General features: G+C 43.1%; 5 protein-coding genes and 1 pseudogene across 7 annotated transcripts; 3 read left to right on the top strand and 3 right to left on the bottom strand.

Annotated features, from left to right (window-relative positions):
- Positions 1-1,686: 1,686 nt before the first annotated feature.
- Positions 1,687-42,903, top strand: LOC124689197 (annotated as a pseudogene).
- A 959-nt stretch (positions 42,904-43,862) lies between these two features.
- Positions 43,863-60,639, bottom strand: LOC124691264 (putative disease resistance protein RGA1). 2 transcript variants are annotated; one of them, XM_047224539.1, is made up of 2 exons: positions 60,573-60,639; positions 43,863-47,460 (listed from the first exon to the last, which is right to left on the bottom strand). In XM_047224539.1, the coding sequence occupies exon 2, from the start codon at positions 47,448-47,450 to the stop codon at positions 44,037-44,039; it is 3,414 nt and encodes a 1,137-aa protein (XP_047080495.1). In that variant the 5' UTR covers positions 47,451-47,460; positions 60,573-60,639; the 3' UTR covers positions 43,863-44,036. The 2 variants fall into 2 exon arrangements, 1 of the variants encoding a protein (XP_047080495.1); XR_006998881.1 differs by lacking the exon at positions 43,863-47,460 and adding an exon at positions 52,193-52,309 and having other exon boundaries at positions 60,573-60,621.
- A 13,892-nt stretch (positions 60,640-74,531) lies between these two features.
- LOC124689196 (putative F-box protein PP2-B12) lies at positions 74,532-76,300 on the top strand. Its single transcript, XM_047222759.1, has 3 exons — positions 74,532-74,876; positions 75,068-75,186; positions 75,753-76,300. The coding sequence occupies exons 1-3, from the start codon at positions 74,532-74,534 to the stop codon at positions 76,219-76,221; spliced, it is 933 nt and encodes a 310-aa protein (XP_047078715.1). The 3' UTR covers positions 76,222-76,300.
- A 6,486-nt stretch (positions 76,301-82,786) lies between these two features.
- LOC124685938 lies at positions 82,787-85,861 on the bottom strand. Of its 2 annotated transcripts, none has more exons than XM_047219960.1 (7): positions 85,749-85,861; positions 85,579-85,632; positions 85,361-85,478; positions 84,333-84,392; positions 83,591-83,699; positions 83,301-83,514; positions 82,787-83,118 (listed from the first exon to the last, which is right to left on the bottom strand). In XM_047219960.1, the coding sequence occupies exons 1-7, from the start codon at positions 85,785-85,787 to the stop codon at positions 82,942-82,944; spliced, it is 771 nt and encodes a 256-aa protein (XP_047075916.1). In that variant the 5' UTR covers positions 85,788-85,861; the 3' UTR covers positions 82,787-82,941. The 2 variants fall into 2 exon arrangements, with proteins under 2 accessions (XP_047075916.1, XP_047075917.1); XM_047219961.1 differs by having other exon boundaries at positions 83,310-83,514.
- Positions 85,862-87,484: 1,623 nt separating this feature from the next.
- LOC124685937 lies at positions 87,485-88,211 on the bottom strand. Its single transcript, XM_047219959.1, has 2 exons — positions 87,939-88,211; positions 87,485-87,832 (listed from the first exon to the last, which is right to left on the bottom strand). Exons 1-2 carry the CDS (start codon positions 88,022-88,024, stop codon positions 87,502-87,504), a joined length of 417 nt encoding a protein of 138 aa, XP_047075915.1. The 5' UTR covers positions 88,025-88,211; the 3' UTR covers positions 87,485-87,501.
- Positions 88,212-96,311: 8,100 nt separating this feature from the next.
- Positions 96,312-102,221, top strand: LOC124689194 (U-box domain-containing protein 52-like). Its single transcript, XM_047222758.1, has 10 exons — positions 96,312-96,822; positions 96,945-97,066; positions 97,482-97,603; positions 97,717-97,901; positions 98,005-98,050; positions 99,535-99,895; positions 100,006-100,074; positions 100,156-100,707; positions 101,180-101,920; positions 102,147-102,221. The coding sequence occupies exons 1-10, from the start codon at positions 96,312-96,314 to the stop codon at positions 102,219-102,221; spliced, it is 2,784 nt and encodes a 927-aa protein (XP_047078714.1).
- The last annotated feature ends 14,166 nt before the right edge of the window (positions 102,222-116,387 follow it).

The raw sequence follows: 116,387 nt of genomic DNA, 5'->3' as shown, positions 1-116,387 counted from the left end.
CGTGCGAGACCGGCACTGCCGCCCCCCACAGGCCGGTATTACCGGTGGCCCAAAATTTTCATAGCTCACTTCGTTTTCGTTTTGGCACTTTCCATTTGTGTTTGGTCTTCGGTTTTGTGTGCCATTGCAGGTACCACAAGCTTCCGCAACATCGAAAACGACGACGACACCCCGAGGATCCAAGCGGTTCATTTGACACCTTCCACCACCATAGCAAGTTCGATCGTCGGCCACCATCATCAAGTGGTATAACTTGCCCTTTCCTTGTAGCCCTAGCCTCCTTTGCGTACCTTTCCCATCGAGAGTGGCTTTCTAGTGTTGCGAAGCATTGTGCAAGCGTCCCGACCGTGAGGGTGTGCGTGTGTTGAGAAAAGCTACGAAGCAAGCTCGTTGTGAAAAGATAAGCAAAAGAAGAGTGACATACTTACATAGATAGTACTATCATTACATAGTGAAAAAAAGGAAAGAACAATCCAAAAAGAGTGTGAGTAACACCATATACAGAAAAGTCCAAAGCTTATAAGCAAAAGAGAGAAAAGAGAAGAGAGGCGTCTTGCGCAAATCTAGTTGCTTCTCAATTTTGCAACCAAGCTACGGTCTCTCTTGTGTTAGGGTGACACCGAGCTAGTAGTCTTCGTTAGGACCAATTTTGTTCGTGCTCATTTTCCTTCGTCGCACTAACCCTATTTTGTCCCGTGCGTGTGTTCCACCTTGTGTATGCCTTTTGTGATCACCGCTTTTGACTTGTGACTTTTGGACCTTACCCACTTTTGACAATATACTTTTTGTTTGGTTTTTCCATTTGACTTTCCACAATCATACCTAACACCATATAGAGTTTTTGTTTTGTGTGTGTAACCAGTTGTTCCTCACCTTGACACACCTTTCCAATTTTTTTGTGAGTCTTTGACTTACTTCTGAGTTTTCCTCCACAACATAGTTCTTGTTTTAGTTGTAACCATGTCTAGTGGAGAGGGGAACCAACTACCGATGACACGGCACCAACATTGGATAGATACTCAAGCCATCAACAAGAGTATCCATGACCTCACGGCAAGGATCGATGAGACCATCATACGCTATGAAGAACAAGCTCAAGTGCAACGAAGGGACCTCAATGTCCAAGTGCAAGACCTCCATGACAAGCTTAATGCTCAGGGCCATGATATGAGGGCTACACTCGCTACTCAAGGTCAACAAAATATGGCGAGCATGAGAAGACAAGAAGAAAGGATTGCATGCCTTGAACAAGCTATTGCCAACATTGCTAACAATCGAAGCCAACAAGATCAAGGTCTTCGCGCTCTCATAGTTCATGGCATCGAGCTCCGTCTCCGTCTTACCATGCTTCTAATGAAGACCCGCACCACCATAATGTGGATGCTCTAGTACTTCAACAACAAGCTCGAAATGCGGAGCAAGCACGTGCTCAACTTGAACAAGAGAGACTACAACAAGCAAATCGTCAAGCTCAATTCCAAGAGGAACAACAACGTCTTCGTCATGATCAAGATCTCCTTCATGCACGTGAGCAAGAACGTCTTCTCCATGAGCAAGCGGCACATCAACAACAAGGACAACCACGTCCATCTCAAGTGGCCAATGCTCAATGGCATCCACAACATGACGCCGAACAAGAAGTGAACCAAGAACGCCAAATCATCAATGTTGATCCTCCTCACGATGATGGCGCAAGAAGAAACAATATGGATAATAGAAGACACAATCCTTTCAATCATCAAGCTCGTCAAGCACCTCATGCCCATCAAGGTGAAGGAAATCACCACAATGAAGATGAAGCACCAAGTGAAGCTAGTGCAATGCCACACCCTCGGCAACCACTTGGAAGGCGTCCTCCTCCTCCTAATCGCCGCAATGATGATGAGAATCCTCAACAACCTTGCAACCATAATGAGGATCAAGAGGATGCAAGACCAATACATCGACGCAATGACCGTAATGAGGAAGAAATCTATGGGAAGCTAAAGTTCACCATGCCCAAGTTCCAAGGAGAAGAATACCCCGATGCATACTTGTCTTGGGTACTCAAGGTTGACAAGATCTTCCGCATCCACAACTTCTCCGAAGCAAAGAAGGTGGCCATGGCATGACTTGAGTTTGAGGGATATGCAAATGTTTGGTGGGAAGAAGTAAACAAGAAGCGTGCTAAAGAAGACTTAGAGCCTATTGACACATGGGAAGAGATGCAAGAAGTCATTCACAACCGCTTTGTGCCCACCCACCACAAATGTGACCTCTTCAACAAGCTAACGCAACTCAAGCAAAGCTTCAAGTCCGTTGAGGGTATTACAAGGAGATGCACATGACCATGATGAGTGCGAATGTGGATGAGCAAGAAGATCAAACAATGACAAGATTCTTGAATGGATTGAACATTCTTGTCAAGAGGATAGTGGAATTCTTACCTTACACCAACATGGTTGATTTACTTCATCAAGCTACAAGGGCCGAGCGCCAAGTGCGAGAAGACTTAGCAAGTGCAAAGTCCAAGAACTTTTTTGCCGCAAGAAATGCAACGAATGCCTCTTCAAGCATCAAAAATACAAGTGCTATGTTTCCTCAAAAAAAAAAATACAAGTGCTATCTCCTCCAAGGATCCTCCCAAGCAAACAAGAAGTGCCATCAAGACAACAAGTTTCAAGCCGGAGCAATCAACTATGTCCTTGATACTTCCCAAACGTATCTATAATTTTTTATGCTCCATGCTTGTTTTGTTACAATTCTTATATGTTTTATGTGCACTTTTCCACACTTTTTAGCATTTTCTGGGACTAACCTGTTAACGAAGTGCCGCAGTGCCAGTTCATGTTTTCTGCTATTTTTGTGTTTCAGAAAAGTTATACATGAAAGTTTCTCGGAATTGGACGAGACAAAAGCCCAGAGTCTTATTTTTCCGGGACGAAGACGGAGCCAGAAGGACACGCGCAGGAGAGCTGCCACATGGCAGTACATAGGGCAGGCGCGGCCCCACCCTTGGCCGCGCCTGGCCCGTGTACTGGCGCCTCGTCGCCTCGTTTGCTCCGCCCTTCCGCCTATTTATTCCTCATATCGGGAAAACCCCAGGGGACCGAGCCTCCATCCACGAAAAGCTCCGACGCCGCCGTCAACCGAAACCCTAGTTCGGGAGGGTTCTTCAGTCCATCTCGGCACCCTGCCGGAGAGGGAAATCACCGCCGGAGGCCTCTACATCGCCATGTGTTCATCCGAGGTGATGCGTGAGTAGTCCTCCACGAGACCATGGGTCCATAGAAGTAGCTAGATGATTGTCCTCTCCTTGTTGTGCTTCATGTATAGATATTGTGAGCTGCCTAACATGATCAAGATCATCTATTTGTAATTGCTACATGTTGGTTTGATATGGATCTGATTTATAGATAGATTTCTTTGGGTGAGTTTATGTATTATGTTATTATGATCTTGCATGCTCTCCGTTTTTAGTAGATGCTCTGGCCAAGTAGATGCTAGCGACTCCAAGAGGGAGTATTTATACTCGATAGTGGGTTCATGCCTCTATTTAACCATGTGAAGTGACCTCGTTCTCTACGGTTGTAGATGTGATGTTGCTACTAGGGAGAAAACAGCGGTGTTCTATTCGAGGGTAGTTTCATTGTTTACTTTACACACATTTCTTAAAGCGATAGTCCGTTGCTTGCAACTTAATACTGGAGGGTGTCGCGGATGCAATCCTGAAGGTGGATTATTAGTCATAGATGCAGTTGGATTACGGTCTATGTATATTGTTATAATGCCCACATACTTTCATAGCATGTACTCTGCACCAACCATTAGCGTAGAATCTCTGTTTGTCAATTTCCCATATGTAATTTGTTTACCCAGCATATTTATTTTATTGGGGAGGCGCCTCTAGTGAACTGTGGACCTCGGTCCTTCTTCTTTTAATTGCAATCTTCTACAACATTTTTATATTCTGTTCTCTGCAAACAATTCTTCTTCCACACGGTTCGTTTAATCCTTTGTTTTCAGCAAAACCAGTGAGCTTGACAACCTCGCTGAAAATTGGGGACAAAGTACTTGGTTGTTTGTGTGCAGGTCTCCACGTTGCTGCTGACGCCGGTAGTGCGCCCTACCACGAGTTGGTTCGCAACACCTCGGGAGAGAATGTTTTTCTTTTACTGGTCGATAAACCTTCGTTTCTTACTGAGGGAAAACTTCCTGCTGTGCTCATCATACCTTCCTCTTGGGGTTCCACTCAACGTTGCGCATAAATTCTTCTTCATCAACTCCGCGCTAAGCAAAGAATTTTTCTGGCGCCGTTGCTGGGGAGAAAAGCATCTCTTCTGCGAGGGGAGTCTCTCACTCTCAACTCTTTTACTTTGTCATTGTTTTGCTTGCATATTTTATTTTTATCTTGTTTGCATTTTATATCAAAATTCCAAAAAAATTATTGTATTTGTTATTTTTATTGCATTTAGTTTACCATGATTATTGCCGAGTTTGAGTTTAGGAACCTATCTATAGGTGATGGATCTATAGTAGGGATAAATAATATTGGAGAGTTCCTTAATCATATTCGTAAGTATGAGAAAATCCCAGAAAAATCTTTAACTGAACTTGCTCCCGATTATGAAACCGCTATGGCTTGCCTAGTTAAAATGCTAAAGAGTAAATTTATTAGCATTCACCCATCCTTGCAATACATGTTTCTTAAACTGCATGAATTTGAGGATGGTGAGAAAAAAGAATTTATTCTTGAAACCTTCCTTAGAAAATTTAGGTATGAAGCTATAGAAGCAAGGAAAATATTTGATCATTATGGTATGCTAGGATCAAGCATAGATATTCTGAATTTTTTTGGTAAGATTAGTAAAGTTAAACCGGAGGAAATCAATATACCAATACCTCTTAAAACTTCAGCAGTGCGTGCATGAAGCTTATGATAGGAATTTTGATTGGATTGTTCCTGAGAATTTATTTGATGAAGAAAGTAAACCTAAAAGTGCTGAGAGAGGAACTTCAAAAACCACTATATATAGCATAGAATGCCTGGTTGAAACTACTTTCATTCCCGATCTTAATGATTTCTCTCTTGACAATACTTGATTTGCACCCTTTCTGCACCTAGCTCAAAGGCGTTAAAAAAAACGCTTATGTGAGACAACCCATGTTTTATTTCTGTTATTTTTGCACCACTTATGAGAGCATAGTTGTCATTCTTAGTTTTATGTCCATGATCCCAAGATTTTATTGATTGATTCATAATTATGGTATTTCTTGTCAAACTTTTTATTTCTAGTCATCCTTATGGGAAATTCAAAACGAAACCCGGGTCCAGATGATCTCGCTATCTGGACCACTCAATTTTATTGGGATCTGGGCGTCAGACAGTATAGTATGCAGTATTACATAACGTATGCCAATTATTGAACAGTACACTGGCCCACCTAGCGACATCATTTAAAGCCCAGTAGGCCGTTGCCCCTACTCGGTCTAAGATGCCGGCAGAAGAAATGGACCGTGGTGGACCGATTTAGCATATTCTTTCATCTGAACAAAAGACAGTTACAAGCATAGACATAGAACAACATGATCCACAAATTATATGTGCACACAAAATTCAGAACGGAGTAATACAAAGGTCGCCACCACGAAAGGATTGAAATTTGTTCATCTATCTGTAGGTGATAAACAAGACATATACGCTGATCTATTTTTCTTCCACCCACTTGACATGCAAACGAAACTAGCTATTTTTCTGGTGCGATACAAGCCGCCTCTCATTTCATATCAGTAAACAAATTCGAGCTAAAGATTGCTATTTACCTACACAGAACATCCTTGCATTTTTCCCCCACTTCGAGGATGCAAGCAGAGACACAAAAATTACCATCATCACCGTTTCTACAGAAGCATATACACACAAATTCCTTACTTTGTACGGATCATGGTTTTTGGGATCAGGTATGGATCATATGGTTTGGGATCAAGAACTATAAGTTTAGTTACACCTGCTCACCTCTTCATCCAGCCAGGCGACAGTGGATTGTCGTGGCTGGTCGACTCAGCAGAATCAGCGGGCAAAGGGACCTAGACGCCACCGCCACCCATGCCGCTTGCGATATCGCCAACACCAGTCCCGTCCACGACGTCCCCCAGCACAGACACACCCGCCGCCGCCGGTTGAGCGTTGTTGCTGACCGAGTCCTCATCTTGCAAACTCAGTACTGCTGCCTCAGTCGGGTACGGAGCATAGATTTGTTAATTAGACTCAGCCCAGGATTCACGGGAACCCAGGATTCACACACCACTCCATGGCTCCGGAATCCTTCTCTCTCCCGGTGGCCAAAGAAGAAGATATGAGAAGGGGGCGGGGGGGGTGCGCCGGCCTCTCTCCTGGTGGCCGTCACTGGAGAATCGCCCCGGCCGCCGCACGCGAAGATGAATAGGAGAAGGGGGGTCGGGGGTGTGCCGCAGCCTCTCTCCTGGTGGCCGTCACTGGAGAATCGCCCTGCCGCCGCAGGCGAAGACGAAGGTAGGAGAAGGGGGTCGGGGGTGCACGCAGCCTCTCTCCTGGTTGCTGTCGCTGCAGAATCGCCCGGGCCGCCGCACGCGAAGAAGAAAGTACGAGAAGGGGATTAACGCCGGCCTTTCTGGATCATTAGGAAAACTTCATTTATTTTGAGCGATATATGGGCTCGTAGCCATCACATGTGGTCCAGCACGGCAGCTCCGTTACACGACCGTCCGCCGACAACGGACACGGCAACCGCTCCGTCTCCGTATCGACAGGCCAACTGCATTTACGGCCTCAAGTATTGCTCGCCCTCTCGCTTTTCTGCACGCTGTATTCGCAGACGAAACAGTCCTGTCACACATCCCAACATTCAATTCAACGGTACAGATAGTAGGATCATCTGGACCCATGTTCCAAAACGCATCCTTATAATCTTTTAAAGGTGTCCAAGCATTTATGTTTTGCTTCCACTTATGGGACAAGCTGAGTACCACTTTATTATGTATCTATGCTATGCTCTTGACAATCACTTTGCTTTCCATGCACGTTATACATTTTCTTTTGTTTGATTACTATTCATGTTTTAGCATGGTTATTAAGTTTCATTGTTTGATTATATGATTCCAGCTATGTTTGCTTTTACACTTAGATTGATCAAAGTAGTGTGACAGCATGTCACCTTAAAAATTATTTGTTTGTTATCACTTACCTACTCGAGGACAAGCAAGAGTTAAGCTTGGGGATGTTGATACGTCCCAAGCGTATCTATAATTTTTGATGCTCCATGCTTGTTTTGTTACAATTCTTATATGTTTTATGTGCACTTTTCCACACTTTTAGCATTTTCTGGGACTAACCTATTAACGCAGTGCCAGTTCCTGTTTTCTGTTGTTTTTGTGTTTCAGAAAAGTTGTACATGAAGTTTCTCGGAATTAGAAGAAACAAAAGCCCAGAACCTTATTTTTCCGGGATGAAGACGGAGCCAGAAGGACACACGCAGGAGAGCTGCCACGTGGAAGTACATAGGGCAGGCGCGGCCCCACCCTTGGCCACGCCAGGCCCATGTACTGGCACCTCGTCGCCTCGTTTGCTCCGCCCTTCCGCCTATTTATTCCTCGTATCGGGGAAACCCCAGGGGACCCAAGCCTCCATCCACGAAAAGTTCCGACGCCGCCGTCAACCGAAACCCTAGTTCGGGAGGGTTCTGCAGTCCATCCCGGCACCCTGCCGGAGAGGGAAATCACCGTCAGAGGCCTCTACATCGCCATGTCTTCATCCGAGGTGATGCGTGAGTCCTCCACGGGACCATGGGTCCATAGCAGTAGCTAGATGGTTGTCCTCTCCTTGTTGTGCTTCATGTATAGATCTTGTGAGCTGCCTAACATGATCAAGATCATCTTTTTGTAATTGCTACATGTTGGTTTGATGTGGATCCGATTTATAGAGAGATTGCTTTGGTTGAGATTATGTATTATGTTATTATGATCTTGCATGCTTTCCGTTTCTAGTAGATGCTCTGGACAAGCAAATGCTAGCGACTCCAAGAGGGGGTATTTGTGCTCGACAGTGGGTTTATGCCTCTATTTAACCATGGGAAGTGACCTCGTTCTCTACGGTTCTCGATGTGTTGTTGATACTAGGGAGAAAACATCGGTGTTCTATTCAAGGGTAGTTTCATCGTTTACTTTACACACATTGCTTAAAGCGATAGTCCGTTGCTTGCAACTTAATACTGGAGGGTGTCACGGATGCAATCCTGAAGGTGGATTATTAGTCATAGATGCAGTTGGATTACGATCCATGTATATTGTTGTAATGCCCGCATACTTCCATAGCATGTACTCTGCACCAAGCATTAGCGTAGAATCTCTGTTTGTCAATTGCCCATCTGTAATTTGTTTACCCAGCATATTTATTTCATTGGGGAGGCGCCTCTAGTGAACTGTGGACACCGGTCCTTCTTCTTTTAATTGCAATCTTCTACAACATTTTTCTGTTCTGTTCTCTGCAAACAATTCTTCTTCCACACGGTTCGTTTAATCCTTTGTTTTCAGCAAAACCAGTGAGCTTGACAACCTCGCTGAAAGTTGGGGACAAAGTACTTGGTTGTTTGTGTGTAGGTCTCCACGTTGCTGCTGACGCGGGCAGTGCGCCCTGCCATGAGTTGGTTCGCAACACCTCGGGAGAGAACGTTTTTCTCCTACTAGTCGATAAACCTTGGTTTCTTAATGAGGGAAAATTTCCTGCTGTGCTCATCATACCTTCCTCTTGGGGTTCCACTCAACGTTGCGCATAAATTGTCCTTCATCAAATCCGTGCTCAGCAGTCTTCCAAAGCTTCCATCGGATCTAGTAACATCACTTTCTTCAAGTGTGGTGCTCAAGGACATAAATCCTTTGAATGCAAGAACACAAGAGTTATGATAACTCGGGATGATGGAGATGTGGAGTACTTAATTGAAGGTGAATATGAAGCCTTAGTACAAGCTGCAACCAATCTTGAAGATGATGACTTGGAAGACCAAGAGCAAATCCTATGTTTACATGATGCAAGACCATCACTTGTGTTTACCGAAGTTTTGACAACCCATGCACTCCCCAATGAAGACCAAAGATGCAATATCTTCCAAACAAGAGCCGGAATCAATGGCAAGTCAATAAAGATTATCATCGATGGAGGTAGTTTCCACAACCTTGCAAGCACCGAACTATGCTCCAAGCTCAACCTCCCGCTCCGGAAACACCCCCATCCTTACCATGTTCAATGACTAAGCGACAACGGAATGTGAAGATCCAACACACCGACACAATATCCTTCAAGATCGGCGCCTATGAAGACACCGTTGAGTGTGATGTAGTGCCTATGACGGTGTGCCACATGCTACTTGGTCGCCCTTGGCAATATGACAAAAGAGCAAACCATGATGGTTACACAAATGCCTATAGCTTCAAGGCCGACGACAAGTCCTTCATCCTACGCCCAATCAATCCTAGCCAAATAATTGCGTACAATGCATAGAATTTAGCGAGCGCTAAGGAAGCTACTATCCCTAGTGAGATGAGAGGTGAGAGTGTGATCCACCAAAAAGAGAGTAAGCGCCACAAGCCATATGTGAGTGAGATGAAGAGTTTCCTGATAGCTACCAAGAGTGAGATGAGAGAAGTGCACCACAACCCATCCACCAAATTGCACTATGTGCTCATTTGCAAGGGGCCGCCCTTGGAGACTAATAACTTAACAACACTTCCTTCGTCTTTATTGTCTCTTTTGAAGGAATTTTAAGATGTCTTCCCCAACAAGCTCCCTCATGGGATACCACCGCTTAGAGGAATCGAGCACCGTATCGACCTCATACCCGGCGCTTGATACGTCTCAAACGTATCTATAATTTCTTATGTTCCATGCTACTTTTATGATGATACTCACATGTTTTATACACATTATATGTCATTATTATGCATTTTCCAGAACTAACCTATTGACGAGATGCCGAAGTGCCAGTTCCTATTTTCTGCTGTTTTTGGTTTCAGAAATCCTAGTAAGGAAAAAGCCACGGTACGAGAAACCTTCCAGAGCCGCCGCCATCGCGAAGCCAAGATCTGGGGGACAGACTGTTCCGGCACGCTGCCGGGACGGGGAAGTGCCCCCGGAAGGCATCTCCATCGACACCACCGCCATCTCCATCGACGCTGCTGCTTCCTATGATGAGGAGGGAGTAGTTCTCCCACGAGGCTAAGGGCTGTACCGGTAGCTATGTGGTTAATCTCTCTCCCATGTACTTCAATACAATGATCTCATGAGTTGCTTTGCATGATTGAGATCCATATGATGAGCTTTGTAATCTAGATGTCGTTATGCTATTCAAGTGGATTTTACTTATGTGATCTCCGGAGACTCCTTGTCCCACGTGTGTAAAGGTGACAAGTGTGTGCACCGTGTGGGTCTCTTAGGCTATATTTCACATAATACTTATTCACTGAGTTATGATTTGAGTTGGATGTCTCTATGAAATTGTGGTGTGTTAGTACCTCCTATGAATGCTCACAGTGACAGCGTGGGGTGTTTATGAGTACTTGGGAATACATCTTTAAGGTTTGCCTACATGATGAATTAGTGTTCGTTATCTTGCCAGAGAGTAATTCAGAATAGCATAGTGAAGTGCTTATTTATATTCCTTTATGATTACAATGTTGAGAGTGTCCACTAGTGAAAGTATGATCCCTAGGCCTTGTTTCCGAATATGGAAACTCCGTTTATTTACTGTTCTACTGCATGTTTACTCGCTGCCATATTTTATTGAGATTGTTATTACCGCTCATATACATCCATATCACTTGTATTTCACTATCTCTTCGCCGAACTAGTGCACCTATACATCTGACAAGTGTATTAGGTGTGTTGGGGACACAAGAGACTTCTTGTATCGTAATTGCAGGGTTGCTTGAGAGGGATATCTTTGACCTCTTCCTCCCTGAGTTCGATAAACCTTGGGTGATTCACTTAAGGGAAACTTGCTGCTGTTCTACAAACCTCTGCTCTTGGAGGCCCAGCATTGTCTACAGGAATAGAAGCGTGAGTAGACATCAAGCTATTTTCTGGCGCCGTTGCCGGGGAGCGAAGAAAAGCTACACCATAGAGATTTCTACCTCCCACGTCAACCACGCGCCAGTTATGGACAGCAAGCTATTTTCTGGCGCCGTTGCCGGGGAGGTAAGGTAAAAGGTATTCACATCCTCCGACTACTAAGCTATTTCCTAGCACTGTTGCCGGTGTGTGAGTGCTCGAAGCTATTTCCTTTAGATCCTGCAATTGCATCTTTTTGTTTCTTGTTAAACACTAGTAAGGCATAATGGAAAACAACCGTGAGCTTTTTAAACTATTTCCTGAGTTAAGACATGGATTGTTTGATGCGAAAATTAAAAAACCTATGGAACCTTATTTGCATGCTAGTAGTAATATTAGTATGAACGCTTTGAACACCATTGTTGATAATGATATAGAAAGTTCTAAGCTTGGGGAAGTTGGTTTTGATGAGCATGATATTATTAGTCCCCCAAGCATTGAGGAGAAAATTTTCTTTGATGATACTTTGCCTCCTATTTATGATGATTATAATGATAGTGGTCTTCTGGTGCCGCCTACTATGGAGGATAGATTTAATTATGATTACAATATTCCTCCTATATTTGATGATAGCTACTTTGTTGAATTTGCTCCCACTACAATTAATAAGAATGACTATGCTTATGTTGGAAGTAGTAATAATTTTATGCATGAGACTCATGATAAGAATGTTTCATTTGATAGTTATATTGTTGAGTTTGTTCATGATGCTACTGAAAATTATTATGAGAGAGGAAAATATGGTTGTAGAAGTTTTCATGTTACTAAAACACCTCTCTATATGTTGAAAATCTTGAAGTTGCGCTTGTCTAGTCTTCCTATGCTTGTTGCATTATGCCTACATGACTTGTTTATTTACAAGATTCCTTTTCATAGGAAGTGGGTTAGGCTTAAATTTGTTTTGAATTTGCTTCTTGATGCTCTCTTTTGCTTCAACTCTTATTTCTTGGGAGTGCATCATTAAAACTCCTGAGCCCATCTTAATGGCTATAAAGAAAGCACTTCTTGGGAGATAACCCATGTTTTTATTTTACTACAGCAATTTTGTTTTATATTTGAGTCTTGGAAGTTGTTACTACTGTAGCAACCTCTCCTTATCTTTATTTTATTGCATTATTGTGCCGAGTAAAGTCTTTGATAGTAAGGTTCATACTAGATTTGGATTATCGCGCGAGAAACAGATTTCTTGCTGTCACGAATTTGGGCAGGGTTCTCTGTAGGTAACTCAGAAAAATCTGCCAATTTACGTGAGTGATCCTCAGATATGTACGCAACTTTCATTCAATTTGAGCTTTTTCATCTAAGCAAGTTAAGTGCCCCTGAAAAATTCATCTTTACGGACTGTTCTGTTTTGATAGATTCTGCCTTTTATTTCGCATTACCTGTTTTGCTATGTTTGATGGATTTCTTTGTTTCATTAACTTTCAGTAGCTTTGGATAATGTCCAGAAGTTTTAAGAATGATTATGTCACCTCTGAATATATGAATTTTTTATTATGCACTAACCCTCTAATGAGTTTGTTTTGAGTTTGGTGTGGAGGAAGTTTTCAAGGGTCAAGAGAGGAGGATGATACAATAGGATCAAGAAGAGTGAAAAGTCTAAGCTTGGGGATGCCCCCGTGGTTCATCCCTGCATATTTCAAGAAGACTCAAGCATCTAAGCTTGGGGATGCCCAAGGCATCCCCTTCTTCATCGACAACTTATCGAGTCACCTCTAGTGAAACTATATTTTTATTCCGTCACATCTTATGTACTTTACTTGGAGCGTCTCGTGTGCTTTTATTTTCGTTTTGTTATTTTCATTTTCTGAATAAATTCATGCTTGTGTGGGAGAGAGACACGCTCCGCTTGTTCATATGAACACTGGTGTTCTTAGCTTTACTTTTAATGTTCATGGCGAAGGTTGAAACTGCTTCGTTCATTCTTATATGGTTGGAAACAGAAAATGCTTCATGTGGTAATTGGTATAATGTCTTGAATAATTTGATACTTGGCAATTGTTGTGCTCAAATAGATCATGTTTAAGCTCTTGCATCATGTACTTTGCACCTATTAATGAAGAACTACATAGAGCTTGTTAAAATTTGGTTTGCATGATTGGTCTCTCTAGAGTCTAGATATTTTCTGGTTAAGGTGTTTGAACAACAAGGAGACAGCGTAGAGTTTTATAATGCTTGCAATATGTTCTTATGTAAGTTTTTCTGTACCGTTTTATACTTGAGTTTGCTTCAAACAATCTTGCTAGACTAGCCTTGTATTGAGAGGAATTCTTCTCGTGCATCCAAATCCTTGAGCCAAAAACTATGTCATTTGTGTCCACCATACCTACCTACTACATGGTATTTCTCTGCCATTCCAAAGTAAATTACTTGAGTGCTACCTTTAAAATTATATTCTTTGTCTTTGCAATATATAGCTCATGGGAAAGTAGCCTTAAAAACTATTGTGGTGAAGAATATGTAGCTATGTATCTTATTTCTTATAAGTTGCTTGTTGAGCGGTAACCATGTTTCTGGGGACGCCATCAACTATTACACTTTTGTTGAATATCATGTGAGTTGCTATGCATGTTCGTCTTGTCTCGAAGTAAGGGTGATTTATCATGATCAAATGGTTTGAGTATGCATATTGTTAGAGAAGAACATTGGGCCGCTAACTAAAGCCATGAATCATGGTGGAAGTTTCAGTTTGGACATCAATCCTCAATCTCTTATGAGAATATTACTCGTTGTTGAATGCTTATGCATTAAAGAGGAGTCCATTATCCGTTGTCTATGTTGTCCCGGTATGGATGTCTAAGTTGAGAATAATCAAAAAGCGAGAAATCCAATGCGAACCGATACGTCCAAAACGTATCTACTTTCCCGAACACTTTTGCTATTGTTTGGCCTCTAATTTGTGTATTTTGGATGCAACTAACACGGACTAACGCTGTTTTCAGCAGAACCGCTCTCGGTGTCTCGTTTTTGTGCAGAAATCCAACTTTCGGGAAAAACCTCGGAATTTATGCAGAAGGCCCTATTTTCCCAGAAACTAACGGAGCCGTAAGGGCAATTGAAGTGGAGGCCCGAGGGCCCCACACCACCCGGTGGCGCGGCCCGGGGGGCCCGCGCGGCCAGGTGGTGTGGCCCCTCGGCCGGCCTCCGACGCCCCCTTCGGACTACTTATTCGCCTCGACCTAAAAACGCCCGGAGAGAAGTCGAAGTCGCCGTAAACCCTCCGGAACGCCGCCACATCGCGAAACTCCGTCGCGGGAGCCGAAGTCTCCGTTCGGCACTCCGCCGGGACGGGGAATTGGAGGAGATCATCACCGCCATCACCGCCAACGCCTCTCCATCAACCAGCAATGTTTCCCCCATCCATGTGTGAGTAATTCCCCCGCTGTAGGCCGAAGGGGATGGTAGGGATTGGATGAGATTGGTCATGTAATAGCATAAGATTGTTAGGGCATAGTGCCTAGTGTCCGTAGATGGTACTTTTATGATATTGTTGCAACTTGTTATGCTTAATGCTTGTCACTAGGGCCCGAGTGCCATGATCTCAGATCTGAACATGTTATTATTTCATCATGATATTCGTTGTTTATGATCTTACCCGCAAGTTGTATACACATGTCGCTGTCCGGAACCAATGGCCCCGAAGTGACGAAATCGGGACAACCGGAGGGAATGGCAGTGATGTGAGGATCACATGTGTTCACGGAGTGTTAATGCTTTGCTCCGGTACTCTATTAAAAGGAGTACCTTAATATCCAAGTAGTTTCCCTTGAGGCCCGGCTGCCACCGGCTGGTAGGACAAAAGATGTTGTGCAAGTTTCTCATTGCGAGCACGTACGACTATAATTGGAACACATGCGTATTGATTGATTAGTACTTGGATACCGTTTTATTATTATCTGCAAATGCTCTGCTATGATTGTTACATGAGTTTCTCTCATCCATGCAACGCCCGTCATCCGTCCCCGTGCCTACAGTATTTTAATCCTGCTGTTTACTAAAATCACTACTGCTGTCTTTGTTACTCGCTGCTCGTTATTTCACTACCGCTATTACTATAAAACCGTTACTATCGATAAACTCTTGCGAGCAAGTCTTTTTCCATGTGCAGCTGAATTGACAACTCCGCTCGTTAAGGCTTTCAAGTATTCTTTGTCTCCCCTTGTGTCGAATCAATAAATTGGGTAATACTTCCCTCGAAGACCGTTGCGATCCCCTATACTTGTGGGTCATCAAGACTATTTTCTGGCGCCGTTGCCGGGGAGCATAGCTTTATTTGGAAGTTCACTTGGATTGATATTGTTCGCTGCAAATTCTCCATCATGGGTAAACCTCGCGATACTAAGATCGCCATATTACCATCCACTACAAGAAAAGGTACAATTCCGAGTACCTCCGCTACACTTGATTCACCATCCGTGATTGATAAACTTGTTTCACCGCCACATGCTTCGCATGCGGGTACATCTCGCTGAATCTGAACACTCTCATAATACCGATAATATTTCGCTGTGCTTGATGATAGTGGTTCATTGGGAACTTTTCTAGATGCTTCCATTGCTAGGGCTAGACAAACCGAAAATGCTGAAATTCCCGATGTTACTACACCCGTTAATTCACCCGAACTTGAATACTCTAGTGATGATCTTGATGAAGATTATGTGGAACTTGATGATGATTTTATTGAAAAATGCCATGCTACTACCGATGCAAGAAAAATTAAAAAGTTGCTTGCGTAACATACCGTTAGATATAAACCGTCTCCCGATCCTAAATTTGCCACATCTCCTATAAACATTAGGGATAAAGATTATGATTTTTCTCTTGATCTATCTCATATAGCTATTGTTGAGAAAACACCTTTTTGTGGTACTGAAAAAGAAAGTGCCGTTGAACACATGACTGAGTTATCTACTTTGAGTAGCTTGTTTTCTGATGATGTTAAGAAGCGTACTTACTTTGTTGCTAAAATATTTCCATTCTCATTGAAGGATGACGCTAAAACTTGGTATAATAATTTGCCACCTGGTTCTATTAAAAGTCCAAAAGAATTACTTGCTGTTTTCTTCCGCAAATACTTTCCTCGCTAGTGCTCAACATGCCGCTTTGCGAGAGTTTATAATTTTGATCGTGGAGATGAAGAGAAATTGCCCGAGGCTTGGGCGAGATTTTGCTCTCTTATTAGAGCTTTGCCCGACCATGATTTAGAAAAGCATGATTTACTTGATATATTTTATAGTGGACTAACCATTGAGTCTAGGGCATACCTGGATAGTTGTGCTGGTTGTGTTTTCAGAAAAGAACTCCGTACGACGCTCGAAGAATTATTGGCTAAAATAGGCCGGAATTATGATGATTGGAATACGCCCGAACCAACTCCAACGCCAATAGTGAAGAAGAGGGGTTTAATTAAATTGAATGATGAAGATATGAGGGAAGCCAAGAAGTCTCTCAAGGAGAAAGGTATTAAATCTGAAGATGTGAAGAATCTACCTCCAATAGAAGATATATGTGAGATAATTCCCCCTTCATCCATGATTGAGGTAAACTCGCTTCAACGCTTTACTAGGGAAGATATTCCGTATTCGAAACCTCCTGCACAATGCTTAGATGAGTTTGATAATTATATTGTTAAGCAAGAAAATTTTAATATGAGAGTAGAGAATCATTTAATGGAAAATTCTCAAGCTATTAGTCAATTGCATGATATTGTGGAGAGAACCTCCAATGATGTTAAGATGCTTGTCAAACATTTTCAAATGATTCAGTACTCAAATTGATCAACTCACTAAAGTGCAAAATGACTTGTTAGGGAATAATTCTAAAGAGAAACATGCTTATGAAGTAACAACTAGAGGTGGTGTCTCTACCCAGGATCCTCTATATCCCGAAGGGCATCCCAAAAGAATTGAACAAGATTCTCAACGCACCGAACCTAGAGCTCATTCTAAGAAAAAGAAGAAGAAACATAAAAATGTTGTAGAATCCTCTCGAACCTGCTAATGATCCTAATAGTATTTCTATTTCGATGCTGAAACCGAAAGTGGTAATGAACATGATAATGATAAAGATAATGATAAGATTGATACTCCCGATAAAGAAGAGGTTGAAGAAGAACTCGAAAAGCATGCTAAAAATAAAAAGTATACTAAAGAAGATTTTATTACTGAGAAACATGGTAATGAAAGAGAACCTTGGGTGCAAAAGCCAATGCCTTTTCCTCGCTAAGAAACTAAAATCAAAGGAAGAAGAACACTATAATAAATTCTGTGATTGGATGAAACCTTTATTCTTGCAAATCCCTTTGACTGATGCTATTAAATTGCCTCCTTATTCAAAGTATATGAAAGATATTGTTACTAACAAAAGGAAAATCCCCAATGAGGAAATTTCTACTATGCTTGCTAATTACTCTTTCAATGGCAAAATTCCAAAGAAGTTGGGCGACCCAGTTATACCTACTATTCCTTGTTCTATTAAGAATAATTATGTTAAAACTGCTCTATGTGACTTGGGAGCCGGTGTTAGTGTTATGCCTTTTTCTCTATACAAGAGACTTTACTTAGATAAGTTGATACCTACTGATATATCTTTGCAAATGGCTGATAAATCTACTGCTATTCCTGTTGGTATATGTGAGAATGTTCCCTGTTCAAGTTACTACTAACTCGCTTGATATTAACCGATTTTGTTGTATTGGAAATGCCCGAAGATGATAATATGTCTATTATTCTTGGGAGACCTTTTCTTAACACCGCAGGGCTGTTATTGATTGCAACAAAGGAAAGGTCACTTTCAATGTTGATGATAAGGAACACACCGTCTATTTCCCCAAGAGGATTGAAAAAGCGTGCGGAGTTAATACCATCTCTCATGTGAGAACTATCAAAGTGGGAACTATTGATTGTCCCATATATGAGCCTAAAGAAGAATATCAAACTCTTGTGATTGGATCCATATCAATACAATTTAAGGTAACATGATTGATTTGAGGTTTATTTCTTCATATGCTATGTAAAATTTATTTGGTGGCAAGACTTGATCAACCTTGTTAACAAATACCTTTTATATGCATAGAGGAGGTAAACAACATCTCTTTCTTTCTCCACTTGCTTTAGTTGCTGTAGCACTTTTACTTTGCAAAGTTTCTTAATTGATTTGAGATTTCAAAAATTTTCCCGGCCGTAATAATAAACTTAATACCCGGAAAATGTGCATTTTTCAAAGTTTTCAAAAATTCGCGAAAATTATACCGTTGGTCCTATTTTTCGACGAGGCACCTGGGAGCACCCGAGGATGACCCGTGGGGCACCAGAGGGCGCCAAACCACAGGCCGGCGCGGCCTGCAAGGTGGCCGCGCCACCATGTGGTGTGGGCTCCCCTCTGCCCCACTTTGTCATCTCTTCCTCCCAGCACCTTCTCTCTCCCGAAAAAACTCGTACCAAGTTCATCTCTCTCGCGTTTTTGCTCCAGAGCTCCGCATTTCTCGATCTCTTTGCTCAGCCCAGATTTCGTCCGAAATTTGGCACATTTGCTCTTCGGTATGTGACTCTTTCACCCATCCAAGTAGAATTTTGTTTGGTTGAGTATATCTTGAATATTTTGCTGCTGTAGGTAACATGTTTGGTGAGCTTGCATGCTTGTTCTAATTGGTAGAAATTAGTTTTGATGTATGATTAGTACTCTAGCAAGTTCCTATGGTAGTTTCCCTCAATTGTATGTCACCAAATCAAGTTTTATATTGTTTGTTGAAAATTTCAGAAAATGAAGAAGTTCAAATTTGGAGAGTTGTTCAAGAAGGGAACAACCAGCACCGGGAGGCCTTCTAGGTCCTCCACCCAAATTAGGCGGTCGTACAACGAGGACATCCTCGCGCCTAGCTTCGCGCCCGAAGAGGACAACGGGCCTCCTAATGCTTCTACTTTTCCATGCTTTGATTTTCTAAGGAATGCAGGAATATTGGAGGACTTCTTAACACTTGTCAACAGGGCAGGGTTAACCACCTATATGGGCGATGAAAGGGAGCAATACTACTTGCTCACCAAGACTTTCGTTGAGAGTTTCCAGTTCAACAACAAACAATATGAGCCAACGGTTGCGTTCAGGATCTATGGTAATACTGTGACTATGCCATTGAAGGATTTTTGTTGTGCCTTGGATATTGCCCCTGTAGGTACAACAAGTAGGATTGATGACACCCCCGGGACTTGCTGGAGCTCTACCGAGGGATTACCGATGATGATTGTCGCACCATTCAGCGGGGCAAGATAAGGAACATTCAACTCCCCGCTGTTAAATATTTTGCATATTACATTGCTACTAGCATTCTTGGTAGGGAAAACACTAGTAATATCTCTAGCTACCATCTTGCTTTCTTGAACATTGCACTTACTGGACAAACATCCTATCACCTTGGTGCTCTTATTGCTCGCCGCCCTGTCTACCAGGGGGCCTATTTTTGGAGGAACCATTGCACTCGCGTGTTTTAACATTTCTTAATCTTCCTATTGATCCTAATGATGTGCCATTGGCCCCTAGGAGACTCGATATTACTGCTATGAAGAGTCATCATTTTGTTACAACTGACTCTACTTTAGATAATATGGTATATAGAATGTTGTTTTCTGACGGGGAGGAGAAGGAAATCCCTCTTCCCCAACCTGGTTTGTTAAGTATTGACAGGCAATCATGGTCGTGCACTAAGGAGGAGGTGGATGAACATATGAAGATACAAGAGTTCCACCAGCAACATGACTCCGAGGACGTCGGGACCTCCTACGACCACACCGTCACATATCCGGGTGCTTCTTCTAGCACATACCCGGAATACGACCCATCTTCATATTACGGAGATACTACTTCATGGGATCGATGGGATTGAACTCCACTTAGGCCAAAAGCCTAAGCTTGGGGGGAGGTATACCGGCATCACTCATTCTTTGCATATTATGATTGCTGGATACTTGTATATACTTGTTTAGTCTCTTTGAGTGGTTTTCTAATGAGAGGAAGATGATATTTGGGGAAGTGCTGCCTGAAAACAGACTCTGGGCTGTTACCGTAAAAATTCGTGTGCCCAGCCAGAACAGTATTTTGAGTTGAAAATTTTTGTGCATGTTCCCCAGGTTGTTATCTAACTTTCATTAGTTGAACACTTTTCGAACTGAGCAACGTAAGATTTTTGTACAAATCTATTTCTGTACTGCTGTCAGGTTTTGGCAGATTTCGGCCATCTCGCTTTTCTGTGTTTCTTTTAGTTTGCTATTTCTTGTTTTTGCTTTGTTCCTTTCCAAAACACAAAAAGACCAAAAATATTTCTGTTGTTTCTCTTCACCATTTGTTTGCTTTGGTTTCTTGCATTTGTTTCGCTTTATTTGCTATTGCTAGTTTGCTATAAGAAAACCCAAAAAGATTTTGCTTTGTTTGCTTGTTTCCTCTTGTTCTTATTTGCAATTTGAAAACACCAAAAATATTTGCTGTTCTTCTTTGGTTTGTAAAGTTCATCATGAGTTCAATGGTTTTCGGTGGCTGGAGCGTGGTTTTGATTTCATATTATCCAAGCTACACAAGTGAAAATGCAATAATGACGATCTACGACAATCTGATTGTGGTGAGAGGCTGGTATGAACTCTATTTGTTTTCATTTTTGTACATATACTCATCCATGTGAGCATGCTTAGTTGGTTCATGTGAGGTATATGTTATTTAAGAAAGTCTAGTAGTTCATGATCTCTCATGTTTAGCTCCAATTGATTAATATGAGTAGCATGTCATGGATGTTTGCTTGCATTGTTTTATTCATAAGTAAGTATGGCATTGTGGTATCCTCCTCTGAATAATTCATTTATATTGACTTGGCACATGCTCACGCATGCATATGACTGAACAAAAAGTCAATTAAGCCTCGATGATCTATATTGCTTCGTAGTTCTTGTATCACTTTTATGCCTCTGTTAATTTATTTTGCCGCAAGCATGATTATGACGATGCTTCGCTCTCTTGATTTGTCGCTCCCTAGTCTTTTTGCTAGCCTTCATTTGTACTGAGCGGGAACGCTGCTCGTGCCTCCAAACACATGAAAACCAAGTTATTCCAGAGTGTCCACCATAAATACCTATGCATGGCATTTCAAACCATTCCAAGTAAATTCTCATGCGCTACCTTTAAAATCTTCAAAATGCTTCTTAATTTGTGTTAATGTTTCATAGCTCATGAGGAAGTATGTGGTGTTTAGCTTTCAACCTTGTCATTTACTTTTGACGGACTCTCATATGGAATAGTGGCACATCCGCTTATCCAATAATTTTGCAAAAAGAGCCGGCAATGGGATTCCCAGTCCCAAATTAATTAACAAAAATAGACACTCCTCCATGGTATGTGATTGTTGGACGGCACCCGAAGGATTCGGTTAGCCATGGCTTGTGTAAGCAAAGGTTGGGGGGAGTGTCATCATCATAATAAAACTAAAATAAAAAGGCACTCCTTCATGGTATGAGATTGTTGGCAGGCACCCGAGGATTCGGTTAGCCATGGTTTGTGCAAGAAAGGTTGGAAGGAGTGCCAAATAAATATGCAATAATTCATGGGAGCCGCTCTTGAAAGTCCGGTTGGCGAGGTAGTTAGTGTACCCATTACCATTCGTTGACAACAACAAACACCTCTCAAAATAATTTTACTCCTACTTTACAAATGAAAAGCTCTAGCGCATGTTAATCCCCTGCTTCCCTCTCGCGAAGGGTCAATCTTTTACTTTTATGTTGTGTCTCCATTATTTCTTTGAGTACTATCTTGAGAGCACAACTCGTCATTCTTAGTATAATATGCTTGTCTCAAAATATGATTGATTGTGGTATAACTTTGATGCATTTATCTTTTGACAATCACTACTTCTAGTCTTTCTATGAACTTCAAAGGTGCCCGGGCATTTATGTTTTGCCAATCAAATACAGGCAAGCGAGATACCACTTTATCATACTCTCTTATGAACATTGCAATCCTGCTTATATACATGATTCATGATGCTTATTATTAATTGTTGGTACCTCTTCATGATTGATATAGCTGTTAGATGATTTTATTTGCATGTACCTTGTTATGAACTGCTCAAGTATTAGCCATATCATGAGAATATATACATCATATGAGCAAATGTGTTCGTGAAAGTTCTTTTATCGCTCAGCTTGTTAATCGAATTGCTTGAGGACAAGCAATAAGCTGAGCTTGGGGGAGTTGATACGTCCAAAACGTATCTACTTTCCCGAACACTTTTGCTATTGTTTGGCCTCTAATTTGTGTATTTTGGATGCAACTAACACGGACTAACGCTGTTTTCAGCAGAACCGCTCCGGTGTCTCGTTTTTGTGCAGTAAATCCAACTTTCGGGAAAAACCTCGGAATTTATGCAGAAGGCCCTATTTTCCCAGGAAACTAACGGAGCCAGAAGGGCAATTGAAGTGGAGGCCCGAGGGCCCCACACCACCTGGTGGCGCGGCCCAGGGGGGGCCCGCGCGGCCAGGTGGTGTGGCCCCCTCGGCCGGCCTCCGACGCCCCCCTTCGGACTACTTATTCGCCTCGACCTAAAAACGCCTGGAGAGAAGTCGAAGTCGCCAGAAACCCTCCAGACGCCGCCACATCGCGAAACTCCGTCGCGGGAGCCGAAGTCTCCGTTCGGCACTCCGCCGGACGGGGAATTGGAGGAGATCATCACCGCCATCACCGCCAACGCCTCTCCATCAACCAGCAATGTTTCCCCCATCCATGTGTGAGTAATTCCCCCGCTGTAGGCCGAAGGGGATGGTAGGGATTGGATGAGATTGGTCATGTAATAGCATAAGATTGTTAGGGCATAGTGCCTAGTGTCCGTAGATGGTACTTTTATGATATTGTTGCAACTTGTTATGCTTAATGCTTGTCACTAGGGCCCGAGTGCCATGATCTCAGATCTGAACATGTTATTATTTCATCATGATATTCGTTGTTTATGATCTTACCCGCAAGTTGTATACACATGTCGCTGTCCGGAACCAATGGCCCCGAAGTGACGAAATCGGGACAACCGGAGGGAATGGCGGTGATGTGAGGATCACATGTGTTCACGGAGTGTTAATGCTTTGCTCCGTACTCTATTAAAAGGAGTACCTTAATATCCGATGAGTTTCCCTTGAGGCCCGGCTGCCACCGGCTGGTAGGACAAAAGATGTTGTGCAAGTTTCTCATTGCGAGCACGTACGACTATAATTGGAACACATGCCTATTGATTGATTAGTACTTGGATACCGTTTTATTATTATCCGCAAATGCCCTGCTATGATTGTTACATGAGTTTCTCTCATCCATGCAACGCCCGTCATCCGTCCCCGTGCCTACGATATTTTAATCCCGCTCGTTTACTAAAATCACTACTGCTGTCTTTGTTACTCTGCTGTCGTTATTTCACTACTCGCTATTACTATAAAACTGTTACTATCGATAAACTCTTGCGAGCAAGTCTTTTTCCAGGTGCAGCTGAATTGACAACTCCGCTGTTAAGGCTTTCAAGTATTCTTTGTCTCCCCTTGTGTCGAATCAATAAATTGGGTAATACTTCCCTCGAAGACTGTTGCGATCCCCTATACTTGTGGCTCATCACGAACTTTCTCCTTAGACCTTTGTACAGGCGGCATAGAGGTACCCCTTTGTGACACTTGGTTGAAATATATGTTATGCAATGATAATCCATGTTAATCCAAGCTAATTAGGACAAGGTGCGAGCACTATTGGTAATCTATGCATGAGGCTTGCAACTTATTAGATGTCTTATACATAACACATATGATTTATTACTACCGTTGACAAAATTGTTTCTATGTTTTCAAAATGAAAAGCTCTAGCACAAAAACAAGTAATCCATGCTTCCTCTCGCGAAGGGCCATTCTTTTACTTTATGTTGAGTCAGTTTACCTACTTCTTTCTATCTTAGCAGCAAACACTTGTGTGAACTGTGTGCATTGATTCTTACATGTTTACCTATTGCACTTGTTATACTACTTTGTGTTGACAACTATCCATGAGATATACATGTTACAAGTTGAAAGCAATTGCTGAAACTTAATCATCCTTTGTGTTGCTTCAAAACCTTCTACTAAGAATTTATTGCTTTATGAGTTAACTCTTATGCAAGACTTATTGATGCTTGTCTTGAAAGTACTATTCATGAAAATTCTTTGTTATATGGTACAGTTGTTTACTCATTGTCTTCACCATTGCTTCGAATCGCTGCATTCATCTCATATGCTTTACAATAGTATTGATCAAGATTATGATAGCATGTCACTTCAGAAATTATCTTTGTTATCGTTTACCTACTCGAGGGCGAGTAGGAACTAAGCTTGGGGATGCTTGATACCTCAAACGTATCTATAATTTCTTATGTTCCATGCTATTTTTATGATGATACTCACATATTTTATACACATTATATGTCATTATTATGCATTTTCCGGAACTAACCTATTGACGAGATGCCGAAGTGCCAGTTCCTGTTTTCTGCTGTTTTTGGTTTCAGAAATCCTAGTAAGGAAAAAGACACGGTACGAGAAACCTTCCAGAGCCGCCGCCATCGCGAAGCCAAGATCTGGGGGACAGAAGTCTCTGTTCCGGCACGCTGCCGGGACGGGGAAGTGCCCCCGGAAGGCATCTCCATCGACACCACAGCCATCTCCATCGACGCTGCTGCTTCCTATGATGAGGAGGGAGTAGTTCTCCCCCGAGGCTAAGGGCTGTACCGGTAGCTATGTGGTTAATCTCTCTCCCATGTACTTCAATACAATGATCTCATGAGTTGCTTTGCATGATTGAGATCCATATGATGAGCTTTGTAATCTAGATGTCGTTATGCTATTCAAGTGGATTTTACTTATGTGATCTCCGGAGACTCCTTGTCCCACGTGTGTAAAGGTGACAAGTGTGTGTACCGTGTGGGTCTCTTAGGCTATATTTCACAGAATACTTATTCACCGAGTTATGATTTGAGTTGGATGTCTCTATGAAATTGTGGTGTGTTAGTACCTCCTATGAATGCTCACAAGTGACAGCGTGGGGTGTTTATTAGTACTTGGGAATACATCTTTAAGGTTTGCCTACATGATGAATTAGTGTTCGTTATCTTGCCAGAGAGTAATTCAGAATAGCATAGTGAAGTGCTTATTTATATTCCTTTATGATTGCAATGTTGAGAGTGTCCACTAGTGAAAGTATGATCCCTAGGCCTTGTTTCCGAATATCGAAACTCCATTTATTTACTGGTCTACTGCATGTTTACTCGCTGCCATATTTTATTCAGATTGTTATTACCGCTCATATACATCCATATCACTTGTATTTCAATATCTCTTCGCCGAACTAGTGCACCTATACATCTGACAAGTGTATTAGGTGTGTTGGGGACACAAGAGACTTCTTGTATCGTAATTGCAGGGTTGCTTGAGAGGGATATCTTTGACCTCTTCCTCCCTGAGTTTGATAAACCTTGGGTGATTCACCTAAGGGAAACTTGCTGCTGTTCTACAAACCTCTGCTCTTGGAGGCCCAACACTGTCTACAGGAATAGAAGCGTGAGTAGACATCAGCGCTCCTCTACCAAACCGCGCCGCCTACCGCACCAACCCCGAAGACACAAAGGAGATTTAACGCCAAATTCAAGATCTCCTCGAAAAAGGGCATGTACGTGAAAGCTTAATCCCTTGTGCGGTTCCGGTCATTCTCGGTGCTAAACCGGATGAGTCACAACAAATGAGCATGGATTGTCGCCCCATCAATGCCATTACCGTTCGATACCGCCATCCCATCCCGCGTTTAGATGACATGCTTGATGACTTGAGTGGTGCCACGATTTTCTCGAAAATAGATTTGCGTAGTGGCTACCACCAAATTCGCATGGCAATTGGTGATGAATGGAAGACGGCATTCAAGACCAAACTTGGTATCTATGAATGGCTTGTCATGCCATTTGGTCTTTCAAATGCTCCATCAACTTTTATGCGCCTTATGAACCATATCTTGAGACCTCTCATTTGCAAGAGTGTGGTTGTCTACTTTGATGATATTCTAATTTATAGCAAAAATCTCGAGGACCAGGTGCAACATGTGAGAGAAGTCTTATGCATCTTATGTCGCGAGAAGCTCTTTGCAAATCTTCCCAAGTGCACCTTTGCACAAAACAGATTGGTTTTTCTTGGATTTGTTTTTTCCACCAATGGCATTGAAGTGGACTCTTCGAAGGTGGAGGCCATTCACAATTGGCCCACTCCTACCAACGTTGGTCAAGCTCGAAGTTTCCATGGACTTGCCGGCTTCTATAGACGATTTGTGAAAGATTTTAGCACCATTGCTTGCCCTTTAAATGAGCTTACTAGAAAGAATGTTCCATTTGTGTGGGGCAAGGCCCAACAATTTTTTTTTGATGAGTTGAAAAAGAAACTTACCGAGGCACCACTTCTCGTTCTTCCGAACTTTCCAAAAACTTTTGAGATTGAGTGTGATGCGAGTGGACTCGGTATTGGTGGGGTCCTTATGCAAGATGGAAAACCCGTGGCATACTATAACGAGAAGTTGGATGGTGCACGCCTCAACTATCCTATATATGACAAGGAACTTTATGCTTTGGTTCGTGTCCTTGAAATTTGGCAACACTACCTTTGGCCAAAAGAGTTTGTCATCCATTCCGATCATGAATCCTTGAAATATTTGAAAAGCCAAACTAATTTGAACAAAAGGCATGCTAAGTGGGTTGAGTTTATTGAGTCCTTCCCATATGTTATCAAATATAAAAAGGAAAGGAAAATGTGGTCGCGGATGCTCTTTCCCGCAAGAACAATCTTTTACTCACTCGCTTGGACTTTCATGTTTTGGGTCTTAAGGAAATCAAAGAACTTTACACATCCGACATATTCTTTGGACCCATCTTTGCAAAGTGTTCCATTGAAAGAGGATTTGATGATTTTTATTTGCATGATGGATACTTGTTTAAAGCTAACAAACTTTGCATACCCGAGTCTTCTCTTTGTAATTTGCTTTTGCAAGAGTCACATGACGGTGGTCTCATGGGACACTTTGGGCGTGACAAGACGCTCTCCATTCTATCTACCCATTAATATTGGCCGAGAATGAAGCAAGATGTGGAGCGCCTATGCAACCGTTGCACAACATGCTTACAAGCTAAGTCCACCTCAAACTCTTATGGTCTTTACACACATTTACCCATTCCATATGCTCCTTGGTCGGATATAAGCATGGACTTTGTACTAGGTTTGCCAAGAACAAAACATGTTCATGACTCAATCTTTGTGGTAGTGGATAGGTTCTCTAAATGGCTCATTTCATACCAGCCATAAGACCGATGATGCTTCACACATTGCTTCGTTGTTTTTCAGGGAAGTCGTTCGCCTACACGGAATACCGTCAAGCATTGTGTCGGATCGAAACGTCAAATTCATGAGTTATCTATGGAAGTCGCTCATGGCAAAGTTTGGAGTCAAGCTCTTGTTTTCTTCTTCTTCACATCCAGAACGGACGGACACACGGAAGTGGTGAATCGAAGCCTCTCTACGCTCCTACGCACGCTAGTGACGAAAAATTTGAAATCATGGGAAGAGTGCCTACCCCACGCGGAGTTCGCCTACAATCGAGCCAAGCACGCCACGACATCAAGGAGTCCGTTCATGATCGTATATGGTTTCGAACCATCCACGGCACTCGACATCCTCCCACTTCCTCTCCATGAGAGAACGAACATGGACTTCGACAAGCGCGCCACCACCATGAATAAGCTACATGACGACACAGGAGCAACCATACAAGAGCATGTACTTCGCCAAGCTACCCGCCTTAACGCCAAGAAGAAGGAAATGATTTTCAATGAAGGAGACCTAGTATGGATACACCTTCGCAAAGATCAGTTCCCTCAAGAACGTAACTCAAAGCTCAAGCCCCGAGGAGATGGTCCCTTCAAGGTCCTCAAGCGCATCAACAACAACGCCTAAGTCATCGACATACCAACATCAAAGTACTTGGTGAGCAACACATTCAATGTGTCGGATCTTTCACCCTATCATGAAGATGAGGAGAAAATAGAGTCGAGGACGACTCTTTCTCAAGGGGGGGGGGGATGATGTAGCCCTGCCCAAGGACGACACTACACCAAGACCAACAAGTCCCCCAAGTGGACCCATGACTCGAGCCCGAGTGAAAACTGTACATGATAAGGTGTACTCAATCCTCTCAACACTCGACCTCGACACTACTTTGGATGGAATGCTACCTCATGCCGATGTTCTATGTGTCATCAGATACAAGCCTCGAGAGGAGTACGTCAAGGTTGGCCCAGGACCACACAATGAAGGAGAGGGAGGACCACTTCAGCCGGGGACTACAGCCCAGGGCCGGCACTGCCGCCCTCGACAGGCCGGCACTACCGCTGGGCACACCCCGGCACTGCCGGCCGAGCCACACCGGCACTGCCGCCCGGAGCACCCCGCCACTGCTGGCCAGGACACCCCAGCATTGCAGGCCGGAGCACCCCGGCACTGTCGGCCCCAACCCACCGGCACTGCCGCCTGAAGCCCTGACGCCCTGAACAGCAAGAGGCCGGCACTGCCGCCCCAAGCACACTGGCACTGCCGGCCCCACCTCAGTTGACTTCATGTGAACCGTTGATTTTGATCCTATGGTTGTATTTATTTCGCAAATGAACAAGTTACCCTTTTTTGGATCCAGCCTATATATAGGGCTCCCCCAGCCACAAGTTAGTGTTAGACTTATTGTGAGATTACACTTGAGCTTTGGTCCTCCCTATGGGAAACCCTTCTAGATCCCCATCTATGAAGTTACCAAGACTCTTCTAAGGAATTGGTCTCTTCCATTGTAGAAATTCTAGTGTTTGTGGATCTTTTGCTTCTTGCAATTCTATCTATTTGTACTATTTTCCTCTTTGGAACTCTATCAATTTCTTGTCAATCTTTTGTGAGGGATTCTACTCCTTGTGGGTCTTTGCCTTGCAATTCTATTGGGTTGGTGTATCGGGCCAATGAAGAACAACCGCTTGTGTGTGTGTTGCGTTTGTATCTTCGATCCACCCCGCTTTCCACTCGTGTTCTTCGTGTTCTTCCACCTCCCCCACGAATCCCATCCAAATCTGTGAAGATCGGACCTCCCCTAGGGCTTAGCCCTTATCACATAAAGCAACAAAGGAGAAACGGAGATAAGTTTGCATCCTAATTATGGAGTGACATCACAAGAGGCAGTGCGACGAGGATGGGTGTTGATCCGTTGGCTAGCAACTCTGGTGAGAGGAACGACACGGTGGTATCAGCGAAGTTGTGAGATAAATCGAGGGGGATGTGACTAATGTTGTTGTGATGGTTCTCGTTTGTTGTACATTTTTTAGCGGAACCATCCAGACATGGGTGACAAGACCGAGTGGAAACCTTTTTACCAAAAGAATCATTCTGGAGCCTGTAAAACAAATACCTAGCCAAAACTTAATGGGAAAACAGAGAGGCCCATCATGGTGGAGAGTCAAAATTGTGATTACACCTCTCCCTTCTTGCTTTCCTCGATCCTTGTCCCTAGAACTGCTTGTCTATTTTACTATTGAGGAAAAGCGCCACTGGAAAAATGATTGTTCGGTTTTTCGATAGGTTTTGGTCATGCGCATTACAAACAAAAATACACATGTATCCAAATATTAATACCTAAATCTAATACTAGGTACATTGGTAGGTAGACAACAAAAGCTCGACTGCGCAGGTTATGTACCAGTATCTATAAGTGCCCCTTGAACTCATCAGAATTAGAATTTTATAGCAAGATACATCATCATCTTTGGGGATTTTGTATAATGCAATATATAGAAGACAAGAATGTGTATCTTGCCCTATACCTTGAAATGTTCACAAGTTTAGGCAATAGATGTTTGTATTCTTATTACAAATATGGTGGTATGTCTCGTAAACAATTTAAGATCAGGTTTGAATTTTTGAATTGAAGTAACCTTTTTACTAGTGTGTTTATTTTTTGATACTGTGGCAACACACGAACATTCAACTAGTTTGCATAGTAGCTGGTTGCTGAGCATGATAAAAGTGCTCATGCTTCGATTACTTCTGAAATTATGAGACCATTTTGTGCTTGCTATGGAGCGGTTAGCAATGCACTGAATTTAAGATGATTTTTTAGATGTCTATAATATAAATCTGTTTTCTGGATGCTTCTTGTGCACATGTATGAATACTGCATTTTATTCCAACTTTTGGTTATTGGTACATTGTAGGTTTGCTACCACATACAAAACGTTGTCATATCTTATCTTTGTCACTCTCCTATATCTTTGCTAATACACTTACTCTCACTCATTCTTCCTTGCGGAGCACGGACACATGGGGAGGCTTAAAACCTAGACTCTAGGTAGCTCTTTTGGTAAAATAGTTCTTGGTTTTCTTTTCTATTTGACTTTATTTTTATTCAAAGAACTAACATTACTATACACTTATGTAGCTTATAATTTGTTTTTGGCATACAGATTTTGTTCCAGGAAACCATCAGCCGGCATCTCATTTTAGTGTTAGGCACACATGCTTATGGCCATAGCTAAATTATGCTAAGTGAGAATAGGTGAACCATTTTAGGATCTAATTAATCAACTTATTGATCCCAGGATGTTATATATAGAGGAATCTGCACTTAGATTTCATGGTTTGTAATGCTACATTTGCATTATGGTTTGTCGTTGACTTGTGTTTCCATGGTGGATAGGCCCGAATGACCAAACGATTTGAAGTGAAGCTGTTAGGATGTTGTTCTTAGCATCATCCAATATAGTGTATGTTTAGGGCTAAACGATACGTTGATGGCGTGACCTCCACTGTTGTGCTTGTGCATCCCTACAATTTGCTTTGTTTCCCTAAGGATGAAAGAAGTAGCGAGGTCGCCGCTGAATTCCACGCGATGACGGTTCACTTAGAGAGTTGTACCAGCTTGCCCATCTCCAGGTGATCCGGTATTACTAGGAAAGGTAAGGACACCACACCTTCTTGCTTTTGGCCTTCCGTTCCCTTTCATTTCAAAAATTATTTTGTTAATATGGGGACACGAACAAATAAGGAGGCCTCGATTCAAAAAGAAAATGAATTGATCTTTCAATGCTTATCCTTTGGTGCTTACAATGCGTGACATCTTCATTTTCTTCTGCAGCATGCTACATGCTGCAATTTAACATAAAGGGTTTGCCTTATGGGTAGGTCTCCATAGGCCCAGACCTTCCTCTCCCCCGCACACGCAAGCCAGTTGCTGATGTGATGTGACTTTGACTGTTGTTGTCGTGCCATGACCTGCGAAACCGGTCAAGCCAGGTTCCGCATATGTGAAACATAGACTTCATGCTTTGATGATGACCTACACGGGGGAAATCCCGCGTGCACAACTGAAGTATGCTAGCTACGGTGGTAAGGGACGCTAATCCATGAAGAAATGGTGTGAGAATTGCTTGCCATTCTAGGAATTTTTTAATCGTTATTCATAGGAACGTGCACATTGTATTTAGCTATAACTTTACAGAGACATTATTGCATATGTTTGTGTATGGAAGCACCTATTAGTGCAAATGTGTTTTAATAATTGTTTCAGATAACGGTGGGATTATCTCATGTACACGGTGCATGCTCTAATATTAGCTGATAAGAAAACCACACATTTATTGGACTATTTTGTGTCTATATTCATAATCCATATTCCGACGAGTGATAAACATCCATGTCATGGATCGTAGAAATTATCCTATATATTTGTCCTATGTGTTCTTTTAATACGAAATTATCTTGTGAAGTGCTTTATCCTTGTTGTTAGTTTGTTCAAAGTGGCATCAGACAAGAAGATAGATAATTTTATTGCTGTCACAGATAAGAAATAACTTTATGATGGTTAGAAAATAAAGTTGTTGGAATATGTGGTGTGCGATACACAGATCAGTCGGCGCAAATGATAGTAGCCATAGTGGAAACTGCAAATTTAAAAATAGAGGAAATGGTGGATCTTTTGGAGTATAATGATATTTTCATGATGCATTGGTGGTATAAATTTGGTAATTTTTAGTGCCAATAATGTATACTCTTTATTATACATGTGAGTATTCACTCACATGTAATATATTGACATTGAACGTGTGTTTGAAAAAAAAGAGGCAGTGAGAACAGACGGACGCTGAACTATTAACACAAGAATCTACGTAACTAACTAACAAAATTGGCTGACATTTCAAGCTTGAGACAAAAGATGGAGGGAAGATGATTAGCATCACACGGCTGTTAATATGCGATAATGTTGCTTTCTATATATACCATCTATTGTTTCAAGTTACATTTTTTTTATTACAGACGTATACATGGAAGAAAGTGGAATATCAATGTATGTCTATCTTTTCTATATTGCTGAATTTACGCATAAATCATATGACTTATATATGTGTGGAAAAAAAATTGAGGCCATAGAAGGCTTGGTCGTTTAACTAGTACTCCCACCGTTAACTCATTTTTCAATAATGATCGCTTTATCTATACATCTCTATCTCTACTATATATCTTTATCTCTATCTCCACTATATAAAAAGGAGGAACGTGTTCTGTTTCCTCCGGTATGAGGTTTCGTCAAGCATATTTTTGGTACGATATTTTTGCCCTCCCACCTTGCCTCAAACAATTCAGCACGGCAAATAAAATTGGCACGGCATTCCAGGAAAGTCCAGCGCATTCCAGGAAAGGAAATTATTCACCACGGAAACATCATTACATGAAACTCCAGGAAAGTCCAGCGCATTACAGGAAACATCATTCCTGGATCAACTATACCGGTAGAGGAAAGGAAATTACAGCACAGATCGCAGGAAACAATCACGGACCAGAAAACCAAATCGCAGGCTACAAGAAAGAGAAATTACACCATTATGTCAGGGCTACAGGGAAGGAAACCGCCCCATTTCAGATATCTCCATCAACCAAATCGCAGCATTATAATTCAGGCTACAGGAAAGGGAAATTACACCATTATGTCAAGGCTACAGGGAAGGAAACCGCCCATCCATTTCAGGTATCTCCATCAACCAAATCGCAGCATTATAATTCATGGCTACAGAAAAGAAAAATTACACCATTATGGCAGGGCTACAGGGAAGGAAACCGCTCGGCCATTTCAGGGATCTCCATCATTGCGGATCAACAATACCGGTACCTTGAACCATTGTTATGCCAGATAACTCATGGGATCATAACCACACCTCTAGGTTCTATGCAGTTTTCAAATTGTTGAGGAAACTTGCTGTTTGAAGAATTCCCCATCAGAGAAACAGCGGATCAACATAAAAAGGTATCAAATTGTATCTATTTTACTCTCATGCAGATCACCAGCATTTTGTTTGAAGAATTTCCCCATCATGTGAGAATCTGCAGTAATCATGGTTTGAACAAATACCAATCTGTCATATCATAGAGTTTCAGATCTTCACTAATACCAACCCGATAGGATAGTTGATGTTTCAATGCTAGTGAACCGCTAGTCGAGCTGATCAAACTGAGCTAAATAGCTTCCACCATGTACCCTGCAACATGCATCATCCATAGACGTCTACTATTTATTTATTACTTCACCAATCTTCTTGTATGTTTAGTCTGGCGTGTAACACTGCAGGCTAGCTATGGACCTATGGCCATGCACCATACATTTAGCTACTTTCAAAATTGATGAATCAAGGAAATATTTAGCCAAATCTAAGGTAGTGTACATATAGGCTAGCTGCGTAGCATCGGCTCATAAATTAGTCAATTAATAATTAGCCTTTGGTAGTCAAGTACCCCTTTTGTCTCATAAAATTTGTTTCGGAAGAGTTAAAATAAGCATTCTTGTACATCGCTCCTTCCTATCCATGAAAAAAAGTCGAGCTAGATTTAATATCGAAAATAATATGACGTGCCCCTAATAGTGAAAATTAATTCGATTCAAGCAGCTATGATAGATCATATGTAGACGGCTGTAGTGAACATTGCCTTAAATGATGTGTATCTTATGAATTTCTGACAAAACACCTCATATCCCACTAAAGTTAGTCTCTTGTTGTAGTTCAGCTGCTCCATTCTAAACATGTAGGATCACAAAGGAAAAATCATGTTCCAGAAGAACAAAAAAAATTAGGCTTTTGTTCATCACTTTGCAAGTAGCATACAAATTTATCGTGTACTAACATCTAACAAGAGAGTAAGAGATCAAACCAAGCGAGTAAAAAATACAATTGAATGCAGTTCTAAATAAACAGAGTTCAACTCTGTTTCAGAATTCAGATTGGTATTTTTTTTATACATGCATTGTCCATTACATTATTTATCATGTCTGTCTATATAAACAGTCGTTGCACACTTATGTAATGTCTAAGTAAAAGATGGGAAAATATATGAAAGAAAGGATTCACCTATGTTATAAAACAGGAAGGCCCATTCTGAATACATGCATTGCTCTCTTATCCTTCACTAATCTAGGAACTATGTGTTTAAACTAGAAAAGTTCCAGACTGTAAATCCTTTTACATCATTTGTTTTGGCATTCCAAAAAAATAGTGGAGTCCATTTTCATTCTTGACGAGGCTCTCTTAATACAGAGTTGTGGATTTCAGTGGCTAATCGACTACTCTGAGCAAATTAGTGACACGACTATATCAGAAAGACAAGTCATGTCTAATTTTGTACTTATTGGTAATCTTATTTCTACCTTATGTTGCTTGTACAAATTATATCATTGCCGCTGCTCATAGGAAGAGATATTACACTATCAGTTGAGTTAAGCTACATCTGCAGTTTTGATTACAAATGTATGAACCTTATTTATCTTGCTTCGACTATTCCCCCCACATGATAAATCAGGGAAACTATTGAGATTTTGTATTTAGTAGAACCAATTTTATATAAGCCTATAACCAACAAAGTCCATTCTCATATCTAACACTGAAAAGACAGACTATGGTCCAAAGGGTAACAGAAATGACTACCTATCTTGTTCCTACCAAAAGACGAAAGTATACTTTTTATTTTGTGGCCGGCGCTTTCGAGCCCTTCAATGACCCATTAAAAAATCTAGCTAAGTGAATTAGCAATCTCGCTCAAACTTCTCATACTTGTCCTTTCAATGACCGTAATATGATCCGCATGATTATCTTTTTACTTTCTATTGTAGATGAGCACAACCGTTTTACCCATGGAAGCGATGACCCATGAGAAAATTAAAGAATACATCATGTCTTTCCCTCTAAAGACCAAACTGGTGCAGATACTAGACGCATGCTTGAAGCGCACTGATATAGAGTGCTTGTTTGATCACAACGGATGGTTATGTGGAGAAGTAAGTAACATTTCTATATTTTAAAATATGTGCATTGTATTGTAAATCTGATTTTCATTTTTCACTCTACATTTTCTTCAAACTATAGGTGATGAATGCTTATATTTACTACTTAAGGGTCCAAGAGCATCTATCTACTAGGGCATGTGGTCAGGTTTGGCTTGAAAGCACACATATGTCAAACTTGATGCGTCGAGATGCCACAAATCCTATTAGTGCGAGTGATCGTGATAGGGTTATAGGACGTGCGCTTAAATATCTTAAACATGACATGGTAACATCACAATATTTTCTGATTACATACATAATTAAATCCAAAGCTATTGCTACAACTTACTTTCTTTCTTTTCCGTTAACGCGAATAGAAATCATTGGATTCTATTTAACGTCAATGGGCCCATCCACTGCATACAAATTTTTGATTCTTTTTGTCCAAGCATGGAGCATCCATACCTACAAGTTACCATAATCACTGGACACCCTCATATTCATGTTTAATTGTTTGCGGAAAAAAGGTTATATCTTTTTTATAACCTTGCCATTTCCTTTTCTATTTCACAGCTACAGGGTCTCTAGAATCAGCTTGCACTTGCTGCTCAGACGAGTGATTTTAACCTAGGTGAGAAGTGGCAAGACATTGAAATAACTACCTGACCATCGGAGGAGTCTATTCAGAACCCACTACAGACAGATGGGTATGTACCAATATATTATCTTTTGCTATTTAAAAAGTTGTTGGACTTACATCAATGAATTGTTGAAATGGTGCAGCCATGCGGGTTGTTTGTGATCAAACTCATGGAAGAATGGACAGGCCACAAACTAGCACATGATGTAATACATGTACTTCAGAAGATTTCAAAAATTAAATATTATAGCTAATGCAATAAGAATGATGCCATTAATAATTTGCACTACTTATTTTGCAGGATGTTATCAAATTATTTAGGAAGCAATTGCCTTTACTTCTGCATGATATTGTTTTGAATGATTTAAAAGGAACCCCAGAATATGAGCATCCAGACAATGATAAAGATACATGCGATATCATTATGTGGGACAAGAATTGTCCTCCCCATACTGAAGTATCACAACGATCTGAGTTGCTCAATGACACTTCACTTCCTTCTAAGATGGCCAAGAATCCGATTAACAAAAATGAGTTATTGTCCAAACTTAGGAAATATATTTTGGATGTTAACGACGAAGATATCATGAAGTAAGTGCAATTTATATACGATTTTGCCCAGTTTGAAGTGCTATATTTATCTGTGGGTTAACGTCGTGTTTTGTTTAGTGGAGTAATATGGGTTCAGAGCTCTAAGCCCTACCCAATTAATATAAGTCTTAAACAACTGAAAGACTTGCTAAAGGATACAAATGGTATAGACACTGAATGTTTCAACATGGCTATACAGTAACCGCTAAAGACGAATCCCGATTGCTTATGGACAGTAATTTTCACATTATGGATCTCAGATTTTGCGTGAGTAATAATGTTTAGCTTCATCTTACATGTTATACCATATGTTTTCTTAAATAATTCCTACTATTTAAACTCTCATGTCAGACATTGGTGACTGACTCCATAAGAGACCCAAAGCAGCGTTTACCCTTTGACACTAAGCGCCAGATCATGGCAACAATGTGTGAGTGATGGCCAGGAATGGAGTTCCATATGTCAGCCTGCATCTCGGTAGGTCTGCTATATAGAAAATACATACAATTTGCGTCACACATACATGGTAATAATTCATAATACATGGGTATCTATTTTAGTAGTGTGCTATATCCAGACCACATGCATCACGTCGGGCTTCTCCCTCTATTGTTGCTCTTCCTAGGATCGTCTCTGATTATAATATTTTAGTGTCTCTTTTAGCTGTTGCATTCATCTATCGATCCAAATTAAAATATGTGTATACCATGATAGGAGATCCTCGATCATATACAATGCAAATTGACAGACACTAAAATGTTTATTTGCTGCAGTAAATCTTTACTGTGTGATAATACAGAAATGTTCACTACGTTTTGAGGTTATTTTCTCATGTCATGTTGGTGTCACTTTACTTCCTAGGAATACTTTGTCCATATTATTTATATATAAATATTATTAGTTCCATTTTTGTGAATTACCATGCTAGACTAACGTTTGTCTTTCCACAACAAATGGCTAGAGTACCTTGGTGGTTAATGCACATGAAGGACTAGGATAGTAGGCCTGGTTCTAACAAATGACTAGGTAAGGAATGGTTATTTTATTTCAAAGGAACATCTAAATATTGGTATTCGGTAAATATATACATCTTTCCCATTTCAAGGATTTTTGCATGATTCCTATCAAAACAAATTGTAATTTTGTTTGTTTAGTTCGATTGGTTCCATATTGTTTCCATTTATATATTGTCTTGCTGTCTAAATTATGCCTATGAGAAGATTAGCAGGTAGTAACATCATGTTGGTCTAATTTGTATTGGATAGTTGTGCTAAGATGGACTTGTGAGAAATTCTTTTTACTTTTTACTAAGTCAGTTCTTTTAGCTTTGTGTATACTATTAAGTGATCAAATACTAAATCAGAATAAGCAGAGCTATATAACCAAGGAAATGTTTTAGTTTTGCTTAAAGCATACATGATTTTCTCTACCCCGGACCATTTTAAAAGACCTAGTCATGTTTGCACACATCTTTTGTGACTGCCATTATGTCCTAATATGTAGGGCTTTATATATTTGGTCCTCACGGTGATTGAAAGTTCTGTATTTTATTGTTCAATTGGTATTTATATCACAAAATAAATTCACTTGGCGGTGTGAATTCCATCAACATGGCGCATTTAATATACCAATATGTAATTTTGTGCATTTTCTCCTTGGATGGATGTGAAATGTGGCTATTGTAGATAGATTTGTTATTCTGCTTGGTTGCTTTTCAGGATGGATTTGCTTATTGTTGCATATGCATATGCTTTGGATCATCTAGGTCTTTTTGTTAGGTTTCCACTTCGGTGGCAGTTTGATTTGTATTACCCAAGGAGACCAAGGAAAGTGCGAGAAAGAGATCCTTCTGAGCCAGGGAGATGGGGAGTGAGTAGAACTGGAGCAAAAATGAAATAAAGACTATGTGTCCTTAGCCTATATATGTTTGTCATGTACATGGAGTAACATTGTGTATTCTGGAAGAATAAATAGCTTTTCCAACTTATGTGTAGGCCAAAATTTATAGGCTTTCTTTATGAATTTGGTTGTTTAGTAACATACACCAACTTTGAACACCTTTTTTGTTATTGATTTGTTAAATGATGTGTAAGCTACCTATAATTCGGTGTTATCAACTGTCAGTAATTTCTCCTTTTCTTTTTGGTAGTTGGCTAGGCATTTATTGACATATACGTTGGCTTCTTAACGTTTGTGCAGGACGATTTCTCACACTATATTTTCTGTGGAACTGTGTCGGTACTGTTCATTGAACAAAATAAGTTTAGCCATGTCATTAATGATCTCCCATTCGAATGATCTATAAACATGCTGGGCTAGCACCATATGGTTGCGCGAGTGGTGAAGGTGTTACTTGCAATGGTGGCTCAACCAAAAGGGAATTTTTCCGCTGCACTTATGATATCAGGAGTTATATGAAGTGACGCTATTGACTGACAACAAAGCGATCAGTGTAAGTATTAGTCACCCCATGTTAGAACACAATACAGGCGGCGAGGCAAAGCTCGCTATCCATGTAGTATCAATGATGAGCAACTGTAGAATGCCTAAGATGCATGATAATGGTGGCCCAGTCTGTAGATTATGCTGCCACCTATGTAGGAAAAAAGTATCCCTCGCCGTATCCTCCAACCATGTACAGATCTCCGTAAAGAGGTCTCGATTCTCCACTCTCAGCAGCGCATAACACGAACGGAGAATAGCGGTGCATCTGCATATAACCTACAAAAGGGAACAATTCTCATCATTAAAAATTTGTCATTTCTGCATAGCCATAACGCCCATATAACAGCAAATGCTCCCACCCTAATAAGCATTCTAAACCTGTGATCAATACCATGAAGCCAATCCCAAAAGATATTGGCTACAGTAGTCGGAGGATACAGATCCGAAACTACTTGGATGCATGACCATATAGATCTGGCAAAGCAGCACTCGAAAAACAAGTGTTTAATTGTCTCATTGTGATAACAAAAAACACACTCAGTACTCCCAAGCCAATTCCGTTTGACAAGATTATCTTTGGTTAGGATTACCCCTCGACGTAAATACCACCCAAAAATTTTAATTTTTTGCGGTATTTTTATCTTCTAGATCTTCTTGTTCTTGTCAATTGGTATGTCAGGTCGGACAATTTTATTGTATAACGAACTTACGGTGAACTTCTCATTGGAATTTAAGTTCCATCGAAATTCATCTGGCCCTTCGTACAATGAATGGATTTCAAACGAAGAAGTAAGGCATTCCACGCATTAAGTCTATGTCCGTATAAGTCTCGTTTAAACGTCACTGATGGTGGTGAGCTCACCATTACTAAACCAATGGTATCACTTTTGCGACAAACAATGCTATATAACGCCAAATATTGTTCCGAGAGAGGTATATTCTCTAACCAGAAATCCTTCCAGAACCGGAAAATGTACCATATTAGAAGAAAATTTCTTCATTGCCATTAGACCGGCCGAGAAGTGTGCGTCCCCCAATTTCCAGAGGATTTGGGATAACGCTTTATCGTCAATGTACTTTCTTTTAAATAAGGTCTGCAATACTTCATCCTTAGTAAGTAGCTTGAAAAGCCATTTACTTAGTAAGGCTGAGTTTTTGACCGCAAGGTCATGAACACCAAACTCCCCCATATCCTTAGGGCGGCATATAATATTCCTCTTAACCAGTCGATATTTCTTTTTCTCGCTATCCCCTTTGCCAAAAAAAATCTCGATCAATAATAATTAAGCTTGTGTAAAACACTTTTAGGTAAGAGGAAGAAGGATATCATATACAACAACATATTGAAAAGTACTGAATTAATGAGTACGAGGCTTCCTCCTAGAGATAATACTTTACCTTTCCAACTACTTAGACGGAAGTCTCTTCTCCACTAGTTTCCATTCATCAATTAGCAATTGTTAAACTTCGATAATGAATCGGGATCCCCATAATAATCGATAGGAAGCTGGTCTTGCCTATATAGTTTACTACCTCCGTTTGAAGGAATAAGCCGCACGCGTATTCCAAGACGAACTTTGACCATAAAAATTAAGCAACAAAATCTTGATTATATTATATGTAATTAGTACCGTTGGATTAGTATTGTAAAGCACTTTTTAATGATACTAATTTCATACAAACAATGTTTATCTATTTGAAGTAATTCTTAGTCAAATAAAAAACACGTAAAATGAGAACGCTTATTCCTTGAAATGGAGTTAGTATTTTAGAACATGTAAAATATAAGCATCTTATATATGTAAAGCAGAGGGAGTACAAAAATAAATAAAAGAGGGCCAGATAGAGTGGCAAAATTTCCCCGTCTGCATGACCCTGCTACAGCATCAGCTCTAGCCCCGGATCGGAGAAGGAAGAGCCCATCCATTCGCTAGCTTCCGCTACCTGCGGTTGCTCTGCGGAGAGGGCGGGGGAGAACCGGAGGCCGGTGGCGGCGAAGCCCGTGCCCGACGTCCGAGGTGCGTGCGCGTCCCCGAGTTCTTCTTGGGTCTTGGGTTCTTGCTTTCAGATATGCCTCCGGCGCCGTCGCGGTTCCCCTTTCTGATCTTCCTTGATTTCTCCTTTATTTGTGCAGAGATGGGGAACCGTAGGCCGCTCAGGGAGATCAACAACGTCGTGGAGGCTCACCCGTACTATGTGGGATGCTAGAGAAGAGTAGGAGGGACAAGCAGAAACCGGCACCGGTGAGCCGCCGCCCTGTCACGAGGAAATTTCATGTGCCCTCGGGCAACGGAGAACATCCTGACCGTCAGCCCACCGCAGCACCTCCCGGGTTTGATCCCAAGAATGAGCCCATCGTCATCGACAATGACGACGACACTGACTTCATGGACATCAACAGTGCTGACGCAGGGAATCCACTTGCCGCGACTGAGTACAAGTACTACGGGGAAAATGAGGAAATAAGCTGTGTGTGTCCTGATTACATGTCCAGTCAAGAAGACATGATGAAAATATGAGAGCTATTCTGATAGATTGGCTCATTGAGGTTCATTACAAGTTTGAGCTGATGGCTGAGACACTCTTTCTTACTGTGAACATAATAGACAGATCCTTGAAAAAAGAAGTGGTGCCAAGAAATAACAGCTATGCTTCTTTCTTGCAAATATGAGGAAGTCTCAGTTCCAGTTGTTGAAGATCTAGTGAGAGTATCTGCCCGTGCTTATACAAAAGGGCAGGGTCTGGAGATGGAAAAGTGGATTTTAAACACTCTGGAGTTTAACATGTCCGTACCAACACCAGATGTGTTTATGAGAAGGTTTCTGAAGGCAACAGATTATTTTTTTTGCGAGGAAACCACTGATTATATTGAAACAAGAGTTACAGAAAAGAACACCAGAAAGCTAGAAATAACACACAGGTCCTTTCTGCAAAACAGCATCGCCGACGCGGAGAAGAACGTGCCGGTGGCGGGCCGCCGCTGCATCTTCGCACAAGCCTTGGATCGGAAGATGTCCCCAGGCGGCGGGGTAGTCACCGGACCTCGAACTCCGGGGAGCCTCCACTCTGCTCCGCCGGTAACGCCGTCTTGATCCAACATCAGGGGCTTCGGGATTGTCAACTGGATCCGCCGCGTCGAGATCCAGAGGGGGATAAACCCACGCATCGTCCGCCGGGACCCGCGAGCGCGGACGAGGAGGCGCTCCGCCATGGCGCTCCGAAGAACTCCACCGCTGGAGGGGACGAGCACCACCTGCAAAACGAAGACCAGCCGCGCCGCCCACTCCAAAACGCCGGCGGCCAGGGTCCCAGCAGAGCCTACCCTGTACACACACACGAGACGAGGCTCCCCCATCCTCCCGCCGGCGCAGCGGCCGGCGGAGGACAGGGGACCCGGCGAATCGACGGCGAGGGGGTGGATCTGCTCGGGGGTTCCAGAAAGTCGCCTCTACTGTAGCGGGAGAGGAGACGCGTCCAAGTCGCTTCTGAAGGCAACAGATTATGACAGGAAGCTACATCTGGTTTCCTTCTTCATGCTGGAGCTATGCCTGGTTGAATACCAGATGCTCAAGGACCGCCTTTCCCTGCTTGCTGCAGCTGCCGTTTACACCGCACAATACGTGCTATCAGTCGCTGCTGGCAATGGACGAAGATCTGCGAGATGCATAGCAGATACACAAGAGATCAGCTCATTGACTGCTCCAACATGATTGTATAGCTCCACAAGAATGCCCAGGGCAGAAATTCAATTCGGCACATGGGAGCATATGTTCCTGCCACCGAAAAAATATTTTGAAATGTCAAAAAAATTCAAACAAATTTTTCTCACTTACGTATCAACATTTTACGTGTGTACATTAAGTAGTGGACTGTATTTATCTACTGCCAAAGGACGTATCAGGACTTTCAGTAGCTCAAGTACACTCACCCGGCTGTATGCGTTCTCAAAATAGCCAACGACTCCATCCACAGTTATTCGTGAACATTCTTAAGCCATGTCCAGCAAGCACCAAAACCTTGCCTGTTTCCACCACCCCGGATACTTATGTGCCATTGTAGACTAGCTCCTGTAGTACAAAAATGAACTCATAATATGGGCATGTTCAGATACTCAAATTTGAATGATGATGATGTAAAGGGACCTGGAAGGTGTCATACCAGGGCACTCATCGCATCGTCATGATCCCCGGTGGCAATACCCACACAAGCAGCATGTAGTAAGGCCAATGCCTCACTGCTGCAGCCACCTTCCCCCTTACAGGCCCCATTGGGTGCATTCAATATATAGTACGATGAGCCACAACATCCTCTTTCTATCATAATTAGCGAGTCAGCCTGTGAAGGTAACCAACACAAAAGGTGATATGCTATCAGCGAGAATTTCTACGGAGGATTCGAAGTTCAGATCGTCTCTTTGGGATAAATAAACTACCAACCATAGATTTTCTAATACTCATTAACACTTAAAGTTATGCGTCTGTAGTCATGACTGTGATCACTACCATATCTCTGAACTCTCTAGTAATTCTACTAATTAAAAAATATTTCCATTATTCCATTCCACACATCAGACATGCTCAGTCCGAGATAAGCACAAATTGTAAAGAAAGTAGGACATGGTCATAAGAATTATGAAGTTATATACCTTAAGCCAGCAAGCACATTCGACCGTCATAATCTGTATCATGCACTTCTTCAACTTCAAAAGAGTAGTTAAAATTATCCGTGGACCCACTCTCTCAATAACACATCTTCCATTGGGCATTGTATGATTGAAACCTAGACATGAAAAGTAGTATGCCTTCCACTCATGATTGGCTTCTTTCACTATCTAGGACCAAATGCATGCTTTCAAATTTGATGGTTTTGGGATGATGAAGCAGCATCAGTTGACAGATTTTGGATAGTCTTCCCATTAAGACGAATGTACGGAACATGGCAAATGTTTAACCATTCCGACCCTCCAGGCTTGAACTTATCTTCCCAATCAAGTGCATAACCCTCTAGAATCAGTTCCTGGAGGTTCGCTGGCACAGTTCCTTGTCCCGGTAACACTTTCTGTGAGTTCACAATTTTAAGTACCCTCAAGGAGGTAAGTCTGCCTAGTGTTGAAGGGAGTCCTCCAAGAAAAAAACAGTATATAAAATCAAGACATTCTACAGATATTAGTTTCCCAAACCATTCTGCCTGCTCCACAGTAAAATGATCAGCCTCCAAGTAAGTGATCATTACATTTCGCAATGAGGGCACAAAGCAATTTCCATGTAATAAGCTGACATCTGTGCATAGAGATATTAAATGGAGTGAACCTTGCTCATCTTGTCTAGTTGACTGGTCTGATACTTCCATAAGAATATCAGGACAACCAGAAATCCCCACTTTCCTAAGGTTGGAGAAGGAGCATATTCCATCAACCAAACGTAGCCCAACACAATTTTCGATTTTTAGACACTCTAGTAACTTGAAATGATGACCAGAGAGTTGGAGTACTTGATTGCAGTCAGCTATCCTTAATGTTTTGAGACATGCCATGAGTTGTGCACATTGTGGTAGTGCTTTGGCATAGTTCCCACAAACTGAAATATCAAGTTCTGACAGGGAAGACATGAATGATAGGTAGGGCACTTCTTCTAGTACAGGGCAATTCAGAAGCTGAAATTTTTTGACGTGTGGAAGGAAGGGACCATGATCCTCTTCTACATGTGACCAGACTATCCATGCTCTCATTGAAGAAACTTTGAACTCCTCCAAATTTTGCAGACAACCAAAGGATGCTCCATCAGCATGCTTCACTGATGGCAAGCTATCAAGAGTGAGATTCTTGAGTGAATGGAATTTTCCAAATGGCGGAAGTACCTCTAAAAATCGACAGTTTACAACATGAAGGGACTGAAGATTTGTGAAGACATGGCCTTGTAACATCCAGTCTGGGAATATTCTGGCCCCATAACCTTCAATCTTGAGCTCTTGCAAATTACGGTGTGGCTGCAATCCTTCCAATACATCCCTCAATACAATTTTCCCCTTTAACTCCAAGGATTCAACATGTTTCTTCTCAATCATATTGGCGTCCTTTGCCTCATGAACATTCTTAATGATGTGGATATTGTTGATGCTAAGTTTACCTGTTAGCTCTTGCATGTTCTTCAATTCATTGATCATGAATCCAGGTTTCTTTCCAGCACTAAAGCTCTCCAGTTCTTGAAGTTGGCTTAGTTGTCCAATAAATGGAATCCTAGAGAGAGCTGTCGCATCAACATACAAGTGTTGTAAGTTGACAAGCTTATTAATGCTGTGAGGAATAGAATCATGTCTGTACCCACGGAGATACAGAACTTTGAGATTGCAAGGGAAGTTGCGCAAATTATTGATTCTTGTGAAAGAGAGATCAAAGAACCTCAATTTTCTCAGGGATGAAATGTTTGGTAGGATTTTTCCAAGCACCTTGAAATAAGATAAGTCCAACACTCGAATGCTTCTTGAATTTGCTAACATGGTGTCAAGAACATCACAAATTTCATCACTATCACATTGACCAAATAGTAAGATTGTCCGCAAATTTTTGTACTTGTTAAGTTCAGGAATGTGCAGTTGAGTACCAACTTGCACAGCCAAGTGGCGAACAGTGGGTGATGCTATCTGTGATGTTCCTTTGTGGAGAAAGTACTCATGTGAAGAAACAGCAATGGCCAGACCCCTTACTAGATCATGCATAGTGTACATCTTGTTATCAAATGTGGGCTGGAAAAATGACCTTTCAACAAGTTCCTCAAACAATTTACTTCCAACATCCTCTAATCTGGTGCCATCAAATCTGTTGTGCTCGATAAAATCATGAGAAATCCACATATTGACCAATCTTTTTTTATCAAACAAGTAATTGTGTGGAAAGATAGAACAAAAAGCAAAGCTACGTCTCTGTCTGTGTTGTAGGTTCTGATAACTCACTCCCATATACGGAAGGATTCCATGTAAAACTTCAGTAAGATCCCACCAATCGCTCTCCAGGATGCATCTCCACTGATCTACAGATAATCTAGATCTCAATAAACTTCCTATTACTTTTGCTGCTAATGGCATACCTCCTAGTTTTTGTGCTATTTCCTTACCAATTAGAAGAAGGGTGTGGCTGCTGCTCATAGCAACAACACTAGTAATTCCAAATGCATAATACTGGAAAAGTGGCCAAAAACTCTCCCATGGCAAAGGTGCTAGTGGAACTTGACACATTGTTGATACTCTGTCTGCAACACTTTTGCTTTGTGTTGTTACAAGAACTACACTTCCTGGCACTTCGCAGGCTATGGCAGTGAGCAAAATATTCCAATGGTCACACATGTCATCCCAAACACTGTCTAGCACAAGAACAAATCTTCCATCCCGTGGGATGACATTTTGAATATTGTTGATAGTTGTTTCCAAACTATCACTGTAATCAAAAGATGAATCATTCCCTTTAAAAGAGCATAACATCTCTTGCAATGTCCTCTTTATGCTGAGATGCTTTGAAACATACACCCATGCTCTCTTACAGAAGTGTTCCTTCACATTTGGATGATTGTAAATGACTTGAGCAAGGGTTGTCTTCCCAACCCCGCTCATACCAACAATCGGAAGAACATCAATACCACCAATGCGGCACCTTCCCACAAGTTTTTCTCGTCCACTGCTAGATTCTGCTTCAGTTCCAGATGAACCCAGAATAACTTTTAGTATTAACTCCGAAACTTCATCACGTCCAAATACCTTGACATCAACTGGAAGACGAGAAGTAGTCTCTCCCGCGATTCCCTCCTTCATGGCTATAGAATTACTCTGCTTCACCAGCTCAACAAATGTGCCAGACGTTGCACAAAGGTGGTCCAACTTTTGCACAACACACTCAAGCATTTTTGTGGTCTCATTGGGTACAATCAAACTTTTAATGATTCTAACAGATGATGATATGAGCTCGTTCAGCTTGCGTTTTCCAGTCAGTACTTCATGACTGTCAATTCCATCAAGCGCATCCTCCACTTCATATGAAGCATCATGAAGGTTCCTTAACCACTTGGCAAGACTAGGGCTGACAATGAGCTGGTTGTCTGCTGCCTCAGCAATAGCCTTTACCATAGTGAGGCGTGAGCTGAGTTTGTTGAGAAGCTCTTCAGTAGCATGACTCAGATCGTAATTGCTCTCGAGGAAGTTTATTATCTTGTCAGTGGTGTGTTCAATAATAGCCGATGAGAAACCACTAGCCACCTGGTCTGCAATTGCAAACATCATAACCTGGACCCTGAAATAGTGAGAGGATTTATTATTGTGTATCCCTATTGCAGTTGTAAAAAGTTCTTTCTTCGTAAAGAAAAGATGAAAATATAAGTTCATACTTCTTGACGTAAATATGACTAAAACTGAAACTAATCTTTTCAAGCACACTTTTCTATCTAACGAATCTTTTTTTGTTCAAGACTTGGAACCAAGATCGACAATTTCCTTTTATCAAAGAGAGAAAGTTAGCCCACATAATCAATGGAGAGAAAGAGAGAGTGAGAGTGTGTGTGTGAGTTTGAGTTTGAAAACTTTGTGTGTCTGTATGATGCATGGATAACATGTACATAGTTGGTATATTTCTTTAAACATATACTGGCCTATACATTGGTCTCATCACTAAAACACAAGGAAAACCATATGCTCAACACTCCCTTACAAATGAGCTGGAGGCCCTCCGATGACACATGGGTGTCCCCAATAAAGTATTTTTTTTTCTTTATCCTCCAGCCGGTCCCCGGCCTCCCCTGATCTTGCCCAAACATGCCACTTCAGATCTGGCCAGGCCAATCTGTGTGCGCCAAGGGCTGGCAGCTCCTCTGCGCTTCCTCCATTAATTGTTTGCAGGTGCATACGTCATGGAGCCGAGGTTTATTGGCTGGCCAAAGTTTCATACTGCCCTGCTAGTAGTCTTCACAACTGAGCCAACTCGGGATCCGCTCCTGGGTCGCATGCTCGGGCGACCCTTGAGGGCAAACTCATCTAGATCGAGCAAGCCCCTCCCTGTCCGCTGCCGCTGCCGAGACTGGCGGTGGTGTCGGCGGGCACATCAAGGCCTTCCTCATGCGGGGCGGGGCCATAAGCTGAGCGGCGCGCAATGGCGGTGTCAAGCGGTGGCGCGACAAGCTTCATATGCGATGATCTAGTGTTGCGGCCGCGGTGGTGTGTCAAAGATTGTTGCACTAGCCAACTGAATATTTTTTCTTTTTTTAAAAAAACTGGGTGAGTAGGGCCTTGAACTTAATACCTCTTGGTGCTGATACCATGAAAGATGGTTGCACTAGCCAATTGAACCAAAAGTCTGAACTGATAGAAAGGGACTAGGCAATGTATTTATATTCAATAGTGTGAACATGGACGGTATCATTGTACGGCTGGTAGGGAGGGAAGTGTGAAGCTATACGGGCGAACGTCTTGCCTTCCTTCGGTCGATGCTAGCGACGATGGCGACCGCGGGTGTCGTTCCCCTCCTTGAAGAGGCATCGCCGAGGTTTGTTATAACTTCTCTTTCTCTCTCCCATTTTTATTGTAGATGACTCTGGGCGAAAGCCTAGGTCGAGAGTTGGGAGCATCGCGTTTGGAGACACGACATGGAGGTTCATGGTTACCCTCCTCCGGAGCTCGCCGCTGTCCAAGGTCGTTCTTCAGGGGCATAATGCACGACATTTTCGGTGAGTCCAAGGCGATGTCTTCACATGACCAACCAAGTTCCGCCACCTTCTCCTTTAGATGGTGCATCGACAAGGAGATCGAGCCGAGGCTTGTTTAGCTTAGGAGAGGCTCTTTCATCTTGTGTTATTGTTTTGTCGGTGGTGGATGTCTTCGGACTAGCCGGTGTGGAGTTGTTACTAGCTTGTGGTAGTATTCTTGTACTTAAACATCTATCTTCTATAAAAATATGGCATGTCTTTGACGTACTCTCGAAAAAAGTCTTCATAGAGAACTGCAATTGTACTCATGGAACTCTAGTTCAGATGGGTCGAGTTCGTGCGCGTCCACAATATTATGGATATACTTCATGGGTATACCAGTGATATAGTCTAATACTAGCAAGCCTGAATGGCTCACAGATGATGGTTTGGCCATAGTTGTTGATTAGCTAAGATGGGGACTCCAGGATCAGAAGGTCTAGTCGGATCCGCACCGACATAGTTGGCTGGATCCATACCAACATACGTTAGTCAGATCATTACATGCACGAAAAGTTGTACCTAGTTAGGATAGCTCTAGTAGAGTCCAACCTAGACTACTCCTTGTAAACCCTAGGACTTTGCGCCTTTATAAGTAGGATCTTGGGAGCCCCTGAGGCAGAACCAACCATCTCATTGTAATCGCGCACCTTTTGTTCTTATACTGAATTATAGCAACACATAAGGTTTTGCCACCGTTGCGAGATCTGAAGTTGGATAACTCGTAACTCACAGCTCCGGTAGCTCCCGCCTTTCGTCCACCTCACTCTCTGCACGCTGTGAGGTACCCTCAGTGATGTACTTGTCATTCACACGACCACACAAACCTTTTTCATTCCATACAGCATTCAGGAAATGTGCAGTGAAGCCTTGCTTTTCCGTTGGCACCATCGGGCACGTCAAGACAACATCTCACTCGTGATTAGGATAGTATGACTAGAAGACCAGAAGATCTTGATGACTTGTTTGTCGTATGAGATTAAGACGATGCTTTGTAGAATATTATGCAAGTACAACTATCAAAATTGTAAATGTGAAGGCTGTGACCATGTGTTTGGTGATTTGCAGCAACATCCTTTGCAAGTCAGGCGACGACACTACGTGACTTCATTTTTGTGGTGCTTTTTGAGTAACAATGAAAACTCTATGTCTCATCTTCATTAGTTGTACCTAGGAATGACACACTCCCTGCCACTTCATTAACTAAGGCACTGTTTGGAGAGCTCTAACTTTATACATGATCAAAATACATGATCTGTTAGGAGTGTGCGTGTATTGTTTTTTTATGGAGGCATCGCTATTGGAGAAATTCTTATGCAATGCGGGTGTTCCAAATTTTCGTGGTTTGGGTAAAGTTGCCACGAATCATTAATTACCATGACGGTTCTTTTTTTTTTACTATGGACATCCATAATGTCTTGACATGATCTTGATATTATATCGGTGCATGGACTAAATGTAATTGGTATCTCTTGATATATTCCTTTTGTAGTAAAAATATAAATACGACTAAGATGCCAGTGTGTCAGCTATCAAGTTTGTGAAACATACTTGCTTCTCTTTTTTATATAAAGAGAATATATTAGTACATAGACGATACCAAATATGCCCAGCTTTTACATTAACATAATGGTGAGAGCTAGTATAGACACGAAAGAATCTCAGCCAAAAGGGAAACTAAAAAAGAGAGAAAGAAAGAAAAAGACCCCGGTGAGAGAGATCACATACTTGCAACAACATGAATAAACCACCACCACTAAGGACACCTTGGCTCCGAGAAATATTCTCCAAAGAGACACCTCTAAAAGGTTAATAATGCACAAGCGTTGTTATTGACCGGTCTCGACATTATAGTCAGATTGTTGTTTTTTTTCACTCTCTAGAGATTCAATTTTTGTACAATTTCTACAACAACAAAATGGTTAATCATGTGTAGTCAAACAAAGTCAACATGTGTAGCCACCCCCACTCCTCGAGAAAACTATATTGTTTGCCGATCGTCAAACTAACAGTCATCACGTGGATGGTTTTGATGTAGACAATGCCACATAATGAAACCATATGCACACAATGAACAGTGAATCATCATCTTCTCCTCATTCTCTCCTCATCTTCAGAGAGTAGTAGATCTTAAAACGGAAGTACGCAACTCCCGTGATAATCCATACATCAAAATCTTGGTTCGTAATAGGGGCCATCGAGAAGATACCCAAGGTTTCAACACTATGTTGTTGATTTCACCAATCACGAAGACTTCTACGGCATTGACGATGCATCTAATTTTTCGTATTAGATCGAGGTGCACTTTGTGGTGGATCAAGACGCAGTGGGTGTCATCCTTGGGGCACGGGCCATCTAGGACCTTGGGACAGCAACACTAAGCTAGCGCCACTAGGCCATAAGTAGCTGCCATAGCCAAAGTGGCCTAGCATACAATGCGATACGGTGCGATCTAGCAACAAAATATGGCCACAACCATGAGGTGGGTTGCCAATGCGATCTTGGATTGCAATTTGGAAGGAGAAGCCAGAAGCTCCACACACGTCGTCCACCAAACTAGTTGCCACCATTAGACAGTCGCGCCGTCACCTTCCAATGACGAGCCGGAGAACCGCCTCCTCGAATCCCCAACCCAAGCGCCCCATAATCCACACGCGGCGACCTCCACTAGTAGAGAGCACCCCACCACACTTTGGTAGCCAGAACCTGATAGTAGCAGGCCCGCCACCACCGCTGCTTAGGGTGACAGCAACATCTATAGAGGAAGCCGATGAGGAGGTGCTTCCGCCAGTTCTAGGTTTCACTCCTCGCGTCACTCGAGGTGACGAGAGTGGTATTATGATGTATGTTCTGCTGCCTAGTGTTAAATAGCTCTGCTCTACTTTTTTATCACACCATGCTTATTTTCAGGGAGGTGAATGTATAAGGACACTCGTGCACCAGTTTTTGTGTGTCCAAATGGTATTCCGTGTTGTGGTCGTATTGGGGCTTGTCGGACCTTGTTTGGATGCTAACTCTATACCATATAATCGTACTAAAGCTAAGAAGATACATGAAATGGCAACAATTTCATGTTGTAACCAAAACAACGATGCTCCTTTTTTGATAAAAGGGAATAAATAAATATCGAGAGATACCAATTACATTCAGCTTCTGCAATAATGCAATACACTAATGACAGTATAGATGCAAACAGACAAAAAAAAAGAATCTAACAAAATAAAATCCTGCTATAGTATTTCAGCCGTAGCAGCAAAAATATATCCACCACCAAGACAACACCTGAAACTCCAGACACTCCAAAAGCGATGCCTCCAGGATGGCAACAGTGCACAATCATCATCGTCTCCCGATCAAAGATCTTAGGTTTTCACCCTGAAGATAGTCCCGCTCTCAAAACAATGCCTTCAACAAGGTCATTTTCAGGCACAACCAATTAAGATCAGACCTTAAATTTTCACCATGAAAGGTAAGACTCTGAACTTTACATGTGATACTGCCCGCACTTACATACTGGTTCTACGAAATTCAGAGCACCAAGAAAATCCCTCAACATCTACTTTATAGAATTCTAGTAGTAGATTAGTCGATCAATCACCCATAACCAGCATTCTACGCATCCTTACTGAGCATCCGGGGATAATTCCCCCGACCCCGGCCAACAGAACACGCGATACATCATCTCGCAACCCCGCATTTGCTTTATTGAAGTAAAAAAAATTTAAGGGCAATAAAACAAAAAATTCCCAATGGAAAAAAAAGTCTGGAGACCTCTTTCATTCGGGATTCAGAGCATCTCCAGCCGCGTCCCCCAAAGCGTCCCCCAAACAGCGCCGGATCGAGCGTTTGGGGGATGTGTTATGTTCGTACCGTGTTTGGGGGACGTCGCTCCCCAGCCGCGCCTCCCAAACGCCGCCCCCAAACTTTTTTTAAGGATTTTCGAAAACACAACCATTTATTAAATATAGCATACAAATAAATATGTTTCCCGAGATTGTTTTCAAATTAAAATACAACAAATAATAAAAAAACTAAACAAATGTAATAAATGGGGCTAGATCAAGGTGCCGCGGTATTTGCTGATAATCCTTTGATCCTCCACATATGCTCGACGAGATTATTTTGAAGTTGCTCGTGAACATTGTTGTCACGGATCTCTGCGTGCATGGTAAGAAAATTATCTGCAGGCACCTCATGATCAACCTCCGAAAGAGGGCCCTGACACTCATAGGGACCACTATGTGTCCTGGCATGATCCTTGCGGACATCCTCGATGATCATGTTGTGGATGATCACACAAGCCTGCATCATCTCCCACATTGGTCATGAGACCAGCTTAGAGCAGGGTACCGGACAATTGACATCCTTCCTGCAAGCCTCCTGTCGCAAAGCAAAGTGGGAATTCTTCTGACCTGATGGAGCCAAGACTGTTTTGACAAATGTGGCCCATTTTTTGATATATACCATCGGCTACGTAATAGGCTTTGGTATATTGGTGGCCATTGATCTCATAGTTGCATGAAGGAGCATGCCCTTCCACTAGTTTGTTGAACACCGGGACTGCTGCAACACGTTGATATCATTGTGTGATCCCGCCATACCAAAAAAAGAATGCCAAATCCACATGTCATAATCTGCCATAGCTTCAAGCACCACACTGCAATGTCCATGACGCTCTTTGTACATACCTTGCCAGGCAAACGGGCAGTTCTTCCATGCCCAGTGCATGCAATCGATACTTCTAAGCATTCCAGAGAATCCTCAGGCAGCATTTTGTGTCATGATCCTTGTAGTCTCTTCTTCAGTTGGCCCTCTAAAGTAGTATTTGCCAAACTTTCCTACCACAGCGGCAAAACTTGTACATGCACTCAATAGCAGTAGACTCACTCATGCGAAGGTAGTCGTCATGTGTATCAGCAGGTGCTCCGTATGCAAGTATTCTCATGACGGCGGTGCACTTCCGTATCGACGAGAACCCGGCAATGCCTACAGTGTCGTGCTTGAGCTTGAAGTACGGGTCGAACTCACGAACGCCGTGGAGGATATTCATGAACAAACCCTTGCTCATCCTATACCAACGCCGAGAATTGTCAGCATGTGTTGCCTCATCTACGAAGTAGTCGTTATGCAGCATGCGCGGCCTCTTCAGCTTCTCCGCCTCGGCATCAACCATGCCCTGGAGGGACACGATGATCAGCAAATGCTCCCGAATGTGATCGTTGAAGGATTGCTTGTCCTCCAGCAGCTGGACAAGCATCTCGTCGTCGCTATCCATGTCTGAAGCAAAATTAATGGTTAAAATTGCGCCGCCGCAGACGAGGCAACAAACGGCAGCCAAACGCGCCTACCTGACAAGTCGTCGAACAACTTGTGTGCGCGGAGGTGGGGCGGATTTGACGCCGCGTTCTGGGACGCGCTGGCGAAGCGGCGGCGGCGAAAAGGCCGACAAGAGAGCCAGCCGCGACAACGGTGCCGACTCTCAGAAGAGATCACCATCGAAACAGCTGGCAAATCCAGTGGTGGCGGAGAGGTGGGAGGCGCGATAGGGAAGGAGCGGCGAGAAATAAAAGACGCGAACCAACAGTTATGGAAATAGTCGCCGACAGGTGGGAGCCCGCCTCGCTTTTCGCTGTGTCCGGCGTCCCCCGAGCGTCCCTATGTACCGGGGACACGCTCGGGCGCCGGACACTGTATTGCGCCGCACCGGACAAAAAGAGGCTTTAGAGCACGTGGCTGGGAACGTTTTTTGTCCGGCGTGCCCCAAATCCCTTTTGGGATATTTTTGGGGACGCGGCTGGAGCTCAGGGTATCTTTTGCTTTCCGATATATTTTGGACACGATTTTTTTCCTTTTGCGTCAGGCACTGGCATGAAAATGGCTATCTTTTTCCAACATGTCCTTATGCATCCTCACCTTTCCGAGGAAGATACCTTTTGTGTGTTAGAAGTGGCTAGCATATAAACACCGCATTAATTATTGAGGAAAGAGAGAGGCAAGCCAGACCATGCAAACGCATTCACACTGTAAATTTGGTTTCGAATGCGTACCTGTGCAGGTTAGTCAGTTAGCATCATGCAGCTAGATAGAAATATTAGCGTATTTTTTTGATTGCGTCGGGCCACGAAAGATGCCCTAAGTGTTATGTCAAACGGACACCACACGACAGAATTCGTACGTATAGGAGAGTTTCTAAAATGTAGTCTATACTTCTCAGGGCTCTTCCAGCATACAGTGGCTCACAGATAAAGTTATATATGTTTCTGAAAATCCAAACACTACTGCTTCGATCGTCCTCCTCTGCAAAAAATCTATGCGCGTCAAATACAACAACGGTGAAAATTTACTTATACCTGTTTGTAAGTGGAGACACGATCGTAATTTCAATGTAGGTCCACCGTTCGTACAACTCTGTATAGGCCCATATGGATTGTGTTATGTTGTACCTCGCTTTTGTACGTAACTACGATCACGTGCGTGTGCTGAAATAGAAAGGTCCGATAAAGATGTTGCTCACTTAACCTCTTTTTTTTTTCTTACACGACGTATACATACCGTTTCAATACAGACATGTATACATGGGTTGAATATGGGTTTCGGCAAACTCAACACAGGAAAAATAACCAACTATGACCCTTCAACTTTGTTTGGGGGTGCACCGGAGCAGCTCTCAAATCCAAAACTTTAAGCCAGTACTTCCATAATCTGTATCTAATAATAAAGAAAATAAATCTTCTTGTTCGTCCATCTATTTCAAGCTTCTTGGCTTGGCCGAGGCGGGCCGGAGGTGGCTGGGGAGAGGTTGGAGACAAGGAAGGCAGCGACGACCGGTGCCACCAGCGCCCGGAGGCGAACGTGGCCGTGGCGGAGGAGAGGGTTCGAGGACGCGCGAGAGGGCGCGCGAGATGCGCCTTGTCAGAGCAGTCCAGAAACGGGCGGCGCGGCTGTAGGAGACCACGGAAGCTTGGCCGGCGACGAGGACCTACGGGTTGCCACGACGGTCACCATTGGCAAAAGGAGCCAGGAAGGGAGAGAGGAGAAGAAGAGGTCTAGGCGATGCGCTGTGTTACCAGGAAGGTGATGGCGCGGTCGATGAGGCCAGGGGGACAGTAGCGACCGGAGACGGTGATTTTGTCGCCGGTGTTGAAGACGAAGAACTCGAATTGGTCGTTGATTGGGAGCACCCACGCTTGATTAGCGTCACAGGAGGAACAAGGACTTCGAGGCGCACACGAAGGTGCCCTCATGACGGCGAGAGGAGGTCTATAACGTTTGGGCGACGGCGAGGAGGTCACGGTGGCTCGGGGTGGTTGAGGAGAAGAACAGGGAGGGGAAGAGGGATGGCGACAGAGGAGAGGAAAATGTTTGCGGCACTAGGGTTTCCAGGAGAGGGATAAACATGGGAGGAGCAGGTGGAAGGGTTGGTGCGGTGGTGAGGACCACGGCATCACGTTCCTCGCGTGGGAACGAAAACGACATCCACCTCCATCCATTCTCGACGGAAAAGAAGGAGTGGGGGGGCGAACCGGTATGGCCAGTTGGGCTGGGCCAAGGTAGAAAGAAGGGAGAAGAGAGAGTGGGCCGCCGGGGAGAGAGAGGGGTTGGGCCGCCGAGGTAGAGGTCCAGGGAGGAGGGTTAGGGTTTTTTCTTTTTTTTTTCTTTTCAAAACTATTTTGTTAACAAATAAAAAAAACCATAACAAAATAGATATGATTTTTAATTTTCAAAAACTTTTGAAATGGATTAATTTTGTTTTGTAGCTTTGTTTTCAAGGTTTTGGTAAATGAATAGAAGAGGAGGGTTTTCTTTTACAACCATATGAGAGGGAAAGGGAAATAGTTTTTATTCAAAAATAACATGTATTTGATAAAATTTTGTGTATGATATGATGCATGATGATGCATAAAAAGAAAAAAGCAAACAAAATCTAATGGAGGTACTACCCGGAGCCATTACATCAGCGCTCCCCCCCAGCGCACTGTGGCTCATAGATGAAGTTACGTTTCTGAAATCCAAACACTTTTGTTCCGGTACTCCTCCTCTGAAAAAGTTCTAGGCGCGTCAAACACAATAATGGTGGAGATGTTCTCATACCTGTTTGTAAGTGGGGGTACGATCATAATTTTAGTGTAGGTCCACCGTCCGTACAATCCTGTATAGACCTGTATAGACCGTGTTGTATTGTACCTCGTTTTTGTTCGTATATACGATCACGTGTGTGTGCTGAAATAGAAATGTCCTATAAAGATTTTGCTCATGTGACCTTTTTTTTTTTTTCTTACATGACGTATACATATCATTTCAATACAGATATGTATACATGGGTAATATGGATTTCGGCGGACCGAACATAGGAAAAATAATCAACTATGACCCTTCAATTTTGTTTACGGGGGAGCACCAGAGCAGCCCTCAAATCCAAATCTTTAAGGTAGTACTTCCATAATCTATACCTATAAAACTTCTTGTTCATCCGTCCATTTCTACCTCTGTATTTCAATCGAAATTACGAGTACTGTCACTGTTAAGTCAAAAACCTGTTCGCACCGTGTCGTTTCCTAATCCTACCACGGACGCATCCGTGCCGACGCCTGACCTACGCCCCGCCACCCCGTCGTGCAAGCCCCCCTTCGTGCCGCTACGCACAGACTGGCCAGCCAGCAGCGGAGTGGACAAAGGGCCAGTCGCGGCGTTCAGATGGTCAAGGTGCTTCAGAGCATGTCTAACAGACTTCTTACTTTTCTGTGCTCCTAGATAGATCGTTCCGTTTAGCAGACCCTGTATTTCACCCCGTAAATTCGAAAATTTAAAACCCCAGAAAATTTGTTCATATTCATAGTTCATAGATAGTCGATCATACATACGGATCAACATATGTACATACGGAATTGCGCGATCCTAAATGGATCGCGACTTCTAGTCGGAGAGGTCGACGATGTATGCGTCCGCCTCCGCCTCCCGCGCCTGCGCCTCCTCCACGGCGGCGATGGCCGCCGCCTTCTCTTCTTCCTTCGCCCTCTTCTTGTCGGCGTCGTCCTTGAGGGACGCTGCTATCGCCTGCAAGAAGAGGGGGTCTTCCTCCTCCTCCTCTTCCTCTTCCTCCTCGCCGGCGAGCGAAGCTCCTCTGCCGCTGGTGCTCCCGATGTGGGTGTCCCATGCCGCCTTCGCCCGACAGTTCCGCTCCCACTCGGCGCGCCACTTCTCGAAGTCGGGGCCGCTCATCGGCTTGAGCGGCGGATCTTCTTTGTACCAGCGCCCGCCCGCGACGAACTCACGGAGCTTCGGCGGGACGTACAGGGGGCCGGCGTACCTGATGCCGCATGGCGGCTCCTGGCGGCGGATCGCTTGCATTGGAGACGCCACGCCTCCTCGACGGTGTCGGGCGAGCGGGATCGCTTCGATCCGCTCGCCGGCGACGCGGTACTGCTTCGGCGTGCGTACATGCCGACCGGCGGTTGAAATGCGGAGCTAGGGTGCGCGGGATTTCTCGCCGGAGCTAACTGGGGAGGCAGCAGCGCACGGCGGAGCTAGGGTTGTGAGTGAGAGGTTAACCCCTCACTCGCACCTTCGCCCGGTATAAGTAGGGTGCAGAGGTGCGGATTTCCTAGCCCCGTATTCTGCCGAAACGGACCAGCCCGAATACGGGGCCTGCTAGATGGCCCAAACCGCGCCTGCCGCGTATCCCGCCGGAATTTTATGGGGTGGGGGGGTTTTAAGGGGCCTGTTAGACATGGTGTCACCTCATCTCTTTTTTCCCCTCCCTCGGGGCCTCCTCTGTCTCGTGTACGTCGGCAGCTGTGGAATTAGGGACGGTGATTGGAGTGGGAGACGAGAAAATGAGGCAAGTGAAGGACGGCGCGGAGGATTCTTCTCTCTATCTCCTTGCTGATTTTTCTCTTTCTCTCTCTGATCTGTTTTTCAAGGAGTAGGGAAGATGGATAGGGGCGGGTGGGAAAACACGCCGGCAGATCACACTAACTTAGTGGTGTTGTAAGGCAAGAAGCGGCGGAGCTGAACGCGACGTCGTGGCGGCGGCTCAATCCAGCAGGAATTGTAGCAGATGGCGCTTGCGCCGGCGGTGGCCGGTGGATGGTCTCTTTTTTGTGAAGAGACCAATACTACCTACCCGCTCAGCTGTATGTTGTATTGTACAAATGGCTCAGCGCCTCAGCTCTGCTGCTCTCCAATCTCTCTTTCTTTTCGTCGTACAAACAATTTCAGTTTCGGTTTGCATACATGCCTCTGAGGCCATCCTACCCCAGATGCTATCGCTTTTGAAAGTGCTATCAGTTGAATGCAATACTAACGCCGGCCGGACACTGACTGAGCATATCACTCTTCTTTTGCTTGAGGGAGAGCACATCATACTCAACCTCACGTAGTGATGCACATACAGGTTAATTAGATATTGAACATGTAAGATACTACGTACTGTTTGATGGATTAATAAGTATTTACTCTTGCCGTGAATCTGATCCCAGATTTAGTATTTCAGTGTAACAAAAATCAAAACGTGAAATATTAGTGTGGATTGGCTGTGACTGTAGGTAACAACTGCCGTGAGCGGTGCGAGACTTTAATCAATGTGAACATCACTGACGTGCACCAATACCGCGGGCTGCTCAAAGGTTTCCACCCCTTGATGCCCCCATCTGCAGCCATTGGAGTGTGGTCGCATGGGAGGAATATAAATTGGCGCATAATTTTTTATTGAACTTACAATTTTTTTTGCTTCTGGCATCCGACGCACCCCTAAAAAAAGACTCACTGGGGTCACAGTTAGGCCTGGGCATTCAGTTTTAACCGAAAATTCGGTTCGGTTTTTTCGGTTTTTCAATAATTCGGGTAATGAGAAATGAGAACCGAAATTATATCGGTTTCCTAATTAGTATGTAGTTCGGTTACCCGATAATTCGGTTCGGTGTTCGGTTTTTAACCGATTTGACCAAATTGTGATGACAAATAAAAAGTCGAGTCCGTAATATCGCTCTGCGGTTAGCTTGCCACTCGCCAAGTTGCCGTGAATAGAAGATATCCCCACGTACAACAAGGACTGCTGAGCTCAATAATCATACAACCATGTAGTAGTAAACTGCTCGACGTAGCTAGCTCTGAAGCAAAATGAAATTAGACACATGCGTGTATACATGTAGTACATGAATGGGGCCTCCTTTTATTTTTCTAGGGACGTATATATGAGCCTGCCATGAGACATGTGATGTTTGTACAATGGTTGACAATGGAGCTACGTACGGGACGGTTTTGCTATCTGTCAACGCTATCTCGGTTTTTAAGGTTATTTCGGTTAACAGATGGTCAAAACCGAATTTGTTAATATAAATTCGGTTTTTCACATGTATGCACCGAAAAAAAAATCGGTTAATTCGGTTTGGTGTATTCGGCTTCGGTTCCGGTTAGTTCGGTTCGGTGTTTGGTGTTCGGTTTTTTATGCCCACCCCTAGTCACAGTGGGGCTTCCTAGAACTTGTTGTAATTACAAGCATAGAAATCGCAATAATCATCCAAAGATCCGTAGTAATTATAAACAATTTTTGGGTCAGGGCTTAGAAAAATAAAGCAATATATTTCGTAAAGAAAAGTAAAAAAATTAATGCCATCTGTATGGGACCAAGCAAGCAATTCATCGAACTCCTAAATGGCACGAACAATACCTGAACTTGTCGAATCCCTTGTCTCGCGTGCGGGGAGAAATGCACTTTTTCAGCAAATTTCAATATATGTACCAGTTTATCCAGTTCTCCTGCAGTTTATAAAGACATGATGAAACTTGATGAAACATCATAGTACAAATCTTATAGCACCAAATTAACGGTAGATACATGCATGATAGTTATATATATCGTCCACGACTCCACGGCAGAAACGCGGCGTTTCAAACGCCATGTTCCGCGCCCGCGTGAGAGAGAGAGCTTTACCTTGTGGAGACAGAGCTAGGAGTGAGGACGCCGGCGGAGGCCGTTGTCAATGAAGTACCGGAGCAGTCGAGCGACGGAACGGCCGGGCAGATCGAGAAGGTGCTTGGAGCTCGGGGGGGTCTCAGCGAGAATTTGATATGGGCTGTGAGGTGAAGGGTGAAGGGGCTCGGTGCCTTTCGAGATATCTAATGAAGAGGGGAATCCAGAAATCCGTCGGATGCGTTTCTCACCGTTATAACGGACGGACGTGATGCGTTTCTCCGGAGAGACAGCGGTCAAAACTGGACATATCGCCTGTGTGGACGATCATGTCAAAAACCTTATCTTCTCGTCTAAAGAAAAAAATCCTTATATTCTTGCCTAACAAACTCCATGAACACCAAGCGTCGCTGAGCAGCGTAGGCGCGGGAGCTGACAGAAGTAGGCAACATCCATTTTGCCTTTTCTTTTGCGACGAGCTGACACAAATATGTTGTTGAGAATAAATCTTCATAACCTTTTTTTGAGATTTATCAATTCGTAATTTAAATTTTTTAGCTAGTGCATTAATCTTATATGAGAACTTTTGGCTCATCATGGTGTACCCTCGTTAGAACGATTTTGTAACCCAACTTTTAGTAGTATAATTAATGACAAATTGTATTTCTAATATTTGAAAGTTCTAAAAAAGATCATGCAGGTCCCATTGAACATAACCTTGACTTCACAATGTTTTTTCAGTCGATTATTTGCATTATGGGGAGTAGTTTGTACCAGCATTAAACTTTGCATTTAATATTGGACTTTCGGAATAAGAAAAAATCTACAAATCAAATGTAGCAAAGTCACAACCCAAATTCTGTTGTTGGTTAGAAATTTCCCTTTTTTTGTGATCACACCCCTATGATGGTCAATATGTTGGTTCAAGTGGAGTTAGGAAAAGAGCTATAAGAGCATCTCATCTCCAGTTGCGTCCCCCAAACCGTCCCCCAAACCGCGCCGGATCGAGCGTTTGGGGGACGTGTTTTGTTCCTGCCGCGTTGGGGGGCGTCGCTTCCCAGTCGCATCCCCCAAACGCCTCCCCCAGACATTAAATATAATTTAAATAGATAGAAGAAAACTCTTTACTAATATTCAAATCGGTTCAACATAAATAAGTTACATATAAAACTTCGAAAAAAACATAATTAAATTACATATAAATTATTTTAAGCTACTTCTTCTTCTTCTTTGATGATGGCCCCGCCTCGTCGTCGTCATCACGGTGGCGCTTCCTGCTCGTCACCTCTTCCGAAGAGGCAGTGTCGGCCGACGCGTCGGAGGAACTAGTGTACTCCTCGTCGCCGCTGGTGCTCGCCGGTTGCGCCTTCGCCTTGGCCTTCGCTTTCGCGTCCGCCTCCGCTTTCGCACGGGCCGCCTCCGCCGCCTCCTCTGAACCTTCCTCCTCCGCGTCCTCCTCCACGCCCAGCCATTCCTCCTCGCTGTCAACTGGCGGCGGGGAATCGTCGCCACTGCTGGGCGTCCGGGTTCTGTCCCACCAATGGCGTCATCCAGTAGACTTGCCCTCGCTGGAGGTGTCGGATGGAAGCTTGGATGAATGGCGGCCGGGTCTTATTGAGCACAGATGAACGGCGGCGCAGAAGTCGAAGTGAGCGGCGGTTGCTCTTCCGAGGAGTCTGCGCTCCATTCCAGCGGTTGGCGCGTCGGTCGACGCGGTTGCCAATGCGATGGTTCATGTTCCCGACAACTGCACCGTCGCTACGTAGGCGGCGGTTGAGCATCCGAGCCACTGACGCGTCGGGCCCGCGCCTCCTCGCCTCTCATTTCGTTGTGCCCGGCGTGCCCGGAGCGTCCCCTGTGTAGCGAGGATGGGCTCGGGACGCCGGACACCGTATTGGGCCGCGCCGGACAAAAAGGGCATTTGGGGCGCACGGCTGGGAACGTTTTTTTGTCCGACGCGCCCCAAATACCTTTGGGGGACGGTTTAGGGGACGCGACTGGAGATGCTCTAAGTCCTCTTGCCACAAGCAACTTGGCTTAGGACATCTCCAACGGCCGGACGCAAACAACTGTTTGTGACCGCACGGTCGAAAAATATGCATGCACTCAGGCCCAACAGCCCGATGCATAGTTACCGGCCTGTCCACGGAGATGCAAACGGGGCCTACATATGTGCCTCGGATGCATCTCGTCGGCCGCTGCGCAATGCGCCACATGAACGCTCGCTTCTCCCACGGATCCGCCTGGCAGCAACCGAGGTCGATGTGTCTTCTCAAGCGCGCTAGTATTGACGATGAGGCATCACTTCGGCAGTGTACACCACGTTAATGGCGATGCCTTGCCTGTCGAGCACCCACCATCCCACGTATACCAATGAAATTAATGCAGTTGCCAAGCATGTTGTGCCCCTCGGCTTCCTCCTGCGTATATAAAGAGGGCGCAGGCTCGACTGCCTCATCACCTCCTCAACCCTAGCAACCGCACAACCTCTCTTCTGCCACCTCCTTTGCCATGATGAGCAACGCGGCGGCAGCCAGGCTACTCCGCCTCCACCTCCGTCTCCACCTCCCCCAACCGGCAACTCTGACACCGACGAGTTCAACAACGAGAATGAAGATAGCATCGACAACGTTATCGCCGCGGTGATGAACGCAAAGTTCATGGCTAACGTGGAGTAGGACGCAGAGGAGGAGTGTGCGGCCCACGCGGGTTTCTACGTGGAGTAGCAACACCGCCGGGAAGCGGCGCACGCAGAGGAGGAGTCAGACGATGACGACTACTGCAGCGGGCATGACCCAAAGGAGAAACTGGTGAATTTGAGGGCCTTAGTCGCGTCCTTCGAGACGCCAAACAAGGCCCATGATGACGCCAACTACTGGATCACCGAGCTACTGGAGGATGCGGCGGCCCACTGAGCTCTGGCGAGCGCGCAGCGGATGGAGTGGCAAGCGGCGGTGGAGAAGCGAAGGAGGGAGGGAGGCAATGACGGGGTTGGGTCGTCAACCGCCCCGAGGGACGACAAGTAGTCTAGGGGCCTAACCGTTTTCATTTTAGTATTTGTTTCTTCTTGATTTTCGATTATTGCATATGTAAATTATGTTTTTCAATTGATGAATGAAAAAAATGTTAAAAAAATAATATGCTTCGGCGGCTAGGGACACCACCAGACGTAAATAGACACTCGGTAAAAAAATAAACATTTTAGTGTTTACGGACCAACACAAATGGACGCTTTGTGCGTCCGATTTGTGTCCCTCGTGCCCTTAGAGCTTCAGAGCCTGGGTCTACCACACTCATTAGTTACGAGAATCATCTTAACCAAGTTGCTTTGATACCACTTGCACTTTTTGTCGAGCTTTGAAATTTTCTGCCCCACAATTTAATAACATAAATTTGAATATATTGCTACGATTGTGACCCAATAAAGAAACAGCGTCAACATCATTTTATGTGGTCAAGAATCTAGGAATCATCATGACCTCATCCTTTGTTGTCGCCATCTAAGTCCATTTCCACTCACGTGGTGTGGCATTTTTTCCCACAACTTGTCTACCAAAAACAATATAGATGCGAAGAAGTTGTAGGATTCAGGTGTGATATGAGCATTGAAAATAATATATTCCCCGTGCTTAATACATAATAAAGGTGCAACTTCTTGTTGCTTTACGATGTTAGAGAAATTTTTACCAGCTTTTAAAAATAGAAAATCGTATTTCGTCTAAGCTATAAAAATTTGTAAATGAATCATGCAAGTACAGATGGATAGAAACTTGACTTCAAAATAATTCTTACCAATTTTTGACATTCGGTGAAAAAAAATCACCTAATTTGTACCAATAATGAACTTTGTATTTTATAGTGAACTTTTGAAAAATACACAAATCAATTTAGGGGAAATCAGAACCCAAATTTTCTTGTTGGTTATTGGCTTCCCTCGTTATGTGGATTATAGCGCTCTATGTGGGTTTATGTGCTGATAGTGGAGTTACGAAAAGAGCAAAAACTTAGCTTGAGACAACCAACATGTATTGATATTGAGGGTTTGTGTTTAGCCCCCTCATTAAATGTGAGGTCCATCTTGACCAAGGTGCCTTGCTACACCTTGTTTTTTTCTCGAGCTTTCAAAGGTTGTGCCCACAATCTATAATAACGTTAGTTTTAACATATTTATCAAAAGTGACCCAATGAAAAATAAAACAACGGCAACATCGTGTTATATGCTCAAGAATCTAGGAATCCTCATGATCTCTATGTAGGAGGAACATATGTGTCTATAGAAGACTATAGTACTATATAGAAGTCATCAGATCCTGATGTGATATAGGCACTAAGGAGAATCGAAAAGCCAATTGTGCTTACTACATAACAAATGCGGGACCTTTTCTTCGTAACAACCAATTTTTTTACCAGACTTTATTTAATAAAAAATATTTTGCTAAGCATTGAAAAATTGGAAAAAAAATGATGCAAGTACATATGGATATAAACTTGACTTCAGAATGTAATTTTAATTCATTAATTGCTTTCCCAAATAAAATCATGCTATTTGTACCAATGTGAAATTTTACATTTAATAATTATGGAAAAAAATCGACAAACAACCAGTGGCAAATTCACAACTTAAAACTTTTGGTTGGTTAGAGAATTCCCTTACTTTTTGTTGATCACAATGCTCAATGTTGGTCTGTGTTGGTACAACTGTACAAGTGGAGTTACAAAAAGATCTAGAAGTCAAATTGTGAGACGCAACTTTTATTGAGCTTGAGAGCTTGCGTCTAGCTCCCTCATAAATTTTGAGAATCGTATGGATCAAATTGCCTTGCTACCACTTGTATTTTTCATGGCCGTTTGAAGTTGCTGCCCAACAAATCAGTAGCACATATTTGAATCTTTCTGTTGAAAGTGACCAAATGAAAAAGATAGAGGCAATATTATTTTATGTGGTCGAGAATCTATGAATCCACTGACCTTTCATCATTTCTCGTCACCATGTATGACCGCCTCCGCTCTCGTGTTGTGGCATTTTGGTGCACAACTTGTCTATAAAAGATAATAGAATCTGATGTGATTTGGACATCATTAAGCATGGAAGATAATCATTTTTTCTTGGGCTTAATACATAATGAATGTGGAACCTTTTGTTGCTTTACGCTGTTATAGCAGATTTTTAAGAGAGTATTTTAGTTAGACCACCTTCTCTGCTTTGAGAAATAAAAAAATCATGCATGGATAGATGGATAGAAACTTGAGTCCACAATATTTTTATCTATTATTAAAATATCAAGGAATTTGTACCAATATTGAAATTCGAATTTAATAGTGGGCTTGTGGAAATATCTGCAAAAAAATGCAGAAAATTCAGAGACCAATTATTATATTGGTTGGGGTTTCCCTTGTTTTTGCTCACTAGTAGAGAAACCCCCCTTTAGTACCGGTTCCAAAGGGGCTTTAGTACCGGTTTTGGAACCGGTACTAAAGGCCTTATGAACCGGTACTAAAGACTATTTCGTTTAATTTTTTTTAACCAAATTTTTTCATAAATTTTTTGTTTATTTTATTTTTTTCACTCATTTTTTTTTCCAAAATTTCTAGTATTTTCGTTAGTCTCTAACTACACTTAATCTCTAGTAAAATTACTTATCCGTGGTCAAACTTCCCGGTCGGTCACCCATCCTCACACTACTCCCGCACTAGCACGCTTAACTTCCGAGTTCCATCCCGTTCCACTTCCAAGTGCTTCGCGCGAATGTATGTGATAGTAGTATCATATCAATCCTATTAACATGTTGGTCGATGTCACACTTCTTTATTGTTTAAATTTTAAATAATTTTTTTAATAAACAAAAGTAATAATGTAATAATAATGTTGAATAAATAAATAAAATTAACTTTTAAATTTGTATTATTTTTAATTATTTTGTAAATTTTTAATATTTTTTTTGCCAAACCTAAAACCTGAAAGTTTGAAAATATTATAATTTGCTAAAAGTCATAGTAATATTCTGGGATTCAAAAAATCTTATAATTATTAATTTTAATTTAATAAAAAATAAAAATATATAAAATTCTAAATTTCTAGAAAAAAACTAAAATCTTCCTGCTTTCATATTTTCATTTGAAATTTTGAGAATCTAAAAATTGGCTAACCGGGTGAATTCGGATGTAACTTTTTCCCAGGATTTTTTTGATATATTATACGTTTTTTTTCCACGTCGTATGCAAAAGTTATTGCGGTTTTACAATTTTTCAAAACTTTTTTGCAAAAAAAGTGAAAATTCAAATTCGTTAATTTTCCCTAATACAAGAATCTGAAAACATTTTATTTTTTGAATTATCTATCATTTTCTTTTCTATTTTACAGTGTCAAAAAAGGCGATCCACGGGGGGGGGGTGGGGGGTGGAGCTGCGTGGGGGAGCAGAAAAACCTTTAGTACCGGTTCGTGTCACGAACCGGTAATAAAGGTCTACCCTTTAGTACCGGTGACCTTTAGTACCGGTTCGTGTCACGGACCGGTACTAAAGGTTTTTCAGCTGACGCGAACCCTTTAGTACCGGTTCGTGTCACGAACCGGTACTAAAGATCCTTTGGAACCGGTACTAACGGTGTGGACAATGCAACCGGTACTAATGCACCCTTTAGTACCGGTTCGTAAGGTAACCGGTACTAAAGACTTGGACGAAAGCCCCTTTTTCTACTAGTGGCTGATCATAAATATCACTCTTTGTTGTTCTATGTGTGTGTACGGCTGGAGTTACGAAAGGGCTGAAAAACAACTTGGAACAAGAACCTTGTATTGATCTTGAAGGCCTTCCTCTTGCTTCTATTTTGTATGATCCCTTCCGTTCTCCCATTTCAAAAAAAAAAAATGATTCCTTCCCTTCTACTGTGTGTATATATGCAAGTACAATTGGACTTACAAAAACAATCTAGATGTCAAATTGTGACAACCAACTTGTATTGAGCTTGCTTTCTAGCTCCCTCAATAATTACAAAAAACATATGGACCAACTTGCCTTGCTACCACTTGTGTTTTTTCTTGACCGTTTGAAGGGTTTGGCCAACAGTTTAGTCACCATTATTTGAATTTTGCAATCAGAAGTGACCTAAGAGAAAGAAAAAGCAGCAACAACACTGTTTTTAGTGATAGAGTATCTACAAATCCACAGGTCCTCATCTTACAATGTCACATTCTGTGTCCACTACTGCTCGCGTGGTGCAGCATTTTGGCAGCTTGGCTATGAAAGACAACACCACTGCTACAAGTGGGCTTACAGAAACATCTAAAAGTCAACTTATATTAAGTTTCAGCTTGCGCCCTCATTAGTGACAAGAATCTCAAGGGGGAGTTTCACGTCTACCACTTGCTTTTTTCCCCCTGAGTCTTCAAAGGCTGCGCCCGACAATGATTAATTGGATTCTTGCAATCTAGGCTGACCCAACACAAAAAGAGCGACGATGGGCTTTTCCCACTTTGAAGCTTACATGATTCCTCATAAACTTTCCTCCCATGTCACTATTTGTGTCAACTTCCGCTCACATAGTGCGGCTGGTTGGCGAGCAACTTGTCTATTAAAGGCATAATTGTTCTGAATCTCTCATCCGATTCCGATGTAATGAGGGGTGGTGATGAGCCTAAAAACAATAGGTATCTCACACTTAATAGATTTATAATGTTTTGTGTTGCTTTAAAATATTAGAAATGATTGTTTTGAACCCCACAATTTAATTTAATTCTTTAAGATAAACTCGTATTTGTAAGGTTTGAGGATTTATTAAAATATTGATGGAAGGTCATATCCATAGAAACTTGACTTCATGAAATTTTTGAATTTTTTTATTTACATTATATGAAAAGAAATCATTCAATTTGTAGCACTACTAAATTTACATTTACTAGAGGACATATGTAAAAATCTAGGAGGTTTTTTTTTTGTAACAAAGTCATAACTCAAATGTTTGTTGATCGTTGTGATTTATGATGGTCTATGTGCTGCTAAAATGGGACCGACAGATGATATATAAAGAAGTCAACTTGTGGCAATTAAGGTGTATTTAGCTCAAGAGCTTGCACCTCCCTTGTTCATTATATTACCACAACCATCTAGGCCAGGTTTCCCTGCCACCACTTGCTTTTTTTTTGTCATGGGTCTTCGAACGCCGCACCAAAATTGTAGTCACCCTAGTTTGAATCTTGAAATCGGATGTGAACCCAGAAAAACAAAGACAAAATGCTCTTCCCGAACTGGAGCTTCGAGCGATACTCATGAACTTATCCTTCGTTCTCACTGCAGGCGTCCACTTCCACTCATTTGCCACATCTAGTTGGTGAGCAACTTGTCTACCAGAGACAAAACTGGTGCAAAGAAGTCTGATTTTGATGTGATCGCATGGCAGTGATATACTACGGGAAAAACAGGCTTTGCCGTGCAACTATTTGCACGGCAAAGAGCCCTATTTGCACGGCAAAGACTTTGCCGTGCGACCCCGCACGGCAAAGATCGCACGGCAATGTTATCGACGGCAAAGGCTTCTTTGCCGTGTGACTCGCCAACGTTGCACGGCAAAGGCTTTGCCGTGTGACGCCGCACGGTAAAGGTCGCTTCTTTGCCGTGTGTCTAACATGTTTTATCTAAAAAAAGGCCCCAAACTGGCTGGTCTGGGAAACGAACCTAGGACACGGAGTAGGAAAAGCGTGCAACCTTGCCACTGAGCTATGTGTTCGTTTGTTGATAACTATACCATGCCATGCCTTTTGAGATGAGAAAAAATCCAGTTTCTACATCTTTGCCGTGCGCTTACACTAGGCAAAGGCTTCTTTGCCGTGCGTTTTTTCAAAAACACTAGGCAAAGGCTGCTTTGCCATGCAACCCAGCTGCCGCGCACGGCAAAGGATGAGGCACGGCAATGCCCAACGCCTTTGCCGTGCACCAAGTCTTTGCCGTGCGGTGTGTTGGACCATTGCCGTGCACCTTTCTTTGCCGTGCGGCCTCTTCCATCTTTGCCGTGAATCGTATCTTTGCCGTGCGCTTGTGTCTATCTTTCCCGTGACCAAGGTCTTTGCCGTGCGTTTTTATCTGTGCGCACGGCAAAGATTTCTTTGCCGTGCGGGGACACACGGCAAAGAAATGCTGCACGGCGACGCATATTTTTCCCGTAATGAACATATTAGAAACAATATGTTTTACCAACCTTAATTGATTTCTAATGTTAACTTTTTTTCCTTAGCTCCATTAGAGCTGATCATTTGAACCCAACAATTTCATTTTAAATTATGTAAGTTAAATTGTATTTCTAAGTTGTGAAACAATCTAAATATAATTCTGAAACTACAGATGGTAGAAACTTGCATTGGGGTTTTCACATTGGGGATTTTTTTTTATTCTTGAAGTTTTCGAGATATATGAGGATTTTTTGACTTATTCTCACACATTCATTTGTTCCTTTTCTTTCAAACTGAATCTTCCTAGAGTATCGGGACATATCGAGGCCGGCCTTCTCCTGGTTCGGGAAACATGACTGCGTTGGCAGGCTCGTCGCACCCCGAAACAGTGGCATGCTACAAGAGCTTCGGACGCATCTTCTTCGCAAGACTGAGGGAAGAGCATGCTCGTTCATGTGGTGGCATGATCCCCCGCACCCATTGGAGGTCCCGCAAGCGTTGCACAAGCTCTAGCACGGCGAGATCCATATTAAAGCAACTGACGGAGGGAGGCTGAGTACACCCACAACATGCAACTGCTAATCACGGAAGTGCAGGCTCAGTCGACGTGCCAACTATAGCGTTAGCGCTGCAGAAAGTTGTTAATAATTTTTAGTAGGAGCTAATTGCTAAATTATCTCTATTGTAGGTAGTAGTTCGTACTAATTAATCATCTAGTAGTAGTTCTAGTAATTGATGTGTCCTGATTTATTTTTGTAGCTTAATATCATTTTGGATCTCAAAGTGTAATGCTATGCATATCGTACAAATGTGTTACATGTACACGTGTACTCATATCCCCTATATATAATGAAATGAGGCTGTTTAATGTTCATATAGAAATGTGTTAATCAAATAAATATTGGGGATAAGCGATATTTAACACGTGACTTGCCAAAATTCGATAAAGCAAAAGTTCTCGTAATAATTAAGTTATTTTCCTTTAAAATCACACAAGACGCTCTTAGCCTTATCCACAACAAAAATCTTCCACTCACACAAACACTAGCCCTCTGCCTCGCATCACAGTCTGGCAGTGTGCGCCACGCCCTAGCATAATGGATGACCGCGGTGTCCACGCGTACACCACGACGGACCATATCGTGTACCGTGGCAGCGTGGAACTCGACAATGGTTGCGTGCAACTCTCCAATAGGCCGGATTGACTGCATATACTGCCCTAGCATAATCGACTACCACAGTGTCCACGCGTAGGCCACGCTGGACCATACCATCTGCCGTGGTGGAGTGCAATCCTCTGATAGGCCGGATCAACCGCACCATCTTCCCTGGTGGCATGGACCTCGATCGTGGTGGCCTGCACCTCTCTGCCACGCCCTGGCATAATTAGGTCCATACCCAATCACTCGGATCTATGGTTAAATTTGCAGGGCATTGGGATGTATGGGATTGTTTACATAGAATATTGTTTATGGTTTAATTAGTGTGCATTGGGATCTATAAACTACCATTTTTTTGTTAGCTAGTTAATGATCTAATAGTAAAAATCAGTGTGACATCTTTGTTAGCTATAGCCAATGATCTGATAGTTCAAATAAGACCTACGTCGTTGTTAGGTAGCCAGTGATGTGACAGTTAAAATTAGTGCTACATCCTTGTTAGCTAGCCTTTAATCTCTCACAGTTCAAATAAGTGATTCATCCTTGTTAGCTAGCCTTTGATTTTACATTTCAAATAAGTGCTACGTCCTTGTTATCTAGCCTTTTATATGACAGTTCAAATAAATGTTACATTCTTGTTAGCTAGCCAATGATTCTGTATTCTTCATTTTACTCTACAGTTTAAACTATCTATGTCTAAGGTGAAGAACTAGACCCCCATGTCTCAACAGTCTGTGCACTCTATTATAGAAGGTTATGTGTTTTATCTTATGGTTGTAACTTGTAACCACATAGAAGCGTATGAATGATAAAATGTACCATTGGCTTTAGGTCTTAATATTCTTTCCTTACAGAGTACTCCCTTCATTATATATAGGTTTGGCAATCATGTTGACATGACAACTGACAAGATCTATAAGGAAGAATTTGAAGTAAATTCATGGTATAGTTTGCCTGAAAGAGCCTGAATCACGTATATGTATGTGCCTTGGGACCGGAAGAACCATTGGCTTTATGTGTTTTCCTATCTTCTCCATAAAAAAACACTTTTTTATTTTTCAAGTGTCAAAACAGGTTTTTTATGTGAAACTTGTGCGAAAAAATAGAACACCGCCTACACACTACGGTTCGCATGCCTGTTGCGCTCTCCCTTTCTGGAATTTTATGGTATTTTCTGCCTTCTCCTGCCGAATTCGTTGGAGTTGGGCCTGATTTAAACTAAACAACCACTTTTGTTTGTTCAAGATTTTTTTAAAAAAATTGTTTTTAGGCTAGCAACATGTTACTTTATGTGTGGTTCTCTTTCGGTTTCGCCCATTTACACACTTGTGCCCTGCGACACCCATTGTGCCAAAACATCATTTCATGTGTGTCCAATTTTGAGTCCTACTCGTTCAAAAAAATTCGAAAAAAGGGAAACATTCACGAGGTTAATTTCATTTTAATATGAAAGTATTTTGAAATAACCTTCACGAAATGAGCTACCACCTACGAAATTTTACGTCTTTTAGAGCAAATGAGCTAGGTAATGAGAAAAGGCACAATTTGCCTGAATGGGCCCATATTACGCCCACGTATATGCCTTAGGGCGGGAAGCAACATTGGATTTATGTGTTTTTAGGTTAACCACCAAAAAACTATTTTCTGTTTCTCAGGTGTCGAAACATTTTTTTATGAAGCTACTCCAAGGAACCCAATCTACGGTTGAGGGAAATCTATGCATAAAATAGAAGAGCACCCACACACTATGGTTCATAGTATTTTTTGTCATCTGCTACCAATTTTTGCAGGTATTGGGTTGGATTTGAACTCAGCGTCAACTTTCGCCTTGTGGAAAATTCCTTTTTTGGGCCCACAACATGTCATTTTATGTGTGGTTCTATCCCGGTTTTTCACGTGTTTCCAACCTTGTGCCCCACGGAGCCGGTTCCGGCAAAACTTCATTTCATGTAGGTGGGTCCTATTTTGACTCAACTCACTAAAAAATAAGAAAAATTGGAAACCTTCGTGAGAAGTCATTTATGTGACCTAGTGGCGAGAAAAAAAATTGAACTTGAATACAACAATTATTCTAAGAAAACCTTCACGAAATGAGCTACGACCTACGGAGTTCTATGGGTTTTAGAGAAAATGAGATAGGTAATGAGCAAAGAAATGTTATAATTTGCTGGAACGAGCCCATATTGCACTCATGTGTGTTTCTTGGGACACGAAGCAATGCTGGCTTTGTGTGTTTTCTTATCTAGACATGGAAAACCTATTTTCCATTTTTCAAGTGCCAAAACGGATTTTTTTGTGAACAATCTCTAAGGAGCGTAATCTATGGTTGAGCAAAATCTGTGAACAAAATTACAAGATCACTCACACATTACAGTTCACATACCTACTGCATTGGCGCTCTGGGATTTCATGGTATTTTCAGTTGTATCGTGTCGATTTTGCTAGAGTCAGTCCGTTAGATGTCATTTTATATGTGTTCAGTTTCACGCGTTTTCAAACCGATGCTCCGTGGTGCCCGTTCTGCCGGCATGTCTTTGTCGATCGAGTGTATTCTGAAAGACACTAGGCAAAGAATGTAGTTGTCGAGCACACCATCTTGCTGAGTGCAATAGACAGTAAAGAAGATTTTTGCTGAGTACTACACGGCGATTAAGAATGTCTTTACGGAGTGTCCTAGTCTGACACTCGACAAACTCTAACCGCCCCAGCCTGACCGTGAGGCGTGTGATGGAGAGGCCACGTGGCACCTTTGCCGTGTGTGTGGAATGGACACTCGGCAAAGATTCCCTTTATCGTGTATATCTCTTGGTGAGTGTATTTTCTATGTTTTGTCGTACGATGTTTGTTTGCGGACTGTATTTTCTATATTTCGGCGTACCGCCACTTTGCCGTGTTTATTTCTGTCGGCTCACAGAAAAGTGCCTCTTTGCCGATGCCGAGTACCCCGACTTTTAGCACTCCGCAAAGAGAAAAAGGCTAGCAAAGAAACGTTTTCCGGTAGTGACACTATCTAGATGATAGATATTTATTTCTATACACTCACTATGTCTATGACATGATAACAAGTGTCATGTTTTCCATTTTTGATGTGTAAAAATTTGGCGGTATGTTTTCACAATGTTTCAGCAGGGCTGCCAACGCCATGTTGTTCCACCATTTGAATGTAGTTATGTATGCATGAATAAAGTACATTATCAGAAAAACGTCCACGCAATTGACAAGGAAAGAAGCGTTGAACTCTTCCCGCGAGTTATTCTTTTCCGTTAGGCACACCAGAAAAATAAAAGATTATATTTTCTGCATGGAATAAAAGATTATATTTTGTTCAGTTGAAATTTAGATTGTATATAAAAGGACATAGCCATCAATACGAGCATGATAAGCGACTTGGGTCCATGGAGGAGAAGGCGTTCGGTGGCCCAAGCTTAAGGGCAAATGCCACGAAGCAAGCACGGACGCAGAAGAACCAAGAGGTTTGCGGTGCCCAAATAGAGCATATCCCGGAGGAATGCTTGGCGAACGCCATCAGCCTATCATCTCCGGCCGACGCCTGCCGCGCCGCCGCAGTATGCACTGCTTTCCGGTTGGCAGCAGACTCGGACGCCGTGTGGGAGCGCTTCTTGCCGCCAGACTACAATGCTTTCCTTGACCGTGCCGTCCACGCCGTGGATTTCAACTCGAAGAAAGAGCTGTTTCTTGACCTCTGCCAAGAGCACATCCTGCTTGATGATGGGAGAATAGTGAGTGAACTATAACGCTTTTGGCATATTTCAATTCGATTTTGGTATTTCTCCTACTGGATAGACATCATCCATTGCATATAAGTCTGTTAGGGAGAATTGATGTGCGTACGAGATTACTAATTTCTCACAAATTAACTGTATCGTCTCACATGTTGCGTTCTAAGTGCTCCGTAAAATATGTGATGTAGAGCTTTGGGCTCCATAGATCGAATGGCGCCAAGTGCTACATGTTGTCCGTGAGAGAGCTCGGAATTGCTTGGTTTGGAACAACGCTTTATTGGAGAGAAAGGCAGGATCCAGAATCAAGGTATATTCCGTACGATACTATTCAGTATCAACCGGTATAACATACACCTTTTCTGCCCAAAAGCATGATGCATATGCATTTGAACTTTACACCATGAATTTCTGCAAATTCATATGTCATTTCAGCCATATAACACTAGGTTATATCCCACTGTTAATGTACCTCTATAGGTTTTACAGTTATGTCATAGAAATCCTACAATTTTTTTTTTTCATCAATAGTTTAATTAAAGCATGTAATAAAAGGTCGTATGCAGCTGTCGATGCAGAGACCAGGGAGGATCCCATTTCAAAATAAATTAATTAATTAAAGCGCAAACGAAAGACATGAGATTCTCTTTTTTCATATATTTCATACAAACACTTGAGTAATCGTTAGCTTTCACTCAATATTAATTCTTATGCATCGACATTACTAGTTACTACTAATAGATTTTAACTTGCTCCATAAGTTTTATATAAATAATCTTCATTTTTCATTTGAATCTGTACCATACTGTCACCATATTTTTCCCCACGGCCATAGTGTTCTGAAATCTGAATACTGGAGCTTTATTCACAAGCTAGGTTCCCCACTATTGCTGAGCTTCTGCGTGTCTGCTGGTTCAACATCGAAGTCTACATCGTCAACATGTTCTCTCCCAATACCCACTACGCGGCCTACCTCGTCTACAAGCTGACTCATAACGCGTCCGGCCTCAGCTCTCCACGGCAGAAATCGTATGCCAACGTTAACGGGCAACTGGTGGGGAGCATCCACAGGGTGTCCCTCCATCCCTGCAACCGCAGGTCCTGTGTCGACAATATGACTACTGGTGCAGACCTGCACGAGCACGAGGAGGAAGAAGCTGGCGGGTGCGTCGTGAGGTACCCGCGGACACGGATGGACGACGATTGGATGGAGCTGGAGTTGTGCGACTTCTACATAGACGAGGCCCTGGCTATAGGGGTTCAAATTATACTGCAGGAGTTGGAGGAACTGCAGTGGAAGAGTGGGCTCATCGTTGAAGGAATCGAGCTAAGGCCTAAAAGTTAACGGGATCAATCTCCAAATCTCTATATGTAATTGTCTTCAAAGATACTTTGTATTTTCGAATAAGATCAGACTGTAATGTAGCAATCTGTGGGTAAGGAACTAAGGAGTAAGGAGAGAGTTAATAGCAATATAAAACTACCATAATTTTGCTAAAATTTAGCGAATCATACCAATTTTCGTTTTGTCGATCGAAATATATCACTCTATATCACGAATTTTGCAATTCATGCAAATGATTCGTTGAGAGTCAATTGACACCGAAACTGAAATATGGGGCACAGTTGTGAGCGCGGTAGTGGCAATAAGAGGAGGTCATTAGCTAAGATGGACATGACCCCATGTATCGCCCCTGTTAAAAAAACCTAGAAATAAAAATATTAAAAAAATTCTCACTTATTTCCCCACCCGGCCACCGATGCGGCCACATCCCACGACCACCCCGATGGATGCCTCATGTGTCTTGTGCCGCGCCGACGAGGTCATGGTGCTAGCCAACTCGGCCTTCTCCACGACTTACGGTATCGCCTCCAAGGACCTTGTCGGCCCCAACTCCACGCTCTCCATCACATCTCCGCGGCTAACGGGTAGGAGAATAGCGATCAGGTGGGGGACGACGCCGAGCACGAAGATTATGAGAGACGACTGAAACATAGAAGATGACACACCAAAAGTGGAAAGCATGTCAGGAGAATCATCCACTACCATGTGGTATGGGAAGAAGCAGCGGAGCACTGTGATGAGAGGGCCCTTAATGGCAGGAAGGCGGCGACGGCTGGGCAGTGACCCGACGGGAGAGCCTGGATTCGTGGAGGAGATCCACAATTGCTCAAAACTGGTTCCAAATCGACCAAACAATGAAACATGAGAAAGGGGAAGACAGTTGTACAAGATCCTACAGCAAAGAGAGGGAGCGGCAGCTGCAAAATGGCGACGCGAATCAAGCATAGAGTTGCAGAGATATCCTAGCACATGCTCTGATACCATGTTGCGAATGAGAAACTATCATGGGAAAATCTACTAGGAAGCGCCGCATCGCTCGTCCTCCTGTGCGACGCCTCGTCATCATTAGAAAAAAGTGCATCGCGCCCTTTAGGGACGAGAGCAAACGAAGCCCGCACCCTTATCCTATTCTTATCTCTTTCCCAGCCGAGCTTTCCCTGGCCACACATAGACCATGCTCCTGAGATCCTGGACCACTCCTCCGCCGCCAAACTGTGCCGCCCACTCCTGCGCCTGGCCCTGCGTCTCCCTCACCGCTCCGCCGAGCAGCGCCGCGGTGAGGCCGCCACCGAGAAGCGCTGCGGGGAGGCCACCGCCGAGCAGCGCCGGGGTGAGGCCGTCGAGGACGCCTGGGAGGGGAGACTGGCGCCGTGGAGCACGCATCGGAGAAGGCCACCGGCGCCAAGCACACAACATGTAGGCGGCCATGAGGTGCGAGGATGCTGTGCGGAGTGGGCTGCCGGCCCGACGGGGAGAAGGCGCGTGGCGTCGGCCGGGCGGGCCGCGACGGAGACGGAGATGGTGGGCCGGGACTCGGCCGAGGCGGGGCGAGGATGCGGAGGGAGGAGCTGGACTGGCACGCGGCCGGAGGAGGGGCAGCCGACCAGCTGGGCCGAGCTCGAGGGAGCGGGGAGCAGGGACAGGGTGGTGCCGCGCTTTCCGGGGCGCGGCCGGTCGCCGTTGCTGCTTGCTCGCGCGCGCCTACCCGCTTCCCGCTGCTCAACTGGTGCTGCTGCTGCTGTTTGCTCGCGCCGCTGCCTGCTGTTCTTCGCAAGCCGCGTCGGCAGAGGCCATGGCGAGTGGATTTTACAGCATTTTGCAGCAGTATTAGGCAGTGCTAGATGAGATAGCCGGTTGTAATCCCAAATAGTAATAGTTTCAGGATTTAGTACTAATTGCCAGATTAATAAGTTCTAGATGCCAGAATAAATAAGAGTAATTGACAGATTAATTAGGCCATAGTTATCAGATTAAATAAGAGTACTTACCCAATTAATTTAGTAGTAATTCACATATTAACTAGTAGTAATTGCCTGAATAATTAGTCGTGATTGCCAGATTAGTTATACGGAGTATCCTAATTTCCATATTAACTAATTTAGTGTAGTTGCCAAGTTAATGAGGCTAATTACTGGATTAATTAGGGGCATCATACTTTTCTCCTGGTTAAAACATGGTAATCAAATGAAATTTACTAGCCAATCATTTCTGCAACCTTTTTAGGCTGCTAGAAAGAGTTTTTATCCTCTTCTTGCGAAAGTGCATGATGCACACTGTTTTATGTGTCAGCGCAGCCAAGGAGTACGGACGATGGAAAAAAAAAGACGGACGCGCGGGAGCTAATGTTTTCGGGTGGGGTCAACCGTCGCACGGGGACTTATGCTGTGCGGCGCCGCCGTCTAGTACGGTCCATAGGAGGTCAACGGCCAATACATGTATATGTGTACCAATATGCATATATAGAACCCCTTATACAATAAAGATATGCATAAAAACGCTATATACGCATCTAACAGTTACCACCATGGAATCTTGCTTTGAATGTTGTAGGAAGGAGTGATATGATGACTTTGCCATGTTTCCTCACTTTTTTCGATAAATGGGATAGATTAATATAGAGAAGATACCAATTACATCCAGCATCTGCACCAACAAGATATCAAAAGAACTTAAGGATGCACACAACCGGCAATAAAATAAAAAGAGAGAAATATAAGACAAAGACCTCGTCGCATTGATGAAACACTAACAACATCAACACTCTAACCACCACCAAAGAAAACACCTGAACCGCAAAAGAGATTCTCCAAAGCCACGTCTCCAAAAAGGAAGTCGTGCATAAGCTTTGTCGTCGTCCGATCGAAGATCTTCAGTTTTCACCCTGGAGAAAGGCCAAGTTCCCAACACAATGCCTTCACCACGGCCATTGCTAAGTACAACCAATGAAGACTAGATATTGGGCTTTCACCCTGGAAATCGTAGGTCTATACTCAAGGAGCACCGAAGCACCACCAAATCTATAGTCCACTTATGATGTTGCCCCTCTAGCCAAGGCCGGTGCTCCAAGGCCTCAACACCCGACACACAGGAAAAACATGTGACGCAAGTCTCCATCGCAACCAATACATCTCTCGGCCATTACAAGCCTCCGATTCGAAGCTACAAATACTTTCTTTACCTCTGTCAATACCATGGAAATCTATATTTGGATATGTCGCATGTCACCGAGAAGAAAGTGAATCTCAGCGCCACACCCTTATGAAGGCTCGATGGCCAAAGATAAGAGCGTGCACGACCGGATTAATTTCGATCTAGATATCCAGTGACGCCATGCGCCAAACAGCGAAAATCTTCGAGAGGAATACCGGAACTCGTCGTCGTCCAGATCGAGGAGGCCAACATGAAGCAGACAGATGACTTAGTACTCAAAGATTAGCAGGGCCAACCACCTTTATTCAGGGCAAGCCAGTAGCCCCCAAGCCACCAGTTGGATAAAATAGCACGGCTTTCGATAGGAACACGCGATCTTGCACCTCCCGAACAGCCAGAAGCCAGCGGCGTTTTCCCACAAGGCCAGCACTAATTACAGCCACCGCTGCGAGTAGTAATGCACCAGCGAGTGCCATCGCGCATGAACCGTTGCGGCACAGATCGGGCCCGAGCGAGCCCAGATCATGCATGTGCCCTCGCAGCAAGTCCTAGCCGTCGGGACCTTTGCAGTCATTGATGTGCTCCGCACGCACGGCCTCGCCTCCTGCGTCGCCAATACGCCATCCCACTGTGCTCCCTCGCCTCTCCACGCGCCACCCGCAAAATGCCCCAACCCCACACGAAGATGGTCGAAACCGGGAGCGACGGCCAGGGAGGCACATGATTTGGAGCTTTATTTTTACTAGGGTTTGGGTCCTCTAGAGCAGCCTGTGTGAGCCACTCGAGAGGAAAACGCGTAAAAACAAGACCAAAACCGTATATGTTTCTTCACTTGTGTGCACTGTGTGCATTTACTGATTACTATACATTTCTCCTCACTTGTAGGAAAGAATGATATGGCAAGCTCTAGTCTAGTTAATTTTCTGAAGAAAAACGTGTCTACTCATAGGAAAGGACAATGAGAACCACTAGGAAACGATCACATGCACTATGACACAGATGTAGCTTATGGAACTAACTGACCTCCAGTAGTTGAATCATCAAGCGCTGCCGTCTTGTTTGCCCAAAGTTATTAACAAGTTGGCTGAAATAAATTCAAAGAGATAACTAGACAATGGCACTATAACTAGATCTTGTCCGGAATAAAACTGCCCAAGCGCGAGCTGCAAAGACTGATCTTGCTCTCAAGGTTTTCTGGTGTCTCTATGATAGTGGTGCATGTCGTGGTGCATGGATTATAGCTCTTCACGACCTGTGCTCGTCTACGGAAAAGAGAGCACTGGAAGAGCAGTCTTCCGCCGCTATGTGTAATTCTCAAAGGCATAAAATGATAGGTATCTGGGCTGATCTGGATCGTGAACGCCTTGACCCAGGTGGTCTTCTTGTTAGAATCGGTGAGAAGCCATATGTTGGCACGTGTGAGCTCCTGTTGGACCACGCACAGGGTGTCATTGAGTTCAGCTAGACGGACAGTCCTTGTTTGGTTCCTCCACAACTCGCGCCCTACAGCTTTTTCTGGGATTTTAATCGTTTCGGTCCACTCCTCGCTCTCAAGATCAAAGCAATGTATCATATCCCAGTGGAGCACTCCGAGCATCTCCTCCTCTGAGGTCAGGACATAGAGGATGCCGTTCACAACAGTGAGGGAGCCAGGGTAAGACGCGACGACACGGGCTTCGGGTGGGTGCCTCGGTTTCCATCCGGTGTCATCTCCTAGACAGGAAACCCAGCAGCTATCGCCGTGTATGAGTCGGACCACCTTGTAGGCACCTGAGGGGATGGCCCGGCCGAAGGCCGTGGTTGTGTTCAGCCGCGTGGTGAAGTCCTCGATAGTTTCGTATGGAGTTGGGCTCTTTTTCAGTCTTGGGATGGTCACGAGCACCACGCCGGTGGCAGGATCCACCACCCGTGCGCCTGTATAATAGTCGGTTATGCAGATAAGGTCCTGGCGGAGAGAGCTTGCCGAAGGAGAAAACCCTCCTGCTCCATCCTTGATCACCCTCCTGCTCACAACATGGCCATCGATATCCACCAGTTGTAGCTCGTCGCCTTTTCTAGGTCCTTCTCCGCGAGAGAGAAACGCAATGAGCGGCTCGACGTGGCGGGACGTGTGCACGGCCACGAAGTTTGGATCGGAGATGAGGGCGCACCGCGATCTGCACACGGACCACGCCGGCAATCTGGAGAGGATCTCGAAGATGATCTCGTTTGGTAACGAGACGGCGTCGACAGTCCATGGTGCACGTCGTGTGCTCCTTCTTCCGCGGGCTGGGTTAGCCGGCCGAGGATGATGGCGGCGGCGTTTGGGCGTGGGGAGAACCGATGAATATCGCTGGTGCGTCATTGCGAAAGTGGCAGCACGCTCGGCCGTGGCGCTCGAGTGGAGGCGAGGAAGATGGTGGCGTCGTTTGGGCGATGGGGGGACCGGCGAATATCGCTGATGCGTCATTGCGATTGCGGCAGCACGCTCGGCGACGGCGGTCGAGTGGAGACGACGCAACGAGGAAGACTTGAGCTGTCGCGATCGAGGTTGAACCGTTGAAGGCGTAGATGCGGTAATTAAGCAGGTTACAATGATCGAGATTGAGACGGTAATCCGATTGACTAGACACCTCATGTTGGACTTTGACTTGGACTAGGACTCCCTTTTTCACGATAATTGGTTTGTTAGTCAAATTTGGAGCAAATATAGAACACAACCAACTCCCCCACAGATTTCCTGTCAAAAAAAAAAACTCCCCTACAGATTACGCATACCTGCATGTCCGCATTGCAATTTTGTTGGACGAATTAAGATCCAGTTAACTGAAAAAAAAAAAAGCAACCCCTGCGCTGTTAGGCTAACATGTCTCTAACACGCCTGAATAATCATTTGGACTTAGCTCTAACACGCCAGAATAATCGTCTGGAACGCGGACAAGGGCGTGGAGGCAGTCCGCGGAGAGGCTGCTGAATATTCCGGCGCCACCCCTGATCTTCCTCCTGCTCACAACATTGCCGTGTATATCATGCACACGCCTTTGCTAGGATCTCCAATCGAGACGAAAACCACAATGTCATGCTCTTCCTGGCGGGACTTGTGTGCGGCCACGAAGTTCGGGTCGGAGATGATGGCGCACCACTCGTCCGAGACGCATCAGAACCTGCACATGGACTTGAACGGCACTCTGGAGAGGATCTCGAAGATCATCTCGTTCGGCAACGAGACGACATCTGCGGACGATTCATGTGAACTAGGAAGATGGCGTTTGGGCGAGGGTGGAACCGGCTGAGACATCATAGTTGATTGGTGGTGGTGGTTATGGTGGAGATGAGGCAACAAGGAGGGCTTGCAGCCGTGAAGGTAATTTTATATTGCACGAGAAGGGCTTACAGCCGTGGAGACAGCACCATCCTGTTGGATTTCGACTCCCTTTAGGACTCATCGATTTGGTAGAGTCGAATTTGGAACAGACATAACACGTCCATCTCTAGATGCACGTCTCTTCGAAACATACAGCTCCCCTACAAATTACAACTGCATGCAAATCTCTAGATGTGATCTTTTCCACGCCACCGCTAAGGCTTCCATCAAAACGCGGGGGCTTTGTCAGCATGCCCGCGTCGAGGTCCGATGACTTCCCGGTGAACGTGCAGCTCTCGTCTCGTAAGGACAGTGCCTCCTGTGTGCTCAGCGGATTTGCTCATCTCCGTGTTGCTCCCTGGAGTGCCAAGTATACAGGCCAGAGAGTCCTCCTCAAATAATCTCTGCAAACATAAACATAGAAATAGGTCAATAATGTTGCTTTTTCTCGAGCACGTGTCAAATTCTTTTGCTTTCACCCATTCTGGTAATTCAGACCATATAAATGGCCAGTTTTTTTTCCCTGTAAATTAAGGACCGACGCCAACTACTAGACTCCATGAATCTAGAATTAGCTGCAACTCACAGTGCTTACACTTGATTCAGCCTCGTCGTCCTCTGAGCTGTTTGCTTCATACTCCTTCATCCTTTCCTTGAAAGTGTAGTCCACATATGAGTTACGCTGGCGCCACCTGAAAAGTCGTTGATCTTGATGCTGGTCACTCAACAGATTCTCAGCTATGAAGTGTCTTTGTACAGCTCCAACCAGCAATTCGTCAGTGCTATGGTTATTAAGTATTCTGTGAATGAAACAGATTGTTAGTTGGAACACCCGAGAGGCTGATACCGAAAGAATAAAAATCATAGTTGGAGTACATTTTAGCTAGCTCCATCTTCATGCATTCTTCTCCACCTTCCAAAACATGTGTGGCGGATGCAACATAGGACTCATAATACATCATATTCCCCAAAAGTGAGGCACAACCTGTAATATAGCTTAATCAAATTAACACTTCTGGTGAAAATAGATAGAACATTGATAGATGGGCACCGTATGAAAATTCAGACCATGGAGTAATCTCTAAGGATGTGTCCAGGGTTCATGTCTCTGATACCGCCTTTCCATCACCAACTAGGAGGAGCATACCAGCAGTTTTGATCTAAATCTAAAATTTAAAAGGACACCTAGTGTATCGAACTATTCTTCAACTGTGCCAAGCTCATTTGGAAATATATATATTGCAAATGTAAACGTCTACATGGTCTTCGTAATAACAGAATGTGCATGCCTGGGTTTTAAATGTTTTCTACACATCTTAATCCCCCTGATAAAATGACACGCTACACCCGCCTGAGCGAGCTGGGACTCGTGACTCGTCACCATGATAACAGAGCACTGCCTACTGAGATTCATCTAAGTGGAATCATGAATGAATAAGAAGGAATGGATTAGCGCAAACTGTCTATTTACTACTTCTCAGCTGAATTAGGCCAGGTGGTACGTCAGTAACTACAACATATTTCCAGAATACAGATATTAAGAACCAAGAGATAGAAAGCTGCATATGCCTTTGTATGTCATTGTCAATATTTACAGGTGAAAAGCCTTGAGATTTACCGAAAGAGTAGCTGAATGACTGTGGACCAGTCAGAGGTCGAAACCCAAGAAACTTAGGAGCTGCATAAAAGAGTACAAGTTAAAATGTTATGATACCAACAAAGAGTCTCTGAAGCAGCAAACTCAACAGTGATGGTTTTGCAGCTTTACTCTATACAGCTCTGCTGCACCCAAGAAACTTAGGAGCTGCAAAAAAAAGCTTGTTTATTTACCTGAATGCAGATCAGTATTTGCATCTTTTTGTTCAGTAGCAGAAGCATTGTAAGCTTGCGAGCTGAATAATAGTGGTGTTCCAATAGTGTACCAAATGTGTTGGGGCATTGCATAACAAATTAAGCAGTTACCAACTAGTATCAACACTTATGAGTACCTATCTAATAGTATGATACATCTTCAAACAATAAAAAAATATTTTGGTCACTTGAGTGATTGTTTCTCGTTTTCCACGGTCGCGAATCAAACAATAAAGAATACTACTGTAATGGAGATTTGCACCCTTGTCCATTCGAAACTTCTTCATATCAGCTATCGACATGTTTGGACAAAACCTGCTTGTTAAAACGCTTCTCTAGGTGCTACAAGGCACCTTTTGTCACTGAAGCTGCTGAGCTGCGGCCATCTAATAAGGTCCACAAGCAGCGAGAATTTCATGGTGAGGCTTGTGCAAGGATCAAATAGAATGGAGAATGTATTGATATTCTTTGGGCAACATGGTTGCTGTATTGTTTTGTGAGAAATATAAAATCCTGGCCAGTAATTTATCAGAGTTGTTGCGCAAAAATGTTTGGTTGAGCATTTGTTTCTTCCTAGTCAAATAAGAATTCTATAGCGAACGCCTTCAAAAGCTTGTTTATTTACCCCGAAAAAAAAAAGCTTTTTATTTACCTGAATGCAGATCAGTATTTGAGTGATTGTTTCTCGTTTTCCACGGTCGCGAATCATCAAACAATAAAAAATACAAATGGAGATTTGCATCTGATCAGTACAGAATTACAGATCGAGGGAGAGAGAGGAGAGCTGATGGGCACCTTTTCTCGTAGCAAACCACACAAGGGAGCCCGACCCGAGAAAGTTGAGGAGAAAGGCCAAGGTTGCTTCCATGGTAATCGAATAAATCTCGGTATCCTCCAGCGGGGTCACCGGGTCCTGCAGCAGCAGAATTGGGATACCCCCATATCAGGAAACCCGCCGCCCGCCGCTACCAGCAAGAATCAAGACCAGCGCCTGCGCGCGCGACGGGACGAACCTTGGCCCGCAGGGAGATCTCCAGCTCCCGCATCGCCGTCTTGGCCCCGTGCCGCTGCATTGGCGACAGAAAAACCAGGCACGGCCGTCAGTCCCGTCGCAGCACGGAGGATGAGGAGTAAGAAGGTAACTAGACCTTGGGCTACGAGAGAGGAGGCGTTTGGTGCGAACCTTGCCCTGTAGGAACCCGAAGAAGTGCTCCAGAACCATCGCCGCCGGCCGGGCCCTGCGCCGCCAGACCTGGGAGGGGTTGCCGCAGTTTTGGGATGGGGAACAGTGAGCGACACGAGAAGCCTAGAGTGGCAGGGATCAGCACTTGACACGTGCCGGTCAGGAGCGTTAGGGCTATCTCCCATTTTGTAAAATCTACTGTAGATGTGAGTATTCTGCAGCCTTCGATTTATTTTTAAAAAAGAAAACTTATACTGAACATACCTGAAAATTTTAGTTTTCCGAAGGGAACAGATGGCGGATTTTTAAGTGTACACTGAATTCAATTTTTTTTAAAAAAAAACTACCAAATGTAAGGTGGAAGGCCCGGAGGATTCTTACGGAAAAGGGGATAAGATTTAGATAGAAATTGGGATGACATTCAAACAAACTGGTCAACATTCATGTACTACCCCTTGTTGGTACGGTGGGACGAAGAGGCCAGGTTAACCGAAAGAGGGTTATAGGTTTAATGACACAAGGCTGCATTTTCTTCAGTTTTCATGTCCTGTGGACATCAAGAAAATGGGGTTGTCCCTGAAACTTAATAATACAGTACTACTATACTTGTGCTTCTAGATTGATATCTAAAAGAATATCCAAGAGGTTGCTTCTATAGTATTTTACTATTAAAGTTCGTTCACGTTTTAACTATTTTGATATAGTGAGATTTTGATTGAACAAACAAGAGGGTCTCTCTGGTATTGGATCCACCAAAGTTCCTAGGATGGGTAAATTTAGTAGATCTACACCTCACATTTTCTAGATTTTCACTTAGGAGAAATGAGGTTTGTTTCGCAAAAGATATGCACCGTAATGCCTCAGAGTACAGAGTGAAGTGATTTAATGCAAGAACAGTCCTAAGCACATAAGGGATATTAATACATTCTCATTATCAAAAAAGAAATAAAGAAGCTTATTATCTAGCTAGGAACATTGTGCTAGATGTTTCAGGCCGTCAAGTTTGGTTAGTTCATCCTCCTGAGGGTTTATGTATCCCACATTGTGTTGAAGTATGAATAAAAGGCGGATCCCTTTAAAAGAAAAATTGCTCAAGCCTTATTATGGGAAGCTGAACTAGCTACATGGAGGTGGTCGCATTGGCGATGGAGTGTTCCGCTCTCCCCTACATAATTGAAATGGATCCGAGGCTGTCAACATGACCAAGGATTGCAACCTGTGAAGATCGCAGAAGATCTTCATAGTCTAGGAGATCAACCACCTTCCTCAACCTTGAGGATCGATTAATATATTATCTCATTGGCCAAAAAAACATAACACGTCCATCACTGCATAGTATCTGCATGCCCTACAATTATGCCAGCTACAATTGTGCACATCAAAAGAGTATGAATTGTATTTTCATGCACACAACTGATAAGACTTCATTATATAAGTTCATGACACAGCAGTTTTGTCAGGATGTCGGCGACATTGATGCCGTTGACTTCTCTGGTGGCCTTGCAGCTCTCGTCTCATCAGGAGAACGACTCCAGTGTGCTCAGAGGGTTCATCGATCTCCCGTCTCCCTGATGTTCCCTGGAGTACCAAGAATACAAGCCAGTGGGTCCTCCTGAAATAATCCCTGCAAAGGTAAACATAATAGTAGGTGCTTACTGTTGGTTTTAACTATCCTCTTCTACTACCCGAAAATGGCTAGGCTATTTTCTCCATAAACTAAAGTATATGTAGCGTACTAGACTCATTAGTTGGATTAAATAAACTGCAAACAGGCTGTGTAACTTACAACGTTTACACTTGATTCAGCCTTATCATCAGAGTTGTTTGCTTCATACTTCATCATTCTTTTCAGCATTGCTTCAAGCTCCTTCTTTAACTTTTGCAGCTCTGCTTTATGCTCCTTCAGCTCTTCTTCATACTCCTTCATCTCCTCCAGCAAAGCGCCGTCCAAGTATGTACCGCGTTCGCGCCACCGGAGAAGCGGCGGTTTCTCTTGGTGCTGATCACTGAACACGTGGTCAGCTACGAAGTGCCTCTTCAGAGCTTCAACCAGTGATTTGTCATCGCTATGCTTGTTCAGTATTCTGCGAATGACACAAAGTGTTAGCTGAAACAACTGACATGCTGATCGAAACTGATGCTGAAAATAAAAACAAAGGTAACACCATTAGTTCAGGGGGAAAAAATCACATTTTGGCTAGCTCCGTCTTGGTGCGCTCATCTCCAGATTTCAGAATGGACTTTGCAAACCCAAGCTGGAGATCGTAATAGTCCATCTTCGTCTTCACAGGCAAACAAGCTGAAACATAGCGTCATCATCGAATTAGCAGCTCCAGTGCAAAAGGCAAAACTTTGGTGCATGGATAGCGAGTAACGAAACAGACTTCACTTTCATCATCAGAAGATTAATAAAGAAAGAGTCGGCTCAAAAAATAATTTCAAAGGTCGTGTGTCGGATGTTCATGTCCCAGAACCCAGATCCTGTTATTCCGTCACAAACGAGTAGGAGGAACATATTTACTAGCAGGTTCAATTAGTTCAAATCTGAACTTCAAAAGGATCTACTTTGTAGGCCTATATAGCTGTTCTTCAACTATGCCAAAGTTTCCAAACCAAAATGCTGATATGGTATTATCATGCTGTATGTTTCTCTACAGGGAAATGGCAGTATCAATATTAAATTTACAGGATCCAGTAGCAGTTGAAAAGCCTCGAGATTTCATTGCAAAAAGAAAGAAAAGCCTTGAGATTTACCGCAAGCGCAGCCAGCCATGAGAATTACATGCCGAGGCGGAACCGCGAGCAGTACCTGCACTGCAGGGACGAGTACGTATAAGTAAGCAGGCAGTAGATGACGCAAATCAAGCGATCTAGCCATGACTTACTGACAGATTGAGAGGGGAGATAGGGCGCGCGATGTCTGGCAAGAAACGACGTAGCGAGGCAGCCTAGGCCGGTGGCTGAGAAGGCGTAGCCCAGGAGGCGCCCGAAGTCGGCGAACATGCAGCACCTCTCGAGCATGAGGTCGTACGCCGGGTGCACCGGGCCCTGCAGCGTTAGTTAGTTAGGCCGCGCGTCAGCAGAGAGCAGCATCGGCCCCGCCCAAATCAGGAAACCCCCGACGGCGCGCGGCGGCGCTAGGGATGAAATTAAGAGAGCAGGGAGAGTTGGCACGCGAACGAACCTTGGCACGCAGGGAGAGCTCCAGATCTCGCATCGCCCCGTCCCCCCAGCCCTTCTGCATCAGCGGCAGAAAACGCAACCAAGGCCGTCAGTTCACTGGAGCAGGAAGGAGGATGGGGGAATTAATGAGACCCTAGTTCTGCTACGGGGGAGGAGGCGTTTCCGGCGAACCTTGCCCAGGAGGTGGCCGAAGAACTCCTCCAGAACCATTGCCGCCGTCTCCTGCGCGCTACGCCTGGGAAAGATTGCAGCAATTTGGGTTGGGGATTGGGGAGAAGTGAGTGGGAAGCTGAAGGCGAGGGAGAAGACACCCGAGAAGGGAGAGAGGGAGCGGGTTTTTTCTTTAACTTTTCCCGCTTCGTCGCATTCAGCAGGCCGCCGCGCGCTTTTTGACCAAAATTAGTTAACAGTAAAACTCAACCTGCTAGGAGGCATTACAACGATTTCACTCTGGGAGCCGTTCGATTTTCTAGACGTCCCAGATCATTCCGTAGCTTCAGCCAGCGCCCCGCGTGCACTTTCACCGCTTCACCCGCGAGACCCGCTCCGCCCGTTGTGAAGGGCTGCTACTCCACAGACTGATTTCGGTGCTTTTCTACTAACCGGGCCGCGGTGCTGGTCGGCCGATTCAACGGCCCACTTCTAACACTTCTATGCTCGGTGAGCTCTGAGAGACAGAGGCGGCTGAATAATGACGATGGAGGCCGACCGTCTTCCTCGCTTAACTCTTGCCCGTAGTGGAGGTGCGTTACCACCCGTTCACCTCCTTTCTCCGTCGGCTCGTCCATAAAGCAGCGATTAATCTGCCTTTTTACTGCCTCCAAGTTTCCAATCGAACCTTCCTCCTCTCTGCACTAGCGTAGCGCGGCCCGCCAGATCCGGCGAACTCGCTCCAAGCAACAGGGAGAATAAGCTTTTGGGATCGTCATGTTCCAGATCTGTGGGGATGCTGCTCCGCTAGCAAAAAAAAAAAAGGATTGTCGTTCGATCGGCGAAAACCGCCCAAAATGTGGGGAATACGCAGGCGTGCAAACGCGCTGGTAGGCTCCGGCTGGTGAGTTCCTTTGCAGGTCCTCTTCCGCCATCCTCTCCATCAGCATGATCAGCGGTTCATTTTTTTTTGTTATTGCAGCATAATTTTTATTACTATAGGTTCAATATTGCAGCATAATCTCTGTTACTGTAGGTCCAAAATCACAGCAATAGGATTTTTCTTACAGTCGGATGAGAAGGAGTTGTTAACATACAAGTTGGCGATCTGGTGTAATTGCAGGAATTTGCCATGACGTTCAGGTTTTCCTCTCTACTTGACATGTTCATCGATCATCACACCCGGCATCCCTCATACACTAAATTGGTTGTCTTGATTAATGATAAGCACATGGCGATTGGAAGCTTGTCTCTCTGGCCAAGTAATGAATGGGTTTACTCAAGACAACTTATTAGTTTACCATGATTTCCGTCAGATAAAAGGACTAGAACCTATACAGCTTCAGTAAAAAAAAAATCAAACAAGCACCCAAAGGCATGTAATTTGTATTAGAAGAGAACGCCAAGGGGGCGATATACAACTTCAGTTGTTAGCTTCTTCTTCTCTTGTTTTGCTAGCTTAGCTCTCTGTCGCTTTTGTTTTGCTTTTTTCAGCTATGGTGCTGTAAGGTCTTCCGTCTTGGTGTTCTTATAATACATAACAAAATGCATTTGAGTGTTCGAGAAAAAACAGAATGAATTAAGGATTTGGATGCTCTATGAGTGGTTAGTCAATACTGTAAGAGTGATGAGATTCTTCTTTTCATAGATCCAAACATTTGTTAAAAGAGAGATCATCAGAATATTAATTTTACGGATTGAACCCTTGAATAAGAAGTCGTAACAGGGAGGAATATACAAAAACAAACCATTTATATTTGTGCAGGGTTTTCCAGGAACGAGGACCTTCAAGAAGCCATTGATTTCATTTCCAAGTCATGAAATAATGTAGTGCTCATGTTCTTCAGTCTATTTTAATTTGCTGGATTGAAATACTCTGTTAGACTTCAAGCTGTTGCAAAATGTTGGCCAGTTCCAAGATATTTAGTATTGAATAGTCTAGAATTTCATACTTTTTTGTTAGAAAAAACACAATTTTTTATGTTTTTAAGAATAGATGAACTTTCAGAATTTTCTACCAATGTATAGGTCCGTCATACAAGATAAATGAGGTGGGGTGAAGATCTGATGCATACTTCAAATGTACGGTCGAAAGGTCCTCTTATTTAATAACTTGAAAATAGTTATCCTCCTATAAGATTCACCTTGTTTAGCAGAGCATATTTCCTCTGAAATCTGTTTCGGTACGAAACTAATGGTTATGCTCCTAAGTCGATGAACAATTCCCATATAGATTGCAAACACCAAGGGCTGCCCTCTTTTCATGTATACCTTCCGTACAACATTACTTTTTGACTGAGTTTTACAGAGGCAATTGATAAAAGTAAATATTCCTGCAAAAAGATTTACTTATTTGTACGATGCCTCAACCGAATACACCCTATAAGAGTGGGTTCGACCTGTTAATGTATTTAGTATAACTTGTGTCAGATCTGAAACCATATTTATAACTAATAAAAGGGAAGTCCTTATTTGTTCACAAACTCAGTCCCAGATCTCAATGCAGCTTTGCACTTGCCACACATATTCACCTATTTATGTTTCCTTTTGAAGTGTTTTTTTAAAGGCCTTTTGAAGTGTTGTAATCATCACCATCGTTTGGTTATCATTGATAATTTTATTATAAGTTATAATAACCTTTCCAATTTTCACGTTGTATTATGCAGCCCATGCATTCACTTTCCATGTTACAACTTAAACGATTTCAATTTTCTCACATGACTATCATGTTTATATTTTCTCAAATATTTCTAGCTCTCTTTCATTGGTATGGGCGGGCGCGGCAACGCGCGTTTTTATGGTCTAGTCTGTCTGATAAGCAGAGGGTCTGCACCCAATCAGCACTTGACACTGGACCTTTGCTGTCTTCTAAAGGTAAAATATGCATATTTGTGAGCATGTGTTTCACAAATAAAAAAAGAGCTTTTATTTTTTCTCAAAACAAAAATATCATGGTGTAAAGGTTATCTCTCAACTTCTTTCCCCTATCTCTTGGCTCCCTCCTTATATAATACCTAAGACCATGTACTATGTTGGAGTAAAGCGAACCATAGAGACTTTTGGTTCGGTTCTATACATAGCACAGCATCGCATCATCAGCTCTGACAGAAAAAGCGGATCAATAGTTTGGTTCGGCTCATAGAGATAGAAAATGAATTGTTCTGGCAAGACTCTGCCCATCTGCTACCAAGTAACCTGTTCACACGGGACATGCAACAACTAAACTACCTTCTTTTATTTTTGTTGGGCCCCATTTGCACAGTGATAATGCGGTTCTATACATAGTAGCAATTCAACAACGAACCTTCATCTGACATGCTTTTTCGTTGGTTCGGCGCTACATAGTATATGGCCTAAGAGCATCTCCAGTCGCGTCCCCCAAAGCAATTTGGGCGCGTCGGACAAAAAATATGTTCCAGCCGCGTCCCCCAAAGCCCATTTTTGTCCGGCACGGCCCGATACGGTGTCCGGCGCCCCGAGCCCGTCCCCGTCCCACAGGGGACGCTCTGGGCACGCCGGACACAACGAAAAGCAAGGCGGGCTCCCACATGTCGGCGACTATTTGCATAAACCGTTGGTTCGCGCCTTTTTCCTCGTCGCTCCTTCGTTTTCGCGCCTCCCACCCCTCCGTCGCCGCTGGATTTCCCGGCCGTTTGGACGTCTTATCTCTGCTGAGAGTCGGCACCGTCGACGCGGCTGGGGCTCCCACCGGTCGTGCCGCCGCCGCTTCGCCAGCGCGTCCCAGAACGCGCCGTCAAATCCGCCCCACCTCTGCGCACACAAGGTGCTCGACGACTTGCCAGGTAGGCGCGATTGGCCGTTGTTCGTTGCGTCGTCTGCCTCAGCGCAATTTTAACCATTGATTTTGCTTTAGCCATGGACAACGACGATGAGATGCTTGCCCTGCTAGTGGAAGGGCATGCTCCACCATGCAACTATGAGATCAATGGCCACCAATATACCAAAGGCTATTATCTAGCCGATGGTATATATCCAAAATGGGCCACTTTTGTCAAAACAATATCGAATCCATCGAGTCCGAAGAATTCTCACTTTGCTACGCGACAGGAGGCTTGCGGGAAGGATGTCGAGCGGGCATTTGGTGTGCTTCAAGCTCAATTTGCAATTGTCCGGTACCCTGCTCTAAGCTGGTCTCACGACCAAATGTGGGAGGTGATGCAGGCTTGTGTGATCATGCACAACATGATTATCGAGGATGACCGCAAGAATCATGCCAGGACACATGTTGGTCCCTATGAGTGTCAGGGCCATCTTGCGGAGGTTGATCATGAGTTGCCTGCAGATTTTGCTGATTTTCTCGCCATGCACGCAGAGATCCGTGACAACAATGTTCATGATCAATTTCAAGCTGATCTCGTTGAGCATTTGTGGAGGATCAAAGGAAATACCGTGGCGCCTTGATCTAGCCCTATTTATTATATTTGTTTACTTGTTTTATTGTTTGTTGTATTTTAATTAGAAAACAATCCCTGCAAAACATTTTTATTCATATGCTATATTTGATAAATGGTTCTGTGTTAAAAAAGAAGTATTTTTAATGTTTGGGGGCGGATTTGGGGGGCACGGCTGGGAGCGACGTCCCCCAAACGCGGCACGAACAAAACACGTCCCCCAAACGCTCAATCCGGCGCGGTTTGGGGGACGCTTTGGGGGACACGGCTGGAGATGCTCTAAGAGTCTCTTCCTCTTCCTCTGCACCAAGCCAAGCCAAGGCCTTCCCTAGCGGCGTAACCGTCCGGAGATGGCTACGGCGAGGTGACGACTGGAGCACTATGTACGGCATGTGTAGGTCTTGTACCAAGGTGACATATGGGAGTAGAGTACCAGATCTTGCTGGCTAGATCCGGTGCGGCCCGAGCTACATATTATTTTTCGTGGTTCTCTGGTGGCGAGAGCTTCTGCGGTTGGAGGAGTGGAGCTGGAGGATCTCTAAGAATAAGGCAACGGTTTCAAGGCTCTCTTCGGCGCGTCCGAGCTGTGCTGGGGTATGGTTGGGTTTCTTCTTCCCCGTGTTGATCTGATGGTTGGGTCCAGATGAGCTATGGATTTGGAGGCAACAACTTGGTCAATAAGTTCGATCAACTTTCACTTCTAGGAGTTGTTCGACTGGAGCTTGAGGTTCTGACACTATCTCTCGACCTCATCGTTGTGTTGGCGGAAGGGGGAGAGGAGTGGGCATGTCTTGTGCTCCACGTGGGGTTCGAGATACCACCGCAAGATGCTAATAAGAAATCCTCAATTGTCCTTGTTTGACTGCCGACTCAGGCCATCGGGCGGCTCCTTGTCATCAGCTTTGTGTGTCGGTGCATGTTTGACGTCCTTTAGCCTGTGAGGGATGCGAGACGGCGCTGTTCTTCCAATCCGTACCAAGTGGATTTGTCCCCGGTGCTGGAAGGGAAGTTTGTATCGGTAGTTCTCCATTCTCTGGCGATGCTAATGGACACGATTGCGTTTTCCAATCTATTGCACGATATCCGTAGTTAAATATGAACTAAAACCATGATAAAAAATGGAACTGAGAGAATACTCTTTTTTAAACTAGGGTGGATATACTAAAAATTTTGTGATGGACTAAATTTTTTACATTTTGCGCATTTCTAAACCATGGTCCATGGAGCTTAGGAGGAAGCTGTGAGAAATCCCAAGTTTAAACCCATATTTTTGGCTTTACATATGTGTCTAGATTGTTGGTCCAATCTATAGGACACCCGGAATCCAAATATTCTAGGCGGTACTTTTTCCGAGCATATTTGGGTGGGTTGTATAAAAGTTCCACCCCTTCTTCCCCGGCCAAGGGGCATCTTGTTGAGTTTCAAAAAAATTGCCACACCATTGTTGAAGTTCCCAAGCTTACATAGCTCCTTTCATAGTGCTCAAAATCAATAGAATTTTTTATGGAAAATAAATTAAGAGGAGCCAAATTATTATTCCATAGAGCCAATTTTGAACCCCCTTAATTTTATTGCAGTACTTGTTACACTTGTGTTAGTTGGGAAACCCTAGTCGTCGTTCTTGTCATCTCGTTAGGATGACACAGCGGGGTTGCATCCAATGGACATGTGAGAGTATATGCCCTTTCAGCGGTAGTAGTGGGCGAGGCGTGCTGGATCTGGGTTCGACTGTGGCATCGATTTGTGGCTTGTATGACGGCGGAAGGTTGGCGGGTGCCAATGGAAAAGATTCTCCAAGGCCAGGCCCTGGGTGGACATTCCATGGCGAAAGATCATTTCTGACTTGTGTAGGCATTCCCAATGACATTGCTCTAGGCAGGGGAGGGTTTGCACAAAAAACAGGGGGCCTCATTTTTGGAAACAACACATCTGAGTCCCTATTCATCCATATTTTAGGAGGGACCCATAGATCTAAGTTTTATAGGGCAGATGATAAAGATACTCTATTGATTCACTTCCCTTGTTTGAGATATCACCTGGGGGTCCTCTCTTTGCCTGATTTGTTGGGAGGTCAGCGGTTGATGGTGTGCGTCCTTGTTGTTTTTTTGTCATCAGCTCTCCCAACGAAGCGTTTCGTTTGGAAATGACGACTTCAATGAGTGGTGAGCAGTGCTTTGGTGCTGAAGTTGGAGTTGTTGTCTCGTTGCCATGTTCTGTTTTTGCGATGTAAACACTTGACTATTTCGGTATCGATAGCTTGGTGAGTGCAATGTGACGAGGCCCCATGGTTTATTAAGAAGATGTGGTGTCACTTCTAGTCTGTAGTCTTAGGTGCCTCATGCAGATGTGGTTACATTTTTATTTTTTATCTACTTTATACGATGATTTACTTATCACTTTGTATCGATTTAGCAGCGTGGATTTGTTCTGATCCCGGCTTGTTAGGGCATGTACAATGGTTGTATTTGTTAGCAATGTCACGTAGGATATATAATTGATGATATGAAGTAGAGAGAAAAAGGGAATTTTTTTTTATCTTCTCTTAGCTAAGAGATGATTTCTTCGCAACAATTTATACCTCATTGTACAGATAAGAGTAAAAAATAGGTTAACCACGTATATTTAGAGATGCCTTATTAGTACACATAAGATAAAAAATAACTTATTGTACATCATATTTTATTGTTATATATCTGAATTAGTGACGAAGACGGTCCTATCAACAAATTTTCTGTAATCCTTGTTGCAGATTTACAGAACCGCTTGCCAAGAAAAAGAGTTCTAATAGGAAGACAATTAAGTTAGCCGTTCATCCTCCATGCCGAGCCAGACTCGAGTCCATAGCTCCAACCAATATGGCCGTGGGCTGTGGCGTGGGGGCGACCGGACCCAGAGACGAGGAGAGACGGAGACGTTCCCCGCCAAGCTCGCGGCCTCCCCTCCTTCATTCCCGCGCCTTAACCTCTCCCCCACCACCACCGCCACCCTACCGCGCCATTCTCCGCCCCCACCATCCACGCCGCCGCCGGCCGATGCCCCCGTCCACCACCTCCGCCACACCATGTCGTTCCCTCTGCACACGCCGCCGATCGTCATGGAGGCCAAGCATCACGATGCCGGGGGCAAGAAGGCGTCCGTCGTCGCCGCCGCCATGAGGGCCTCGGGACCCAAGGGCCGCAACGAAGCGTCGGGAAAGGCGGCCGTCGCCGTCGACGGCGACAAGAGCAGCCAACACGCGCTCAAGTGGGCCGCCGACCACGTCCTCGCCCGATCCCAGTCCTTCTTCCTCCTCCACATCCGCCGCAAGAACTCCTCCCTCAACCCCGCAGGTACACCTACATCCATCCATCCACACCTCCTCTGCTTCTGGCCGCGCGCGTGGACGATCGATGCAATTAATCCTGTCACGGAAATTAGCGGATTTTCTCAAATGTGATTTTCGCGTATGCAGTTGGGAAGCAGTTCTCCACGTCGCACGTGCAGGAGGACGTTGCGGCTTCGCTTCTGGCTCATATGGATCTCCAGACCAAAGAGATGCTGCTGCCCTTTCATTGCTTCTGCAGCAGAAGAGGGGTATGTGACGTCTAAATCCATCTTGTTTTTGCGAATGCATGGTTACATTCAACATTTCAGCAAAGCATTGGCTTTCAGGTTTTTTTTTTAAATGTTTATCCTTTTGCAAAAAATAGCTAATTTTCGAGCACAAGTGCAATACAAATGTAACGAGATGGCTGATTAATCGGCACTATTATAATCTTGACCCATCAAACTAAGCGGTGTACATTTTCTATCTACGGTTTCACATTAATTTTGGAATTTCTCTAGAATTTTAGTAGTATAATAACAAAAGATACCACATATGTCTTTTGAGAATGTTCATAAATCCCAAATTAGTGTCATACTTGTTTGATCGGCAGAGAAATTTAGCACTTGGGTGCCCTAGTAAGTTACTACCTCCCTTTTGGCTGACTTACTTTAATATCTACAGTTGCAATGCAGGGAAGTCATTCTTGAAGGAACAGATGTGCCAAAAGCTATTGTGGATTTTGTTGTGCAACATAATGTCGACAAGATTGTTCTGGGATCATCATCCAGGAATGCATTCACTAGGTACTTTATCTATGATACAACAACTTCTGTGCACCATTTATTATCTAAAAATATTTGCAGTCCACAAAATTGCCATGCTTTGATGAGCTCAATATTTTCCTTAACCGTAGCAGGACAATTTGGAAAATGGATGTGGCTACATCTGTTACTAAGTATGCACCAAACTTCTGTTCAGTGTATGTCATAGCAAAAGGGAAGCTATCTACTTTTAGGCCAGCCACTCAGGCAATCGAAAATGATACAAGCAAAGAGGATACAAAATCTGATGCACCTGGCAATAAACTTTTAGCTGCAGAAAGTTTGTTTTTCTCTGACTCTCTTGTTTTACAGATGCGCAATATTTTTTTTATCTCTAGTTAATTATTCTTTGTTTATTCATGAAACACATGTGTAATTTGCAGGTGAACCAGCACACAACTTCCCTGGTGAAGATCCGCATTCGTACAGGTGAGACATCTTTCCCTATCTGCTCAAATATTTGTCTGTGCAAGATGCTACACTTACCCGCCTAGAGGAAATATTATTGTTCAATGTAAGCTGCTGATTGGCTCAGCCTTTATATTACGTGAAACTCTAGGGAGGCCCTGGCAGAAGTTCTATTAAAAATATGTACAAAGATGCAAGGGTAGGGAAGGGTCCTAGGTAAATAGTACATGTACAGGATTAGTGGCTCTGCTTGTTTTTTTATTGATGTAAATCCAATTACAAGGAAACAACAACTACATTCATATGGAATCTGGTCATCTTAAGAGGACCCCTTACTAGAAGCAGCTTACGCATACCACCGGGAGGGTATGTAGAGAATGAAATACGCATAATACTTTCCGACAACCATATCATATACTCCCTCCGTTCCAAAATTATTGGCGTTCTAGGTTTGTCCTAATTTGAACTTCTCTATGATTGACTAGATTTATAGAAAATGTGCTGATATCTACAACGAAAAATCTATATCGTATAAAAATATATTGTATGATGATATAATAAACTAAATTGGGATCGTAGATGTTGATATATTATTCTATAAACCTGGTCAAACTTAAAGTAGTTTGACTCGGTGCAAACCTAGAATGCCAATTATTGTACAACAGAGTGAGTATATGCCAAGCCCTTTTGGGTGGCCATACCGACTAAAAGTCATGCGCAAATCTATATCTTGTGAACATTTGTGTCTTGCAAGGTTCAATAATTTCGAAACACTATTTATGCAAGTCAATAAGTCAACTGTTAAATTTTATAATACACTAATACAGTAGAGGATCCCTGACACCACAATCTCTTTGCCTTTTTTGTACAGTATCGGATTTCCCCTCAGTCTCTTTCCTTTTAGAGATTAAATTTCCAGAATAAATATTATAATATAATAATATATTCGTGGTTTGTATACTTGCAAATATATGTTGTTCCAAATATAACTTGAAATCCATAATTTTTTGGCAACCTAGTCATGCATCCTGATCTAAGTAGGTACATAATTTGCCTAGTATTAAGGCAGATAATTTAAGGATGCATTAGCTCAATTAGTTTCATTCTTCTTTGAAGTCAAGTCTTTGCATTTGATGATTTCCAATTAATTTTGATGAATCATGTGCAAGGACAGTGTTAACATTTTGAGGGTCAAATTCTACTCTTACCCCTACAAGGCTACAAGGTTACAAGATAATACATTACCATATCCATTTGATAAGTAAACCAACACTCTCTTGAACTCCCGCATATTGTAAAGAACCGATATAACAATGCAAATATTAGTGACCATCGGATCAAGCTATTTTCTATGCAGCTGAAGTTACAAATCAGATATATTCTTTTATTTCTCAGATCTGTTCATCTAATTATTTCTAATGTTCTTCAATGTTGTGCCTGTGGTGCACTAATTTTATTGGTGCATAAACTTGTATCTATTTTTAATTCTATTGTATCTCGGTCAGGCTGATGTCAACACACGCTGCTCTGCACATTGGTACCCATTTTGATGAATCAACAAATCAGGGAAACCACAAAGCACTAGTTCGACAGAGAAGTGGCGATTCATATCTTTCAAAAACATCTTCATGTCCAAGTGAATTCATAAGGGTTGTGAATAAGCAAGGCAATCATTTGTCTCCAGAGTATCCTGAGAACCGTAGAGATACCTTGTTTTTACTAAATAAGGACAATGAACGTGCGTTCCAGGCTCCACATGAAAAATACCTGGGTATGGATGATAATGCACTTAGTCTTGAATACAATGCCTATGGCCCTTTAATCCCAGGTGGAGAATGTGCTTCATCATCTTCTAAATATCAAGCAGTATGTTCGAGCATTTCTTCCCACAGTGTTCTTTAATCTTATTCTTGACGACATACAGAACTACAGAAATTGGTTATATTCAAGTCTTACCAATGCCATGTCACTTGTAGGAATATGGGGAAGGGGATCCGAGGCGCTTCCAGAAAGACAATGGCAATATGCTTCGGAACTACAAAGAGGTACTGGTTATTATTTACCAGTTTATGTCTTCTATTGTGATCTTGCGCTGGATTAAAGGGAATCTTTCTTTTGGATCGCAGTTACCTCTTGGGACCGAAGATGTGATAGAAAACTCATATGCAGCTGTTGAACGAGAGTATGATCCTTCACTTGACAGACAAAGTGCTGAACCGAGTTCAGCAGTTCGTGGCCCAAAGCATAAGCTGTTGACACTTGACACTTTGTCTTCCGATCCTCAGCATAGAGAAAGAATCACAGAGGAATTTATGGATCACAGTGCCGAGAAAGATGTTCACTCAATGATGCGACGCTTACCTCCAAAATTCTACTCACCTCGAAATGATAGATATGGATCTGCTCCAGAGGAGAAACATATTCTTGAACTGAACTGTGCACCCTTGCCAAGGCCAATCGAGACTAAAAGAATGCTAGAGTGTCTCCCTACTAGATTACAGTGCAGATTGTACAACCCAAATGATATTGCAAATGCCACCGGTCATTTCTCAGTTGACCTGAAGGTTGGGGAAGGAGGTTATGGACCTGTCTATAAAGCTACACTTGACAATACCGTTGTTGCGGTCAAGATTCTGCACTCCAATGTAACTCAAGGACTGAAAGCGTTCCAACAGGAGGTATGTTCGTAGCTGATATTGCTTGAAAAAATTATCTCTTGCCACTACAATTCCTTTTTTTTCCAAATTAAAAGAAAAATGTTGCCGGGTTTAGAATCTGCTAAAGTTTGGGACTCATTCCAAATTAGAGAAAAAATATATGGCCTGCAGAAAACAAGTATTTCCTGCTAAAGTTTGGGACTTTTCCAAATTTGACTTCAATAACCAAATTTTACGATGAAATATATGTTATTGAAATCAGCTCCTTATATAATAGTATTAAAAATAAATCACAGTGTCATTGATGCTTTCATGTGGTCAATTTTATCAGTACAAATAGCCAGACACAAACGTTGAAGACACCATTGTTGGGACAGAGCTAACATTTAGTTGTATGTCATTGTGGTGATAGTTTTGAGAACATTAGAACATGAAAGGATTTTAACTAATTCTGTAATGTAATTGTCTAATTGATAAGTCTTGTTATCATCAGATTGATCTGCTGAACAACCTTCGTCATCCCAACATGGTGCACCTGGTCGGTGCTTGTCCTGAGTATGGTTGCCTGGTGTACGAGTACATGCCGAACGGCAGCCTCGAGGACCGCCTCTACTGTCGTTCAGGCACTCCGCCGCTGTCGTGGCAGCTCCGTTTCAAGATTGCAGTTGAGTTAGCCACCGGTCTGCTCTACCTACACAAGATGAAGCCTGAAGCCTTTGTCCACCGAGACCTCAAGCCTGGGAACATCCTCCTTGACAAAGATTTTGTCTGCAAGATTGCCGATGTCGGTCTTGCACGCATCATCCCCAAATCGATGGATGACACCAAGACACAGTACCGGATGACTGACGCTGCGGGTACCTTCTGCTACATTGATCCTGAGTACCAGAAGACGGGACTGGTTAGCACAAAATCGGACGTGTATGCGCTCGGCATCATCTATCTTCAGATAATCACAGCAAAGGACGCCATGGGGCTCGCCTATGCTGTATCTGATGCACTGGAAGAAGGGACCTTTCATGAGGTCTTGGATCCCAAAGTGACTGACTGGCCGGTGGAGGAGGCAAAAAAGTTCGCTGAGCTTGCACTGAAATGCTGCGAGCTGCGGCGTAGAGACCGTCCAGATCTGGAATCTGTTGTGCTACCTGAGCTAATCCGTCTGCATGCACTAGCTGTGCCATCTGATGATCCTTCCATGGGCCAACCCCATCATCGTCCTTCAGCAAGCGAGAAGGTAAAAGACTTTATCAGTCACCCTTTCTTTTCTCCACTGCCTTATGAAAAATGTTTTTCTTTTATCACTTCGATCGGCAATGGAAACATCGGAACGGTAATCTTAGAAACCAAGTTTTGTCTTGAATAGGCGGTTTGATAATATGGAAGATAGCTGGAAGCCTGGAACTGATTTAATTTTGCAATGTCTCAACTAGGCTTATATTTTATTTCTACTATGTATGCAGGATTTGCCTTTGGGCGATGGCTTGGCTGAGATTCTTGCTGAAGGAAACGGGAAGGCAGCTTCATTTTCAGCATAGCAATATGAGGATCAGGAGTAGGCCTGTGAGCTGTCACACTGGAACTTGCAGTTGTTCCAATTCGGTTGTAAATACTTCCCTAGCCCAGAAAAATTTTCAGAATGCTGTAGTCTTATCTCTGGAAATGTTTAACACTGAGGCTAATATTAACAAACCTTAATTTAACAGACAATTTTTTTTACTAGCTATCATCTGCTAGTAGGCAAGAACTTGCAATTCCATGGCCCGGATCAATCAATTGTTGTTCTCCTGTTATCTAGGGACGAGAACCTTGATCATGACTGGGAATTATGTAAAATGAGATTCCCCCGTACATAAGTATTGGAAGAGAGATGAGTAAATTAGTTGCTTCTTTTACTCAATTTATGTTATGTTATACTGAACTTCTTGAACTGATCGGTGGAATTGAATATAACACTTGGCAAAATTCCAGTTGTGTATGTGTCAAAAAAATAGTTTTATGCTGGACGGTCACATTTCTGGGCTCACCATCAAGTCACTAGCAGGTCTATGGAAATGGTATAGGCGCTCATGTGCCAAGCTCCTTCGGATCCTGAAGTGAGCTAGCTCCTATCTCGCGGCTGTCTACAGCAAGTTGAGCTGAGAAAGTTATCATTGAATTCCTGGCATCTCTCAAGCCCACCTTTGTCTCCTTCCCCAACTTCCCTCCATTGCGCTTGCTACGGCCAACATTCATGTTTGCAAAACCATCTCTACCACTGGTCTCTTCACTTCGTCGAATTTTTCCGGCAAATCATTTTGCATAACTAGCCTAGCCCTGATTCATTAGTGGTCGTCATATAATGTTTGCTCCGTGCCACATGTTATATATAACTTGGTTTGACCTCACCTTACAATGGTCCGCCAAATGAAGGCTATTGATCTATCTTAACCAGTAGCAGGGAGAACGTGCCAATACTTAGTTCTGCACCTTCAATGCTGGGCAACTACAGTTATGACCAAAATGGTCACCCTTCTCTCCATTGCCTTATGATTTTTTTTCTTTTTAAACTTCGGCAATGGAAACATTGCAACCGTAATCCTAGAAACCAAGTTTGTATTAAATAGGCGGTTTGATAACATCGAAGATAGCTGGAAGCCTGGAACTGATTAAAAATTTGCAATGTCTCAACTAGGCTTATAATTTATTTCTACTATGTATGCAGGATTTGCCTTTGGGCGATGGCTTGGCTGAGATTCTTGTCGAAGGAAACGGGAAGGCAGCTTCATTTTCAGGATAGCAATATGAGGATCAGGAGTAGGCCTGTGAGCTGTCATACTGGAACTTGCAGTTGTTCCAATTCGGTTGTAAATATTTCCCTAGCTCAGCAAAATTTTCAAACTGCTATAGTTTTTTTTCTCTTGTAATGTTTAACACTGATGCCAATATTAACAAACCTTAATTTAACACACAATTTTTTTTACTAGCTATCATCTGCTGGTAGGCAAGAACTTGCACTTCCATGTTCTGGATCAATCAATTGTTGTTCTCCTGTTATCCAGGGACGAGAACCTTGATCATGACTGGAATTATGTAAAATGAGGAACCTTGATCATGAAGGGGAATTGTTGCGAGAGAGTAGCCTTCTGTTTTCTTGGAGACTTGGTCCTAATGTTCGCATTGGTGACCATGCTTTGTAAAATATTTCTGCCTTCTATATATCATTAAGGTACGGGTTCGCGTACTCGCGAAACAAAACAGATTCCCCATACATAAGTATTGCAAGAGAGATGAGTAAAATTAGTTGCTCCTTTTACTCAATTTATGTTACGTCAAACTAAACTTCTTGAACCGCTCGGTGGAACTGAATATAAAACTTTGCAAAATTCAAGTTGTGTATATGTCAACAAAAAAAAGTTACGATGGATGGACGGTAACAATTCTGGGATCAGCCATCAAGTCACTAGCAGGTCTCATCTCTCGTATCCTAAACAGAGCTCATATCTAGTAGCTATCTACGTCAATCTGCTTTGGACCCACCAGTTTCTCCCTGAATTGCACGGACGAGATCTCGCGACGTGATCATTGAATTCCTGGCATCTCTCAACCCCACCTTTGTCTCCCCCCATTGCACTGCCTACGGTGAACATTCATGTTTGCAAAACCATCTCTACCACTTCGTATAATTTTCTCGGCAAATCATTTTGCATCACTAGTTAGCCTGGTGCAGTAGTAGTCCTCGTATAATGTTTGCTCCGTGCCAGATGATATATATAACTTGGTTTGGACTCACCTTACAATGCTCCGCCAAATGAAGTCTATTGATTATCTATCGTGAGTCGTGACCAATGGCAGGTAGAAGATGACAATGCTCTTTGCAAAGTTCTGAACCTTCAATGCTGTGCAACTACAGCTATGACCAAAAGGGCCATACACGAGCTTATATAAGGTGTAGGCTGCCTGGCGCATCTTGACATTTGCTTTGCAAAAGAAATACTACCCACCACCCCACCCCACCCCATCCACCACTACAGGAAAACGGCACTGTGCCGACGGTGTGGAGCTATGCCGACGGCCAAAGGTCGGGGCCATCGGTGTAGTCCACGGACGCCGAGGGCTGTAGGAAGACCGTCGGCACAACTTCACCGTCGGCATGGCTACACATATACCGAGGGTCACCGTCGACACCACATAACCGTCGGCATAGCTATAGTACGTTGACGGTCACCGTCGCCACAGCTTCTGCCGTCCGGCTTCGACCGCGTCTGCGCGCCGTTTGGTCCCAAAGCTACGCCGACGATGCACCCATAAAAAAGTTCATCTATGTTCCGATGTATCAAGACACTTTTTAGTATAGACACATCCAAAATTAGAGAAACTTTCGATATCTTTTTATGAACGGAGAGAGTACTTCGGATCATAGCCATCTAAACAAATATATGTGGCGCACCACCGCTGGTGCGCCATAGAAATAAGTTTCTGTGGCGCACCACCGCCGGTGCGCCACAGAAATAAGACTTTCTGTGGCGCATGGGTCGGTGCGCCACAGAAACCTTATTTTTGTGGCGAGAATTCTGTGGCGCACCGCCCATGCGCCACAGAATTGATTTTTGGTGCGCCACTGATGAGCCTTTTCCTACTAGTATGTCGGTTGATTCCACAAGTGATAATCCAGAACCCAGTAAAATTATCAAGATACACTAAAATCTCTAAACAATCAGCATCAGTTGACCATCTCTTTGCCATGACAGAGTGTGATAGTTACGACATTTACCCTCATAATCATTAATCATAGCCAAGAGTAGATTAACTAAGAAATCTTTTAAAGATGAACTGTCCACAACTAACATAACATGCCCTCATTCATTTGGGTGTACACAGAAGGATCAAGCTAGTAAGTAAATCCTCTCTTTCCAAATATAATTCTTTATGAAAGCAAGTTTACAGCATTGGTCATAAGTAGTAGTTCTATTCCCATCGTCATTCATCATTACAAGTTAGTACAATGTGACGTGAAGTTGCTCGCCATCTAAAAATACATCAGGTCTCTTCCAGTTAAAGCGAGCCGAGTGAGCATAATCACCGAAAAAACGGCTGAGTATTACCAAGATTGCCATCAAGTAGAGCTGGTGCCTAAATTGATTTGCATCAACACCTCCCATTCGTTCAAAAAAGAAAAAAACACCTCTCATTCTACCACTACCTATATATAAATGGATTTCGCAAGTTCATTTAAATTTAGATGTATCTTAACACTCTATAGTGTATAGATATATTTAATTTTAAACAAGTATATCTAATCTTTTATGAAGTGAGGGATTATATTTGATGCAATCACTACCTTGTCATCCAAGCGAGATGCCCGTGATACGTCTCAAACGTATCTATAATTTCTTATGTTCCATGCTAGTTTTATGACAATTCTCACATGTTTTATATACATTTGTATCATTTTTATGCATTTTCCGGTACTAACCTATTAACAAGATTCCGAAGCGCCAGTTCCTGTTTTCCGCTATTTTGGGTTTCAGAAATCCTACACATGAAATATTCTCGGAATTGGACGAAACAAAAGCCCACGGTCTTATTTTCCACGGAGTCTTCTAGAACACCGAAGAGGAGACGAAGAGGGGACTCGAGGCGGCCACACCATAGGGGGGCGCGGCCCCACCCCTGGCCGCGCCGCCATATGGGGTGGGCCCCTCGGGCGTCCCCCGACTCTGCCCCTTCGCCTATATAATCCTTCCGTCGCGAAAACCCTAGTACCGAGAGTGTAACATCCCAAAAATTTCAAAAAAACAAAGAAAATTAGTTTCCCTTTTTCCAAATTTTGGAACCAACAAAACTTTTCTTAAATTAAGTTTGATACCTAGTACTCATGCTTAATTCTTGTGCTTTTGCCATGATTGTTTAATTAGTATTTGAAAGAATCTTAAAACCTAAACCTCCCCCTCTTTTGACCATCCAAGTGAAAACAAAATAAAAATAATTTAAATAAGAAAAAGGCATATGTGCCTAAGGCTATTTTTCTAAAACTTTACCCTAGGCCTTTCCACTTCGTTTAAAGGATTGGAAAACCTTCATAAACCTTACCTAGTACTTATCAAACCAAACCCAAGGTGAAACAAAATATTTTAAAAAGAAAAAAAAATGCCATAGAGGCATATGAGAGCAAATAGCAAATTTGTGAATTTGAGAATCTTGACCCTAAGACTTGTTGTGAATGGTTGAATCACTCCTCTATACTATTTCAACACTCAACAACATCAATAGGGTCAAGAGAGATCAAATTAAAAATCAAATTCAACATATGCATAGAGGCATATGTGGCACATAGCCATTTTACCCAAATCTTGTTCTATGCCTTATACCTTACCCAAATGGTGTGAAACCATCTCTAAACCTAATCTCGCCCTAAATGAACCCTCAACCATGCCCAAGTAAAGCAAGATGAACAAAAGAGGAAAATAAGCAAAATTAGAAACCACCTCTTATGTGTTATGGCCATTTTTGCAAATCTTTGAGCTAGACCTTTTGAAATGGTTCCAATGGTTTGGAAATGTTCCTAAACTAATAAGAATCACATTTGAGTCAAGAAAAATCAAATCAAATGGAGAGAAATGAAATAGTGAGAAAATCCCATTTTCACTCACATACACTTTGGCCAAATTTTCAAATCTTTAACCAAGGCCACCTTTGCTTGTGCCATTACTTGTGAAACACTTATATATCAAAAACAAACCCTTTTGCATCAAAGAAACACAAATCAAATCAAAGGAAAATTAAAATCTCTCTCACATATGATAATGGTCATATGTGACATTTTTATCATCTTACTCACTTTGCACCCCTGGTTTGGAAGTTTCCTAAACTAAACATGCCCAACTCTCACCACCTCATCCAAGAACATGTCAAGGTGAACCACTTTGATGTTGACCACCAGTGTTGACTCTGCCTAGGTTGACCAGAATAGAGATGCCAAGTGGAGACATTGAATCAAAGAGAAGATCACCTCATATTTGAAATCTTGCAAACCTTCACCAAATTGACCACCACCACCACCATTCTACCTCTTTAAATATGTGAATGAGATGCACCAAAAAGAATTTCAAAATTTGACAAAAAGTTTCATGCGGCTATTTTGTCAAACACTTGGCAGGCAACATTCCAGATTTGTGATACACCTCATTACCCACTGGTTTTTGGGTTAAACAACTTTAATCTTGTGATGATGTTGCTCCTGTACCTCCTCTGCATCAAGCCCTACCCTTTTGCACCGATTAAAGTGGTTGCATGATCAAAAACTCCACCATGCCGAGCTCAAGGACACCACCATGCCACTCATGGTCTCCCTTCCTCTCTGGTCAGCATCACCATGTCAGCAAGCACGCCCACACTCTCTCACACATGTTCGTACCCTCCCTGGCTCGAAACTCGCACGGCATTGGCCAAACCCAACGCGCCCAGGCACGCCCAGTACATGCCAGTGTGAGCGGTCACCATGCACTGGACGAGCCAGAACGGCAAGGCGTGCCATCGCCTCCGTCCTCCCCTACCTCTCTAGTTCTGCATCGAGCGCCCTCACCACTCCAGCTAGCCCATAGACATGCTCACTCGCCTGCGGAGGACCTGTCGCCGTCGCCATGATCAAACCCCTGCCGCACCCGTACTGCGAGGACGGCAACGATGCCAGCACGCCGTCCCCCATTCGTTTGCCCCATCAAGCGCGTCGTGACCGCCATGATGCCTGCAAGCACGCACCCCCATCGCCTTGCCCCTTCGCGCCCTATAAATAGAGCCTCTCCCGCGCCTCCTTCTTCACACCAAACTCGCTCCCCTCCTCTCTCTGAACCTCCTCCGCTCCTCTCCACTACACATTGCCGCCGGTAGCCGTCCAATTTCTCGCCGGAGACCCGTAAGCCGCCGGAGATCAATCCATCGATTTAGGCCACCTCAAGATCTGCCGCGACCACCGTTGAGCTCGCCGTCCTCGACAACATCGCCCTGCACCTCGCCAACCCCTCGCCGGAGCCCCAGCTCGCCACCGACCCCCTACCTCCGCCGTGCCCGCGTCCGCTTCTCGCCATCGACGACGACGACGCACGGCCGTCGATCGTCCATCTAATCCTACGGCTCAGGGTGAAAGGTACCGCTTCGGGTTGATTGAGTCGCTGACGCGCAGGCCCCACCATGTTAGTTGGCCCGCTGCGTGAGAAGCGCTAGTTGGGCCAGCCCAGTCCCCTTTCTCTCGTTTTGGCCCATTCTCGTTCCCGCCTACTTAACCAAATTTGACCAACCTTATATGTTGGAAAGCCCATGAAATGCTCCATCCAACCCCACAGGTTTCAAACCAAGATCAGTTGTAGAAATAATTTAGCAAAAATAACAAGTCAGTGACTTTTCAGTTTTCAAATAAATATTGAAAATCAACCATTTTGAATTTTGAAGTGAATCCAATTGCTATAATTCACTTTTCACAAACTCTAATTGTTTATGTAAAAATATCACATGGTTTCTGTACATGATCATGGGCTAGAAGCAAAATATTGGCTATGTAGTCAATACTAGCCCATTTCAACTCTTTCAAATTTTAGGAATTTAAATCTACGAGGTGTAGCACCTCATTTAAATCACTTTCCCAAGTGTTATGAAGTAATGTGAGGTCCTTAGTTAGATGGTCTCACACTTGCTCACTTGGGGATCTTAAATCACATAGTTAATCAAATGGCATGAGATGATGAGTCTCATTTAAATCCTTTTTCTCAAATGATAAGTGTGAAGTGTTGACCTTGGTCAACATGTGATCGTACATGGTTATTTGAGGAGATTAAATCTTAAACAAGATTCAATGAGAGGAAATTATTTCTCCCAAACCAAAGAGAAACCCTAATCAACTTTTCAATGAGAGGAAATTATTTTTCTAATACTAAGTAAGGAAACCCTAACATAATTTTGGATAAATGTTAAGTAGTGATGCTAGATCATTTGTGTGATCCATTAAGGCTAATTAAGTCTACTTAAGTGTTGTTTGGTGATTGTATCCTCGTATTCGTTTTTACACGCTAGTACTGGAGACTATCAAGAGGAGGAGGTATTCTACCAAGAGGAAGGAGAAGAGAACTTTGAGCACTACCCCAACCAAGGCAAGTTATTACCAATGCAACTAGAATAATGCAAAGCTCTACAAGAGCAAGGCACCATTACTTTTTACTTTATGCTTAATGGTCCTATCCCAAGTTTTTACTTTACAAGCTTTACTAAATTTTGTTTATCAAAGTACTTTTGATGCATGATTCACTTAGTTTAGTTATTGGAGTAGTACAAGAGCATCAAACTTAGCCTAGAGCAAAACAAGTGATTAGCATCCCTCATGACTAGTTGCTAGTGGTAAACTAAAATTGACTACTATGGATGGGAACTTGTGAAAACCAATGACTTTGAAAACCTTGGAACGATGAGTCATTCTATTGAAAGATTTTGAAGGTGAATGTGACTTGTGAAGGACTTGGTGAAACTTACCAAAAACTGATGGTTGGGTTCGGATGTGATACCATTCCAATTCTTAAGTATCCCCACAATACCTGAATCTGGGTAAGGCTTAACTGGAAACTTATGTATTTTAGTATGGGTTCCCTCTGAACAAACGTCATAGGGGTTATGCCGAGGCTGCCTCCCTCGAAAGTGAAATGACGTGAAATGAGGTGAATGTCCTACACAAGCCCTGTGTAGTTCCCGGGTTGACGGTTTGTTTTCACCGGGAGGCCAAGCTCATGGGGAGAGGTGCCTATACTAGGGTATGTAAATGAAAGGTTAGGATTGGTAGTTCGCGCACTGAGTGCGATAAATCAGGGCCGATTACCACGACGGACTATTGCAATTATTGTGGCACAAGTGTACAACCTCTGCAGAGTTTAACCTATTCGAATAGCCGCGTCCGCGGTCATGGACAGTTGGAAAGGCCATACTGTTCCGTCATCAGAACTTTTACAAAAAAAATGAATGGTGACTTGTGACTTGATGTTGAAAGATGACTTTGACTTTGAATCACAACTGAGTTGTGGGAATGACACTAATGTTCCCACTTGAGTTAAGTTAGGCAAATGAAGAGGCTTTGATTTCTAAAGTGCTTATGAAATAAAACTGGCTTTATGCAAATGAAACTAGAGCTTAGCACCCCCTTACTATAGTTGCTAGTATTTACCTTAGTATTAGTTTGCGAGTACTTTAAAGTACTCATGGCTGTGTCCCTGGCTATTCAAATGGCCAGACTATGAAGAGGAATATCGGAACCCGGAAGAAGGACAGCGGGACGTCTACGACAACTAGGATCACTCCCGACGTCAACGCGTTGCTGTGGAATAAATGGACTACTACTACGCTACTTCGCTTCCGCTATGTGTTTTGTAATTGATCAATAGATCATCTATTATTGTAATGAGACTGGATCATGTGATCCTTTAAGTTGTAAGACTATTATGTGTTGTAATGAATGATGTGTTGTGATATCAATCTATTATGTCTCGCAAAAACAATATTTCTGGGATTGCGAGGAATGGCATAATAGGCATCTGGACTTAAAAATCCGGGTGCTGACAAGTTGGTATCAGAGCCATTGTTGACCTTACGAGACCCTAGTTAGAATGGACGTCTGAAAAACTTAGTTTCAAAACAAATGAAGTGATTATTTATGAAAACTTATTCTCACTCTTATCCTTGAGATCTTATTCAAAATAAGCAAGTTATGCTCTATTTTTTCTTACAATACTACATAAAATTTTGACACACTACTCACTTCTCTAACTTACTCTTCCAAATTCTTCACAGATGGAGTACACCTGCAAGTCCTATCAGCTTGGCCACGGAGGAAACCTCATGTTCGAGAAGGATTTAAAGCAACTAGTTGAGTATCTAGGACGCCCGTATCCCGAGTTCTTCGGAATAACCCTCAGCAATCCATCCGGAGGATGATACGTCCAAAACGTATCTACTTTCCCGAACACTTTTGCTATTGTTTGGCCTCTAATTTGTGTATTTTGGATACAACTAACACGGACTAATGCTGTTTTCAGCAGAATAACTCGGGTGTCTCGTTTTTGTGCAGAAATTCAACTTTCAGGAAAATCCTCGGAATTTATGTCAAAGGGCCTATTTTTCCAGAAGAATCACGGAGCCAGAAGGGCAGACCTGGGGGAGGCCCAGGCCCCCAGACAACAGGCCGGCGCGGCCTGGAGGGGGGCGCGGCGCCCTAGCGTGTGGCCCCCTCGGCCATCCTCTGACGCCCTCCTCTGGACTACTTAAGGGTTTCGATCTAAAAACGCGAGACGAGAAGTCGAAGTCGCCATAAACCATCCAGTACGCCGCCACCGTCGCGAAACTCCGTCTCGGGACCAGAACTCCGTTCTGGCACTCCGCCGGGACGGGGAATTGGAGGAGATCATCGCCATCATCACCACCGACGCCTCTCCATCGACCAGCCATGTTTCCCCCATCCATGTGTGAGTAATTCCCCCGCTGTAGGCTGAAGGGGATGGTAGGGATTGGATGAGATTGGTCATGTAATAGCATAAGATTGTTAGGGCATATTGCCTAGTGTCCGTAATTGGTACTTTTATGATATTGTTGCAACTTGTTATGCTTAATGCTTGTCACTAGGGCCCGAGTGCCATGATCTCAGATCTGAACATGTTATTGTTTCATGATGATATGCATTGTTTTATGATCTTACCTGCAAGTTGTATACACGTATTGCTGTCCGGAACCCGAGGCCCCAAAGTGACAAGAATTGGGACAACCGGAGGGGAAGGCGGTGATATGAGGATCACATGTGTTCACGGAGTGTTAATGCTTTGCTCCGGTGCTCTATTAAAAGGAGTGCCTTAATATCCAGTAGATTCCCTAGAGGCCCGGCTGCCACCGGCTGGTAGGACAAAAGATGTTGTGCAAGTTTCTCATTGCGAGCACGTACGACTAAATATGGAACACATGCCTATTGATTGATTAGTACTTGGATACCGTTTTATTATTATCTGCAAATGCCCTGCCTTGATTGTTACATGAGTTTCTCTCATCCATGCAACGCCCGTCATCCATCCCTGTGCCTACAGTATTTTAATCCTGCTGTTTACTATAATCAATATTGTTGTCTTTGTTACACTGTTGTTATTTCACTACTGCTACTGCTATAAAACTGTTACTACTAATAAACTATTGCGAGCAAGTCTGTTTCCAGGTGCAGCTGAATTGACAACTCCGCTGTTAAGGCTTTCAAGTATTCTTTGTCTCCCCTTGTGTCGAATCAATAAATTGGGTTTTACTTCCCGCGAAGACTGTTGTGATCCCCTATACTTGTGGGTCATCAAGACTATTTTCTGGCGCCGTTGCCGGGGAGCATAGCTTTATTTGCAAGTTCACTTGGATTGATATTGTTCGCTACAAATTCTCCATCATGGGTAAACTTCGCGATACTAAAGTCGCCATATTACCATCCACTACAAGAAAAGGTACAACTCCGAGTACCTCTGCTGCTCGTTGATTCACCATCCGTGATAGATAAACTTGTTTCACCACCACAAGCTTCACATGGCTGGTACTTCTGCTAGATCTGAAAATTCCTCTTATAATTTTGATGATGCTTCTGCTGTGCTTGATGATGATGGTTCGTTAGGATCTTTTCTAGATGCTACAATTGCTAGGTCTAGACAAATTGAAAGTACCAAAACTCCTAATGAAAATGCTGCTACACCTGTTAATTCACCTGAGTCTGTTGAATACTCTAGTGATGCTCTTGATGAAGATTATGTAGAACTTGATGATGATTTTATTGATAAATGCAATGCTACTACTGATGCAAGAAAAATTAAAAAGTTGCTTGCACAACATACTGTTAGATATAAACTGTCTCCTGATCCTAAATTTACCACATCTCCTATAAACATTAAGGATAAGGATTATGATTTTTCTCTTGATTTATCTCATATATCTATTGTTGAGAAAACACCTTTTTGTGGTACTGAGAAAGAAAGTCTTTGTAGAACACATGATTGAGCTATCTATTCTGAGTAGCTTGTTTTCTGATGATGTTAAGAAGCGTACTTATTTTGTTGCTAAAATTTTCCCTTTCTCATTAAAGGATGATGCTAAAACTTGGTATAATAGTTTGCCACCTGATTCTATTAATAGTCCAAAGGAATTGCTTGATGTTTTCTTTCGGAAATACTTTCCTGCTAGTGCTCAACATATTGCTTTGCAGAGAATTTATAATTTTGATCAGGAAGATGGAGAGAATTTGCCTGAGGCTTGGGCGAGATTTTGCTCTCTTATCAGAGCTCGGCCTGAACATGATTTGGAAAAGCATGATTTACTTGATATATTTTATATTGGATTAACCATTGAGTCTAGGGCATACCTGGATCATTGTGATGGTTGTGTTTTCAGGAAAAGAACTCCAGACGACGCTGAAGAATTATTGGCTAGAATAGGCCGGAATCATGATGATTGGTCTACACCTGAACCAACCCCGACACCAATATTGAAGAAGAGGGGTATGATTAAATTAAATGATGAAGATATGAGGGAAGCCAAGAAATCTCTTAAAGAGAAGGGTATTAAATCCGAAGATGTGAAGAATTTACCTTCCATAGAAGATTTATGTAAGATCACTCCCCCTTCATCCATGATTGAGGTACACTCTCTTGAACGCTTTACTAGGGAAGATATTCCGTATTCAAAACCTCCTGCTCAATGCTTAGATGAGTTTGATAATTATATTGTGAAGCAAAATAATTTCAATATGAGAGTAGAGAATCATTTAATGGAAAATTCTCGAGCTGCATGGTATTGTGGAGAGAATATACAATGATGTTAAGATGCTTGTTAAACATTTTCATATGATTCAAACTCAAATTGATCAACTCACTAAAGTGCAAAATGACTTGTTAAAAAATAATTCCAAAGAAAAACATGCTTATGAAGTAACAACTAGAGGCGGTGTTTCTACCCAGGATCCTCTATATCCTGAAGGGCATCCCAAAAGAGTTGAACAAGATTCTCAACGAACTGAAACTAGTGCTCCATCTAAGAAAAAGAAAAAGAAAAATAAAACTGTTGTAGAATCCTCTGAGCCTGTTAATGATCCTAATAGTATTTCTATTTCTGATGCTGAAACTGAAAGTGGTAATGAACATGATAAAGATAATGATAAGAATGATGCTTCTGATAAAGAAGAGGTTGAAGAAGAACCTGAAAAGCATGCTAAAAATAAAAAGTATACTAAAGAAGATTTTATTGCTAAGAAACATGGTAATGAAAGAGAACATTGGGTTCAAAAGCAAATGCCTTTTCCTGCTAAGAAACTAAAATCAAAGGAAGAAGAACACTATAACAAATTCTGTGATTGGATGAAACCTTTATTCCTGCAAATCCCTTTGACTGATGCTATTAAATTGCCTCCTTATTCAAAGTATATGAAAGATATTGTCTCTAACAAAAGGAAAATTCCTAATGAGGAGATTTCCACTATGCTTGCTAATTACTCTTTCAATGGCAAAGTTCCAAAGAAGCTTGGCGACCCGAGTATACCGAGCTATTCCTTGTTCTATTAAGAATAATTATGTTAGAACTGCTCTATGTGATTTGGGAGCAGGTGTTAGTGTTATGCCTTTCTCTCTTTATAAGAGACTTTATTTAGATAAGTTGATACCGACCGATATATCTTTGCAAATGGCAGATAAATCTCTTGCTATTCCTGTTGGTATATGTGAGGATGTTCCTGTTCAAGTTACTAATAACTGCTTGATATTAACTGATTTTGTTGTGTTGGAAATGCTCGAAGATGATAATATGTCTATTATTCTTGGGAGACCTTTTCTTAACACCGCAGGGGCTGTTATTGATTGCAATAAAGGAAAAGTTACTTTCAATGTCGATGACAAGGAGCATACCGTTTATTTTCCCAAGAGGATTGAGAAAGCATGTGGAGTTAATACAATTTCTAATGTGAGAACTATCAAAGTGGGAACTATTGATTGTCCTATATATGAGCCTAAGCAAGGATATCAAAATATTATGATTGGATCCATATCAATACAATTCAAGGTAACATGATTGATTTGAGGTTTATTTCTTCTTATGCTATGTAAAATTTATTTGGTGGCAAGACTTGATCAACCTTGTTAACAAATTCATTTTATATGCATAGAGGAACTAAACAACATCTCTTTCTTCCTCCACTTGTTCTACTTGCTGTAGCATTTTTGTTTTGCAAAGTTCTTTAGTTAATTAGAGATTTCAAAAATCTTTTTCTGCCCAGTAATAATAAATTTAATACCCAGAAATGTGCATTTTTCAAAGTTTTCAAAAATTCACAAAAATTATACCGTTGGTCTTATTTTTCGAAGAAGCACTAGGAGCACTCGGGGATGACCAGTGGGGCACCCCAGGGTGGCACCTCACAGGCCGGCGCGGCCAGCAAGGGGGGCGCGCCACCCTGTTGTGTGGGCCCCTCCTTGCCCCACTACTTCATCTCTTCCTCCCATTCTACTCTCTCTCCCGAAAAAACTCGCACCAGCTTTCTCTCACTCGCGTTTCTGCTCAAGAGCTCGAGATTTCTCGATCTCTTTGCTCAGCCCAGATTTCTGTCTGAAATTTGGCACATTTGCTCTCCGGTATGTGACTCCTCCGATTATCCAAGTAGAATTTTGTTTGGTGGAGTATATCTTGAATATTTT

The sequence above is a fragment of the Lolium rigidum genome, chromosome 2 (genome assembly GCF_022539505.1).
Source record: "Lolium rigidum isolate FL_2022 chromosome 2, APGP_CSIRO_Lrig_0.1, whole genome shotgun sequence".
Lineage (NCBI taxonomy): Eukaryota > Viridiplantae > Streptophyta > Magnoliopsida > Poales > Poaceae > Lolium > Lolium rigidum.
This window is presented reverse-complemented; position numbering and strand designations above follow the sequence as displayed.

What these genes read in the sequence shown, in the direction of transcription:
- LOC124691264 (XM_047224539.1), bottom strand. Translation starts at nt 47,450, where the DNA reads ATGATGTTTGCAATTGCAGACCAGGTGGCTAGTGGTTTCTCATCGGCT.
- LOC124689196 (XM_047222759.1), top strand. Translation starts at nt 74,532, where the DNA reads ATGGAGGAGAAGGCGTTCGGTGGCCCAAGCTTAAGGGCAAATGCCACG. An exon ending in TGCTTGATGATGGGAGAATA is followed by an intron (nt 74,877 to 75,067) that starts GTGAGTGAACTA and finishes TATGTGATGTAG; the next exon opens with AGCTTTGGGCTCCATAGATC. An exon ending in AGGCAGGATCCAGAATCAAG is followed by an intron (nt 75,187 to 75,752) that starts GTATATTCCGTA and finishes TTCACAAGCTAG; the next exon opens with GTTCCCCACTATTGCTGAGC.
- LOC124685938 (XM_047219960.1), bottom strand. Translation starts at nt 85,787, where the DNA reads ATGGTTCTGGAGCACTTCTTCGGGTTCCTACAGGGCAAG. An exon ending in GTGGTTTGCTACGAGAAAAG is followed by an intron (nt 84,393 to 85,360) that starts GTGCCCATCAGC and finishes TCTTTTATGCAG; the next exon opens with CTCCTAAGTTTCTTGGGTTT. An exon ending in GTCATTCAGCTACTCTTTCG is followed by an intron (nt 83,700 to 84,332) that starts GTAAATCTCAAG and finishes GCTATATTACAG; the next exon opens with GTTGTGCCTCACTTTTGGGG.
- LOC124685937 (XM_047219959.1), bottom strand. Translation starts at nt 88,024, where the DNA reads ATGGACTATTACGATCTCCAGCTTGGGTTTGCAAAGTCCATTCTGAAA. An exon ending in AAGACGGAGCTAGCCAAAAT is followed by an intron (nt 87,833 to 87,938) that starts GTGATTTTTTCC and finishes TGTCATTCGCAG; the next exon opens with AATACTGAACAAGCATAGCG.
- LOC124689194 (XM_047222758.1), top strand. Translation starts at nt 96,312, where the DNA reads ATGCCGAGCCAGACTCGAGTCCATAGCTCCAACCAATATGGCCGTGGG. An exon ending in TAAACTTTTAGCTGCAGAAA is followed by an intron (nt 97,902 to 98,004) that starts GTTTGTTTTTCT and finishes TGTAATTTGCAG; the next exon opens with GTGAACCAGCACACAACTTC. An exon ending in GAAGATCCGCATTCGTACAG is followed by an intron (nt 98,051 to 99,534) that starts GTGAGACATCTT and finishes TATCTCGGTCAG; the next exon opens with GCTGATGTCAACACACGCTG.